The sequence below is a fragment of the Rissa tridactyla genome, chromosome Z, assembly GCF_028500815.1.
Source record: "Rissa tridactyla isolate bRisTri1 chromosome Z, bRisTri1.patW.cur.20221130, whole genome shotgun sequence".
Classification (NCBI taxonomy): domain Eukaryota; kingdom Metazoa; phylum Chordata; class Aves; order Charadriiformes; family Laridae; genus Rissa; species Rissa tridactyla.
The window spans coordinates 34,450,757-34,594,935 of NC_071497.1; positions in this window are offsets into that span (position 1 = coordinate 34,450,757).

The following is a 144,179-nucleotide window of genomic DNA, read 5'->3' on the forward strand; positions in this document are numbered from 1 at the left end:
ATCTAAGGTATTCTCTTTCTATAGGTAATAAGGGTTTGCAGACAATTGATGCAACATACACGTCTTGATTTATTGATGTTTAATACTAGCAGTATGTGAGATGTGTCCAAGATGTAGTGGTAGGAAGTGTGAAAGATTATTGTTTGTTAGCTTTTTGCAGGGCACTTGTTCCTAACTAAATACTTTTGTCTGTGATGTAATACTTGCTCTCCTTTCACTTTCTTGCTAATGGTGCATCCTTTGGAGAAGACAAATCTGAAGCATACAATTATAAGAACCAGCAGAATGCATCTGTGTCCATTTAGGTGTTGGCAAAACTAGACAGACTGAGCGATAGATCAAGCAGCATTCCTGGAGCTACCAAGCAATTATGGAGAAGCTCTTTTCTCATAGATATAAAGACCAGTAATCTGCAGAATGTTTTCTCCTTGCTATCTCAAAAGGAATACTGTCAGTCTGAATCTTTGAAATACACTAATTTAAACTGTGCAAGTTGCTGGTTGTTCAAAGTTGGGTAAAATGTGCTGGATGTAAAAAAAAATCTTAAATTAATTTTATGTCCCTTTATTCCTGTCCATGAGGCTATGAGGAGGGCAGGTCTGGTTTTTGCTATTATGAGACAGATTGCTGCACTACCATGGGCTTCCCACCATGGTTAGTATGCAATGGCAGCCAGTGCCCTACTCTTCTGAATGCTCACAAATAAAGTAAATCAGTAAAACTCCAGTAGCTGAGGAACTACAGCAGAACTGAACAGGTATTGCTTTCATTCCTGGCTTTGCTGTAGATTGTCTGTATGACCTTGTATGGAGTTTAGTTTCTTTTCTACGGAGATGGAAGCCAGATATGTGCTCTTTCTCCTGTTTATTTCAGCTGGAGCTTCAGGGCAGGGTCTGATTTTCAGTGTGTTCTGCAAGGCAGAGAATGGAAGTTCCTCCCCACCTACAAATTTAGGGCTGATGTGCTTTTGCACTGTTGAGGAGGCAGTGGCTCCTAATGCTCACCAGATGTGGCTGTTCAGCTGCTTGCTATGGAGGGGTCTGCAGTCACACTAGATAGTGCCAGAGCCCCATGAATGGATAGGTCTTATTCTTGACAGCAGCCACACACAAGAGAAGTGCTAAAGGTAGTCTTAGTTGAGCACTGAATCAAAATGGTTGTCTTGCTACGGGATTAGTCATAGGTGTGTCACAGGGGGGCAGTCTGGCAGAACTATGTTGTACTTATTTGAGGAAGAAAGTGGAAAAGCATGTTCAACAAAAGGAACAGAAGCCAAGCCAAATCCCCAATGACCTATTCTTCTTCCTGTTAAGTGGTTACATGTGTTTTATTGCTGAGCATCCAGCTAAAACTTTCAGGGCAATTTTGGTGGGGTGTGCTGGAACTGCTGACTCAGTGCAGCTCTTGCAGCCTATTCAACAAAACATCTGGTACAGCTCTGATTTACACTTGTTTGAAGAGAGAAAAGCAGGTGCATCTATTGCTGCAGTGGGAAGCTGTCAAAAGAAGGGACCTTCTCCCACACCACCACTCATCAGGGTGATTCTGCTGTAGCTTGAAAGCCATCACTTCTGTGACTGTTACACTTCAGAAGCCTCATAGTCTATCTCAGCACATAAATGTTAGGCATCCCTCAACCAACTGACAATAAGAAAACACTATTTCCTCCTTACGCGCAATAATTTCTATCACTATTTAAGGATTTCTCTGTTTGGTGTAAGTGCCCTGTTTTCAACTGGTGGAGTGAATTTAAACTGATTTAAATTTGGTGGATTGATTTAGCTGAATGAAAAAAGATCTTACAATGAATCAGAAATCTCTACCCAGGAGCTAAATGACTGGTAAAAATTGTTGAATTTTTCTCCTACAAAAGAAGTCTAACCTAAGAGATCCACTTAATAGAAGTATTAAGTACTGCTAACTTTGCCACGCTACCCTGCCACAATCCAGGAAGCTGAGAAAGAGTCGTGCGGTGTGTCTGCCCCTCTGGTGTTGGTGCTGAAGAAGGTTGAAGGCCAGCTCTATGATGGGTGTAAACATGCATGAACACCAGTTCAACTGTCCTGTTTTATAGCCTTTTGGGCACTAATGTAACCATCCATAAGAAACACTGGGATATATTCCATCTGGAATTGTCCTTTCCCAGAATCTGGCACAAGTTTGAAGTGTGGTGACCGTTTGCATTGTAAAGCTAAACTTAATGAAATAGGTAGGTGGTCTTAAAGGTTGCTGTTCACCAGTGCATGTCTCCAGGATTAGGCTAGCATAGTTTCTTTGAAATCACTGAAATTAACACTGTCATGAAGTTGGAGTAAGTGCCAAATGGAACTCTAATCCTCTGCCATCAGTCAGCAATTGCTGCTCTTGTAGCAAAGTGGGTCAACAGCATCCTGGGCTGAATTAGGAAGAGTATTGCAAGCAGATCGAGGGAGGTGATCCTTCCACTCAGCTCAGCACTGGTTAGAGGTATCTAGAGTGCTAGCTCCAACTCTGGGCTCTCTGGCACAAGAGAGATATGGACATACTGAAAAGAGTCCGGCAAAAAGGATGAAAGACTTTGGAGCATCTAGCATAAGAGGAAAGACTGAGACAGCTGGGACTGCTTAGCCTGCAGAAGAGAAGGATCAGGGGGAATCTCAGCACTGTGTACAAATACCTACTGGGAAGGAATAAAGAAGATGAAGGCAAAATCTTTTCAGGGTGCTCAATGAAAGGAAAAGTGGCAATGGTCACAAAGCATTTTTTGATTGGTGGGGTTTTTTTTTGTGGTTGGTTTTGGTTTTTGTTTTTCTTTTTTGTTTACTGTTACGGTGGTTGAATACTGTCACAGGATGACCAGAGTGGTTGTGGAGTCTCCATCCTTGCACATATTCAAAACCTGACAGGACGATATCCTGAGCAACTTGCTGTAGGTAACCCTGCTCTGAGCAAGGGGTTTGGACTAGGTATCTCCAGAGTTCCCTCCCAATGTGAACCATTCTGGGATTCTGTCATTAAAGAAAGTCTCAGTGTTACAGCCAGCTGCAAAATGGGTTCAGAACTGCTGTGGTCTTTAACTCACCTTAATTGTGTGCAGATCCAGTTCATGTGCTGCCTAAACTTCACACGTCAGTCTCTCAGTCTTCTAAATACGGTTCATACTAATTCAGATAACATGGAAACACTGTGACAGATTCTATTAAGGCACAAATGATTGTCTAAAGAGTAAGTAACCCTGAGAATTACAGAAACATCTGGGGAGAAGGGTGAACAATGCCCTGACTGTTACTCAGTGACTGTCGGAGCCAGTGAGCTTAGCTAGCAAACAGAAAGTGCTCCCCTGAGGCAGTCAAATGCAAGGTGGGATCTGCAAGTCAAACAATGATTCAGTTTTGCATGTCATTTTGCTATATAAGGTCTCATGTATTCAAATCCATGTACAGTTTTCATGTGTTTTTGCAGTTACACCTATGGGGATTAACCCATCAACTAGTACTTCATTAACAATGCTTCAGGTCATGGTTGAGCTGAAGAGAATATGGATAAATCTTTCACAGTTGCTTGAAATCCTCAGGACCAGGAATTAGTAAGAAACATGATTAACATTGTGACTAAATTTAGTTTTCACAGGCTTGCTTTCCCAATAAGATATGAGGTGCTGGTCCAGAGAAGGGCAACAAAGCTGGTGAGGGGTCTGGAGAATAGGTCTTATGAGCAGTGGCTGAGAGAGCTGGGGTTGCTTAGCCTGGAGAAAAGGAGGGTGAGGGGAGACCATATCACTCCCTACAACTACCTGAAAGGAGGTTGTAGCAAGGTCGGGGTCGGTCTCTTCTCCCAAGTAACAGGTGATAGGACAAGAGGAAACGGCCTCAAGTTGCGCTAGGGGAGGTTTAGGCTGGATATTAGGGAAAATTTTTACACTGAAAGGGTTATTAAGCATTGGTACAGACTGCCCAGGGAAGTGGTTGAAGCACCATCCCTGAAGGTATTTAAAAGTCAGGAAGATGTAGTGCTCAGAGATATAGTCTAGATTAGTGATGTTTTTTTGTCAGAATTAGGTTGATGGTTGGACTAGATGATCTGAAAAGTCCCTTCCAACCTAGGCAAGTCTATGATTCTGTGATTCTAAGATGGCATTTCTGTTCTCCAAAAGACAAATATGGGTAAGATAAACTTGGTCAGAACATCCAGCCTGTGAGCTGTGTGGTGGAAGGCAGCCTGAAGCATCCAGCTAGCCATTATAATCCCAAGGAATTTGGCCAAATCTCCTCTGTGGTTTGGGAACACAAGTTCACCTTAACCTCAGAGTAGTGTTTGTTACCTGGCAAAGGCCTTGCAGAGGGCTTTTGAAGCCTTCCGGGATGGAACAAAAGCGCTGCATGCTATTCTAATATTTTAGATCTATCTGAGTGATCCCTAAACTTCTGAGAAGCCCCAGTGTGAGGGGGCAGCCAGGCTTTACTAGTCTTTAAAACACTATACTATCTGTGCAAAAACGCTTCCATACTAGCTACGTTGAATGATAAGAAAAAGAATCTGAATGTTTTGTGGCAGTGACAAAGAGTGCAGGGGATGGACTTGCAGGATTAGGATGTTGTGACAAAACATTTTAACTGCTGGAACCCATCAGGTCCACTCAGAGAGTGTTCCTTTATGTTTGCAGGTTCTTGCTGTATTCCTGTTTGTCTGTTGACTGCTATTTACTCATTTCAGGTACATTCGCTCTCTTGGAAGACTGAACGTGCTTTGGAACACAGTTATTATTTTAAATCACCTACTCTCACCCACGATGAACAAACAGGCTTTAAAAGCAAGGGTGACTTTTTTGTTCATGTATGTGATGAGGTCTCTTACCTGGAAATTGACCTTGTCACCCATTGTTCTTCTCAGCTTTCAGCTCAGCAACCACAATTTCTGTCAATTACCAGGCAATAGAACATATGACTGTGGCGTAATTAGGTAATGAAGAAACACAACACTTTCTTCCCGGATTCAAGAACGCGACTGCAGCGTTCAAAATGCTTTCATATATGTCTGGGTCCCAGGTGCAGCATGATGCTAATGGTACTTAGGGTTGCAGGATGCAGAGAGGGCACTGGCAAGGCCTTCCCACCCTAAGGGTCCAATGAGGGGTACCCAACACTACAAAAGGAGAAGAGGTAGAACCAAGTGAGGTCTGTCAGGGTGCTTGCCTTTGGAGTGTGCCTTCAGCAGCAGGGGGGCTAGGATGCCACTGGCCCTGCTGATGTCCTGGTCTTGAACCTTGAATCTTCTTTACACACATGATTTAAGATCCTTAATAGTAGTAGGACTGAAGGAAACTTCAGTTTGGAAGAGACCCAACCTTTGGCCAGTCAGGTCTTGAAAAATAGGATTGAGACTGCACATCCCTTTTGGGTCCCACTTCCACTGCTGGACTGTCCAAGCAGGGAAAAGTTTCTGCTTATACCTGGTCTGAAGTGCTCTTGTTCAGCTTTTGCCCATTGTTCCTCATCATGCCAAGATGAGAAGCACCTGGCCGCATCTCATTGATCCCTTCCCCATAGGTACTGGGGGGCTGTTAAGCTGTGGTGTATTGACTGCTCACTGCAATTTGGTGTCAGCTGAAAACAGGACAAAAGTCTGCTCCGCCATCTTCTCCATCTCACTAATAAAGATGTTTTCTTCTATCTCCCTGTGCTTAAGGTATTACTATTAATTATGCTAAATCAGACTAGCCTAGCTAGCCTGAGCAGTGCTTTTTCACCCTGAGTTCTGACCCACAATTACACAGGGAGTGAACAAGTATTTTATCCTATTTGGTTTTGAACTTCAAACATAATTTCATTGAATGTCCTTTTGATCTTGTACCCTGAGAGAAGCAGGATGGCATACTGCTGACTTATTTTCCCTGTTCATTTTTAAAAAGCCTTTTTTTTTCCTCACACCTTACTAAAGTAATCTAATCTTGTCAGTGTCTTGAATCTTTCTTTTTATTCTTTCAGTGTCCTCTGGGAGATGGGATGACACCTCAGTTCTACTGTTTCCAGCCAAGGACAATTGATAGATGCTCTTTTTCTGTATTATCATTTATTTCTTATGCATCCTATTAGGTGTCTTACTTCATAAATCACTGTTTCATGTGAAAGAGAAATTTTTATGGAACTGATTTTTCTGGATGCCTTTCTTGGGCAAAGCTGGTGAATTTTAAACTCTAGAGAGTGAGCAAGAATGTTTATGTGAATACACATATACACACATGCAAGCACATACACACACAGGATTTAATTTTTTTCCTCCTGCAGCATAAAATTTTATATTTAGGAACATTTTCTCCAACTGGCATATTATTTCTGCTTTTGCTTTTTAGTGTTATAGTTATATAATGGTCATATTGCCCTTTCACATGGATTTAAAGACCTCAGCTGACTCCAGTTTCCTTCCTTCACAAGGGTGCTGAAGAAGGTGGCTGGAAGTGACTGGGCTACAGCCAAGGATAGCATGTCTGTTTGGGATTTCTGACCCACTAATACAAATTCTGGTTAATTGGCATGAGAAGCTAGTTGTGTAGTGATAGCAGGGAGCTTGATCCGGCGAGTATACCCAGGAGGTTGATCCAGGCAGTCGCTGTAGAGTGACGAACAATGCCTCCATGAAACGAGTTGCAATAAGTCAGACTCTCTGTTGCCAGAAATCAGCACAGCTCCAGTGAAGTTAAAGGTCTTCTGTGCTGAACTGCAGCAGATGAAGCTCTGGCCTGTTATTTATTTATTTACTTTTGTTTGTCACCACTGAGATGAAAGCCCTGTTCCTGGGACATTGCAGTAGACTTACACAGATGAAAGAAGTGTAACAAATGAGACCCAAGCTGTGTGTAGGAAGGGAAATACAGATGTGATCCCTTAGCAGCAATGCAATGATGTACAAAGCAAGACTTAAAAATATATTGTGCATAATGAGGAGAAGGGAGGACGGAGTGAGAAAAAGGAAGAGAGGAGAGAAGGAAAAAGCGAGGGAGGGAGGAATGTGGCTTTGGCTTCCCTTACACAAATGCCTTTCTGTTTGATGCTGTATTGACCAACCTGTGGCTCTTTAATGAGCAGTTCGAGTGCACCTATATGATGGGGCTACCTCATGTGTTGAATAGCTGATGCTGCTGTCTTTACTGATGACCTGGGAAGGGAGCACAGCACTTATGCGAATGATGCTTATGGCTGGTCCAGCGTAGAACAAGGATGTGAAGAGTAACGAGGACAGGGAAATAGTATCATGTGGATATTGCAAAATCTGGGAAAAAAAAAAGGAGAAAAAAATTTACAGAGTGACACTGAAATAGGGAAAATATAAAGTAATCTGAAATGAAGCGCACACATTCTCTGTGGGTGAGAACAATGTGGGAAGCATGGAGCTAGAGAAGTGAGTAAGGCACTGTTGTCAATGCTAAATTAGCAATGACTATGCTGTATTCCCTGCACTGCCTGAGCAAAGAACTGTGTCTTGGAAAGAGGAGAAAGCAGTCACTGCCTGTACCTACTCCAGGTCAGCTGCTGCATTCAGGGCTTGGCAACAGACTTCTAAAAGCCTATTAAAAGGATGGACGGAACAGCCAAGTGATGAGGGTCTTTGAGGACTGGCTGATGTGGAACCTAGGAAATTGTGAAGGCTGAGAGCCTGGTTAAGTACAGGGGTGTGAGTGCAGCCTGTCTGTCTTCAAGGCAGAGGTGGAGGAGCTTGTGGCTGAGTTACAGACTTCAGGTTTACCACTGACAGCTCTCAGCTCATGAATTTTCTGCATTTATTATGGAGAACACTAAAATGTGTGTTCACACTTGGTCTGCTAAAGCCCTGCTGGGCTTTCAGAAGGAAAAGCTGATCCATAAATAAAGAGAACTCCTTAGAGGCTGAGTATAGAATAAAGAGACAAATATTTAAAACAAAGCAAATCTGAGCCTTCCGGGACTATTGAAAACATCCTCAAGCCTTGGGTTTTGCAAGGGACTGCAGTGGATGATGTGGTCTGTCTGTCTTTAACCTGTACAGCTTATTAGCAAATGCAGGCAAAATATGAAATCTCTGCTGGTTGTTTCCATCTGGGAAACAAGGACGGTGGTAAATTTGTCAGAAGATTTTATGAGGCACTGCCAGCCACTGTGTCTCAAAGAGATTGACTTGAGCAGCGTGGACTCTGTGGGGAATCTAGCAGTTGCACTGACCTGAATGTGTGAGTGCATTTGAGAGCTGCCCAGTCATTTCAGAGGGAGGTGAAGTCAACCCTGGGTGCCACAGGGATTGCCCCTGCAACAGACGGAGATTGTTCCTGATCTGGCATTCTTTTCTACCAAGAGAGAAGTGTGGTAGTTTGGTACTGAGCAGGAACAGTGCTGCTGTCTTCATACCATTTCTTTCACACCTCTCAAATGTTTCTTGGACTGGATTACAAGACACAAAATTTGTTTGCAGATTGCAGAATTTGCTGTATCACTGTGCAAAAGATGTTTACCTGACTGTCTCTTTCTGCATAACCCATTTTAACCACCTTGCATTAGAATTTTGCTGTAAACTGATGTATGCAACGTCTCATCTTTGGGCTGTCTCTGTTAAGTTAGGCTCTTATCCAAGCAAACACACTTTACTATGTGTTTGAAGATAAGCCTCCTGCCCTTGCTGAAGTCATTAAGACTGCTTGGGTTATTAGTTTTGATGTATGTACGCATACACACAAATAGCAATATTGCTTAGTGGCTATGAGAAAATACTTGCCCCTAGGTAGATTGCTGACAAAACACGAGACAGGGGGCTCTGTCTGTAAAACTCATGTAGTTACAAAAACTCTTCCCCTTCAGCTTAGCCTGATGAAATCTGTGGCATCTCTCCAGATGAAGACTGGAAATGTTTTCCTTCCTTTTTTAGCTCACTGGGTTTGTGTGTGTGCCACGGGCACTTTATATTGTTCTAGTATATTTATACTTTCAACTTATTGATTGGTAGATGGGATGATAGCCCTTTGGATTTATTTTGATGCTCATTTATAATTAATTTGGCACAGGCATAAAAAATCAACCTTTATTCATTTACCATCTATTCACCATGATTGTTTTTTAGAAGGCTTAAAAATCCAAGAGCCATGCATTAGGCAACTGGCCGACATGTGAGTGGTTCCAGACATGTTGCCATAAGACCTGGATGTAAATTTTATCTGCATTTTCTGGAAAGGGGGTATAGTCTTAGGCCACTTGTACAGATGTGAGGACCCCCAGCCATCGTGATGAGTGCCCGTGCAGGGCTGATGACATGTTTGTCAGTACGGCTTCCCCCAGTGTGTGGTATGGCTCTGCTGGATGGAACCGAAGGGTGAAAGCGGTTGCTTTGAGGACATCTCTCTGTCCCTTGCAAGATCTTGAGGGGATTTGCACTGGGTGGAGCAGGAGGTCATGATAGAGGGATGGCCAGATAAGTGAGCTTAGGGTTCTTGGAGAGAAGGCAAACCTGCTACTTTGCTCATTGGCAGTCCTGTTGCTGGAGTTGAGTGATGGACTCATAGAATAACCACACTGCTCCTGATTCTGGATCACTCATACTTCACTGGGCCGATCACACGCAGTTCACAGGGAGTATTCTCTATATCACTTTCCCCAGCTGCCAGTAACAACTGCCTGTAATTTACCTTGACAAATACAGTAGGTATGAGCATTTAATTCAAAATGACAATTTAAGGTTTCAAAGCAGTTCACCTGCTCTGCAATGCTTTAAAGATCTCCCAAATGCAATCTTTTGTATGTGCTTAAAATCTGCCTCTGCCACTACTCAAATATATTTATAGGCTACTGGTGGGCTGCCTATGAAAATTCTCATCCCACAGTTTTTCCTTCAGGTTGGTGAATGCTTCTATGTTTCATGAAGGTTAATGCTACAAAGAGAGAGAAGCAGCTGCTCAGGATAGAATTGTAAATGCCTGCTAACCCCCTTAATCTGTGATCTCAGTAATGCGTTCACTGCACACTGTAGAAACACAGTTCTGTATCGCTCATACAGAATCAAAGGCTTGTTTCACTTTCCTTGATCCCTGCAGTATATTCACCTATGTCTCCTTTGAATCAGTCCTCCAAATTATCTTCTGCAGTATTCCAATCCTGTCAAAAAAAAAGAAAAGAAAAAGAAAAGGCTCAGTTCCCCCTATTTTCCTGCCCCCCTCCTCCCAGTGTGCAAGCATGCCCAAGATGAATCACTGCATAATTATATTCCTATTGCTTGTATCCTTCCGTTGGCTCTCCCTTTCCGCTTGTTTCATGCTCACTTGCCAATCAAGCCTAACATTTGGGGCCTGGTTGCTTGCTGGCGTTCATTAACCCCAGTGAAGACCTTCATCAGCAGTGTAGGGGACACCGGAGGGTCTCCAGGCCACTTCATGGTCCTAGAGGGCAGACTCTGAACAGCTTTGCAGGTACACTATCCCACAATTTGCCTTGGAAAACTGAGCCCTGTTTTAGGCTCCTGGCTACACTGTGCCTTTGAGATGGTGTCTGAGGTAAGAGAATAGTTTACCTGACTTTCCAACTGTGCACAGGGAGGCATGAGCCATGGGGGGCACTGGCTCTCAAGGGCAATGGTGGTGGCAGGCCTGTGGTGAAACTGCAGTCTCCTGTCTTAGTGGGGGTGAGGACAGGGAGGGAGCCAAGGTAGGCCAGCACTTGGTAAACGAGGTGAGGATTTGACAGAGGGATTTTGGGCTTTAGGCTCCCACTGGATTTTTTGCAGACACGCTACTGTAGCTGCTGGGGTGGGAGCTAAGAGGAAAGCCATGTGTGCCCCATGGGGAGTCGGGTGGAGCTGCAGTTTTTGAAGGCTTGACACAAGGGTGCTTTAAGATCTGTTGATCAAGATTAAATATCAGATTAAGCAACCAGGGCTGGACACTCATGGGTGTTGGAGGCCTGACCAGGTAGACTTGGTCCTCAGCTTCCTTCTCTACTAATGAATTGCTTGGGTTGAAGCTCTCAGACGGACCCCAAATACGTCAGGAGCCTAAAGCTGCTGGGCACTGTTCCCATGTCTTCCTTCAGACCTCCCAGCTGCAGAGCTGAGACACATAGCTCCATACAGCAGGAGTGAGGAGCCTGTATAATCTGGTTTATACAGTGTGAAAGTTGCAGGGACACCTTACTGGTGACCTCTACTCTTTCTCAGTGCCTTCATTACTGACTCAGCCTGTCTGTGAGTGTGTTTTAACACATCTTTGTTCTTTGAACTCTCTTCTTTGGATTTCATTTCAAATTGATGGCCTCGATAGCCACAGTATTAAGCCCATTTGACCAATTAAGAACACAGCTCTGCTCCTATAACAAATACTGTTCACCTGCAAAATTTTGGGACTGTAGCTTACAGATCGACACACTTGCAGAGTCTGCCTGTCAGATATTTGTACATCAGCACTTGTGTGCCAATGTAAACTAGCTCCTATAGCTATAGTGGTACAAAACAGTGACTGGAGGGTCCAGTGCCTGCTCTGTATTTCTGCACACAGTGTTTCTCCCAGGATCTTTAAAGGACCCATGCTTGTGTGCAGTGTTGACGTGTAAGCCCTATGTGTTGTTCCTCCGGCTTCTATGGAGGTGGCACCTGCCATCTCTTTGTATTCCAGGCATGTCTCACTCCACTGTGAGTATGTAATATTGGTTAAATCATAATTCTGTTTTTGCACAGGGGAACGTCTTGTGGGAGAGTGAGCAGTATCTGTTTCTGGAAATCTGGCACTGGCGCTGGCTTGACGTGAGGAGGAGCTGAGATGTAACGCTGGTTTACTTTGTGGAGATGCACTCAGCCAGCACCCTATTTGCTTTGTAGTTCCTAAAGAAAAATGAGACACGCACAATGGGTGTTTCTTTCAGTAATGCTGAGATACTGCGTTGAAAAGGTAGCCTGAAAATATACTCACTTCAAAGAAATACCAGCCCAAAATGTGTTCTTGCAGAGTTTGTAAGTTAGTCAGCTCAATTAACATTTTGGCAGCTAAATATTAGCACTTGCATTTACAGGGACAATGGCCAGGAAATAGGATATTGAACGCTGTAATTCTGATCTGTGGTTTGTGCCCTACCTTCATTTCCACCCTCTCCCTTTTGTCCTGCTACTTTGCTCAGGCTGTAGTGGTAATAAGGGCATTCTTGCAGTGTTGGCGGACATCATGTAACACGGCCAGGTGCTGCTGGAATACCGCTGCCTGTGTTTTTCAAAGTTTCTTAGTATCCCGGGGTCCCCACCCTTGCAGAGCTGTGTAGAGCCACCAGTCCCAGATGGCATCACTGCTTTCAGGAGGGGCAAGATTTCCTGGTGGATCTGTGGCCTTTTTTCTCTCCCTGCTCTGGCTGTGCCTCACCTTCTGGCTGACACTGCTTCCTGCACCTGGTTTCAGTCATCCCCGCTGCATTGCTCTCTTTTCTTCTGTCCCTGGGCTTTGTGGCTGCAGAACACTGAACTCCCTGTGCTGCAGTTCAACCTGCCGCTTTCCCCTGGCCAGCTCTTGTCAGCTTTAGCTGCGTCTGGGCTGCTTGTTTTTCTGTTTAGGTTTATATGATGACTTCTTTTCTTTTTTTTTTATTTTTGTGCTGCAGAGTTCCTAGTGCTTCGAGACCCTTTTACGTGTTTATTCAGTGTTTTAGCTGCCATTTCGTAGCTGTAAGGTCTTGTAGCCCCAGCTGACCATGCGACACCAGCCCCTTTGCCAAGACCACACCTGGGCTTTCTGTGGAGCAGGGGTGTCTGTTTCCCGGAAGGCAGGGATGCTGCTTTGCCTTTGCTCTGTGGACGTTTCCAGCAGAGGAAGGCAGGGCATGGGAATTCAGCAATGCTCAGTTCTTCCTGCACTGCTGTGCCCTCTGCAACAGCCCGCAGAGCCGGCTAGCCGAGAGGAGTGTGCTGTATCCTCCTATGCAGCACATGCTCCCTCTAGGATGTGCTGGGCACATTCCTCCCCCTGCTCCACCCTGCCCAGTGTACAGTTTTCCCAAATAGATACAATACGGTTCTTAATACCTAATTCTTATTCAGAGAATACTTTTCCTGCTCCTCGCTGGAAAGATGATTAATACTGCATTGCCTAGCCAGTCACACTATCCCCAGTAGAGCTATAAATAAATACCACCCAGCAGTTGCATGCAGCAAGCCCTATTTTATTATTTTCCATTCATAATACAAAACATGAGAAGCAACTGCCATTTAGAGAAGAGGCTGAGTAACTGCTATAGTTTAGTAGCCACCTCACTCTTTCATCCTCCAACATCCAGGGGGCAAAGAAATCCCACACTTATTCTTGTTTAAGTTTTACTGTTCTCCAGTTATGATGGTTATTTGTCCATCTAGCTGGCTGGGAGACATGATTAAATGTGCAATGTGCTTCATGTGGCCCTAGGTAGGAAGGCTTTTCTAGTTCAAAATGAGGTGAAAAACCTCCACCCGGACATGCTATGTTCAGTGGAAAATTGGTTTCTTATCCAAAATGCAAACAACTATTATGGTTGCCATGGTATCTTCATTTCTTATGAAACAGAAGTCCCTTCCAATGTTGGCTAAGCAGTTTTGGTTCAAAAAAAAAAGATAAAATACTTTAAAAATACTCTAGTTTTGAGCACTAAAAATGTCAAGGAAGGACCAAAGCCCTTCACAGGAATGGTTTCCACTGACATTTTACTAATTTATTTAAGATTTGGAGTTTTCATTTAAAGAAAACATAAACCATGGAACGATTAAACCCCAAGCTTTAAAGATTCCCACCCAAAAGTAATTTTCAGCTGGCTTTATTAACAACCCTGCCTGAGTTCTTCAGCTGTGACCCGTTCCAGAGGGCAGGTGGATGGGAGGAGGGTTGTGGGAGAGGGAAGGGGCTGATGTCTCTCCCATGTGGGATGGGTCGGGTGAGAGAGGTGGTAGCGCAGATGCCTTTGTGCAGGGGAAGGGTGGGGCAGGCTTGGGCTGTGCTGCTGGGTCCCTGTGGGCGCTGGGGACACAGTCCCCTGCCTGCCAGAGAGCAGCCTTATGAAGTCTCAAGCGGCTGCATGCTGTATACCAGCCCCTTGGTGAGACTGCAAAGCCTTGCAGGGGAAATGCAGTTTTTCTTCTCTCACTGCCAGTGTGTGGCTCAGGGACTTGGGAAGGGCTTTGACTGCTGTTACATGAACACTTCCAATTAGGCAGGTTTTGTTTTCATCCAGCTGCTAGCTTTCTGAGACGTACTAGGAAAAAATATCTGCCATGATGGTATTATTCACCAAAGCCTAGTTTTCATCAAATATAGTGCACAATAAACTTGCGCTAACTACGTGATTTGTTGGAAAAAAGTTCAAGGCACTTAATAAGATTCTACATAGGATTCATTTCTTTGTTACACAAAAACCTACGCATCTCTAAAAATTAAATCCCCCCTGACCACTTGAACACAAATTGTTTTATGATCTTTTTGAGTGATAATTTCTCCAGCTCACTAAGGCACTTACTTAATGATTACCGAAATGAGTTAATCGGTCCCAGTAAAGACATGCTTTCTTAGAAATCAGCTTATGGTATGTGTGTGTAGGATTGTAGTCTTTATGGTTTTGCTGTAGGAAGTCAAACACAGAACTAATAAAAACATTGCTGAAGAGATAAATTAGAATCAAGGTGAGGATTTACAAAAATAAAATATAAGAGAGTATTAGCCTGATTTTGTGAAAGCCTTTGGATGGTGGACATATAACTAATTGCTAAATCCTCATTGCTAGAAGCACCTTCCTGGATAGCTTTTGGTGAAAGAGGATATTTTTTTTACAGAATGCCAAGTAAACTGTAGAGCGGTCATGAGCGAAAACTGGAAACTTTAGAAAAGCATGAGAAAACAGGCCCATAGAGATAGAACCTAATGAGTCAATAATCACTTATTCAGCTCTTTGGCCCCCTATTCTGAGACTGGGGGGAAGAAGGTTATCAGTTACGCATCCCTGCTCTGTTCAAAAGTCACGGCTGTGTCTCTCCAGATTTGTAAGACTTTGTTAAAAGTCATGGGCTTGGGGCTGGAGGGGAAGGGGATTTCAATCCTAAACTCTCACACTTTTCTGATTTTCTTCCCTTGATTTACTAACGTAAAGCACGGAGGTTTCCTCCCCACTGCACAGACTTCAGGAAGTGTTGCTGCTGCTGAGGGCACTGTGAGCCCTTGGGAAGACCAGTGCTTTTGTAGGGGTAAGTGGGATGGCTGGGATGCATTACTCCACGTCACGCACAGCAGGTAACCTCCTCACATTACTGCTCTCGGTTAGGGTTTATCCTGGTACCATTAAAAGGATTGCCATAACGATATTTCGGTCTGCAGCTCCAGTCATCAAGGTGCAAGCTCATCCCCAGACAGACCATACAAAGAACCTGGTGCAGCAAACCCTACTGCTTTCACAACTTCAGGTCCCACTTGGGTTTGACCTGCTGGCCCTTTTTGTGAGATTTCTGCTGCTTCCTGTTCAGTAAATGGCATCTGTCAGAAGAAAAGGCATGATCCTGCATAGGGATTTTCTACCTTGTCAGCAGGGAGAGAGCAGACCCTGCCTAGCTGGACCCTAGAGAGCACCCAGCTCTTCCCCAGTCATTGCTAAGGATTCTCATTTTCTGTGTGGCTGCAATGTGAAAACTCCCCACATCTGTGGTGAAACTGGTCAGGTGTAGAGTGAAGATGACACCCTGACTTTCCTTTTCTTCCCCAGTTGGCAAGAAAAGAAATATGATAATCCTGGCTGAGCACTAAATAGTATTTATTTCTGAATGTGACAAAGCCAGCAATAATAAGGTGGCCACTTGAAGGCCACTCTCAGAGGACATCCAGCTGGGTTTGGGAGTCTACTTAAACTATCAGATCATGCTACCAAAGTGAACTCCCTGCATGAAAGACAACATGCCCTGTGCCCACCCTTTTCCCTGTTCACCTGTGACAATTCTGTGGCTTGCTTTCCGATCGAGGGGCTCCTTTCCGTGGAAGGCAGAGCAGGGAGCTCTTTCTCCAGCAGTAAGCAAGGAAAACGTGCAATTGGAAAAACTTGAGAAGTGGGAAAAACAATGGCATAAACCAAATACTAACTTGGTTGGCTGAAGCGTTGTGCTGATTAAACAAGCGAAACCTTCTGAAAACATTCCCAAATGCAGGTCCAGAATTCTTTTTGTCAGACCACATTTAAAATTAAGTCCAGCAGAGGAACATTTTTGAGTGGGTCTGCTCTGTTTTTTCAGAGGCAGGCAGAGAGTCCACAATAAGAAACCTCACCTCAGCTGTGGGCTCAAAAACCTACCGGTGATCCAGGTGACATTTTTTTGTTGTTGTTGTTTTCTGAGCCCTTTGTATATGCCCAAGGATATTAACCTAATTTATTGTCCAAGGCAAGACACTGGTAGATGTCACTTGCAGAAAAATACATCAGCTGGGTGTTTGCCACACTTGTAGCTGTAGGTTGCATGTCCTTCCTTCTTTGAAGGCAGGAGAAGGATGCATTGTCCTGTCCTTTCTTAGGATGCTTATTTAATTCAAATAGGAAAAAGAATCAGGAGCAGAGCTGAACTGAGCACTTCTGCTAAAAGTAGCTTTGTGCATAGCAAGTGCATAAGTGACGAGTACACAGGTATGCAGATCAAGACTGCAAAATGTTTTTCCTGGCTCTTTTCCCTTGTACTCCAGCCTGGTTCCACACAAGGACACACTTATTTTACTGCTAATGTTATTTAGTAGACTATAAACAGGTCAGGGTCTTCAGCAACCTAAACATTTTACTTGACTTTACTGATGGTCAGCAGATGTTCTTTTTTTCTTCTTACCTTCTGTCTGTTCCGTATGTTGGTTGCAGAAACATGTGTGTATTATATCTGTCATGGTGGATTCTATTCCCTGTTCAACCTACTATATGCTATTACAATTCCAGTGATGGCTGCTACATTTCAGCTATAGACTACTGCAATATTTATCCTCAGCTGTAGGAAGTAAAGCACTTCAATTTTTTATCCTCTAAAAACCTGCATATTACAGGTGCAGTACATATTCTTAAGCATTAAGCAGCCAAATATCCAGTGTTTTCTAATGCTTAAGAATATGTGCTGCACCTGGCCAATTAATTTTTTAAATGAATATTTGGATCAAATAACACATTAGAAACAAAAGACTCTCTGTTTCTGTATCTTTTTTTTAAAAGACTGATTATCTCCCTTGATATTACATTTTAAGAATTTAAAAGCAAAACTGCTCAGTCTGGAGGATCATAGCTTTGTATTTGATCTCTGACCATGCATTATTGATTTCCAGTATGTGAAAAATATCTAAAATGTCTGCAATAAAAATGCAAAGAATAAAAATGCTTTCACTGCTTTTGAAATTAAAATCAATGTTATATGCATTATGTTGCAGGCAGTTGAAATTTGTTAAGTAGGTTAAGTAGTGGGAGGAATATTACAGAAAATGATTGCATTTCATTGTAAGATAAATTAGTACAAAATATAGTATAATTAGTATAGAAGTAGAATAAGTTCTGCAATTAAATACCAAAATACACTAATGCAATGTTGTTGCTAAGTGCTGAGAAACAGTTAAAGCAAAGGTTAAGTCTGACCTATAACAGCCACCTCCTGTAAACCCCTGACAGTAACTCTTCCTTTAGTTAAGGGATCACAGCTTGCATCCCAGGTAATAGTGATAGTTCTCTCAGCCTTTAATTCTCAATTAAAGTGTCTTTTCACATCCTTAATCCCAGACTGATGGATGACAGCACAGGTATTTAGAATCATAAAATCATAGAATGTGTTGGGTTGGAGGGGACCTTTAAAGGTCGTCTAGTCCAACCCCCCTGCAGTAAGCAGGGACATCTTTAACTAGATCAGGTTGCTCAGAGCCTCATCAAGCCTGGCCTTGAATGTCTCCATGTATGGGGCCACCACCCCCTCTCTGGGCAACCTGTGCCAGTGTCTCACCACCCTCATTGTAAAGAACTTCTTCCTAATGTCTAATCTAAACCTACCCTGCTCTAGTTTAAAACCATTGCCCCTCGTCCTACCACTACATGCCCTTGCAAACAGCCCCTCCCCAGCTTTCCTGTAGGCCCCCTTCAGGTACTGGAAGGCTGCAATAAAGTCTTCCTGGAGCCTTCTCTTCTCCAGGCTGAACACCACCAACTCTCTCAGCCTCATAGCATAGGTGCTCCAGCCCTCTGATCATCTTCGTGGCCCTCCTCTGGACCCAGTCCAACAGGTCCATGTCCTTGTGCTGAGGGCTCCAGAGCTGGATGCAGTACTCCAGGGGGGGTCTCACAAGAGCAGAGCAGAGGGGCAGAATCACCTCTCTCAATCTGCTGGCCGCGGTTCTTTTGATGCAGCTCAGGAAGTGATTGGCCCTCTGGGCTGCAAGCACACATTGTTGGCTTATGTCCAGCTTTTCATCCAGCAGTACCCCAAGTCCTTTTCCTCAGGGCTGCTCTCTATCACATCATCCCCCACACTGTATTCATAATGAGGATTGTCCCAACCCAAACGTAGGACCTCGTACTTGGCCTTGTTGAACTTCATAAGGTTTGCTCAAGGCCCACCTCACTGGCTCGTCCACGTCCCTCTGGATGGTATCCCGTCCCTCCGGCCTGTCAACCATACCACTTAGCTTGGTGTCATCATTTACCTATTTGTAGTGAGCCAGGACTAGGCTGCTGTTCGGGGGCCAGGAAGGAAACAGCCTCTGTATTTCTCCCTGCTGTCCTTCGCTCTAGAGAGGAAGAGCTGCGGAGGGTCAGCAGGGAGACTGCAGGTTTGGGGTCCCTGTCATGGGGAGAGCCATGTCCCCCTGCAAGCTGTTATGGAAGACCAGGCAACAGTCTTGCATGTCTGCCTGCACCTGGGCAATGCATCTAACAACAGCTTCCCTCTCAGGTCAGTGTCCTTGCTTTGGGCTGCTACTCCTGAAGCCCAGCTGTCCTGCACCCTGCTGGCAAAGCTGTGGGTGCGTGCCCCTGCTTCCTGCGCAAGAGCTGCATACGGGCGCCTCGGGATGTGTGGGTTTTCCCCAGAGACATGTATTGGCTCTTTTTAATCTGGAAAGGTTTTCAGTTCTGGAAGAACCTGCGATTTTATGTGTTTGTTTGTTTTCTTGAGAGCAAACCTGTTTTTCTTCTTTTTCTCCTGAGAGCAGTTCTAGTTGGTTTTGCTATTGCACAGTGTAGGATATTGCCCCTCCATCCTGGTCCTTTCTGAATGGAGTTCCCAGGGGAACCAATCTTCTCACTGTCTGAGCAATGCTACAGGCAACTTTCTAACACAAATCAGTGCCTATTTCCCTCCTCCTCCTCCCACCCCCTCAAGTGCCATCTCATGCACGTTCATGTTCATGTTTCTCCTTATTTTCATTATGTATTGGAGACAAAACAACTCTTGCCCTCTTTGGCTTGGATGTTCATATACCATGGGAGCAGTAATGACTGGGCAGTTTTGATTCATTCTCAGTTACATGCAGAATCCTTTCCCAACCCAAAGAAAAGCAGACACTAGCTTGAAGCCTTTCTTATTTGCTGCCTTATTCCTAGGTTCTGCTGCCAGCTTCGCCCGGTGCAAGAGAAATTGTGTACTCTGGATTTTCTGCCTTCACAGTATTTATTGGCAGTCTCTCTCTCTTGTGAGCATAGATAGCAGCCTGTCTAAGGGACAGCTGAGCTTCCTCTGGGGTGTCTCTATACCCCCAGCACTAAAAAATTCATCCTCATTATTGTGTGGTTCATAGGAATTTTTAATACATATTGAACTGGAAAATACCTAATAGAATTTGACTAGCAGAGGGTAAACACTTAACTCCCTTGCCTTTGTGTTGACCATCTCTCCTCTCCATTTAGTACAGAACGTAATCTGAGGCAAGTGCTTTATTTACATTGTTTTCTTTCTGTTATTCTCCTTAAAGAAAGGATAGTAAAAGTATATACCTGTGCTTTTGTGTAGCTGGGGCTGTTCTGACTTCTGAGCTTGTCTGCTCATTTTCGAGATCCCTTATGATTTTCAAGGAGATACAACGATGCCCTTGGTTTTCCCAGGGTTTGACCAGGTTTGTATTGCACCAGGTTCCAAAAATGTGTGATTTGTCCCTCTGCCTTTGGTGTTCTTTTGTGGGTTTTGTTTTTCCCAAATAAACTGCACTTTACCATCTCTTGCCTGATTCCACCAGTGTAAGGCACTTTTTATTAGATTAATTGTAGTATTAGGAGTAGCAGTAATAATAGTAGTAGTTGTAGATGTTTTGCTTTACTTGGCCAAGGAACAAGGTGGGTGTTTTGTATGGAGCAATTTTTGTGGTGGTTGCTCTTTTCAAGGGGAAAGTGAGATCTGCAGCTGTGTATAATTGACTGTATTGCATCTCATTTTCTTGTTTCCAAGAAGCAGCTAAGAGAAAGAAGCCACTGGCCTGCAAAGTTACGATAAAGAAAGAAAATAAAACTGTCTGTTTTCCTTGTCTTAATGCAGTTAGCTTTCTTTAGCTTTGGGAGTTTGTGACTATGTAAAATAAAAAGATCATACATAGATTAGCATAATAGCAATTGCAACAATAACGTTTTTTAATAGATCATTTAGTAGTGCTTTGGTGTTTTTAACAATCCCTAATGGTGCAGCATTAGAAATGATTCTCTAAGTGCTCAGAAATGAGGCCTGAAAAAGGAAAAAAAGTTGCTGTCATTATAGAGAAGGCACCTATTGATCCCTGTCACAGAACCGGGATGCTATCTCACCCTGTAGTTCTGAATAAATAATGGTCTTTGACATAATGCAGCACTGGACAGGTTAGAAATAGCAGCTAGCCAGTGAAAAGGCTGAGATATAACAGCTTTTCAGCTAAAATGAAGCTGAGAACTGCTAGGGGTGGGATCTTTTTTTTTTTCCACTCCATTTCTGCCACAGGATCTAACCAGAATGACATTTATTTGAAAAATTACCTGAGAGATTCTTGCTGAAGAGGTTCTTGTAATCAGAGAAAAAGGGATCTGAGACTCTGTGGAAGCCCCCAGACAGACTGAATCCTGCAGATGTGCCCAAGGTTCTGGGGCTGGATTTACCATAGCATGACTCCAGTGACAGAAGGGAGCTTCTTTACTTGTTCTGCAGCACACCCAGAGCCTTTTGGTACTTGCAATTGCCTTTTACCAACACTTAACCAGGATCTTTGCAATTTATTCCCCCTTTTCCAGACCAGGGTGTGCCTTCCTGAGCTGTTAGCAAGGCAGTCAGAAATGCCATTTGACAGGTGTATTTATTGATACAAGACCTGTTATCCTCTAACAGTGGGGCATGCCCTTCACATCATTTGGTTTCTGCCGAAACCCTCCAGATGAAGCCTGCTGATGATCTCAGGCTGCGCAGTGTTGCCATGCACAGAGGTCTCCAAGGGACGTCATCTGCAGGCAGCACACTGCTCGTCTCTGTGTTTTGAGAGGTCCCTTGGCTTCTAGAAGAGAAGCGACCATGTTGGCACAGCATACACCCAAGATAATTAGGATTTGCTGAAGAAGGTCTCCTTAGGGCAAGAGGATCACTGGCATAGCAAAATCTGTGTCTATTTCTGCATCTGTCTCAGCCCAAGCAGGTCAGCTATCACTGTGTGGTCCTCCAACACAAGGAACCACCATCATGTAAGTCACAGGCCCTGTGAGTGCCCTGTAAACTCTGTGAAGGTGGTTTGTGTGGAGATGAATGTCAGCTTTTAGGACACGCTTCAGATATAATCTCAGACTATTAAATACTGCAGTATGCATTTGCAAGTCACTGCCAAGGTTATAATTTTGCTGCCATCCATGTTGCAGCTCTATGTGCTCTGGTGGTCCCAGCGGAAAGTCTTTGGGATCTTGCTCAGGCCATGGTCCCTGATTTTTTCCTGACACAGGCCTGTAATGGAGATGTCACATCAGTCAGTAGTGGTGACCCTGCATGTCTCTGACAGGGCATGATAGTTTATACTCTTCCCTTTGGAAGCAGAAGTATCACTTTTTCTTAACAGAAGGATTAAGGCATTGAGAGAACAGGCTTTCAAATATCAACTAACACAACAGGCTAGTTCCTTGAGGCACTTGAACAGAATCCGTGTGGTCTGAACTACTTCCCCCTAGGCTTTACTCTGTCTGCATAAACTAGCTTTCTATCCTTTTACCATGCAAAGTCTGTAAAAGCTGCACTGAGATATTAATCACTGTTGGCTCTTACCAGAACAGGGAAGTCTCATGTATGCAGAGATGAGTAGGTCCAGAGATAAGAAATTAGTAAAACCCAGTTGCTAGGAATGGGATCTTGGGACTGTGAGTTTCAGTGGTGAACCAAAGCTGAAGGAAGGTCGGTAATTTCCAAGAAAAGTAGAAAGAAATGGTTATGATTTTTAATTACTTACATGACGTCTCAAAAAACCTGATGTGCCGATGTCTTTTCATTATGTACTTGGGCATGAACTTTCATGAAAGGTCTCCACAGTCCTCACAGAACTGAAAGCCAAGCTCAAAGTCATCCAATAGTTCATATGAGTTTCATCAAGCCAGTCATGAGGCTCAATGCGGAATCCTCTGAGAACATGAATTTTCTATACTAGGAAGTTTAAAATCTAGATTTAAAAATTATACATACATATTTTATACTGGTTTCATCACCAAAATGTGTCTCCACAGCAGCAATCAAAGCCTTGGGAGATATATCTGTAAGTCAATGTTGGGAATCATTTAAAGAAAAGCCTCCAAATGTGATATTTATATCCTCACAGACTATCTTTAGGTGCCATTTGTCATGTTCTTGCACAGTGTCTCACAAAATTCCTTTTTCTGAAACAGCAATATTCCACACCTCATTCTTAAACTTTGGGAAAACACGGAACGCTGCTAAAGTAATTTTCATTCACTTCATAGAGCAATAACATCAATGCCAGTAAAATTAAGTCAAGCCATCTTGTGCTTCATCAAAGACGCTTTTGGAACAGCTCTTTCACATCAGCTGCGAAGCGCTTGCAAAGACACTAGGTTGCCAGCCTTATTGTTTTTTGTGAGATGAGCGGAGGAGCACGCCATTCTTGGGATTTGCCACATGTAGAAATAATGTCTCCCTGCGTCACAGTATCTCTGTGCGGTGGCAGAGAGTGTGCATGAAACAACAGAGGGGGTGACCGAGAGTCTGAAATCATATGTAGGGCTGATACTGACTCTGTGAATGAGAAGGAGACACAGTGAGGAAATGCCAGAGCAGGCGTAAGGGACAGGATAGCGCAGCTGTTCGTGTGTCAGGGGAGAGTGTGGCTTTTTATGGAGTGAGGGGAGAAAAACAAAGAAAAGCACATGCAATAATTCCACATGGAAAGTATATTCCTGCTAGTGCAGAAGAGGGGAAAGACCAAAGCTCATTCCATAAGAGCCATCCCAGCATGAAGATCAGCACAAGAGTGAGGAGAGAGCTGCTAATGAGTGTGTGTTGTCATCTCAGTAAAAGATATTTACTAACCTTCAAAGCTGTGAATCCAGGATGGTTTGTGTAAGAGTCTTTCTTAACAGCAATGAGTGAGGGACAGAGATGAAGATAAAACAGAAGATAAGAAATGTATGGGAGAGGGAGGAAGATAGGCAACACTGTGTGAGTGGGTATTTTGCGCAATAAAAAATTTTATGAGGAAGACCAGGGTCATCAGAACAAACTTCATGCTTAGCTGGACCAAGGCAGTTTGGGGCATATAAGGCCAGTAAGTTCCTACATGGGAGTGGTAAAGGTATTGATAACCCAGGAGAGGTAAAAGTATTCCAGTTATTTCTATCTTCTGTGCTTGGAAGAAGCAGGGTGAATTGCTGCCTACTCAGTTGGAAACCAAGGATAAATCAACTGGGATTTTCAATCAGCAGTCTAAGTAATTTGCTCCCATGATCTCAAAAGAAAGAAAGAAGAACTCCCCTCCCTCATTAGAAAAATAACGTATTTTATTGATGGTATAAAGAAATTCTATTAAAATAGTTGGAACACTGATGAAATATCTGAAGATTGGAAGTTGGCTATTAGTAGGTAAAGAAGATGACCCAGAAAATTATGGACGACTTGACCTGACATCATTCCTGAACAAAATAATGGAAAAATTGATACAGGATTCAATTAGTAGAGAAATAAACATCAGGAATATAATTAATGTCAGTCAACAGAGGAAAACAGGACTTGTCAAACAGAATTTATGTCATTCCTTTGGATTATAAACTTGGTTTATGAAGGCAGTTATGAAGCTATAAGATTCTTTGTAATGATTTTGATCTTATACCATTATCTTTCTGATACAGAAATGTGCTATTCGACACTGAAACGTGTAGGCACTAAGAACTGGCTAGCTGACACAACTGGTTTCTAAGGGAAATCATCATAAATATCGGTTGTTTCAATCTGCTATTGGGCCTATTCTGTATCTTTCCCAATATCTGAAGGAAAATACAAACTCGCTGAAAAATACAGTTGACTCAATGTGAGGCACAATGGCTGAAAAACCAGGGGGGGCAAACTGCTGTACAAAAGGAGCAATCAGCATTATTCAGCAAGCCATTTGAAGATAAATGGGTTGGTACCGTTCAGTGGAAGGCTGTGCATGTATGGACATGGAACGGTGGCGTGACCTGCAGAGGGTGGGATTGCAGCCTGGAAAGTAGTTTGGGGATCAGAATGGATAAAACAGCTGAAATATGAGCATGCAGTTGATGCCACAGCAGGTGGATCTAATGTTGTCTTTGGAGATATATGCAATTGAGAAATGAAGACTAGAAATGTGATGCTGAAAATTCAATACAGGAATACAACATTTGTCCACGACCACAGGAAATACTGCAGAAAAGAGATAATGGTGTGGGAGTCAGGTAGGGAGAGAGAGGCAAAACTGTCTTGAAATGCAGAAATTGGGCCTTTCCATTGTTGCAGTGTTTGAAAATGCTGTTTGAATTAGCTGCAGGTATGAATTTTAGAAAGGCTGAGCTCTGCTGAGTTGCTTTTTACAGGACCTCATTCAGAAAGTGTGACCTTACTTCATTATAAAATAGTTCCTTTCCCCAGAAAAGGAAGCAAAACTTGATTGCCTTTCGCTTTGACTGCTGATTTCCAAAAGGATTGTCACTTTAAGCATTAATTCAGATCATCTTGCCTGATAGTCCCTGTGAAGGCAAGCTTGGAAAGAATTCAAGAGGTCTCATTTGTGTCCTCCACACAAGTGACATTTGAGCACAAGTACCAGAATGGAACTCAAGGGAAGAGCTACGAATATCCTCTACCTGGACTTCTGTAAGGCCTTTGATACAGTCCCCCACAACAGAGAAGGTCCCTTCTCTCTGAACTGGAGAGGTATGGATTTGATGGGTGGACTGAGGAATTGGTTGGATGGTCACATCCAGAGGGTAGTGATCAGCAGTTAAATATCCAGATGGAGATTGGTGACAAGTGGTGTTCCTCAGGGGGCCCTATTGGGATGAATACTGTTTAAAATCTTCATCAATGACATAACAGTGGGATTGAATCAACCCTCAGCAAGTTTGTGAAAGACACCAAGCTGAGTGGTGTGGTTGAAACGCCTGAGGGACAGGATGCCACCCAGCAGGATCTGGAGAAACTGGAGAAGTGGGCCCATGTGAACTTCATGAGATTCAACAAGGCCACGTGCAAGGTCCCGCACCTGCATCAGGGCAACCCCCGATATCAATAGAGTCTGGGGAATAAAGGAATTCAGAGCAGACCTGCTGAGGAGGACTTGGGGGTACTGGTGGATGAAAAGCTGGACATGAGCTGGACATGTGCACTTGCAGCCCAGAAGGCCAACCTTATCCTGGGCTGCATCAAAAGAAGTGTGGCCACCAGGTTGAGGGAAGTGCTTCTGCCCCTCTACTCCACTCTGGTGACATCCCACCTGGAGTACTGCATCCAGCTTTGGAGCCCTCAGCTTCCAGCAAGGAAGACATGGACCTGTTGGAGCGACTCCAGAGGAGGACCACAAAAACGATCCGAGGGTTGGAGCACCTCTCCTCTGAGGACAGGCTGAGCGAGTTGGGGTTGTTCAGCCTGGAGAAAATGCTCTGGGGAGACCTTATTGCAGCCTTTCAGTACCTAAAGGCGGTTTATAAGAAAGATGGGGACAGACTTTTTAGCAGGGCCTGTTGTGATAGGACAGGGGGTAATGGTTTTAAACCAAAAGAGGGTAGATTCGGACTGGATATAAGGAAGAAACTCTTTACTGTGAGGGTGGTGGGACACTGGAACAGGTTGCCCAGAGAGGTGGTAGAGGCCCCATCCCTGGAAACATTTAAGGTCAGGTTGGACGGGGCTCTAAGCAACCTGATCTAGTTGAAGATGTCCCTGCTCATTGCAGAGGGGTTGGACAAGATGACCTTTAAAAGTCCCTTCTAAGCCAAATTATTCTATGCTTCTGTGATTCTATGAACTAATATTTAGAAGTCAGATTGGAATTTCAGGCTGGAAGAGAGGTATATGTGTTTTTAACTATGTTGGAACAAAGCTGTGAAGTAAATGGTCTCGTGCTGTCTTTGAGCAAAGATGGGAGGCTTTTCTGGAAAAAGTGCCAAGAGTCAAAATAGTTTGGGGGGCTCTGTATGAAGTTAAGTGTGAAATATTAAGCAATTTGAGATATGCAGGAGATCGTGACCATGTTTGGTCCTAAATGTGGAAGCTAGAGAGAAGATCATTGGACAGTGAAGCATGTAAGAAAAGAGAAACACGAAGAGTCCCAGTCAGATGTGCTGAAAGAGATGCCATAAATACTAAAGCCATGCTTTTGCTTTCATCAGGGACACTGGAGTTCAGCAAGGATGTTCGGCTGTATTACTTCTGCTCAGTCACAGTTTGGTCTGTGACATTGACCATGGCTCAGAGACCGACCATAATGTTTGGGTATGGCAACCTCCTGGAGGGCTTCACTTTCACCTAGAGTGCAAAGAAAGTGTTTTACCTACTTGCCCATGCCTGAACCTTATCAAAAGCAGGACTGTGGGAAGCCTTATCTGAAATACCACAGAAACTGTCCATTCCTTGTCCTTACACAACACCCATCTCTCTGCATTAGCCTTTATAGTTGCTAGTTTATGGCCTAGTGTGGTTAAGTGGGCGTAAATATTTTCAAGTCATTACAGTGCTTCTCCAACACCTGCTCTGTTGTTTCTGTTTGGCGTTGAACTGTTCCCTGTTACAGAAGGGAAGTTAGATAGATGTTTGAAAATATCCTCTTCTATTATTCTCAGCAGCCATGAAAAAACCCTTTTAACAGGTTCACATAATAAAGAATGTAGCCTTAAATTGCCAAGAGTAATTCCTTCTGCAAAATAAATGTAATGTCAAGCAACTCTATTTTTTCCTCATGTTATTCCCTTTGCCTTTGTCCCATAGGTACTAGTGACTCAGAGTGGAAGCTTATAAAATATGAAGAAGAACATGCAAAGTCTCTCAGAGAATAAACAGTATTATTTCCTGACAAAACTGCACGCTGACAATTATTGAGCAACAGCATGACATGCAGAGGATATAGAAACCGTAAAAATGGCACTGACGTGATTGTGAGACTCCCACACAAAGCAAGAGTACAGGAGATTCACAGGTAGGACTCAGTTAGACTCTCCTCAACCGTGCTACTCCCAGATTACATCCCCAAGGAAAGAAGACATTTTTTGACAGAGGTTAATGACATCAGTTGGAGCATCTTGATACTAGCAGTCTATTGCTTCTGGGAGCAGGGAATGTATGGTTTAACAGTTAAGTGCTTCTTAGAGAAGTTCATCTTCCACATGGAAACACACAGCAGAAGAGCTTAGGTATCCAAACGTACTCAGTGCCTGGCACTTGCCATCTTCACTAAGATTTCTATTGCCTGATGCTGCTTGTGACTCTCTCCTCTCCTGAATACTCTACCTGTGTCTCAAGTTGATCTTTTCTTTGTATTGTCCTCTTCTGTCCTCCTTCCTCTGAGTGTTCATGGGACTTTCACCTCTCTCTCTATGCTCTGTTGGCATAGACTTATCTTTAAGAAAGAGGTGGGTTTTCATTTTTATGGTAACTCTCTTCTGCCTCTCTACTTTGAATCAGTTGCTTTGCATTCTGCTTCCCCCCAAGTACCTCTCCATGCAGGCAGGCATTTTGTTTTTTCTTTCTGACGTCTCCTTGTGTTGTCAAACACAACATGACCAAAATGGAATTCCAGATATCTCCCACCAGAATGATTCCCTTTTGGTATTGATGTTAGGGATGGCAGCAGTAACATGTCTAATTCAGGGATGGCAGCAGTAACATATCTAATTCAGTGGCTTCAGAGAATAATGTTAAACAAAAGCCCCCAAACTCCAAGCCCTAAGCACCAAAGCTGGTAGGTATGAGATCTTGATAAATTGAGAACTGTTTATAAATGAGGGATGTGGTTTTGTCTGTCTTTTCCTTTCTGCCTCTCTGGTATACTAAGCAGGACAGCTTTTCACTGCCCTCTATTGTGGCAAGCACACCTATTCTGGGACTGGGCTTGTCTGTCTCCCATTTTAATGCTCTCACTCCCCTTTAATCACTTCACAAAATGCTGCACCCATTCTCTATAGCTGCCCCTTTTACTGTCCCAGATGTTTTTCCTCTGATTGAACCTCTGTGGGCTCACACGTAGTGAGAATGAAGCTGGTGGCAAAGCACAGGGGCCAGTTCCCCCTCCTAATATGCCAGCAGTACTTAGCGCAGTTGAGAGCAGATCAGTTCCCTGTCTGCAGTGGAGAAGGCAATTATTGTCCTGTGCTCAGCACTGATGAGGTCTCCTTTTAGGAAATCAGAAACAAACTGGAGAGTCCGCAGGAGGAAAAAAGAGCAATTAAAGGTGAGAAAGTCTGCAATCAGAAAATGTTGATAGAACACAATTTCCTGAGAGACAGAAAAGGAAAGGATGAGATAATGTGTGTTTAACATGTCTTCCACTGCTTTAAAACATGTTTCTAAAGATGTCAGTGAATAATTGTTCCCAGGCCCTGGGAGGGTGAGGCAAGTAGACTGCAGGGAAGGAGAGCTACCCTCACTTTCCTCATCATCACTGTGCTTGTGATAGTTCTGGTGGGGTCAGAGCTGCCCTGCAAGCTGGTATTGCAGGACGACGCTGATTTCCAGCAGGAGTTTCTTGGAGACACATTTGCTCCAGAACAGGTCAAGTTTTTTGTCCTGTCACCAGGGAGCAACCACCAAAATAATAGGTGCAGACCAGCAACATCCATCCTTGGGCAAGCTGTAACCAAGCCTGACAGAGGAGAAACACATTTCTGTCATGCTGTGGGAGCTTGTCACCATGACAGTGCCACAGAAGCTGCTTGTGGGCTTGAGTATCCAGGAAAGTAGTAGCAAGGTAGGGTTGTCTTCTGACTGTGTCTGGGTCACGTGGCCTGGATCCTGTCATACAAAGTGGCAGAACTTCTGGATTGCCACACACATGCAAATCTAGTGAGTACACCTTACCCTTCAGTTTATTTGGAGAAAACCTCCTATCTGAAACAGTGCCTGTTTTGAAATTAAGGCATAGCTCCAGTGTTTCATAACATGAAAGCAGAGACAGTATTTTGACAGGGTTGACAGTGGCTTGGTCTGATAAAGACACCCTGACCTCACACTTACTTTCTGCTGCTAGCCTGCTCCTTCATCACCTCATCAGACAAACTTTTGTGATTTGTCTGAGAGAGTTCTTTTGAAGCCTCAATGCAGCTCACCCCTCTCCGACTCCAACGAGAATGACAAAATCTGCGTTCCTCAACTGCAGAAAGAATCCTCCTGTGCTTGTTAACAGATCTCTGGAATAAATGGCCAGGGTATCAGGCTGAAACTGAGCTTCACCGAGGAGCCCTGCCTTTGGAGACTTTCTGTGGAAGTGCTGGTTTAATTGGATGGGGTTATGAACTTGCAGAAATCACATGCTTCCCACAGCCAGTTAATCTGTCGGCACCTTTTCTGGTGAGATTGTTAAGGCTCATTTGAGCATGGGTATGCAGAGCTCTTGAAGATGCTCTGTGTGTGTAGTTTGCTTCACCACCAATTCTTTCACAGCTGTGGAGAACACAGGGACTGCTTCTAGCCTGCTGTAACATCAGCAAGAAGGAGTCCTGCTCAGCTCTGCTTGCTTATTTCTGTAACTCCACGGCCCTGAGCGCTTTCTGCTGTGTGCAGAGCAAACGTAGCTGTCATGTGTCATGTTATGCCATACATTGAAGCGAACCCCTGTTACTTAACTCTTTGAAAAGGGAAGGAGCATTAAAATCTGAGAGAAAGGGAGAGAGCATGTTGACCTTCTGCTGTATTCGTTACCAGCAAGGTTGAAAGAGCTGTTGATGATCATGGTGTAGCTGATGTGTGGCCCCATGCTAGCCCTATGGGATTGTTTGATTGCTCCCTGCCTAACTCAGATCACTCCTGCAATTCAAAGTAACCGAGAAAGCACAATGACCTCTTTAGGCCAGCAGCATTCCTGGTAAAATTAACTCCATTTTTAGATTTCAGCAGGAGAAATGCTGAAACCAACCTTACACATAAAATGAGGATTTGCTGCATCCAGGGTCAAGTTGTCCGATATCTCTTGACCAAAGGTCTGTTCTTTTATCCTCTACTTTCTCCCAGATAGTGTGGACACAGTATGGAGGGATTTGTGAACTCTTTTTTCTTCTCTCTTATGGATCCTACTGCATCTTCTGCAGGGTGGGGTGGGGGGGGAGGTGGGGGGGTGGGTTTGTTTGATAAAATCCTCCTTTGTTGATGGCAAACTGAGCATAAATCTAAAAATCCAGGGAGCTTCTGTGGAAAACGGCTGGTAAATGTTTCCATATGATTTCATATGTTCTCATAATACATAATTAAAGGCAAGTGCAAGAAAACAGCAGGCTTTTTCCTTTGCTCATAAGAGACACAGGTTAAAGGATTAGCTTTCAAAAGTGCCTCTGAGAAGTAATGACTGTTCCTGGTATGAATGTGGTAAACTATAATTAAGGTATTTGGGGAATTGAAACAGATTTTGAGAACAATGGCTCATACTTTTACATTAAGTAAGAATATAGCCTCCGTATAATTAAAAGTAAGAACTTAACTGCTGTTATTCTCTTCCTGTCTACAAAAGCTATTGTTTGTTTAGAAGTGAAGAAAAAAAGGAGTGGCTGGGAGCTGTGTACATTATTGCAAAACAAAAAGACAAATTGGAGAGAGTATGTTTGCAAATAGGCAAGGTGTTGAGTGATGCACAACGGTAAACAGTCTCAGCTCTCCTTTCACATGGAAGAGGCACTGTTAATATGATGTCTTTGTGTGTGTGTATTGGTGAGAGTGGGGAAGGGGGTGCATGCCTTTTCCCTAAGAAGAAATATTATGAGTTCCCAGCTGCACTCAGAGTTTCTCGTAGGAATTCCTGGGAATAATTACTCACAAGCCACTGTGTTTGCATATGTGGTTCTGTGGTTCAGAAGACATTTCTCACCACCAGGAACCATCTTATATGTCTTTCAGCAACGTACAGGAAAATTTGGTTGGAGTGCGTTGGATAGGACTCCTCCACTCAATAGCAGAGCTTTTCTGCAAGGACAACTACTGCACTTAGAGCGATAAGAGTGACATGACCCTCTCCCACCTTCCTAGTGACTGTGCCACAGGGCGGCACTCGAACTGCTGTTACTCTGCTGAAACTTGTGCTTTACTGTCTTCCAGCTGCTGGGAGCACCTGGAAGCTTTAGCTTCCTCCTTCTCTCTGCCTTGATCTGCTAAGGAGACAAGATGGGGAAGAAATACCATTAACCACATTAGGGGACATATAGACTCACTGTCCTTTTGTATATAATTAATGTCTGAGGGGTGAAATTCGGTTTTGAGAGCAAATGTTCTAAGGAGCCAGACATCATTCCAATTGAATAGCTAGACCATGGCCTCTCTCCTTCTGCTGAACAACTTCATAATGATGTTTTGCAAGCCCTGAAAGGTGCGAAAAGCAACTGCCCCTCTCTGAGATATTTTTCTCTATGAGATGTCTGCCAATCACTCTGAGGAGCCTGATGTGGTGAGTGAACGACATGTCTTACACTGCTTGTCCTGATAACAAATGCCACGTTCACTCAGGACATGAACAACCAGCGAGCACTGGTGGTTGAATCCAGGTCTGTCAGAATGCCAGGAGGACGTGTGCTGTTGGCTTTTGAAAGGATCTGGCATGGGCATGCAGACCTCTGAAGGACAAAATCTAAGTCTGATGACCTAGCAACATTATCCTACAGTGATGAGCCCACACATTTTTCTGAAGTAGTTGGAATTCTTCCTCCTCCTCCTCCTCCTCTGTGTCTTACATCTAACAACCCATTTTCAGGAGATGGAGCATTTGGTATTTATGAATACCAAGTTGCTCATGAATGAACTAAGAGTGTGCGTTTTTCAGGAACCTCAGCTGTCCTCCATGAAATGGCAGGCTCAGCCGTGCTGAATGTTGAAGGCCATGATCTCTGTCACAATTTTTGTTTTCTCATAAAAAATCCTTTATTACACAGCTTGAAGCTGTGCTCATGCTCCAGCTTTCCCCTGCTAGTGTGCAAGGACCCCAGGGATGGTCATCAAGGTAGTGAGTTTACTTTGGGTCTTCCAGCCTGACTGTGGGGCTCTTTTCTAAAGGCAGGAGGACTCACCTCCTGGAGACCCAAGGGATCACACAGGTGAAAAAACAGAATGCAGGTACCTGTTCTCACTTCAGTCAGAGGGCAATTGCTAATGGCTGTTGCCTTCACTTGCTGGGCTGGCAGCATGCTTTTCTACTGCCAGTCTGTGCCCGCTGTTGTATGCACAGCTTACACCTCTCCGCACATATTTCTAGGAGCTGAGTGGATTTAGAAGGCAGGATGGGATCCAGCACAACTCGCCTTGCTTCAGTGTACAATTTCAGCAGCTGGATTGGGATTGTTCACGGCTGGTATTTATTTCAAGTTTAGAAATATTTTTTTTTTATCTGAATGCTGTTAGTGAACGGCCACAACAGAGGGCCAAATTATTATGTAGTAAATACTCAGATATGCTGCTTTCTGCTGAATGATACTTTAAATCATATTGATAGAAGGACTCCACTAATAAGTGGTGCTGAATAAGCCACCTCACTGGAATCCTCTGCTCTCTGTAGGAGACTACCTCTAACTCCCCAAAATAAGGACTTAGAGAAGCAGCCTGAAGGAAGCATGAACAATGGCAAGAGATGAAACTTGTTAGAGATGAGGGGACGAGGCAGAGGCCCTCTGAGCTTTTCCAAGAAACGTCTCAAACACTCACCAAGTACCCTGAAATGAAACTATAGCCACGGGGTGGGATAATGTGGAGTCTGGATAACTTAAGCCTTGTGCTCAATGATCTGATAACACCAACACTCGCTTATCTCTTGTGTGACTCTCTTGTTTGAGAAGAAACTCACTTGAATAGCACAGGATGGGGCTGGAGGAGGGAGCCCTGTGCAGGCAGGACAGCCCTGCTTTTTGTCAGCAAAGACAATAAAATCAAGATAACAGGAACCTGTGAAGTTCTTTGTTTCTTCGATGGGCTAGCAAGCCTGATGACTGACCTTTGCCTCATCACCTGTGAAATACATATTAAAATTGACACCCCTGCATATGCTAATGAAGATTATAGAGAACATGCTAAACATATATGACTGTAGCACTCTCCCTCCGAATCATGCTCTATATCACCTATGGGCTAGTGGGGAAACCTGAGATGAAACTGCCACTGTGGCAGTAGAGCGGGTGATACTGATATGATGAACATAAAAGGAAGAAGATAAATGCCACTGGGGGGGATCCACAGAAGAGCACTCCTACCAGAGACCCCTGTTTTCTGGACCAATGTGGTGATCTCTTTATCATTCTCTCTCTCTCTCTCTGTCCCCCTCTCTATCCCTGTGTTTCTCTTTTCTCGAAGAGTTGTTAAGTAATGCAAGGCGTACCTTACCACTTGCTGTAATTTGCACCTAATCAATTATCACGGACCTAGTTAAGACATATATTAATTACTGTGGGAATCTAGTAAATGTTTTTATATGGACCTTGAGAGTTGTCTCACCTTAGTCCACACTGCTGAGGAATTGTGAATCTGAGTCACTCACCCCTGTCTCTTGAGTGGGGCATGACACTCCCCTCCCCTTCTCTTCCTATCCCCAGCCCCAGCTTCATCATCAACCTCCTTCCTCTCTTCCCCTTCCCCCTGCTTTGGTGGAAAGAAGCACAACTCTCACAAACTTGGATGGTAAAATCACATGCAAACTTTGCACCGTCCGTTGTGTTCATCACCTCCCTTTTCCTGTCAAGGACGGCTGCGTGAAGTTAAATTAAGAAAATGGGTGAAGAAGTGGATGTGAACAAACCTCCCTAAATTTGTGTGGTTGTATGGCTGAAGAATCCATGGCTGAGTTCCTGGTGGAGCCAGATAGTCCGTTTGTATTTGATGGTTGTCTTTTCTGTCTGTGCTGGATGCACTGTGCTGCCTGAAGCACAGCTTCTCCTCTTGCAATAAGGACAGTATATCTGCTTGGCTATGGCAGTGGGGTGGCCAGGGCAGAGGCTACCAAAACCAGAAGATGAACTAAAGGTGAGAGAAGCTGTCTGTCACACAACTGTCTGCACTACCTAAATGTGATGGGGACTGGGAAGCAAACATTTTGGCTATTTTTGTGTGTCAGGGTAAAATTTGTGTTTCCTACTGTGTCTTTCTGTCGATCTCTTAGATTTAACACAAAGGCATATAAGAGAGTGCAATGGAAGAGAAGTGGTCTCTGCTAAGAAAGAGCATGCTCTCTAGGCAGCAGCAGCCTTTGGATACTAATTTCCTGGCTGTTGGGCATGGGTAGAGATGAAGGATGATAATTTCAGCCATTCATCAGATTATAGCATGGCTGTATGATTTGCAGAGCATCCAGATTTGTTGCGAGATGGAAAGTTTTCTTCCTGTTTTGCCTGTTCTTATCCTAACATCAGATATTTTCCCAGACAAACAGGGAAACAATGCTTACAGGAGCATCAGTGGTGCAGCAGTAGCTGCAAAAGCTCAGGGCAATTCCAGAGGAACATGACACCCACTTTTTGGGATGCTGACCATGGTGTTTGGTATACTTAGCATGCTGTGCCACAAAAACCTCTACTTTCCAAAGAAGTCAGACTACTAATGGGAGGTCCTTGTGTACCTGTCTTCTGCCAGCCTTGCTGTCTTAGACGGTTTGTGTTGGTTTACCAGTACTTGGACTGTGATTCTTGGGTGTAACAGGGAGTGCTGTTATCCTAAGAAAACAAACCATGGGCAAGTCATACCTTTTGCCAAATATCCTTGCCATAGCCTTTTTGCAGCATAATTGCATCAGCCGGTTTTAGAGCTGGTCCACATTTTAGGCCATGATCTCCTCTGAGGCTGGGAGGAAATGTACCAGGGGCATCTCCCACCTTGCCAAGCAATGACTTTTGCGTGCCTTGGTGATCATACTTTCCACAGTGAAAGTATAATCCCTGATGCAGTGAATGTTTTTACAATCCCTGAAGATATGCAAATGGACAGGGATGCTCAGGCAGCACAGTCCCTCCCCTCTGTAGGGCTCTCATGGGTTTTCTGATCCCTTCTCTTCCATTTCTCCTGGGCACTTTGAAACTCTTTACTTTGGCACAAAAATTAGTTTAAAGAGAAAAACAGCCACTGAATGCTCCTCACCTTCATCCTGAGTGGGAAATTTGGGCTCTCTGGTGCTGTAGGCAATTTTTTTCTGTGGATTCTCTTGCCTGAAACTGGTCAAGAGTTAAAAAAAAGTACTGTTCCTCTTAAACCATTTTCACATCACAGTCATTCACTTCTCCAAAGCCCTGCAAAGCTTCACAGAGTTGCATGTTTAGCAATAGACAGTACAAGCCAGTTGATGTTAGCTGTCACCGCACAGAGGTCCCTAAAGAAAAGCATCATCAATTTTACTCTGTGTATCTTTATTCAACAAACACCTTTTGTAATTCATTTACCTCCTCTGTGAGTAGCACATCGATGCAGGATGAGGTGTGAGGGTTAAGCAGCTTGTGTCTGCAACATGCTTCATAAGAATTACTAGTGTTCCAGCTCATTTGGACAAGATAAATATAGAGCTGAATTTGCAATGGGAGTTTTAACCTCTGCAGTGTGACATTCAAGGAGATCTGTCTTCAGTTGCAGATGTTTTGTGTTTCCAGCTTTATTGTGAAGCGTCTACACTTTACTCTAGGATAAAAAGTCACGTCATCCATTACCCAGGAAAACTGCTGCAATGCCTTCTTTGAGTAGTTTGTGCTTGCTTCTATGTTTTTTATCTTTTCCTGGAAAATGTGATGGTGTATTATCATGCTGATTTTTCAGAAGGGATAAAATGCTGTTAGAAGTGAAGGAAATATCTGTCCTTTTAATACTTTTGTCAGAAACACATTGTTACTCTTCCTTTATCTTAGGACAGAGGTTGTCAATAACACTGAAAAGGAGTAAAGAAATAATGCAGACTTGGATCAGGTTCAGTGTTTGCGCTTCTGTTTCTTTTGGAAAGACTGCTGGAATTTGTCAGTAGAGCATCTCTGAATAAGAGGCATTTTTACTAGTTGCCAGGAAGAATATGCTTGTATGAAAATCACAGTTTTTTGAAACAAATAGCTGTAGTGTTAACAAGAATCAGTGAAAGCTCTCTCAGGTTTATTTGCTATTTTTTTCTAACTGAGTCTGCATCAAAATTGGTATCAACAATTTTTAACTTTATCATAATCTTCATTCTGATACATAGAGCAGTTTGGGTAAAAATGTTGAAAAAATTTTGTTTCACAAAGCATCAAGACCTGTTTTTAGCTCTTCTTTTTCCTGTCATCCACTGAACAGCTTCTCACCTTCCCTTTAAGCACTCAGCCACCTTTTGCAAGGGCATATGTCAGTATCTCTTCAAATCAGTGGGCTTTCTGGTCAGTGTGCGCCTCAGGGGTACCTTCACTGAAATATTCTTGGGCTGCATGGGCCTCTGCTCTTCCCTGTCTCCAGTTGCACATTTGTGCTGTGATGGGACATCAAAGCATAGACACCGTTGCTCCCTAAGGGTCAAGTAAGAGCTGAGGGAGCTATCTTTTCAGTCCAATTGGAGGTGCTTGCTGAGACAGGCACATGTGCCTGTCCTCCTCCTTGAATCGTCCTGAACCTCACTGAATATTGAGCCCTGTTTCCCATGGCCATCCAAGCTGGAGGTGTAACCAAAGGGTTGAATCAGCAGGGTGCGTGCTCTGAGACTGATCATGGGTTTATGGTTACAGAACCTGTGATATCTTGGGTTAGATAATGGGTTCATAATAATGACATCATCTCTGCTAACACCCTGTTGTTGATGCCTGGAAGCATTTTCTATATCACTTTCCTTAAATGTTGCCTGCACGCTCTAAAGAAACGTTGCAGCCCTGGAAATGTGTGTGGAAGCCATTGTAAGTTGCTGTCTGTATACATCTGTGAAGTGTTTCCTCTCTGGTTCTTTTTTGTTTGTTTGTTTGTTTGTTTGTTTCTCTCCCTTTACATAACCTGAGCTATTGTAGTGTCACGTAAAAAATGTCTATTTAAGAATATATGGAAGGATATATAAGGACATCTGGTTTGTGAGCATATCCTTTGAATCGCTATTCAGCATAAAATCAGAGACAAGAGATGGGAAAAGTAATCAACCACCCCTAGATACACACACCCTAACAATCAGGAGCTCACTAGTTGGTGGGCAGGAGCCACTCAAAGCCTTGGAGAAGGTCAGCCAGGAGAGAGAGGAAGGGAAGAAATGAGGTTACTATTGGGTCACAAGGGAAAGAGAAAACTTGATGTGAGATGTTTTTGGATGTTGTAGGATTGTGTAAAACTTACTATGAGAGTCTTTCAAGGTGACCATGGGAATGCATTTTACTTATCACGGAGTGTTCAAGGAAAGGGCCAAAGACAGGAGCAAGGGGGGATTATGGTGGATCCTGGGGAAACAAGTGTGGAGAATGAGTGGGGTGGGAGCGGTAAAAGAAGCTGATCACAGTGTGAAACAGGTTGTTGTCCACTCTCTTGTGTTGCTGAGTCTTGCACCTGGTCACTGCAGCCTGTCCTGCCTTGGTACTAAACTGCCTTTTCCTGTTTTCTTCCACCATTTCTCACTATTCAGTGTGAATTTGTGGGTGTCTAAGAGCCAGCAAACAGAAAGGGACTACAGGTCATAGGGGCCCTTGGGTCTGACGTGTCAGCATCGGGGAGAGACCAGCGTGTGTGCTACCTTTCCTAGGCAACTTCAGCTCTCTCTGTGTGTGTGTTCACCTATGCTGTGTGTGCAAGCAATCTGGTAGTGAACTCCAAGGATGGACTTGCCCGTGAGCAGGAGACCTGCACTGGGAGAGACCCACGTTGGAGATGATGACTAGGCAAGAAGCCCTTGGACTCTGGATAGTCTTAAGGTCTCATCCAAGGTTTGAGGGACCTGTGAATGTGAGGTTGGCAGTGAACCATGAGAGTGAGGGTATGGGTAGGTCTGCAAGTGAGTGTCAGTCCCCACCTCCTGGAGAGGAGTACCAGGCCTGGTACCATGCCTGGCATCACTGCTTATGTGGTCACCCATGTATGCACTGTGTATATGTTTGCCTAATGGGACGGCATGCCCAGCCTTGCTACTGGACGCAGCTACAAACGGCAGAAGTAGGAAAAAAAATAAATGGAGAAGAGAATTCCTCATGCATTTTCTGCTGGATTTGTCTGCTCTGAACAGTTGTTATTGTCACAAGTGCCACCCTGGGCAGCCCTCTGCCTCCTGGGCTATGCTGCACAGGATGCAGTATGGAACAGGGGCACAGAGTGTCCGAATGATGAGTCTGTGGTCATATGGGTTGCCTGTGTAGAGCAGATTAGCAATAATACTGCCATGGGGTTATTCTTCCATACCTGGGAGACCAAAGTCTAAGTGGTAAGTACAAGAGCTTATGTTTTCATCAATGATGTAGATGATGGGATGAAGTGCACTTTGTGTGTTTTATGGGTGACAAATTGGAGATGACTGCATATCATTGGTACACTGGAGGGCAGGCTTGCCCTTCGGAGAACTTTGTAATCTGGAGAAATGAGTTTGCAGGACCTCAAGAAGTTCAGCAAATGGGAACGTGAGGTCCTGCCCATGGAATGGAATAACCACAAGTGGTAACACAGACTGGGGGCCAACCGGATAGGGAGCATCTTGCAAAAACCAACACAATGGTGGACAGCAAGTTGAACATGACTCAGCAGTGTGCCCCTATTGCAATTAGGCAAAACCACATACCGGGCTACATTATGAAAAGTGCAGTCTGCAAATGTAATTATTCCCCTCTGCCCAGCAGATTTGAGGCCTCATCTGGAATACTGTGTAAAATTTTGGGCTCTTCAGTGCAAGTGAAATTCTGAGACACTAGAATAAGTACAGCAGAAGATGGGATTAGGTTGTGGAAGCTGTCAGAGAACATGGTTATCTATTGGGAGAAGATGGATTTGATTACCCTGTAAGAGAAAATGTTAAGAAGGGCTCTAATTTTGGGGGCATTGGTTGATAGCTGGCTGGATATGAACCACCAGTGTGCCCAGGTGGCCAAGAAGGCCAACAGCGTCCTGGCCTGTATCAGAAATAATGTGACCAGCAGGACTAAGGAAGTCATCATCTCCCTGTACTCAGTACTGGTGATTATTTACTGGCAATCCAACTATGCCTGAAATGTATTCTCATAAAACATTTTTGCTATTTAAAATAAAATTTTAAAAAATTGTCATTGATTAATTTCTGAAGGTAAGTCTACATGGTATTCTGGTCACTTATTCCGTGCTCTGAGACAAATCCAGTGTAGAAGCTGTATCACAGAGGCTAGATAAACATCCGCCTGGGGGAGGGTCACCGGGTAGGCACAGGACGTTAACTTAGCCCCAGCACCACCACAATGCAGTTTCAGGCTTCCAGTCAGCACAAAAGCTGAAAATCGACCTCTTTCTGCAGAACTTGATGAAGGTATAACTCATCTCCTGCTCCCTAAGCAGGCATTACAATATCTTGCTGGCAATATCTGCATGTGCACTTGTCCCTTTATGCAGAAATTTAGTCTCTAAAGTTGAGGGAATTTGAACCAGTTTCTAAACCAAATATTTCTCTCAGATTTTTGTCATCTTCAGTATTCATAGATATTTACTAAAAGTGGCAAATTCTACAGAAAAAATATGTGAGGCCTTCTCAGAGAGGAAATGGTGAAGAAAGAGAACAAGCAAGCAATTTTTAGCAAGATTTTTTTTTCATTTGATTGTTTATTAAAGATGCAATTCTTTTATTTAGGTTTTATTGTTTATGGCTACTTGCCATGTTTCTAAGATGCTTTTCTAATTATAAATAGCTCATTGCAAGTATTTGATGTTAAAGATTAGATTTGGTGTGCACTGGTTAATTTGGAATGATCACATGTGGGACACCACATGTTCCCGTTCCTTTTTATTCTCTAAATTGGAAAGGTAGAACAAACACTCACCATTCACACTGAACTCGCTGTGTATGTTCTTCAATTTTCACATAGATCTGGCTGACTCTTTTTATGTTCCTGCCAATAAATTGTTCAGAATATGCAGAGAAAGCAAGTACACAGAATACGAGTTCATTTGTACTGAAGTTCTTTACTTGTTCTGTAGTGGCAATACTGGTGTCCTGATAAATGGAGATAGCTTTTTGATATTAGACATTATATGCTGTGCTATCACATGTTGTGCAAGCTTTGGTTGATTCAACAAGTCTTTCAGGCTGCTGAGAATCATTGGAAAAAACGTATGAAAAAGGAATAAGCTGTATATTAAAATTGTTAAAAGAGGCGACATATTCTGAGCTGCATACGTTTTGGAATGAGCTTGCAGGAAAGATTTCTCTCACTGTGTACTGTAACACCACTGTACTTTGATTTGATAAGACTTGGGGTCAATTGATGACTTTAATATTAAGGACGGGAGCTTTAGTTAGGCATCATTTCAGTTGCTAAGACAACCATCTCATGACACCGCAGTACCACAGAAAAAATGGACTATTGTTAAATGATGCAATGAAATTAATGACCTAGAAAAAACATAGTGCCAGATCCTCAGCTGATGTAGACTGAAGCCATTTTCCCTGGAGAGCTATTCTGATTTGCACAAGATAAAGATCTAGCATGCATTTCCTAAAAAGAAAAGGTGATGATTTTTGATGTCCCTTCTCAATCCAGATTGAGACCTACATGGTTTGCTGCTGCTGGGCAAGGCAGAACTCATGAGCTGCTATTCAGATCTGTCTTTTCACTAGCCCATGGGATAGCCCAGAGGAGACCACTGATCTTCACGTTGTGGTTCTCCACCTGGCAAAAGGCAGTGTCTAACCTGGCTTTCCTCTCTTCCTCTCCCTCCCCAAGGCTGGAGCTCACCTGCCACATGGTGCAATGTAACAGCAGGATTTATTATCCCATCTGTAGGGTTACAGGAGTTCCTGTGTCACTACTGTTCTGCTTCTCCAGCACTAGTATAAATAAATCTTATGCAGATGATCACAGCTCAGACAATGAAATCACTGACATGGATGAGGAATTGCCTCCAAGTGTGATCCAAGTTCACATATTAGAGTCACAATAGGAAAGTCCCCTCCTGACACTTGATGACTTGGACCTCCCCAGCAGTCTTCTCCATCCTTTTCAAGGTATTTTGTGCCTTTTGAGTGACAGAAGTACTCTTTTCCCATAGGAGAAGTAGCACTGCTTATTACTGTTATTACTTACCGGCATTTTCTATGGTAGAAACCAGTTTCTTATGGCTGAACTCCTCTAAAAAATCCAGCTGTTTGAAGTTTTTCCTGTTTGGTGTTAGTGTTAGGTGGTTCATTTATTTTTAAAAAGTCACTTAGATTCAGGCTGCAGTAGCTACAAATAATGCCTAGAGGGAAAAGACACTCCAACCATCACAAAATCCAATAGATCCAGGTGATATTTCATTTGCTGCACTTAACATCCCTGTCTTCTGGTATATGGGTCTAAATTTGGCAGGATGAGGTATGCCTCTCACCACTTACGTGAGTGATGTTTTAAGCTGCTGCGAGAGCAGGCCATCATGTGGTAATAAGGTTGGTCAGCATATTCCTCTATGAGCACCTGTTTTAATTTGTTTATAACTTCGTTTTCCTGGTGGGAGAACAATGAGGACCTGGCTGTGAGATTTTTCCATGTTTGTTTTCCTTCCTCAGACTGACTGTTTTGAAATGTTATTTGTATTTGGCACAAACTTTCTTGAACTTTATCTGAGACAAGATGTGTTAGGAAAGGAGTCTGGAGGCATGTTTACCTTTAAAAAAAACTAATTCTTTAACTATCTCAATTTTTTCTTGTGTCTGCATCCCTAACTTAGGTAAGGAACTTGTTCAAGAACAGATTCATATTTTTCTTGAAAAACCCAACACCTTTATGTCAATGTCTTTATTTCTTCCTCATATGCATCAAGTTGTTCTTAATGAACTGGAAAAGTGGTCTGAATCAGAAAGAAGAAATTCTGTAATGAAGGAGAAATCAAATGCACAACTAAAACAGAAGAGCAAGAGGTGACACAAAAGCACTGTGGAAAAGGATGAGGAGATAACAGGGCCTCGAATTGAGTTCATTAGAAGATACAGTTGTGAAAAAGCAAAATTTGGTTCTTGAATCTATTACTAGGAGCATAGTATGAGACAAAGAGACAATTCTTTTGAATTTAAAGTTGATAAGGCTGTATTACGGTAATTTTTTAAGTTGTATAACAGGGTCTAAGAAGATACAGACAAATTGGAGAGAGCCAAGAGGAGGATGATAAAAGACTTAGAAAACATGAGCTCTCAAGAAAGGCTGAAGTACTTGAGTTTGATCTAGACATAGGAGTGGTTGAAGAGGGCTTGGTAAATCTTCAGAAGTATAAAAAGATTGTTTTGAAGAGGATGATCATCAGTTGCCCTTTGTATCCAAACAGAGCAAGACAAAAAGTAATCGGTTTAATTTGTAGGGAGAGAAATACAGGTTAGGTGTTGAAAGCCTTTTCATATTTTTGCATCATTACACACTGTAATTGAAGTGGTCATTAAATGGGTGTGCTGAGGAGGTGGTGGACCCTGACTGACTAGATGATCTGTACGAGCGAACTGGAGAAATATTTGTCAGGGATGGTTTAGATGTTGCTTGTTCTGCCAATTGGCTTGGTCTTCTTGTGGCTGTGTTACTGTGTGTATTACTTAAGCACACCACAAACTTCCCAAGGTAGTCTTGTAATAGTGGGACTGCCCCTTAACCCCTTCCTAAGACCAGTGTCATGGATTTAGGCAAATCAAAGTTGCTAGCAGCAAGTACAGTTTCCAATTCAAATTTGTTTTCCCATTTGATGTTAGCCCATAAAAAACCACAAGAAGTCATGTTATGTGTAGAAAGAAGATAGTCATTTGTGGATCAGGAAAAAGAAAGAAAAAAAAGAAGAAATTCCAGCCTGGCTGTGCTTGTACTTACACAAAAACCTTTCCCAACACCTTCTGGAGTGTCAGGACTGACAGCTTGGCCACACAATTTAGTTGGATCTATAGACAGCAAAGCGTGGGTGCAAACAGGACCTGAAGAGTAGAAATGTAGGAGTTATCAATAATAATGGTGACTTGTCCTTGTTCCCTTAAGTAAGGTGTCTTTTTCTTCTGCTGAGAGCTTGACCTGTCCAAATTAGCCCTGCTTGCAACTCAAGGCATTGCTTTAATATAATTTAATTTAATTTAATTTAATGCTATAAGCCCCTCATCTGATGAAGTTAGCTGAAATAGTAACTTGCTTGTATGATTTATTTTCTTTTACTGTCATATTTATTTTTCCTAAGATACCTTTTTCCTAAGTATTTTTTCCTCTTCTTCCTCTATAGACTTTTAAAATCCAGTCTTTATTCTCAGTTTCTCCCACTAAATTCCTTGTTCATTTCTAATGTCAGCTACTGTAGGATCCACCTACCTAAACCCACCCAATTGTTAGTCATCTCCCCACCCCACCATCTGCAGGCCATGCCATTCATGGCATCAAATGCCTGCTCATCATATTTCAGTTACTCGTATCTTCCTTTCAAGGCATGGTTTACTTGGATGCTGTGCTTCTGCTTCCTCCTTCCTGCCCACCTCTCCTACTTAACCCCATTTCAGGCTTCCAAGTTACAAGCAAAAAGATTTGTTGGATAATGAGAGACATGGTCTAGCACCATGGTGTGGTACAGCTTTCATCCTTCATTCCTGACATCCAGGTGTGCATTTATGGTGATGGCTGTGGAGTTCTCCTGTTAATAGCCTTAGAAATGTATTCATGGCTGGGTGTTATCCTCATACCGAAAGCTAATGACCTTTCTGGGACATATCCCAATCATGTTTGCACCTTGAGAGAGAAATTTCATCAGTAAACTCAGAGGCCAAATGTTTTCCGAATGCTGAGATTTTGGGGCATGTTGGACCCTGTGCTTTACAAACGTAAGTGGAAATTGAACTTGTTGGGAAATGCAGTGCTGGCTACAAGTGTTGACCCTGGCATGTGTGGCATTTCAAGGGCAGGTGTGACAGGAACAGGCCAGGCTGTAGCTTTTTTGATTACTGGAAAGACTGTGCCATTTCAGAAAGGGAAAGGGGCAATGAGGGCAGAGCTGCCACTCATGTAATGCGGTGGGAAGAGTGCCAGCAAGTGGCAGCCATTTGCTGCACAGCTTCAAGCCTGTGGCATTAGGCAAAGGGGTATAGCTGCAGCCAATGGGAAAGTCAGAGGGACCAACACTTATCCTCCACCTTATCATTCCAGCAACAGTGAGAGACAGGCTAGCAGTGGATTTTGTCCATAAGTGGTGAGTGTGATGAGTTTTGCTGCAGAGCTGAGCAGAGGGCCAAGCAACTTCTTAATCTCACTACCTTATTCTTTTTAGCAGCCTGACCCAAGCCATGTATCCCTTGTGCATGCTTGTTGAGACCAGGAGCTCTCCTGGGACACCTTACCTGACTTTCTGGGAGCAAAGTCATGCAGGGGCATCCCAGGCAGGGCTGCTCACCAGGACCACATTTAACATGAATGCCAGCTGCTTACAGGGGCGTTGCTCATGATAATGCAAGGGTAAGACCCCAAGGATCAGAAATAAGAGGAATTTAGCAACATGTGAGTTTTCTTCTGCTGGCTGTGGGAGGTAGGGTGAGCAAGAGAGAGCTTATTTTAAACCTGAACTAAATGATTTTTAGCAACTTCTTTGAGGAAAGAAAAGACACATTCTGTAGTCTTCCTGAGTAATTTAAAGTGACAGAATCTGGTGAGAGACAGCAACATTTTATTAGGCATAAAACCCTGAAAAATATCTCACAGTCGTAACCCTGAGACAGAAATAGAGGTGCAAAAATTCTGTAGTGTTTTGAGTGGCTTGGTAATATCAGCACATTCAGTCCTGCCTTTTCAGAAATATGTCAGCCATAGTGAAAGAAGGAGTGTGGCGGGTGAGAAGCCTGGTTCAATCAGGAATGGAGAATCTTCTTCTGAAATTTCTCTCTACAGCAAAATCCCCTTTACATCTCAACCTGGAAGAAGACAGAGAAAGAAGGGAGGTCTCCTGCCCATTTCTGGTCTTGCACTCAAATCAGAAGTAATTTTCCAAACAACTTGTGTATTTACTGAAAACAACATCAAATGCTGCCCATGGGGAAACAACACAATGTTTTAAAAAAGTAGACTGTGAAACATAGTACATTGTTACAACCTTAGAAGCTCTCCAGTATGGTAAAGAAACAAGTACCAGGTAATAAGTAATGATAGGGTACACAAAAAGGAGGGCATGAGACCCTTTTCAATGTGGAGAGGTTGGAGAAGGATTCAGTCCAAACAACATGAAATGCAGCTGTATCTGCCACAGCATGAGGGACACTGAAGGACACTTCTGCTGTTGCTTCCCACAAGGGCAATAACCTTTCAGGCACGTTGCAGGGAAAAAAGACTGGGTAGGCCAGTGTTCTGCAGTTATCTTTGGCGGTGGAGGTTAAAGTGCTTTGCAGCTGGGTCTCTGGCAACTGGCAATAATGCAGCCAGGCAGGCCGTCAAGTATGAACTGTGAGCCATTTTTCACACGAATGGTACCAGCTGCTCTATGCACACAAAGATTTTGTCAAGAACGTGTACCAGGATCTCTGAGGTAGCAACTTGCAATTATCACCATGAGGACCTTAAAATGAGTTCTTGTCATGCAAACTTGTCCAGCCATGTGTCCAGCATCCAGCCTCTCTGCCCATGGGTGCCTGATGAGTTTTTAGTCCCATGATGTTTCTAAATTATGGGAAGCATGTCACCCTTCCTGACTTAGTAGAGGTGTACCCAAGTGAGCCTTTTATTCGGCACATTCTTGGACTAAAAGTAGGCATTGCATGTAGTCAGACCAAGACCAGTGCTGTTTAACACCTTTGTCAGTGACACGGACAGTGGGATCGAGTGCACCCTCAAAATGTTTGCTGATGACACCAAGCTGTGGTGCGGTTCATGTGTTGGAAGGAAGGGATGCCATCCAGAGGGTCCTGGACAGGCTTGAGAGGTGGGAGCATGCAAACCTCAGGAAGTTCAACCAGGCCAAGTGCAAGTTCCTGCATGTGGGTTGCAGCAATCTCAAGCACAAATACAGGCTGGGTGGAGAATGGGTTGAGAGCAGCCCTGAGGAGAAAGACTGGGGGTGTTTGTTGATGAGAAGCTCAATATGAGCCAGTAATGTGTGCTCGCAGCCCCGGTGGCCAACCTTATCCTGGGCTGCACCAAACGAAGCATGGCCAGCAGGTCGAGGGAGGTGATTCTGCCCCTCTACTCTGCTCTGGTGAGACCCCACCTGGAGTACTGTATGCAGCTCCAGGGCAGCCAAAATAAGAAGGACACGGACCTGTTGGAGCAGGTCCAGAGGAGGGCCACAAAGACGATCAGAGGGCTGGAGCACCTCTCTGATGAAGACAGGTTGAGAGAGTTGGGGTTGTTCAGCCTGGAGAAGAGCAGGCTCCATGGAGACCTTATAGCGGCCTTCCAGTGCTTAAAGGGGGCCTACAGGAAAGAAGGAGAAGAACCCTTTAACAGGGAGTGTAGTGACAGGATGAGGGGTAATGGATTCAAACTGAAAGAGTAGATATTGGGAAGAAATTCATTACTGTGAGGGTGTTAACAAACTGGGACAGGTTGTCCAGGAAGTTGTGGATGCCTCATCCCTAGAAGTGTTCAAGGCCAGGCTGGATGGGGCTTTGAGCAACCTGGTCTAGTGGGAGGTGTCCCTGCCCATGGCAGGGGGGTAGGAACTGAATGATCTTTAAGGTCCCTTCCAACCCGAACCATTCAACGAGTTTCCATACACACACATGTGCACTCCATCTATTTTCAAAGTGCACTTTTTTTTTGTAGAATCTGCAGGAAAGCGGAAATATGAGAGATATTTGGTGTCAGCTGTCACATAATTGCATCTGTGTGCCTTCCATCTGCCTTTTATATCCTTCATCCCACTTTTGCTTAACAGACCAGTGCATAATTAAGATGCCTATGTCCCTCCATGGAAATTTTTATCAAGACAAGGTTTTCTGCTGTAAATTGGGCTTTTCCTCTTGGGGTGCTTTTCTGTATTTTCAAGCCCCACTGGAAGCATTTTGGAGCTTGCCTAACCTGTGCACTGAAGAGGCATCAACATTATCTCAGGTCCAGAGATGTTATGCGGTTGTGTTAGTACAGAAATCTATTTGAGCCTAACTAGTCTAACCAAAAAGTAGGATGGATTACCCAATGTGAAGCACCAAACTAAGGTGTCCCTCCATACTTCTGTTTTCTCAGGTTTCTCCATATGCTGCTGCATCATGCTCCATAAGCTCGCTCCTGTGTGAGTTTGGTGGGAACTGGGTCAGACCAGTATGCCAGTTTGAATAATTTCATTGCAACCTGTGCAGTTTGGGGCTGTGTTTTTGAAGGTTCCTCAGGAAGGATGGGATGGAAGGCGGCTCCCTCACAAATCTGCCCTCATTCGAAGTCTGTTGCCTTCTGTAGCTGCCTGTAAGACAGAGCCAAACCAAATCATGCTCTTCTGCACTTGTATCCTGAAGCATCCATTTTCAGCTGTGTTGAAGGGATGCCCACAGGCAGGAAGGCAGCTGCTCCAGACTTAGGGAGGGTGAGGTGCTGTGGGGAGCCTGGCATGGAAAAGTGAGAGAATGCAAGTAATACTGGTGGGGAGAGCCATGACAGAAACAGAAGAGTAGAATTTGGAAGAAGGGCTGAGTGCAGCAGGGCAGGTTATTGGGTTCCTGCCCAGAAAGGAAGGACAGAAAGGTGTCATTGCCATCCTCATTAGCTAACTGAGACTCAGAGGGGATCTGGTGAGAGCTATAAAAGCTGTTATAGTGATGTAAGGAACTCCTTCAGTGCCAAAATTTTAAAGAAGGGGGCAGAACTCTGCAGGAAAGCATTCGCAGGGACACACAGCAGCAAGGCATGCCTTCCTCAGGAGCTGAGCCTCTCTGGCAGGGTCCCAGGTGAAGGATGTAGGAGGGATGCTGGCTCTCACAGCAATGGGAGGGGAAAGGTGAGGAGAAACAAAACATCTTTTGTTCTGTTTGGGAAATGATAATTCAAAGATTTGAAGCAATCATTTTGAAGTTCAGATAAATACAAATTATGTGCTTTGAAAGTATAGGAATAGAAGATTAAAATTACCCACAGACTGTAATTACAACTCTTGCCCTCTGCTCAGATTAATGTGTTTCTAACAGGTAGAAAAGAGGGAGCTGTTATAAAAACACTGTTCTAGTCTTACATGTGAAGAGCTGTGCAGTTCACAGAAGTCTTAGCAGAAAACTGAGTTGAAAATTTGATACATACGGACAGATATTTCTTATGGTAGTTATGGCTGTTCATTTTCTTTCTGCTCTCTTTGTACTGGAGGGAAATTTGAAGGTTGGGTGAAATGGGTAGGAAATGGGAACTGTAAAAAGTAAAGGATGCTTTTTCCTGCAGCTATGGAGGGTAAGAGGAAGGAAAGCAAATTCCATAACCAACCAGTCAGGCCGAGTCACAGTTACTTGCATATCACTTTCGGCTGACTTTACAACTGAAAGTATTACACATGCTTTGTCTGAGTCATAAGGAGGCATAGCCATTTTAAAAGCCAGGATGAGGACTGTGATTTGTGTTTTCTCCTGCTTTCAATCCTTCAGTGATGATGATGTTTTCATGACATCTTTTCTCATTGTGGAGGATGATCTGGGTAGCTGGCAATACTAAGGATGCCACGAAGATGACCTTGGTGAGGGCAGTGTTCCTGGATCTTTGCAGAGATCAGACATGTGTACGCTTCTCCTTTGCTTGAGAGCCCGGCATCACCCTGTATCTGGATCATAGTATCTTCTATGCTCCTGCAGAAGAACCTGTGCTTCCTCCTGCCTTTTGGAGAGAATTGGCAGTTCCCTACCAGGGGCAGTGCCAAAAGGAGCAGGTATGCTAATTCCTACTATGTGGACCTGAGTAAAATTACCCTACAGGCTCCATGAAAAGCAAAAGAGGTAGCACTCATCTAGGTACTTGTGCAGTCTGGCCTCCTCACAGAATCCAAGCTCTTCCGTGATGGACAGCCACATTAGAAAAGTGAGATTTGAACACAGCTTTGCAGGCAGTGCAGAACATGGGTCATGTGAATCTTCCACCTGAATAGCTTCCATTATGTGTGTTCAGTCAGGGTAAAGGAGAAAGTGAAACTCTGACATTGCCAGTGTTATGCAGATTGTGTTTTCATAGTTTTTTCTTCTGAGAGCGGAGTGACTTGCCAAACCTCTGATGTGACATGTGATTTGGAGATAAATTTCCATATGCTATTTAAACCTTGTTACTATCACAGTTCACTTGTCATTTGTACAAAGAATACGTGTACCTTAAGTGGAAATATCAACATGTAGAGTTACTACCCTGTAGAGACTGTCATCCTGCAGGTCTGTCTTTCTAATCCACTTTAACTTTGTTGCAGTGTTAGGTGTAATGCCGGTATGTAGCAGCTAACCTGAAGTCTACTAACAGGGATTTATGAAGGTCTCAATATTTCTAATACATTTATAGAGTAAAAGCAAGCTGCTTTGGGTGGGCAATTGCTCAATGACTTTGTGTCTGGGTAGCCACATTTTCATTTTTCTTAACTTTGTCATTCCACCTTTCCCAGCTGTTCCATAAAAGTGTTTATTATGTCTTGACCTACTTGATCTTGGTTTTACATGAACGTTGATTTGGGTATTACAGGAGCCCTGTTTCTGAAGCTGTTTTTCACAGCAGAACATTTTTAACAGCCATAATACTGAGTTACAAAATAAACCTTTTCTTGGATAAGGATCTTCTTTGTAACTCTGGGTGTATCTCAGAGAAGGAGGGACAGTTGTTTGATGTTAATCTGAAGAGACAGTCACAGAAAGATTGACAGGAACAACATGAAAGGCCTGTGAAGTATTTGTTAGGTCATTGTTTTTATGACCATGATGCTGTTGGCACTTCCTGGATTTGTGCCCATTCAACTATTGGACTTTGAATTTTTCTGTTTTGCTTTTATGACAGCTGTAGTGAGACAAATGTGCCTTTTAGTCTACTAAGAGGAAGGAAAAAAATCAATATTTCATCATTTAATTATGATTGTATACTTAAAACTACTTTTGCCACCTTTGCTCTGGCTTTCCATTCTGGATGTACAGAATAGATTTTTAACCAGAGGATAAAATACAGCTTTCCCCTGAAAGATCATATTTCTGATATGCAATTTTATTGTTGCACTTGCTTTTATTTCCTCCCTTAACAAATGTTTAGCATCAGTAGTTTCTCGTTTCTGTCCCATAACTCCTAGGCAGAATGTTAGGTCTCTAGGGAAGGATCCACTTTGTGCATAGAGCACAATGCTGGATTATGGGGCAAGAAGTGGGTGGGAATATGTGCCACTATTTAACTCTTGGCCTTCTGGGCATTACTGCAGTAAAATAAAAAAAATGACAACTTCCAGAGTTTCACCAGCACTGGGAACATTAGATATATTCCTGCCCCAAGTCCCTAAATCCCACTGAAAAGGGGCTAGGTCTGATTTTCTGGCAGTCACAGAACAATTAGAAAGCAGTATGAATGTTAGGACCTTTCATTTTGCTAGTCTGAGACTGCAAAGGCATTTTCAGCTCTTCATATAAATGGCTCAGTTATTTCCTGCCATGTATTTATAGTCAGGTAATTATTAGCAGCAAGTTTTATTTGTCTAGGTTGCTTGAGCAGAAAGGAGCCTTGTTCACATGATTATTGTGGGGAGATGAAACAGCCATTTGAATACCCTCAGGTAGTCAGCTTGAGCACAAAAGGTCTTTGCCCATGAAGAGGCGAGTGCGTGCACCAGCTGGGAGGTGGTCTCACTCCAGGGGAGTCTCACCACATGACTGTGTGGCAGAAGGAGGCAATGGAGCCCTTTGGAGGACTGCTGGGCTTAAATAGCCACCAAAGTGAGGAGCACTTGTTCCTGCAGTCACACCAACCACCCTAGAGCCATTCATAAGCCATTGCCCTGAAGGCAAAGAAGCAAATGTGGAAACTGGGGCAAGGGGTGCTCCAGGCACAATGATTTCTGGGATGGATATTTACAGGTCAAGGTCAGGTAAAGGATTACGGACATGAACCAAGTATTCAACTTTCCAGGGTTTAACCAGCCTCTGTGTACTACTATGCCTATGTGGGCACAAGAACTCATCTCTACTAGGATACAGACCCCTCACCATACTGCCAGTCTTCCTCGGTGGCATTGTGTCTTGTCCTGACTGACTCTTCCCTTGTATGGTCAATGACAACATTTCCAACCTTTTTGCACAAGGACATGGTGGATGAAAGGTAATGCCATTGCACCCCCAAAGACAAGGACTGGATGGGTTTTGACATCCTGAGGACATGGTAGCATGTCTCCATCTGCTTGTTGAGACACACTGGAGGGCAATGTCAGTGCAGTGTGGGCTTTGTTCTGCGCAGTGCACCACTACTTGATGGGATATGTCAGTCTGTGTTACCAGAAGGAAGTGGGAGATGAGGATGTCTGCAGAAGGCAAGCTGGGTGAAATAATAACCAGCAATCCTGAATGGTCATTGCTCACAGGAAAAAAAAAGGTGTCTGCGTGGATTTTTCTCGCAAAAATAAATTGGGCCAAAGATGCTAGTGACCCTAGGGAGGAAAGAAAAAGGAGTGGATGAAAGCAAATGCAGAAGGTCACTGTGAAGGTCTTCAGAGGAAAAAGGAGAGATACATGAAATCTATGCAGACTATGTGAAAATCCTCAGCTGATTTTCATAGGAGGGATCTTTGTTGTGTTGCAGTGATGGTATTGCTTTGGAGGTCATGTCATGGAAAGTGAGGCAGTTTTGTGGAGTAATATTGTGAGACTGCTGCACCTCTGTAAGGGGCAAAAAGTAAAGGAAGGACAAAAAAGCTGGTTTGCTCTGTGGAGAAGCATTATGAGGCTGAGGGTATTGGGAAAGTGGTATGTGTGCCTTGGCATTACCACATGGGGATCTCCTTCCTCTGCCAAGAGGGCTGCCTCACCAGGCATGCAAGTGACTGTCATGCCCCTGAGGTGCGTTGCCTGGGAGTCTGGGATGGATTGTGTTTGAAGGTAACAAGACTATCTGCGCAAGTTGGGTGGGTTTTTGTCCCCCTTTCCTCTGCAGAATGCAAACCCACCCTTTGGGTCCCAGATATCTCTCAGGGCTCTGGTACTGGCCTTGAGAGTTTCACCCCATGATTTCTGACCCTGACCTTTATCATGTCAAGGATTTGAGACGTCATCATATATGCTCTCCGTTTTTTCATAACAATAAGGACCACAAAAGGAAAATTAAGGCAGAGGGAAGCTTCCAGTAAGTCATTACTTTGCAATCATTACCCTTTTTTTCAACTGTGCAATGATTGTTTCCATGGAGACTGGAGCAAACCAGTGGCTACGAGCGTGCATTCTGCTGGTTCCTGTTTCCACAGAAACATGTACACTGGATTGCCAGAAACGGAGTTACTGTTGCCCAGACAAACTCACCAAGTGGTGCAGCTCAGGAATAGCAAGTTTTCTTCCAATTTTGTGCTTAGGTGGTCAGTCGCAGAGAATTTGGCAGTGGCAGAGCAGCTCATGATGGTCCTTTCACAGGTTCAGTGTGCCAATCCCACGACGTCCCAAGGAGATTTGCTGGCTGCAGGGTGGGATTACCGAACCAAAGACACTACACAATACAACCTAGAATACATCAGTAGTGTAATATGGTTACTAATTAATGCTGCAGGGAATGAATGCCGGTTTCTGTGCAACTAGAGACTGCCCTATCATTGCAGTTTGGTGCCATCCTTGGTAGACTGTGAGAGCGGGTATAACTGCCTTGTATGCACGCACAACATACATGCGCTGTTGTGAAGGGCATCCAGTATACATCATATAAGGATTTCCCAGGGACAGATGCCTGTTCTGTCCAGAATCTGGGGGCAGCTGCTCCTTTATTGTCACTGCAGATGCTTTTTGGTGACCAAGCAAATAATCTGCTTAGATGATTTTTGTTTGCTGCTACAGGAAGGTCTTCCTCTGTACGTGGTATAACTGCTCAGGCTGTCTGGCTGCTTGGTACAAAACCAGCCTGAATTTAGGAAGAAAATGTGGTAGCTGATGTTAACTTCAAGTTGGATAATTTAGGGAATATAGTGTAGTGCACAACATCATTGTCAAAAATGGAGTTCATTTAGGTGTCAGAAAAAAATAAGGTTTGACTTAATTTCGTATCTATATTTATACAAATTTCTTATATATGTAATAGATAGCTAATAGAAAAGTTGGTCCCTTGTGTGGCTATAAATATATGACATTTACTGTGCTTTTGTTTGCAAGGTTTCTGTCACTGACATTTGTTGATTCTCTCTAGAAGATGCATGTTTTTGATTGCAGTTATTCTGCTCTTTAGATAAATGATAAGAATAATGTTCCTGGCACAGCAGGTCACTGGAAAATGGCTTGAGAAATGATACCCACTCCAGCTAACATTGCCTTCAACTGGGGCATCACATCAATTTCATGTTGATCCAATTGCATTTCTTTAGGAATAAAAAAGGCATTTATTTTTAGTTTGGAGATATGGTTTTAATATGCTGGATTGTCATTAATAGCCAGATTAAAGGCCATTGTAAGATAAAAATTATCTTGCAAGTCTGATCCTCGCCTTCAAAACTCTATTTGCAGTAACCATCAGGTCAGGTATTTTTCAATTCATTCCAGAGAAGGCCAGATATGAAGGCCAGAAGAGATATCCAGCCCAACCTGCTGCAATGGAGATGATGTGCTTTCATCTGTTACTGCAGAATATAGGACCATAACCTTGTAGAATAAGCTTCCCTGCCAAGAAAATATTCTTGCTGAATATGAAGTAAAAAAAGAATCCACTGCTTTCAGTAATGGCTTGTCCTAATGGTTAATCATCCTGTCTGTAACAAATTGCTCCTTGTTTCTAATTTGTCTGGCATAAACTCCCAGCCAGTGAGTTTATGCATGTTTTTTTTATCCGTGTTAAAAATCCCTTTAATATTTGTGATTTTCTCTCTATGAATCTGCCTGTACTCTGTAATCAAGTCACCCCTCTATCTTCTGGATTTTTTTTTATTTTTTCATTATTTTTTTTGGTGATAAGATAAGCAGCTCAGGCTCCTTCAATCACTTACTCAGTGAGGCTGTCCTCAAACCTCAATTTCTTTTCTCATGACAGTGTCTTCAATTTATTTTTAACACCCCTTTAAAAGTATAGGGCAATCTATTTTTAACATCCCTTAAAAGCATAGGCATTTGAACAATTTATGGGATTCTGATGTTGAACTCATCAGTTCTCTTTAGAGAGCAGGAAAGACCTCAGTGCCAAATCCTATTCCCTCATTCATACACCTGGAAACCCATTTACTTGTTTAATATCATCATGTTGCACTAAGGGCTTATGTGTAATTTTGTCTGTTGTAAGTCCTAAAACTTTTTTGCCTCCCTTCAGCATACAGTTCTGCTCATGTGGCTTACTGTCTTTGAACTTGTTGGTGCTACCTGTTTACATCAGACAATAGCTTACAGCTTTTAACTTGCATATCTTAGTGGCCTTACAGTACCTGAAGGGGGCCTGCAAGAAAACTGGGGAGGGGCTGTTTGCAAGGGCATGTAGTGATAGGATGAGGGGCAATGGCTTTAAACTAGAGGAAGAAGTTCTTTACAATGAGGGTGGTGAGACACTGGAACAGGCTGCCCAGAGAGGGGGTGGTGGCGCCATCCCTGGAGACATTCAAGGCCAGGCTTGATGAGGCTCTGAGCAGCCTGATCGAGTTAAAGATGTCCCTGCTTACTGTAGGGGGGTTGGACTAGACAACCTTTAAAGGTCCCCTCCAACTCAACACATTCTATGAGTCTATCTAATTTTAGCCAACCAAGCCTCACTCATTTGTCCAGTTTTAGGAGGAATTATGGGTGTCTGGATGTGGGACATGCCCACAGAGCTGCTCTTGTGCACTGGTTGTCTGGGTGACCAGGTGCCACCTGTCACAGTCCAGCTCCAGAAACTAAGTCTCCCTAGAAAGAGCAAGGCCTGGCAAAGAAATTAAAATGTACATAATACACGTGCTCTGTACTAAGGAGTTGTACAACTGCAGCGCAGGGAACTGGAAACACTCTTCACACTGGAGTGGTTACCTTCACTGGAACCATTACTCATTTATTTGCCTTCCCATGTGTTACTCTGTGCAGCTTTTCATCTTCTACAAAGAACATTTATTTCTTTAAAAGATATTCATTTTAAGTGGGTGTATTCTATTTTTGACACATCCATTTCATATCATTAGAATATCACCCTGCAGTTCTGGGGTGTATTTTTCTTTCCTTCTTCTTTTTTTCCTTTTTTTTTTTTTCGGTTTTCAGTTTCTCATACCCGCGACTGACTGTCACTATGGCATCTTTCCTCCATGTGAGTCAGGAGAGGAGCTGATTTCCCAAGTCATCTGTGCCTTCCATGTGTCAGCTGGCAGCTGTATGCCAACAGGGGTGGAACAAAGCAATCCGCTGCAAATTGCTCTGGGGCTCCGCTGGCGGGAGAGGCACAGGGATCTCCCACACCCCTGAGGATGCTGGGGAGCTGAGTGGTAACCAAAGAAACAGATCTCTGCCTCCCGCACCTCTGAACACAGCAATAGCTGAGGGCTGAAATTGGACTCGGGTGCCTCATGCTAGGCTTTGTTTAACACCCTGACTGTCAGGAGAAAAACAAGGGGTGCCCAGCAGGGCAGGTGACCTCGGCCATAGATGCAAAGGGGGCCTGGGTGGCCTTGAGCCCAGTGGAAGGGGGATACGGTGCGCAGGTGCCGCAGCAGAGAAGTGAGCTGCTGAGGGCTGTCTCTGTCCACCCTTCCCGCATCACTCCCTGGGTCTGCATCTCCAGCAAGGCGGGGTAGGGAGAGGCTCAATTTGCCAGTAAAATTCTTCAGAATGAAAATAACCCTTTCCTTCCTGGATCTCTGGAAGGAATTGCAAAATACTTGTCCTGATGGTTACTGCAGGTGGAGGTTTGAAGGTGAGGATCAGGCTTGAGAGATAAACAATTTTTTCCTTGCTTCTCCCAGGTGGGCTTAGTGTTATCCTGCTGGTAAATGCCCGAACAAGATACTGGACCAATCACTGTTGGCTTCATTTGCTGGAAGTAATCCTTCTGTTCATATGAAAACGGATGTTATGACAAGAAGAAACAAAGATGTTTAAGAGTCATAAAAAAGGTAATAATGGAGACTTTTAGGACCTGAGTTTAGAATCAGAATGGGAGAACAGTTGGAAACAATTTGTATATGTGTGTATGTGCATGTACACATGTATGTATGTCTGTGATGTGAGGTGTTTAAAGTAGTTAACGCAGTAAAAACATAGTCAGAGATTTACCCAATCAAATGATGCCTTCAGCTCCAGCAGCTGGGCAAATAATTTAAATAAAAAAAAAGTTAAATAATTTATTACAAACCTACTACCAATTCCAAAGCACCTCTTTCCAGTGCTTTTCCTTCCCTGGCGGGTGCCATGCGGTGGCAGGGCAACACAAGCCACAGTCTGTCCGCAGCCAGCTTGGCCTGAGCGTGGGGCAGGACTCAGGGGGATTCCCAGACAGGAGGGAGCAGCCGCCTGTCAGAGCTCAACAAGCTAATGAGTCATTGCTCATTTGGAAGGAGCATCTCTGGGACGGACAAAGGCAGGCATCAGGTGAATCAGTAATTCGTGACAGCCTTTAATTTAACTCTTCATGGTAAGGCAGATTTGTCTCAGAGCAGGAGAGAAACAAAATACGGTGAAGCTGACTGGAGCAGGTCTGTCACCCAGGACCATCGCTTCAGCCTGTTTCAGACTATGCCTCCCTTGCAGGCTATGCTGCTGGGTACAGAGCTGACTTCAAGGCTACGTAAGTCTGCATAAGTCATCTCTGTCCTACTGCCAGGAGGTCAAGCAAAACGCTAATTCATGAGACAACCACAGAGCACCCATGGAGCTGAGTGTAAATCCTGACACATTCTCCAAATTCTCATCCAGCCAACAAGGTTTGTTGCTTCACCAACCTTCATCTTTGCCGTGCTGGTAAGGATGTGGCGTGCTGCATATATTGGACGTGCCTGTTTAGGGGCCGAGAATCCTGACGACACAGCAAACGCCTGCAGTGTTTTCAGATCTCACTGCTCTGGTAGCTGTCAGCGGTTATCGCCTCCCCCACCCCGGTTGCGGGATGCTGGTTTTGGCCCTCATGGTCAGGTTGATACGCAGGATGGCAAACTGGGCGCCGAGGCAGCAGGAACATCCTCTTCTGCCGACTCCGTGGCTCCTCCTAGTGGGCAGCGCTGGTGGGAATGCCTCAGCCTGGTGCAGCCCGAGCCACAGCTCTCCCCAGCAGACAGCTGGATCCCCTTTGAGGTCGTGCTTGTGCATGCTTTTCCAGGGGTGTCTGACACGCGTCACTACAGCACTGTAGTCCAAGAGGGCGTTACTAGGTAAACCAGGCCCCTACTTTCTGCTGAGCCTCGAGGAAAAGAAAGGAGCAAGGCTGGATGCAGGAGCGCTGCAATGAAGTCAGGATAAAGTGGTGGCACATTTGCCACCCACTACCTCACAGACCGTGGGTGAGAGGCTACTCTGTATGTCACTGGAGGTCTGTGTTCTCTGCAAGTGAAGGGAAGGACTAAGAAAGTCGGGAGCAAACCTGGTGCAAGCCTGGTCCTTTAGTCTTGTGTTTATGTGAGAGATGTTCTATATACATTGCCAAGCAGCACAATGTCTCTGGAGTTTGCAGCAAATTCGTGGCAGTCAACCCATTAGGTTTACTGAGGAGGATTTACAGTTATTGTGAAACTTCCCAGGAGATGCTGTTAAATATAGGCTTAAATTCTTCCTAGTGTGGAAGCACGGTACAGCCCTCAAAGGAACACTTGTATTCTTAAATTTTTGATGTAGCAACTTCTCTGAAATATATCTGCAGTTTTCCTGTTTCTAGTTTTCTCTGTGCTTTTCTCTGTGTTTAACATCAATTCTGGGGAACCAGACACTACAGTTTTGGGTTGTGATTTGTAAGAAGTGTTATTTCTGTGTGAAGGAACTAGTATCCTGACAGAAATAAAATGAGCAATATGATATTACTCAAACTCTGTATCTTTGATTTCTTTTACTTTACAAATTCATCCTGCAAAACTTTGACATGTGCTGCCTCCCAGCAGAGTGGCTCCTGTGACAATTACTAAATGACATGTAGTAGTAATCACTTGAGTTACTTCATACACTCACTAGCAAGTCAATACTTTCCTGTTTCCTAGCGAATATGCCTATTGATTATACAGACTGGCAAATAGGAGACAAGGGCAGAGACTAAAAGCTTTTGAGAATGGATTTTTCTCAAGATGTCAGATATTGATCAATGTTTGCTAAATATGTATCAATAGATGGTTAATAAAATACACTTGTGCTCCTGTAACAGCAGAGGAAATAGAAATGTTTTCATTTATAGGAAGCCAAGGTCATATTAAAGAGACTGAGGTACCTTTTACCTCTTTGCTGAACACACCTGCAAGATAGATATATTTCTAGTGCTGATGAAAATGAATAGGGTACTTGTGAATACCAGGCTGAGAGGGACACTGTGACATAGGACAGGGGAGGAGAATTAATTTCTTGACAGTTCAAGTGTCAAGAAAAAAGGCAGATAGGAAATGAAGAACATTTCTCTTATGAGAGGCAGCTGAAGGACTGATCAGCTCTAGCAGCAGAGGAATTTTCACATTTATGCTGTGTGTTTGCATCAGTAAGCACAGACAGGGACAGACTGGTGCCTTTATGCCATGCCTTTCTGAAGAAGTCTGCTTAGCTTTAATGAATCTTTCTGTGAGAGTATGCCTCAGCCATGATTTACATAGCCAGGTTCACCCAAGAGCTGCTGGCCCCCAGGAGCACCTGTGAGACTGTATCCAGAGCTGCAGTGAGGGCTGAGCCCCAGCTGGTCGACAAAGCAGAGGCAGTGGGCACCACAGATGGGTGGCAGGGAGTGGTCCTCCCTCACCCAGAGACATCCAGCGTGTTGCGATCAGGCTTACGGAGAGAAGGCTCCCTGCGAGGAGGAAGGGGCTGCTGAGCTAGCTAGCTAGCTAGACACAGAAGACCAAGAAAACACCTCACAGAGGCAGTCTGTTCCTGCAGTGCCTGTCTTTTCTGCCTGAAGAAGCAGACCAGCAGCTCACAGTTGCTCTCTTTGATCCCATATAGGTGGTCTGCAGAATCACATGATCCTCACATGCTTTTGTGGAAGCATCTTAGCTGGAATGATGTCTTGTTTCTCAGCTGGAGCTTTCAGATGAAATGGACAGTTTCCAGAAGAGATGTTGTACGTTACATACTTGGAAGTGGGAATGCTGGCTGGGAAAGCTGTCCCAGCCTCGATAGGGAGTGGGGTGGTGGTTCTGCTGCTGCTAAATTTGATGGCTGTTATCTGGCCTTGCAGACAGCAAATAATGCCTCATTGCCTGGTACCAGTTTCATTGTGAACAGCTCGTTGGAAAATATTGTGTTAGCTATATATAAAGTGGGGTGTCGAGGTTTCTATTTTAGATTTAATTTTGCTCCTTAATAACAATGTGCAATAGAATTGCCAAACACAGCACTCTCCAGGCTAAATTGTACTTGATCAGCCTGATGCAGAAAATCTTAAATGCATCTAAATAACACCCATTTGGCATAGTTCAGGCTGTAGCTTTTTGGGCCACTTTTATGTATAGTACAGATGTGGCAGAAAAATCTAACAGATTTTGGGGGGAAGCAACAGTTGTGAATTAGGAACAACTAACAGTAAGAATGGATAAATTCTCCTTGAAATGAAAATTCTGTTCAGAGAGCGAATATGCGTGAAAGTAAGTATCCACCGCTGGCCAGGGGAAGGTTTAGGGCTGATTATGTTCTAAGCCTGAGAAAATCCATTCATTAGAGATAATATAGTTTTAAATATGCACCTGATTCTCATGCTCATGCACCTGCCTGTTTGCAGATGTACTTTTTGTAATCTGCCACTGGAGACAGTGTTTCCACATCCCGTTGCAATTCCAGGCTGTTAATTGTCACTGCAGTGCCAAGGGATGAGGATTAAGAAAGAGTCTGGGCTGTGAAGCAGGCACACCAGGGAGGATGACAGGATACCTGCTGGAATTGGAGAGTGAATTTGTGTACTACCCCTTCCTCCGTTACCTAGGTAAATAGACCTGGGTTCAAAACAAGATAAGACTCCTGTCTTTCAGGAAGCGGAAGCATGGCAATCAATGCAGCAGCTCCTGTCTGAAGGCTGGCAGTGACTGTGCAGCCAAGGGCCACAGGGTGGGTTTGTGTCTGTAAGCAGAACATGAATCCTTACGCCTGTGCTGTACCCTGGCACATCTGTGCCATCTGATCATAGCAGGAACCTGCTCCCCAGGATCTCCTGTCTTCAAAGTTGCAATTGAAGAAACTTGTAGTTAAACCACCCAGCAGAGTTCTGCACCTTTCCAGCAGAATCCAGGCAGTTCGCTGCTTACAGAAAACTGCTAACGCAAAGGCTATTGATTTTAACCAGAAGAGCAAAGTCAAACCCCAGAACATAGCTCAACATCCTCAATCCCAAGAGAAACTATGTTTTCTTAGGTGGATGTTTTAGGCCCAATGCCACCAGTATTTTCTGGGCTGCGCACCAGTTCCTCAAGTCCACCTGACCTTGGAGCCTCAAATGGGCTGGCCCCTGATGCAGCACTGCCTGGGTCAGAAATCTCATATGCTTTTTTTCTATAGTGCATATATGTATGTGTGTGTGTGTGTATATATATGTGTAAATATTTATATATATATATAGTAGATATACATATATGTAAATATATGTGTCTATAAATATAATGTAGATATCGTATATATGTATATATATACACATATACCTATATCTACATTATATATAGACACATATATATACATACATGTATATATGTATAGAGACACATATATATACATGTGTATATACTATATATACACATATATGTATATATACTATATATATGTATACATATATGTATATATATACACACACATATGTATATATACGTATATACTTATGTATAAAACTCCTTGCTGAGGAGCTGGGCTATGAGAAGACAAACAAAAGTGGCAGGGTAAACAGGCAGTGAGTCCATGCTGCCTGGTAGGACTGGACTATGACTTCGTCCAGGTCTCTGCCCTTGGGACTCACCTACACCACTCATCCTATGTTCCTCTGCTGGAGCAAAGGGACCTACAGGTAGCAGGCTATTCCTTGGGATTTGATTCCTCCTCAAGGTTTTCATTCCCTCTCCCTGCCTAGCCCCAGCCTGAGTGGCAGAGCTTTGCCTTCTGCTGTGCCTGAGCAACACTGCGAAGGGTGGCATTGCGTTCCACTCAAAAGAGGTTTTGCATCGCCAGCTATCTCTGATTAGGTCCCAAGTGGGGCTAATTCCATGCACACGAGAACATCAGCAGCAGAAGAGAAGGCAGCAGTCATTGTTAAAGAAATGAAAAAAAACCCACGCATGTTTGGCACCCTGTGTCAGCGCAGCTGGGGCTCATCTGTCCCCAGTCTCCCAGTTTCTGGAAGAGATGCATATGGATCTTTGTGCAATGCAAAGGGTTCATAAAACAGTAATGTTCCTGCATGAATATTTCAGTTATTCTGTCAGATTACAGATACAATGATTTTTATTCCCTATAGTCTCATCACTATACGTTTTCCTGTGATTGCAGATGGTACATGGTACAGCTCTGTTTTTCTTTGTGATTCTGGGCAATGGCTTTCTGCAAGAATTAGTGATACAGGTGTTACTGTTTCCTAATTTCTGGATGAATTAGGATCCAACTTTTATTGATCCATTCCTTGGCTTGTTTTACAAAAGCAGGTATTACTTAGTGTCAATTCCAGCACCAGAAAAAGCTTCTTACTTTCAAAAGCTGGAACATCTTCTTCTTTCCTTCACTTTTGGCAGTTATGGCCTTGTCAGAGACATTGGGTCTTTGTGATTTTTTCATACCAAAGTTTTTTGTTGGGGGAAGGTAGCTGCAGCCTTAACATTCTCAGGTAGTGTCCATGCAGAGTAATTTTCAGCAGCACAAAGGGCACTCTCATCTTTGTCTCTGTTGCTGATTTGTATGTTTTGTTCATGGCTGAGCTCTAGATCTGCTACTTTTCATGCCGCTTCAGCTGACAGTTTATACAGACTTTTCAATACTTTGCCCAGACATTATCACTTTTAGCATTGTGTGGCTTCCAAGACCTGGCAGATGTCTATTGCTTTTTTTGCAAACGCAAATCCGTCTCCCTTAATAACCTCTCTCCCAGCCTTTTGTCAGTCACATGGAACACAGTTTTGTCTCTAAGCATGTAGTTTTCAGTAATCTCAGACTCCTGCTTCTGCTCGTTCTGTTGCAGTTTGGCTGCGTACTTGTCAATCCCATTTGTTCCAAAATGATGAGGCCAAAATTGGTGCTGCTCAAATACGATTTTCATTTTAGGGTTACAGGGTTTCCTAAATATTTTTAAAGTGTCCAGCAAAATACATTTGTCTTCTAGCTGCTGTGCTGATAGTGTGTGTTGGCGTACTTCAAAAGCTTCCTCCCCCACTGCGCAAGGGGAAAAAAACCAACAATGCTGCTTGAAAATTTTCTTCCATTTTACTTAACTTTCAGGCTTTTATCACACAGGTGAAGGCATCAATCTCCTTTCTCCAGTTCTCTGCTGCCACCCAAGAACTGTAGTGGCTGCCTGAATAAGCCTGGGATATGCCGCTTTACCTTTGGGGTACACAACTGGTTATGTGTCTTGTGCCCTCTCTCCCTCCGTTTTCTTTTTAAACCACATGTCGGAATCCCGTGGTGCATATTATGAATATTGCCAGTATGATAATAATATACAAATTAAATTTGGATCTATTACTGAGCTAAGCTTTTACTTATGCTTCTTCAGTTTTTGATTGAAATGTGACATGCCTCTTTCATCTCTGGTCATAATCCCCCCTCTCCTTCCCACCCCCTGCTTAGCATTTGCAGGGGCACTGTGAGTGAGGGCCCCCACTGCAGTGCTAGGGTGGAGCACCCAGCCATGCGTACCTTATAGCCTATAGGCAGCAGGGTGGGAACACAGCAGAGCACAGGCAGGGTGATGGTGATGGTTCAGTCTCCGGCCAACGCTGCTTGAGCAGGTCTGCTGGAGAGCAACATTCCATCCAGCTGTACCAGGATGCGGAGGGAAGCGGCGGATGCAGGGTAGGAAGCAGAGCACAACCACATCTTCACCTGCTTCCCAGCTGCGGAGGAAACGAGTGCCAGCAGCCAAGTACTGCACCTCCATTGATTCTTGATTGAGGCAATCCTGCCAGTGAGACCTAATGGGTGGAAAGGCCAAATCCAGAGTTTCTGCCTAGGGTGCAAAAAGCAGAAGTAGCGGTTGCAAACCAGAGAAGTGCAAGTTCCTTTGGGCAGGCAGGGGAGGAAGGCAAACATTAACTTTAGCAAAAGAAAGCGGTGCCAGTGTGCAAAGTCACACTTTCAGCACTTTGCTGATAGCAAACCACAGATCCTGTCCTGCCCCTGTATTGTCAATGACATCAGCTGTAGACATAAGAAAAACAGCCAACAAGAACAGTAACAGAACCCTTGGTCCATAATATATTTGGCTGTATTTTGAAGAAATATATTTGAATCAACTGAATACTGAAGAATAAAGGTTGTGTGAAGCAGAGGCGCACGTGCTTATTTTGGGAAAAGTCTCATGTGGGGAGCGGTCCTGTTTTCCCAGTGGGTTTCACTTCATGCCGCGATGGCTGTGAGAGCTCTGGCTGAGGCCGGTGGCAGCACGGGGAGCATGGTGCAACACTCTTGGCATGGCTGGGCTGGCACCAGAGTGGCCATGGTCTTCCTCTGTGGTCATGGTCTTCCTTCCTTGCAGCCTCACTGTGTGGGGATTGCTCCAACCAGCACGGCAGCCACAGGGCGAAACCTTGTCAGCGGCGGCTGTGTTCAGCCACCACTGTCACTCACCTGTGCCTGGGACACTGTCCCTGCGACAGGCAGGGCCAGCTCCAGCAGTAACCTCCTTCCCACAGCCAGATCTTTTGTAAGGATGCATCCAGCGGGATGCAGTCCCACCTCCCCAAGTAGAAACACCAGCCATGCATGAGTGAGGCAGGTGACCAGGGCTATGCTTTAATTCTTGTAGGAGATGATAAATGAGGTCAAGGTTTATGTCAGACTGACACTCAGTGCTTATCAGGTGTTGAGGAAAGCTTTACATGTGTGGACTCCCAGATGTTAGGTATTTGTTTTAGGTGTATTCAGACAGCCCCGCCACAGCCTATGATTAAGTCCTGTGGCAAAACTAATTAGCCTGGAGGAAATGTTGTGCTAAGAGATCATGTTAGTATAGCACCCATGCCCTGGCTGTTTCACTATTTTGAGTAAGTTATGAATCTGTATTAAATGTTTTACTGATCCTCTTCTCCTTTTTCCATCTCCCTATGTCTTCCTCAAAGATACACCATGTGCACAGATATTACCCTCATGTTACAGAGGTTATCTGCAGAAATAAAGGTTGTTGTTGGCAGCACAGGAGAGATGGTAGGACAATACCTTCCAAGTGTTTTAGATCTCTTAGAAAGGCTTATAGATGCAATTTCCAATAAAGACATATTATTTAATAGTGACCTTAGTGATCAGATGAGGAAATGAAAATCAGTATGAGGTTTATGGCCTGTATTTACAGATCTGCTCTTTTTTTTTTTCTCTGTTTGCAATTCAGCTCCTGTTTTCTAGTCTCCTGACTATCCTGTACATACTTGTATTTAATTTTTTATTGATCTTAAACATAACACAACATTTCTGAACTGGTGGAGTAAAAAATAAAGAGGGAGAAAACAGCTTAACTGGAGCTACCTTTGAACAGAAATATTTAAACGGCACCCAGGGCAAATGTATTCATGTAACTTGAGGTGACAGGGCCATGAGATGACCTGGGATCTGTCTACACGGGAAGCAGAAGATGGCTCTCCCTGCCTGAGTTCAGACCTCTTGGGAAGGCACAGAGACAGGTAGCCTGGACTCGTGGTGGTGCTAATATAGCATCAAGACTTTGGGCTCAGCGCTGGCTCTTAACCAGATATCTCAGGGTGCAGACAGGCATCAGTTATCTCTGCTAAGTCCCTTGCAGGGCATTGGTTCTAGCTTTCTGTCTGCATGATAAATACCCAGTTCCCTTACTACAAACCAGGACTGACAGAGACCTCAGACAAACTCTATCATCCTTGGGAATGTCTCTGCTGCCCTTTCCCCCTCCCCACACACCTTCCCTCCTGGTGAAGAAGCCGATGCTGGGGCATACATATTATATAAGCCTGTTCTGCATTTGCGTTGCCAGTGGTTACCTTCTCAAGTCTGGTATTACCATACCCTTTCTAAGTCCCCTGGCACCTGTATAGTTGAAGTGGAATAAGGCTTTACAGTATTATCATATTAGTCACAGAATACATTTGGAACGCACATAGATTAGTCATTTAATAGCTTCAGCTGTCTGGATGGGTCAGGAGAACCCGATTCTCTGGGGTCCTCCATGTAGATGGAGTAGCAGCCTTTAGGTGTCTCCAGGAACAGACATTGGGAGTCTCCTGTGTCATGGTGCTTTTCCCTGAAAGAGCCAGCAAACACCAGCGTCTCATCTCAAAATTAGTGGGTGAAATTCAGATCAGCTCTGGCATCACTCTAAGTGGTCCTTCAGAAGTGACTCTGGATGTGATAAGGTGAATAGTTGGCTCTGAGGACACTGGAAATAGCTGTGAGCACCTAGAGGAGAGGCAGATGGGAAGGATGGCAGATGCACCAACCAAGATGCATCCTTGAGCATGGAGACAGAAGCACCTTCAGCAGCAACACTGGTTCAGCTGGAAGAAGCTATTTTAATGGTAAGCTTCATTTCCCTTGCCCACCTCTCCGATAAATATATCTTATATTCTTTGCAGTGTTCAAGCACAAGAAAGAGCCATACCCATAACAGAAACCGAAGCCATAAGTCAGCTTGCAGACCGGTGATGACTGCTTGCAGTTGAATTCCTCTCTTATTCCTGCCTGTGGGCCACACCACAGACTTCAGTTGGTTGGCCCGACAAGTAGAAGAGGACAAGGCATGTTGCAGCCAAGCTCACCACAAGTGTCTGTAGCAGCTGGTCCTGTCAGAGGATTTCTCACTGTGATGTTCAGCAGGAAGCCATGTATACTAGTGATCAACCTGCTGTTGGCTGTTTTATGGCATTTTTTGTCTGGCATTATCTGCTGCTGGTCGACAGTGTAGGACATTGATGTAGAACACATTCAAATTGTTTGAATTGCTCCGGTTTCTGTTCAGCTCCCTTCTTTCAAGAAAGCCTGTCACTCAGAAATAAGACATTTTCTTTTTAGTTTGTGAAGCACAAACATACAGGTCTAAACTCTCCAAATTCTGTGTTCCTCCATCACATTACTCTAGTGTTGCTTCTGTTCCTACTCTATTAAAAAGTCATTAAATGACTTTACTCTAATTACCTGCAGTGCTTCTTTTCTCTAGGGCTTCATTTGCTAGACTTCCTAACTCTGGATGTATGGAGGGAACTGTCGGGTTTCTAAGTGGTGATATGTTCTGGGTGGGAGAACTCTGATTCTCCATATCCAGGTTTTTGTGGCAGTGTGCCTAGATGTCTCACTGGTATGCAAATGCGACTATAAGTCAGTCATCTTACTCTATAAATAGTGGACAGGCCAAGGACCTCTCCTGCATGGCAGCAGGCTGCACGCCAGTAACTCCCTTTTAGCAGGGACACCTCTCAGGGTTACTCCTCAAGATGAAGAGATTCCTCACCGCAACAGTTTCTTGGTAAGCGGTTAATAGCAAGCTAAACTTTGAAATCTTAGCTAAGTGATAGTAAGGATTGATTTCATGTATATAATTCTTCAGACATAAACTGTTGACCAAGTCTGGGACGAGGATTGGATCCAGCCACACCTAGATGCCTCTCTGAAAAGGAGTTTAGAAAGCAAAGGGGATCCTGAACCTTGTGACTCAATGGGAGGGTTTCCCTGACAGTTTTGTCTGACCCTGTCCTCTATGCAGTGAATAACCAAGTGTGCCTTGCCATCAAATCTTGTTAAAACACTGTTGTATTTACTATCAAACTTTGTTAAATCCCTGTTTAATATCAATAAATATTTTACTGCTTCTCTCTTACAAGTGAAGGGAATCACTCCATCCACGGCAGTTTTTCAGGTTCTGTTTGACTCCTGCAGGATGTTTCAGAAAGAGGAGAAAAGAGTCTCCACTCAAGGCTTTAAGCCTTCTTTTGCTGGTCTACTGACTAGTCTATGGTGCTGGGAAACCTTATGTGTACAGGGCACATCCTATGACTCTGTATCCTTTGCGTGGTGCTCATGTTTGTGTGTAATGTTGTGAAGCTGAAGAAACCTTTGCAGTCCAGATATATAGTCTCCTATTTGCTGCAGTTAGCTGCAAGATGAAGGGAATTGTTGAAGGATCTTTCAGTGTTGTTCCCAGAGTGCTTGTGAGGTGACCAGCATGGCTGCTATCCTAGATATAATTACTGAAGTTGCACTGAGCCTAGATGCTTACAGTGAAATTTCAGGGTTTCTGAGCTGGGTGAAACTCTTACTGTAGGTCCATGGATCTTTCTGTCACTGAAGTTGAGATTTTCAGTGGATTCAGGCTGTTAAGCTACACTTAAACAGTGTAATTTGCACGAATTTTCCACCAAATTGTTCCATCTAAATTGCACACTAAGTTGCTGAATTATCCACCAATTTATTGCACTAATTTGTGATGTTTATATGGTCCAAAGGAACAGGGAACAAAAAATTATTGCAAGTGTTAAAGTCTAGTCAAATATTGATTAAAAACATTAAAATGTCCATAAAAGGATGCTAACATTTTTATTTCAAATTATATGCAGTTATTTTTTTCAAATTTATATCTGATTTCACTATTTATGGTGACTTCTATATATGAATGCCTGTTCCTTGCTCTCTTTGCTATGTCTGAAGCTGACTTTATTCAGATGCTAAGATTGCATTCATTTACTTACCAGTAGTTGACTTCGGTGAGTTTTAGTAGCCCTCATATAGCTCTGGTTATCTTCCTATGATGATATTTTCAAGTCTTCTGCTCTCTTCCCATATCTGTGCACCTCTATGATGCATTTTCATTCTAGGGTGAGAGTTACACAAAGTAACTACTTGCTATTGCTATCTATCTTTCAATAGCAGAAATAACATTTGGGGCCCTGTCCTTGTGAAGACTGTACAGTTCAGGCACACAGCTACCATTTGTGTTTGACAAATTTCTCATTTATCTATATAGCTCCAGAAGACCTCATTAAAAGAAACAATATGGGTATTTGTTTCCTTTATTTGCTTGCAACCAACACTGTGTGAAGCATCCTGAATAACTCTGGTTTTTGTGTCCTTTGCAAATGACCTTTCATGCTATTTTAAACTCATTCAGTTCTCTTTTATTCATTGATGTTTTAAAATTAATTGTTCTCTTCTAGTTACTGAAAAAAATGCTGAAACTCTAAGTGGCTGTATTTTAAATAGATAACCTGTTCTAGTTGGTTTCATCTCATTTTTTCCTTTCTTTCTCCTGTTTCTATTGAAACAGACTCGTCTTTTCCTCTTGAAAGTAATTGTGCTACTATATTACAAAGATTCACACTTAGGATATCGTACTTACTAGAGGTCCATATTTGCACAAAAAGGGTTTTTTGTTTCTTCCATTGAAATTACTTTTCTACTGCAAGAAAAAAAATAGAAAAAAAGGTTGCAGATTTTATAAGACTTGGCATTGTTATTCTGCTTTTTATTTCGGTTCTGTTCAGCTGAACTAGAAAAGAGCCAGGAGCAATGCAGGACGGTTTTCTTGCAAGATGGAAGGGAAAAGTAGATGTTCAATATCTGAAATGGCAGAGAGAAGAGCCTCAGTTAGGACACAATGATAATTTCCAGGGAAAGAAAACAATGCAAGAACTGCACAGAAAACTGAAGAGCACCAGTTGGTTACAAATTGCTAAATGTGTGCACAGCTGGGCAAGCCAGTGCTCGTGTTCAGAATTGCAGGGGGCAGAAACGGCTGCAGCTGTGTGCAGTACTGTTTTGGGACCTTGCTTCCTTAGACAGAGTGCGGTTTGCTATAAGCATCTCAATCCCATTTTTTTTTCCTCAGGCATAGGATGTTTGCCTGGATTGGTGGGAAAACACATTTTTCTAGCAAACACATATTAACTTTTATTGTGTACAAAGGTGCTATCTCTGTTCTTGCAGCTACCTTATGTTAGAGAACCTCTGATGAAAGCTTGAGTTGTATTTTCCTAGCCTGGAAATTCCATTGGGCAAAATGGGTCAGCTTCACAGATGATGTCTTTTCTTCCCAGGTACCTGTGGCTACTGTGGCACCTGAGCTCAGACTGACCAGAGGAGCTACTTGCCACGTTATGTTCCCCACAGATTTTGGGAATTTTCCCATCTATGGAAAAGGCAGGTGGAATTTACCCTTTTTTGCCAACATTTTGATGGTTTGTTTGTTTTCATATTCTCTGTAGGGTGAATGAAAATGTTCTTTTACTGTCATTGGCTGCAAAGGAAGCTGACATGGCCACCGACCCTGTTTGACTTCTGCATGCACATAGAATTGCAGTAAGTTGTATCTGTACATAAGACAAACCATTGTCACTTTTTTTTTAAAGGCAAACTATTCAAATAAATATAGAATTAGGCTGAATACTCCTCTCAGTGGCACTTTATAAATAGTTTATCCCTTTTGAAGTTTAAAAAGACCATATCAGGAGCTGTTAAACGTCCTTGATTTCTCTGCTTTTAAGTAGAAGTGCGTATGGTTGCACATCAACCATTCACAGAGCTCTGATTAATGTGACGCCTAAGTCAGTAAGCATCAAAGGAAGTACTGTGTTTTAAATCACTCTTTCTTCAGACAGCGGAGTTCAGCAGTGCCTTGAAGGTGGTGCTGTCCCTTTGGGAAACCAGAATTTCTCCTCTTTCATTTTAGACTGATTCACAAATGTCAGTTGTTTGTACAATATACAGCAATATGAAACTGAGCAACTGTAAATTCAGGAGAAGAGGTTGCACAAGTCTTGGGTTGGAGCTGCAGCAGGAGCTGGGTCAATGTTGCACAGGTTGGTTTCTGCAGCCCAGAGGCACTGGCTGATCTCGGTGGCATCCCCACTGGTCAGCTGCAGTTCACTCTGAAGCAGGGAGCAGCCTGGCCATGGTTGGAGCAGGAGCTGCCCTGGGAACTGTGCCAGGGCTGCGTGCTCCAGGGAACACTAGTGGGATGGCTCAGTGTCTCAGAGATTGTCAGCTGCAGCTCTGCCAGCAGAGCTGGAAGCACCTTTCTGGTAGGGTTTAAAACAGCTGATGGACATATTATAGCTTAGCTATGACGAGATCTCGCCTTTGGAGCGATCCAGCCCTCAGTTTGGCTGTTGCCTCAGAAATGGAGGGAAGATGCTAGATTCGGATTTCAACACTGTCATGGTTGTTATTTCAACCTTGAATATCCAGGAACCGGTGCAGTATTTGCCCTCAAGGGAAGATGGGCCCTGCAGAGGCGCACATGGAGCTGGAAGGCTGCTCAGTGGGTGTGCTGCCTTACTCTTGCACTGCCTGCTTGTCCTCCTCTGCAGTAGGGTGGAGGCTTCTCCAACACCCAGGACAGGCCTGGTGGGATTGTTGGCAGAAGACATGATGTGCAACATGCGCAGAGTATCCCTGCACCTTGTGGCAGCCTTCAGAGACAACAAAACACTAAAAAGATACTGAAAGATGAGTTTGCAACATCATCTTAAGCTTTGCAACACACTGGTTTTCTGGGGAGGTCCTGGTTCTTCCTCATGACCCTCCTCATCTGTGTTGAGAAGGATGGAGAAAGGCAGTTTGGGATAGGTGGACCCCAAGCTGGAGGTATGCCTTGGCAGGGTAGTCTTCAGTGCTTTTGACCCTATGCACAACTGGGCTACACAAAGAAGATGGAGCATGGTTGAGCATCTGGCCTGACCCTTGCTGTTTTTAGGAGTCATCTCTGTAGAAGCAATTTGTTTTCATCCTGATGAACTTGTCGGTAAGGCTGAGAAACTGTTTTACTATGAAATAACTCAGTAACATTTACATTTTCTGTAAAAGTGAATTCTTTCTCTGTATAACAATTTCAAGGTTGACAGAAGGACTGATTGCTGCTGAGAAATGGATAATTTATCATTTTAACCTGTAATAAAGTATTAAGCAGGTGAATCTGCAGTAACCTTAACTTTGTCCCCTGATACATATGGATTATGATTTAGTCTATAATAACACTATCAATATTATTCAAACAATACACTATGCGACCATATATTCTGCAAATGTATTCTGGCCATTTGGTGTAGTTACATCTTGATTTAGCTCTCTTCCTCCTCCCTATTATCTTTTGTCTCTACCCTGCTTACTGTAACTATTTGGCTCCAGATTGTGTCTTCTGAGAGGTGGTACTGTGCCCAGGAGGCCAGTGCTCTGCTGTCCCAGGGAGGATGTGTGTGTGTCCCTTACAGGGGGGAGCCTGTGCGCATTTTAATCTTTTTCAGGGCTGAGAGTTTAAGTGCTCTGCTGGGGCATGGAGGTGGAGTCCACTGCTCTGGGCGTTAGGTGCTGATTACTGATGCCATCTGGGCTGTGTATTCATAGAAAACTTCGTGCCCTACACGAAGTAACAGTGGGGCATGCAATGCATGGGGCAAAGGCTGTGTATCTCCCATGTGTCCCCATGGCATCAATCCCCTTTCTCTCCCCTCTCCCTCATTTTGGTCCAGACTGCAGGGCTACCAGGTAGTAGTTTCTTTCTTGAGGCTGTCACAGTGGTGATACCGAAAAGCATTTTTCTTTGTGTGCCCATACCATTCCCTCTCCTTCTCCCCTTCCCTCTGGATGGTCTGCAAGAGCAGGGATGGCCCATGGGTTGCTTGGAACCAGGGAAGTTTCCTCCGGTCCCTGGCTCTGTGGGCTGGATAGCATGGGTGGGTCGTGAGTGGGGAAGGGAGTGGTGCATGGGCCCAGGTTGCAGGGTTTGTCAGGATAGGTGATTTAACTACTGTGGAAAGCCTAGTTCTTGCAAAATTAGTCTTGGACTAAAGAAAGCTCCTAACACTGAGGAGTCAGTACGGCTGCGGTACCTGCTCCACGGAGGCTGAGAGGCAGTGTCCCCAGGAGTCCTCTCCTGAACATTTCTCTTCCATCTGCTAATGCTGGGAACACCAGCATGTGGTTAGCTACCCATTGACATGGGCAGCCTAATAGCCTCCACACCTGGGGACACACTGTGGAATCGCACATGCCCCAGTTGCTCTGGGGCAAAAAATTTGGCAAGAAAGAACGTTTTTTTTACTGCTGATTTTCTAATAGCAGCCTCATTTGGGAGAAACCTGTGTGTTGCAGTTACAGGGCTTCAGTGATGCAATGCTGGCAATAACAGTGATGTGCTGTTACTGTATTCACTCCTGCTTGCCCTGGCCAAGGGTTAGCCGTTGAGAACATTAGGAGGTTCATGTGCTCCATTTTGTTTATTCAATTGACATTTTTGAGTACTACCATTATCAGTATAAGCACTCTAAGTGGCAGCTGCACTATCTGCCATGATCTTCCACTGTAGCAAAAAAGACTTAGAGACAGAAAACCTAGGCGCATCTGATAACCACAGATTAAAACTAATATCCACTATTCTATTTCAAATTTTCCTCTTTTTCACACTCTCTGAGTGTTGTTGGAGGACCCTGGCAGCAGGGCTCTTGCTTAGACTTAGGTTTGTTTTTTTCACAGGTGATTGCTTTCCCCCTTCATGGGGTTGTGGTGCATCAGTGGGGTTCCCTTATTCTGTTTCTGTGCAGATGGAGGCTGATGGCAGGATCCCCGTGAAAACTATTCTGGTCTGCTGTCTTCACTGCATGTGATCTGCAAGTTGCACTTTCTTGCAATGCCTTGAGACACCTTCTGCAAAAGGAATATAAGCACCTATATGGCTGAGAGGCTGCTATATTTTTTTTCTAAAACATTTATTTAAACAAATTACATGGCCATAATTATAATTTTCAGGAGCACTTTAGATGTGAGATTCTCTGCTTTCCTTTCCCATCCCTTCTATCCTCCCTGAAGAATTCAAGCACTTATTGTATTGCACTGAGCAGCATGTTATGTCTGCCTAAGCTATGTCAGCACTCTCTTGTGGCACCCCTGGGCGAAATGGTTTACGTAGCACAGTACGCCCAACAAGCTACTGCATTTCACTTCTTTCATGGAGGTATGCGGTTCTGTGTTTGCTGGCAGGACTGCAAGCTGAGGAGGCCTGGGGACACCATTAGTTCCCATTTTAGCTTTTAGAGGAGCCCACTCCATCATCTGGGTCCAGAACAATTTCTGTGCAAGCTTATTCTGGGAGAGTGTAGCAAATAGCATGATCTAGGGCAGCTGGTGATGCTCTAACCTACACAGCTATCTTCAGCTTTGGAAAAGCCTTGCCAGTATGTGAATCCTTGCTCTGGCCCTCACAGCATTTTTGCTTCAGAGGCAAGCATCAGCAACTGGTAACACAGGTCTGCTTGACTGTTGTGATTAGGTGGATGAGCTCTTTTGAAAATGAGTTGCACCCCTAATTGTTTTCTCAGCATAGGAGCTGGAAGGAGTCATAGTGCATTTTTACGGCTTTGTCGAAGCTGGGAATTCCTCCGTACTGGTGTGAAAGCTATTCCAGGCAGAGCATACGCTGTGGAGGTTGTTGCTTTTCCCTGCATATGATCTGGCCAGGCAGTTTGGCATTTCCAGTGGTGATTACATTTCTCTGTGATAACTCTGTATTCTGTTTAGAGGCCTATGAGAAAAGATTTAACTGTATTAAATTTTAACTGTAATTAAATTAAAACAGATTTAGTCCCCAAGATTTAACTGTACGAAAAAAAGAAAAAACAGAAAACAAAACAGAACAAAACAACGAAAGGTTTTGTTTAGCCATAGCTTGCACAAAATGGGCTGGTGCATGTTGCCTACTTGGCCGTTAATGACTGATTTCTTATGATCCTGAGCTTTGGATTGTCCTTTGCACAAGATATCACCTCTGTGCAGTACCTCACAACATGCAAACCAAAGCAAAGTCGAGACACAAAGAATCAGTGGCTATGTGCTGTCATGTATGGGTCTTGCGCAGAAAGGTATAGCGAGTCATTTTGTTACAAGCAAATCCTTTCTGTAGTTAAGATGTCTGTGGGTTGCATCCTATTGCTTATCATTAAGGGCTTGTGTTTCCTTTCCTTTAGCAACAGCGACAGTGGTGTTTCAAACGACTTGTCTCCTCACCTTGATTCTACTGTGGTCCCTCTCCACTCTTTGTGCCCACCCAAGGTTTTTGTTAACAGAAAAACAGTCCTCAGGCTCTGAAGTAACACATAAACTGGGAGGTGCCATCTCGCAACCAGAGTTTTCCTGCTGCCAGACAGGAAAGCCTGAGAACAGACACATCTAACTGTGATTTATAATACAGTAATATAGTCTGAAAATGGGACACCCTATAGATTTAAAGAAAGTGGGTATTGAATTTATGATGCTATTTGGTGTTCTGCTTAGAAAGTATGAAGAGGAGGCCTCATGGCAGATAACACCTATCCTCCCTACTCCTATTGGTTTTCCAAGGGTAAAAACTTTTTGGTTCATCTTACAATCTACACTGGAGTTTAATACCATATTCTCCTCACAATGTAACATGTGGGCCTGCTTGCCCTGCACATACTCTTGCTTGATCTGTTTGTAGGGCTTGTTTATCAGTAAAGTGGATGAGTGGGTGTGTAAAGTACAAAGAACCTTAGTGCAAGTTTTCTCGGTGTTGCTAAATGTAAAAGTTGAGACTTCTGCAAGCCCAGATTCTGAAAGCAAAGCTACGGCTTAACTCAACATTTATGTTTACTAACTGCAATTGCATATGTCTTTCACACTCCTCATGCATCTGGATCAGAATCACCATATTTATTCATATTTCAGTCAAATTCAAGTCATTAGTGACCAACAAATATATATGGTGCTACTGATATCCACAATATTATTGTGAATTAGAGATATCCAGGCATTATACTGCATGCAAACGCAATGAGAACAGCTGCACTGGGTGACACACAGAGCCCCTTGATCCTCTGTCGTCTCTCACACAAAGCACGTAACTGATGGGTAGGAAAGAGAAGCATAGGGCAAGTGTTCGGTAATGGTACTTCCTTGGCACAGGTTCACAGACTCCAGCGATTTGTAGCTCAGGAACTTTTGAACAGAGATTTGGATCCCCTCATTAAATCATGACAGACCCTCTAGATAGACTCTGGTGTCCAGCAAAGTCGTAGTGGGTCAGGGAGAGGCTAGGCAGCACACTGGAAATGCTGGGACTGCAATGGGGGTGTAGCAGTATCTAGTCATTAATCCTGTGGCTGCAGGGAAAAGTTAAGGGGAAATGCTCTCTGTCAGATAAGCATTATCTCCATTTCATTCTGGCTAAATCCGTAAAACTCTGCTGGGAGCCTTTTGGAAACAGAAGTTCTTGTTTCACCCAGCCTGGACACACTACTAGGACATGATGGGGGGGGGTAGGCAAGGGATACACGGTGTTAATAGGCTCATCTTGGAATAATATTTACAGAAATGTCTTTATGGTTTTGAGAAGAGAGTGAAGACACAGAAATGCTATGTAACACAGACTGAATTGCTTTTCTTTCAAGATATGATTTTTTTTTCCAAGCCAAGAGCTGGAAAATCTTGCAGAGATATTGAAAAATCACCTAGCATTAGGATAGGGCTTCAGATGACAAGAAGAGTGATACTGGCTCTGAATTTGTCCATTATAATGTCGGTGACGCATGCAGTGAGAGCATTAGTGGTCATGATTGTTATTCCAGTCACCTCATCCTCAAAGCCTGCAGAGTGAATGTGGTGGCCAAGACTTTTGTAATGAAATCCTGGAAAAATATTAGCATTTTCTGAACCCAAGTGTAAACAAGAATCTCCCTCCTTGTGCTGGAAGTAGTGATTCTCCCCTCTTATCTCATCCCCCTCTTCTTGTTTCCTAGAATATTCTTATCCCCTGAAGGGAGGCACAGAGGCTGTCTGATGATTCACAGTATGTGATTTGTGTTCAGGCAAAACGGATGTAAGTCAAAGGGGAAAAAAAGTAGACAACCCTACCTTAATCATGAGTCTGCCTAAACCACTTCTCTCTGTTTCTTCACATGATAGGGCTCCACACTTATCAGGGAAGTGCTGGACCTGAAAGAACAACCAGGAGTGGAGAAAAGAGAGCTGCTTCCCTGTGCCCATTTGCTGCATTCAGCAGCCCCTGTTATCCCATGTAGTTAGCACCAGTGGTGTCTCCACCAGTGTTTGCCTCACAGCATGCCAAGAGGTGCCTTGCACAGTGGCTCCCAAACCTCTCTGTGTCCTGGTCCTTCCAGAACTGTGTCCCTCTTCCCTTTACAGCCATGTGAGAGGTTGGAAAGTACAAGGATGGAGGAACAGGAACTGTAAATAAGTAATATACGTAATAACTGTAAATATGTAATATCAATGGTGCCCAGTACCTCACATAGCTTATTTCCACTGTCTTGTTCTGTTCTCCTATGGAACAGGAGCTTGTTTAAAGTGAAAGGTAAGCTTGTATCCCCAGACTTGTTTGCACATAACCTGATTTTCAAAGAGGCCTGAAAGACAGAACTTAATTTTCGTGTCTTCTCTCCCAGAAGCTTCTGCTGCATTCCTCTGCTTAGAGCATGCGGATGTTTATCTATGAGTAAAGTTTCCTCTCCAGGCAGATGATGGGGAAGGGCACAGATCATGCCAGTGGCTACATGTCCCTTCCAGTACAGAGAAGTAGTGTCCAGCATGAGATTTGGCACTAGTAAATATTGTACCCCACTGCCTCTGCACTCTCCTTTTCCCAGGTGCCCCTCAAAGGTGTCACTGCCCTGAGGGGGTTCTGAATTGCTGTCCCAGCACACCGAGGTTTCTTGTGAATGTACCCTTCACTCCATGAGCTCTTTGACTTCCACAGACTTAATTTCTAATGGTACTTTGGCACGACTTTTTCTCGAATACTTCACCTCTCCATTGCTTGTCCTTTATGGTCTCCATTACGGTCTTCCTTTCGTTTTCCTCCGTCCTTCTTCTAACATCCTCTGACAACTGCAGCTGGATGTCACACATCATCAAAGAAGGTAGTAACCAAAAGACCTTCCTATCCCACCCTTTCATAATCAAAGACTTACAGGAAGGACATAAAAGGCAAAATGGTAACTGGGAGAGGAAAAGATTACCTTCGAGCAGAGTGTGAGAGTGCAGAAAGCCTTGATGGGTCTCAGTCTCCTTTCAGACACACCATCACTCCTGGGGGACATAAAAGAATCTCTCTCAGGGTGGAAGTTTTCTTTAGGAGAGCAATGCTTTGCGAGTCTTTCCTTCAGACATGCTGTTGGTCTCTTGGTGTGTCCATCTTCAGCTTTCCTTGCTTTCCTCTCCTGAGCAGTGCAAGAAAGCAAATGTTTTGTTTCTGAACCAGCTATAGATCCTTTTCAACTCCTGGATGAGGCACATTTTTGGAGGTTTGTCTGGGCTTTTAACAACTTCTCATTTTACTTGGGGAGCAGGGAGGAGACTGGGAGGTACCACCATTGTGTAGACATTGGTGTAGACATTATTTCTACTGACACACGACTGCCCCAAGCTATTTTCAAGGATAATGAGTGGGCTGTAGCATTTCTAAAATCACACCTGTGATTGCAGCAGAGGAGTATGCTTTCTGGGTATGTTGCCACCCACAGGAAATGACACAGTTTTTTGTTGCTAGTTTTTTTTTGAAACTTGGTTAGAATCATGGTGTACCTCTCTAAAGGAGACTGGAATAAGCTCCATGTTTACGTTTGTTGTGTAATTTGTGGTGGCATAGAATACACGTAAATCCCCAGACATGTAACTGTGGCTCAGCTTTCTCTGTAAATGCATGTCCTCTTTTGAACACTTCTACCATGACACCATTATTTCTCCCTGAATCCTGGCTCCCTGTTGTCTGTCATCAAGATTCGATCTTAAAAATACACAATCAGGAAATAAAGATCAGTGGCAGCTTTGGAACTATCAAGGTCTGTGGAGCAAAAAACACGGTGTTCACCTCACTCCAGCCCCAGAAGCCACAAAGAAATTGCATATTCTAGAAGTTTATTAGAGCAAAGGAGCCTCTTGGTTGTGTGTGCATGCAGAGCATGGCACGGACAGGCAGTGCTAGAGGGCAGGGGGTGATTCTGCTGCGTGCGTGGCAATGATTTATGAACCTACACTCACAGCTCTCACTGGCCTTAGCACCTTGTAGGATTGGGGCCCAGAGAGCCTTAGTTCTGGCTCAGACACTGAGGAATTAATTCTAAAAAGTCCTCTGTGTACAGCGGCATCCAAGCCTAGATGTGAGTATGGATTTGCTCTGAATCCTGTTCCTGTTCCATGGTGGCTCCTGATTTAAGCAGATTTCTAATAGCTCCTCTGATGGAGCAAAGACTTTCAGGCTTAGCACAACAATCATCCCGCTCCTGACCCTACCTTGCCCTGATGCCAAGACACCATGGTTTCACTGTGGCTTTTCCATATAGCATCCTCCTGCCTGAAGAGGAAGGCAACTCTCTCCCTGTGGCCTCAACATTTCTGACCCTGTGTCTAAAGAGGCATCAAGGCAAGACCTGAGTAGGGAATAGAATAGCTCTCTCACGTCTGTATGGGAGGAGAAAAGCATCTGTTTCCTTCAATCATGGCCAAATCGGAAGCGAAAAAGTCTCTTCCCTGGTGTCAGGGTGAATAGAGTCAAGAATAATAATGCACCCTGCCTCCTACATCACTTTGTGTATCTGCAAGCACCCCTGGACTCTTTAACCTGTGAGGCTGTTTCGGAAAGCCTCTGAGTTGCTTTTGCAAGGGACCTGCAGAAACATTGAGAGGATTTCAGTATAACGTGGAAGCACTTAAAGAGATGAGGAGAATATGTAGTCCCACAAGGCATAGAATGTATTTGCTCTTTATTGCTGACCTGTTGCTCTTCCATTCCTTCAGCGTTAAAGGCATCTTTCCCTTCATGAAAACATAGTTTTTATCCTGAACCCAGTATCTGGGGCTAGAAGTGTACGCATAGGCACTGGTAGGGTAGCAGTCAGGGTAGTTGTCAGCCATGATCTCAATCTAAAGCAAACATGAAAAGATCTTTTGTAGCATTGGAATTTCATAGGATATACAAATACCTAGCAGGTTTCAATTTGTTTGCAAAGTCTAAACAGAAACGCTCTGCCTCCCTCTGTTATAGGTCCAACATACAATACAATCCAGGATCAGTCTCCGAGGGTGAAGTATCAGAGTGGGGTCTGGTATGTATGAATGATATAACAGCACATATATTTCTGAGCACCTCAGTACCAGGAGGCTTTTGGCAGCAAGGGGAGACTGGACGGGATAGTACAATGATGATGGAGTATTGTGAAAGGAGGTGGATGCAGGCACTACAGAGGTGATAAGAAACACTTAAGACAGAGTTTTCAAAATGCACGTCTAACTCCTTACTCATGAACACAAATAAATGATTCGCTATGTCCCTTCTCTGTCCCAGTGGAGCTATGGGAGGTCCTGGATGCATGATGGTTCTTTAGTTCTTCCCTTTCTTCTGGTGCTGCAAAGTGATGTAGGGGCAGACAAAAGGGCCCAGGTGGGCGCCATCCAGTCCAGCCTCCAGCTACAGACAAAGACTGTAATAGGTTTGGGTTTCCTGTTGTGTGCTTCTAACACAACAAGGCAGTCTTGCTTAGGATGATGGCTTCGGAGAACCAGTGGCACACGCTATGGCAAGAGAAGGGAGTGTGCTGCTCATTGGGTGGATGCACCCCTGGCCTGCCTGCAGGTGCACCGACTGGCTCTGCACAGGTTTTCCCTATTCACAGGAAAAGAACAAGTATAATTCCTTCTTTTCTGCTCTCCTTCCTCAGGGCAAAGTGTTATGTACACAAACATGGGATATTTTTGCAATGCTCCTGTCCCACCTGCAGCGATGTTTTTTTCTGTGTGTCACAACCCCTCTCCAGCCTTCTTGTTTGAATCAGCTGTTTTCACCAAGATGTCGCAGAGGACCAAGGGTTTTGGAGGATATTAAGTGAAAAAAAAATTCGGCAAAATCTGGGTAGAAGAGAGAGGAGAGAGGTTCTCTGTTTGTGTGCCAAGCGAGGGAAAGGTAGCAGTGCCGCGAGATCAGCCTCTGTTCAGTGCTAGTGGTCCTATGCTGCAAATAACAGTGGTGGGAGCCAGGCTGCATTTGTTCTCCTGCGGGTGGAACTACCTGTATGAAGCAAATTATCAGTATTTTTTTAACAGGTTTTTATTGACTTTTCACAACTTGATGGGATGCGTGCAATTTTTGCTGTCAATCACTTAATGGAAAAATCAAACCCGGGTGCTGAAATGAACTTTTCCTGGGAGGAAATTTTGTAATTTGACTAGGACCCCACTAGGACCCCCATGCACTTTGAATGGTGGCACCACCTTCAAAACCGATGTGTTAACAAATCGTGGGAGCTCAAACCAGGTGGGATTGGCTGGATGAGGGAGCAGAAGGTCTAATCTGATTATTGAGTGTTTGGGAATGTCTATATTTTGAGGTTCAAAAATGCCGAATAAACAGCAGAACAGTTAATAATAGCATTACACAGAAAAATGGTTCAGGTGTTACATCTAACATGAATGTGGCTCTTTTCTGGCTTTGAGTTCTTCCTTTTGCAGCTTAGATGCAATAGAGTTATCCCCTGGAATTTCTGAACTGTAGTATTATTAATTATTTTCATTAGTGCCCAGAAGTATCCAAGATAAAAGCTGTGTTATATTATGCACTGCTGACACCTGTTGCAAGAGACAGTCTGTTCTCCAGAGGTTTTTCAATTTAAATAACGAGGCAGGGCTGAGAGGAGAAGGCAGAGGCAAATCTCTGAAGTGCAATTTTTGATAAACAGGGGAAAGAAATAAAAAATAATTTCCACATTTAAACATTTGAGATTTTGGTGACCTTGTTTCATCAAAACAACAACAGGTGTTAATTTCACAGTCAGAAATGACTGAGGGAGCTTCCATTAAAATTGTTTCTCTCCACCAGGTTGGTAGGGGCATTTCTTCATGCAGGAGGAATCACTGTCTCAACTGGAGCCATCCCTCAAAGGGATACCTGGAAGGCCACAACCAGCTGATGATTTAGCCCACAGTTAAGCCTGGTTCGGCACATCTCCCACCAGCCCTTAGCGATGCCCTTACCAACTCTGATGAGCACAGCATATGCACCATCTGCCTCTGCAAGGCATTTTACCAAAACCAGCCTTCTTTTGCTGTTAAATTTCACTTCCCTGGTCCTGTTTTGAATGGAGGCTTCTCAGAGCATGTAGCATTCATATTTTATCATGGGAAAGTGTATTTTATCCATTTGTCTTGTATGCAAAATGTCTGCATTGCTCCAGCTCAAACTTTCATAAAAAATTTACCGTGTAACTAAACTGAACACGAAAAAAGTGAGCCTGCAAAGGAGGTGCCTGCAAGTTGCAGCCAGGTAAAGCCCAGAGTAAGGAGATGAGGTCTTGGTTGAAGAGGCACCCCTGTACTGAGCCATTTAGCACGGCAAGGTGAGGACTCAGCCCTTATGGAGGAGTTCCCCCAGTAGTTATGTGAATCATCCCTTTCAGCCCCATTTGCATAACTGAGGAGCAACATGGAGGGACTGTGTCCCTGCTCCCCGGCTGCTGGGAGGGTTGCTTTAGCGTATGTTCTGAACTGTTGAACTGACAACCGCTTTTCAATGTGATCCTGTTTGCTTGTAAGCCCACTAGACTGTGATATTTTTAATTCTTTAATACAGGATGTTATATAAAAGAATACAAAAAGAGATTGTTAGTTACCATAGCAGGTAGCCCCTTGGACTGCAACCAATGAAGAAGATATTAATATGGAAAAAGGATTGTTAACTTTACTAGAGAGCCAGAGAGCCCATTTAATTGCAGTGAAAAAGTGAGTTATGCAGGTATATTATTTCAGAAGCGGCATATTTTTCGCAGTACAGGCAATTGAATTGCCCATACTTTATTAAGCCATCTGTATGCTTGGGGTGTCTGCGAACTGTGTTGTTCAATATACTTTAAAATCCTAGCTTCCAAAAGCAGAAGCAAGAATAAAGGATTTGTTTATTCATCAATATGTCTATGAAGGATAGGATAAAATCTTCTGTGTAGCACAGCAGTATTGCCAGATATTGCTATCATTTATGGAGCTGAATATAGCTTGTGTCGTATAAACTCAGTTAGTACATTTTTATCCAGTGATACGGATTTGAATTGTGTATCTGAGGCTCTGATCCTCAGGATTCATTAGCCATCCCCTCATCTACCCTTCAGTCATTAGCTGCGGCCTGACAGCTTTACAGCTGTCCCCAGCTTTGGGAAGGGGCTGTGATGAATAAGACTGCTCTGTGGCAAAAGGTGAAATGCTAATGTTTTGTTCTGTGCTTCTCTGCTCTTGGGGGGGAGCTGCAAAGCCTAACAGACACCTGATAAACTCATCCCTGTGAGGTTGATCGGGGTGCTGTGCCAAGCACATCTCATATTCCTTACCTGCCTCTTGGTCAAATGTGAAGCCTTTTTGTGCTATACCTTCTCTGCTAATACTTTTTCTCATCTTTCAAAAGTAATAAGAAATTTCTGAAGATACAATTGATCACCACCATGTATACCAGCCACTCTTCAGTTAGAGAGGCAATGAGAATAAGTAATACTGTAAAACGCAGGTCTTTGCAAATCTTAGAGCTCGGCCTTCTAAGAGGATTTTGGAACTGAAACTGCTGATTTCTGTGGTTTGGCACTGGATAAACAAAGAACATGTTGTATCGTAGCATTCAGTTTGTGCTGTTGCTTCTTTGCATCTTCAGCCACAGATACTCCTTTTAATGTCCTGACCTGACACTGCCTCCTGAAAGGAGAGCAGCTGAGCTTCCAGGTTTAGGCTGGCAACTCCAAGGCAGCTATGGTCAGAGTGAAGGCTTCTTGTAGCTGAAGAGGTTGGACATTAGCACTTCAAGTCTGACTCATTATTATTTTGGTCAAACAAGAGCAGTTGGATGGTACCTGACAGCTATTGTCAGACAATATAGGGAATTTGGGATTAGGTCCCCTACTATCAAATTAAAAGATGTCACAGCCACATAATGCCGCTAAAGTCACCCTGCCAATTCAAGTTTACACCAAACGTTTTGCCACATTGTTTTTTGTGCCAGAAGTCTTCTTGTTTTTCTCCTTCTGGAGAGCACATAAAATTTGTACTTTTGGTTAGGCTGGCAGCAATCTGTTGCTAGGGCCTGGGGAGCTGTGGGCTGCGTTGTTTACCACCTGGGAACTGAAGTATTAGACACATACCCAAGGAGTGAATCTCAAGACAATCTAAATCATGAGTAGCCCCTCTCTGAATTACAAAAAAAGAGAGATGTCAGACTCAGCAGTGACCAGTCCTTTATCTGGTTTGAACTGGCCTATCTACAATGTCCTGTGCCCTATTCAAAAAATGATGACTGGACTTAAGACATGTATGCTTTCCATAAGCATTCTGGGGATAAGTACTCAGCATTTGACCCTCACAAGGTATAAATTGGTCTCACTTAACTGATGGCAAGAAGAAAACACTTCTATAAACTGCTGGGTATCTAGTCTTCCCTATTCTACTTTGGATTTTTGTCCAAGAGAGAAAATCAGAGAGATATCAAACAAAGCATGAGAAATGCATGGACCTGTTGGAACAAGTTCAAAGAGAACCACGAAGATGATTAGAGGGTTAGAGCACCTCTCTTATAAAAGACAGGCTGAGAGAGCTGGGGTTGTTCAGTCTGGAAAAGAGAAGACTCAGGGGAGACCTTACAGCAGCTTTCCAGTATCTGAAGTGTGCCTAGAAGAAAGCTGGAGAGGGACTTTTTACAAGGGCATGTAGTGATAGGTTGAGGGGTAATGATTTCAAACTGCAAGCGGGTAGATTTTGATTAGATATTAGGGGGAAAGTTTTCACTATAAGCATGGTGAGACACTGGAACAGGTTGCCCAGGGAAGCTGTGGATGACCCATCCCTGGAAGTGTTCAAGGCCAGGCTGGATGGGGTTTTGAGCAACCTGGTCTAGTAGAAGGTGTCCCTGCCCATGGCAAGGGCGTTGGAACTATATGATCTTTAAGGTCCCTTCCAATCTAAACCATTCTATGATTCTATGAAATCAATTGACAGCAAGGACATTGCTTTGCAGAACTGAAATTCACGTTACTACCACTAGAGGCAACAGTCCTCGTGAGTAAATCAAGAGGGAACAGGAATAATTTTCTGCAAATTGAAGTCATTTCTTTATTTCACTGTTTACATAAGGAAAAAAAAATCCATTTTTTATAAAATTGCAGGCACTGTCATTTCAGTATTCAGTTATAAATTATCCTTTGAGCTAGATGGATCATTTCAGCAAACAAATGCATTGCGCTCTTACACTTGGTATGCTTAGATTAATTAGATCCTCCTTATTTTAGAGTAAGAACTTCTTTATGCTAGGAAATGCAATAAAGCCTATTGATTAACTGAACTAACTTATCAGATATACATGTGGTTGACAAGAGCCACTTAGTATTTCCTGAGCAGAAAAGAGAATTCAGCATTTTCTTGTGGCTTCTATTAGTGTCTTCATTAAACATTCATGTCATTTTCTTTTCTTTCCCTTACTTGTCTAATAAATATACCATTAGGGCCATTAACTGCCAAGAGTTAAGTTGTTTAAGTGCTATAAGATATACCCAGCAAATGTTGGCTCCTGAGGTATTGGTTTTCTGCCTAGATATCTGGTATTTTCACAGTCCCTTGGAACTCCAAATCCAATCATCTCTGCAGCAGAAGAAAGGTAATTGAAACATTAGGCACAGCTTGGTCCCCAAGGTAACGAACAAACAAAAGATAGGCAAGATTGTGGGGCATTCAACAAAGGGGGGTATATTCCATTTCAGGGGAAAAAAAATACTATTGGAATCAAAAAACTGCTGCAGCTAGAGTTTGTAACACTACTGGGGTAGTGGGGATGGAAATCATATTTTTCCTGTTAGTTGCACAAACATGGTGTAACAAAATAGAATAAGTAGTCTGGCAGGTACATGCACATGGTTTGTGGGAGCTTTGAAATCCACAGCTCCGGATCCCTGGTTTAGGGAAATCTGGAAATGTCAGTCCTCACCTTGTCATTGTTTTAAAAAAACACATTTATTTCAGTTCATGACTAGCCTGTGCAAAGCACTTAAAGATCTTCAAGAAGGATAGTCCTGACGTGAAGGAGCAGGTGGATACGTCAACACACATTAGGAAAAGAGGACAAGAGGTGATTCATACCCAAGTCACCTTGAGTGTCTGTAAGAAATAGGGCTGCTACTGCTATTTAGGAGGACCGTGAAGTGGAAGAGAGAGTAGACTCTTTGCACATAAGCCTAGACAAAAGAAGCCCTGAGCTGCCTGTATCACAGACTTGTAAATAGGTAAGTAAAGCAGGGTTAGGCAAAGGAGACTCAGACATGTCAGGTGAGTAAATGGAGAATAACAAGAAGCTCTGGAGGTAGCTCCAGGAACAAGAAGTGAGATGGCAATTAGGGAGGCAGCCAGGGAATGGATGTGTGGAGGCGATTGCTTTTGGCACAGGCCAGCAGACAAGAAGAGGAGATTGGAGCGTAGGAGAAGCCAAAAATAGGATATGTTGGTCACTGAAGGAAGATTTAATGAGATTGTCATCCAGAGAGAGTACTAGCAAAGGGTGTAATTTCCAGAGACACTAGTTGCCTACTGACTCCCAAAAAGATGAAGCCCTAAATCGACCTGTTACCTCTGGCTGAGAGAATCTCAGAATAGAATCGTAGAAGAGTTTGGATTGGAAGGAACCTTTAAAGGTCATCTTGTCCAACCCCCTGTGCGATGAGCAGGGACATTTTCAACTAGATCGGGTTGCTTAGAGCCCAGTCCAAGCTGACCTTGAATGTGTCAAGGTGAGACATGGTGGGATAGCTTGCATGACTGGAATGCTGTCGTGGATAGCTATACAATTTTCAGGAAAGACAGGCCAGCGGGGCATGGTGGTGGAGTTGCTCTCTACGTGAGAGAGTAGCTGGAATGTACTGAGCTCTGCCTAGGGTTGGATGAAGAATGTGTTGAGAGCTTATGGGTAAGAATTAAGGGGCAGAGTAATATGGGAGACACTGTTATGGGTGTTTATTATAGACCACTGGATCAGGAAGAGGAAGACAATGAGGTCTTCTACAGACATCTGGAAATAGCCTCACATTCACAGGCCCTGTTTCTCATGGGGGACTTCAACCACCCTGATATTTGCCGTAAAGACGTCACAGCCAGGCACGCGCAGTCCTGGAGGTTTCTGCAGAGCATTAATGATAACTTTTTGACACAGGTGGTGGAGGAGCCAATGAGGAAAAGCGTGCTGCTGGACCTTGTGCTGACTAACAAAGAAAGACTAGTTGGGGATGTGAAGGTTGGGAGTAGCCCTGGCTACAGTGATCATGAGATGGTAGATTTCAGGATTGTGCATGGAAGAAGCAGGGCAAAAAGTCGAATTACAACCCTGGACTTCAGGAGAGCTGACTCTTCAAAGATCTACTTGGAGGAATCCCATGGGTTAAGGCTCTAGAGAGCTGTTAATAGTGAAGAACCACTTCCTCCAAGCTCAAGATCAGTGCAACCCTGGGAGTAAAAAAAACAAGAAAAGGAGGCAGTTCCTTCCAGGAACTTCCGCAAAAACTCACATGGAAGAAGGAAGTTTACAGAAAATAGAAAAAGGGACTGGCCATTTGGAAGGAATATAGGAACACTGTCAGAGTATGCAGGGATGCAACAAGGAAGGCTAGGACCCACTTGGAATTAAACCTGGCAAAGGATGTCAGGGACAATAAGAAGCCCTTCTTCAGGTACGTCAGTAGCAAAAGGAAGAACAGGGAAAATGTGAGCCCGCTGCTGAATGAGGTAGGTGCCCTGGTGATGCAGGATGCAGAGAAGGCAGAGTTACTGAATGCCTTCTTTGCTTCAGTGTTTACTGCTAAGGCTGGCCCTCAGGAGTGCCAGACCCTGGAGGTAAGAGAGAGAGTCTGGAGAAAGGAAGACTTTCCTTTGGTCGTGGACAATCGGGTCAGAGATCATTTAGGCAAAATAAACACCCATAAATCCATGGGCCCTGATGGGAGGCATACATGAGTGCTGAGGGAGCTGGCAGATGTTATCGTGAAGCCACTCTCCAACATCTTTGAAAGGTCATAGAGAAAAGGAGAAATGCCCGAGGCCTGGAGGAAAGATAATGTCACACCAGACTTCAAAAAGGTCAAGGAGGACCTGTGAAACTACAGGCTGGTCAGCCTCACCTCCATCCCTTGAAAGGTGATGGAACAGATCATTCTGGATGTAATCTCTAAACATGCAGAGGAAAAGAAGGTTATCAGGAGTGGTCAGCATGGATTCATTAAGGGGAAATCATGCTTGACCAATCTGATAGTCTCCTATGACAGAATAACTGTCTGGGTGGATGAGGGGAGAACAGTGGATGTTGTCTACCTCAACTTTAGCAAGGCATTGGACACAGTCTCCCATAACATCCTCATAGACAAGCTTAGGAAGTGTGGGTGAGATGAGTGGACAGTGAGGTGGATTGAGAACTGGCTGAATGGCAGAGCTCAGAGGGTTGTGATCAGCAGTGCAGAGTCTAGTTGGAGGCCTGTGACTAGCGGTGTTCCCCAGGAGTCAGTACTGGGTCCCATCTTGTTCAATATATTCATCAATGACTGGGTTGAGGGGACAGAGTGTACCCTCACCAAGTTTGCTGATGACACAAAACTGGGAGGAGTGGCTGATACACCAGAAGGCTGTGCTGCCATACAGAGAGTCCTGGACAGGCTAGAGAGTTGGACAGAGAGGAACCTAGTGAAGTTCAAGGGCAAGTGCAGGGTCCTGCACCTAGGGACGAATAACCCTGTACAGATTAGGGGTTGACCTGCTGGAAAGCAGCTGTGCATTGAGGGACCTGGGAGTCCCAGTGGACAACAAGTTGACCATGAGCCAGCAGTGTGCCCCTGTGGTCGAAAAGGCCAATGGTATCCATTAAAAAAAGCAAGGACAGCAGATTGAGGGAGGTTATCCTCGCCCTCTACTCTGCCCTGGTCAGGCCACATCTGGAATACTGTGTCCAGTTCTGGACTCCCCTGTTCAAGAAAGACAGGGAACTACTGGAAAGAGTCCAGTGGAGGGCTACAAAGGTGATCAAGGGAATGGAGCATCTCTGTTATGAGGAAAGGCTGAAAGACCTGGGTCTGTTTAGGCTGGAGAAGAGAAGACTGAGAGAGGATCTCATCCTTGCATATAAATATCTAAAAAGTGGGTGTCAAGCAGATGGGGCCAGACTCTTTTCAGTGGTGCACAGCGACAGGACAAGAGGCAATGGGCACAAACTTGAATACAGGAAATTGCATCTCAGCATGAGGAAAAACTTCTGTACTTTGAGAGAGACAGAGCACTGGAACAGGCTGCCCAAAGACATTGTGGAGTCTCCTTCTCTGGAGATACTCAAAACCCACCTGGATGCATTCCTGTCCAAGTTGCTTTAGGTGAACCTGCTTTGGCAGGGGGGTTGGACTAGATGATCTCTGAAGGTCCGTTCCAACCCCTGCCATTCTGTGATTCTGTGATACTGTGATCCTGTTTCCAGGGATGGGATATCTACCACCTCTCTGGGCAACTTGTTCCAGTATTTCACCAGCCTCAGTGGAAAATATTTCTTCCTTATATCTAGTCTGCCCTCTTTTAGGTTGAAACCATTACCCCTTGTCCTATCACAACAGCCCCTGCTAAAAAGGTCTGTCCCCATTTTTTTTATAAGTCCCATTTAAGTACTGAAAGACCGCAATAATCTCCCCAAAGCCTTCTCTTCTCCAGTTTGGACAACTGCAACAGTATCAGCCTTTCTTCATAGGATAGGTCTTCCATCCCTCTGATCATTTTTGTGGCCCTTCTCTGGACCTTCTCCAACACATTCATGTTTTTCCTGTGCTTAGGGATCCAGAGCTGGTCACAGTACTCCAGGTGAGCTCTCACCAGGGCAGAGTAGAGGGGCAGAATCACCCCCCTCAACCTGCTGGCCATGCTTCTTTTGATGCAGCCCAGGATACAGTTGACTTTCTGGGCTGTGAGCGCACGTTGTTGGCTCGTGTCCAGCTTTTCATCCACTAGTATCCCCAATACTTTCTTGGCAGGACTGCTTTCAATCCCTTCATCCCCCAGCCTGTATTGCTACTGGGGGTTGCCCCAACCCAGGTGCAGGACCTTACACTTGTCGAACCTCATGACATTCACATGGGCTCACTTCTTGAGCTTGTCCAGGTCCCTCTGGATGGCATCCCCATCAACCACAACACTCAGCTTGGTGTCATTCACAAACTTGCTGAGGGTGCACTCGATCCCACTGTCTATGTTATTTATGAAGATATTGAACTGTACTCGTCCCCATACAGACCCCTGAGGGACACCACTTATCACTGATCTCCATGTGGACATTTGGTTGTTGGTCACTACCCTCTAGATGTGACCATCCAACAAACTCCTCATCCACCAAACAGTCCACCCATCAAACCCATATCTCTCCAACTTAGAGAGAAGGATGTTGTGGGGGACCATACCAGAGGCCTTACAGAAATCCAGATAGACAACATGTGTAGCTTGTCACTTGTCCACTGATGCAGTCATTCCATCATAGAAGGCCACTGGGTTTGTCAGGCAGGACTTGCCCTGGATGAAGCCATGCTGGCTGTCTTGAATCACCTCCTTGTCCTCCATGTGCCTTAACATAGCTTCTAGGAGGCTCTGTTCCATGATCTTCCCAGGCACAGAGGTGAGAATGACATCTTGGTAGATGTCCTCATTTCTACCCTTTATAAGAGTGTAATGTTTCCCTTTTTCCAGTCACCAGAGCCTTCACCTGACTGCCATGTCTTTTCAGATGTCATGGAGACTGGCTTGGCAACTACATCAGCCAATTCCCTCAGGACTCCCGGATGCATCTCATCAGGTCCCATAGAAGTCTGTATGTTCAGGTTCCTCAGGTGATCACAGACCAGATCTTCTCTTACAGTGGGAGGGACTTTGGTCCCTCAGTCCCTGCCTTGCGGTCCCTCCACATAATAGGTGTGGGGAGAGAGGTTTCCAGTGAAGATTGAGGCAAAAAAGTTGTGTAACTCAGCCTTCTCCTCATCTGTTTTTACCATTTTAGCAGTCTTGTTTATCAGGGGGAGTACACTTTCCTTGACCTTCTTTTTCTGGTTGACATACTTGTGGAAGGTCTTATTATCATTCTTTGCGTCCCTTGCCAAGCTCAGCTCCAGCTGTGCCTTTGCCTTCCTGACCCCATCTCTACACAAATGGGCAGCGTCCCTATACCTGTCCCCACTTGCACTGCCTGTATATTTCCTTCTTGCTCTTTAGTTTGACCAGCAGGTCTTGACTCAGATGTGCCAATCTCTTGCCTTCTTTTCCTGATTTCTTGCACTGGGGTACTGAGAGCTCTTGCACTGTGTGGAAAATACCCTTAAAGATCTGCCAGCTCTGTTCTGTTCACTTGTCCCTAAGGACAGTTTCACAGGGGTTCCTATTAATTAACTCCTTGAAGAGCTTGAAGTTTGCTTTCCTAAAATTCAGGGACCTGTCTTTACTCTTTGTCTGACCCATATTCCTCAGGAATGCAAACTCCACCAGTACGTGATTGTTGCAGCGCAGGCTACCTCAAATCTTGGTGTCATCAATGAGCTCACTTGCGTTGGTGACCAATAGGTCCAGTATTGCTTCCCCTGTCATAGGGCTGTCTATTACCTGGCTTAAGAAGTTATCTTTGATGCATTCCAGGAGTCTCCTGGATTGCCTACAGCTTGCCATGCTACTTTTGCAGCAGATGTAAAGGTGGTTGAAGTCCCCCAGCAGAATGAGAGCCCTTGAGCACGATACCTCCTGTAGCTGGAGTAAGAAGTCTTTGTCAATAGGGTCCCCTTGACTGGGGGGCCTGTAGTAGACACTAATCACAAGGTTCCCTTGTTGCTTCAGTCTCTAATTCTTACCCACAAGCTTTCAAGCTTCTCGTGGCTTTTCTTCAGAGACAGCTCTTCACACTCTATCCATTTCTTGATGTAGAGGACAACTCCTCCACTCGTCCTTCCTTACTGTCTCTTCTGAACAGCCTGTAGCCATCAATAACTGCACTCAAGTCATGATATTCAACCCAAGTTTCAGCAATGGCAACTAGGTTGCAGCTTTCTAGCAGCCTAGGGGCTTCCAATTCCTGTTTGTTGCCCATGCCGCATGCATTGGTGTAGAGGCACTTCAGCTGGGCTGTCAGACATGTTACCTTCTGAGAGGAACATCCCTTACTTCCTTTGGGGTATTTAATTGGTGTTTCCCTCTTGGAGGGAGACCCTGGCTCATCTCTGTAAGACTTCAGGTGTGTTGAACTGTAGCAAGCACATCTCAGAGCAACAAGCTAAGGGCCCTCGCTGGCACCCTGTCCCTCTAAGCTTGGCATGTTGTCCCACAGCTTGTCATAGGCAAGCCTCATATTATCCCCCTCCCCCTTCCAGCCTAGTTTAAAGCTCTGACAATGAGCCCCTCTAGCTCGTGACACTCTTCCTTCTTTTGGAAAGGTGAATCCCTTCTGACAATGGGATGGTATGGTCCCAACAGTAGTTCAGCAGGATGACTTCTAGTCTCACCTCCAGCTCCACCTGTGGTGTTGTTATCTCAGGAGAGGCTGCACAATGGATACAGACAGGAAACAAAGGTGTTTTGACTTACAGGTCTGTCTCAGCCAGTCACTGTCACCGGAGGTTGTCCAGGTGACACAGAGCAGCAGTAAGGCACCCTGATTGGTGTGACATGGAAGGTTAGCTGAAGTCACCAGAACAGCCTTTTGGCATGGAAGTGTCATGAGCTCCTTACGGAAGTTCAAATCCCCTGGAAACTTCATTGCTGAACGAGAAAACATCAGATTTTATTCTGCCTTTGTTGATGGATGCCCTTTATGTCAAGTGAACTACACATTTGCATTTACTGCTTGAACATTTAAGAAGACATGGTCTCAGTACCCACATGAAGGCTATGAACAGCCATCAGTATCTCACATATCTTTTGGGAGCAACTTAGCAGATGGGTCCCAGCCTCATCTCACTTTGGGGAATAACAGACAAATGGGAGATGTGTTGTGTCTTCAGGTAGATGTTTCGTGACTGGGTCGATCACTTTGGGCAGTTACATTTCTAAAATCATCTCCAGAATGTACCTCAGCAATTTATGAGCAGAGATTTTGTCTTTGTCCCTCCACTGCTGTTAGGACCATGCAGTGTAGTTTGTAGAGTGCTCCCATGTTCTCTGGGCTCTGTGTTTCACTGTCCTGCCTTCTGCTCTAAAGAGCATCTGCCCTGGTAAATGGCATGTGCCTCATCAGCACATTACAAAGCAGAGCCTGTGCAGAAAAGTCTGCCCTCTACTTAGGCTTTGCGAAGGCTTGTTCCTTTCTCACATTTTGGGGATGCTGTCAGCTTTGCAACTGCTCTACTGCCCGCAAAACAACCGGGATACCCTTTAGTAGACCGGACATATTGCTAGAAATGGGAGAACGATCTCTTCATTTCTCAGTCACTGATGGTGTTTATAGGAAGGATATTGTCACCAGCTACAGGCCTTGTTGCACTAAAATGTTTCTGTTCTCCAATTCATTCAACTTATAAGGTCCCTGTTTTCTCACAGAACAGGGATGAAGATATTTTTCATCTGTTGAAGATACAGTCCCCTTTATGCTCCAGTTTACCTCCAGCTAATTATGATTGCGTTGCACGCCTTGGGAAGGAAAGAACTTGACTTACTTATTTATCCCATACTCCCATTCTCCATGCAGAAAATCCTTCTGTTTAAGGGGCAGGATCCCCTGCAGCTGGCCATTTTCCACCATTATTTATTCAGGCATGAGTCAGCAGGAGCCTTTTCAGCAACTTCAAACAGCTGCTGGATCAGTTGCTGCCTGAGCGTGCTCGCTAAATAGCAGGGAGCAGGAAGCCTTTTACTGCCTGTGCCGGCTGGAGCCTGACAAAGCAAGCTGACTTTTACAACATACTTCCCTCTCTGCCTTGCAATACTCTTCTCGTGGAAAGCTACACTGGGCACCTCACGTTCAGAGTGTACTAGTGGTCTGTCTCAACAGCAAAGATGTTCTGCTACAGCCGAGTTCGAAGCCGCACGCATGGGAGTTGGGTGTGAGGGATGCAGTCAGGTGTAGGTGCAGAGGGATATGACAGGGCTGTTCCCAAAGCCCTGTGAGGAGCAGAGTGCCCCAGGAATCGTTCCCTTCCTGCAGTTCATTGACTCCTTTGTCAGGCATGTTGTGCAAGCAGTATTTCAGAGAAAATCTCTGCTTGTGATTAGAGATTTCTAACATCCCTAGCCTGTCATCATTAAAGGTTGCAATCTACCTTTTTAATGAAGATTTTTTTAATCAGTTATAAATATTCAGCAATGACTAAATACTTAGGAATTACTTTTTAATTCTTATAAAAAATCCATCTTTGCATTTCCTATGAATAAATTAATGCATGTAGGAACTATAGGTATCTTATCCCAGGAGATCTCTATCACCATGTGCTGCTGAAGTACAGAACTGAATTAAACATTCTCATGTACATAAATTAGTTTCACAAGCAAAATTTGGCTGGTGTTACAAACTATTGCTTGAAGAACACAGCCTGACAAAGCAGAGACAACATCACTGGAATAAGGGGCAGGATATCCCAAAGCACATAGCACTTTGACTGTGTGTCTTGAAGCTATTGTAATGTAAGCGGAGTAAATGTTTGGCCAATACAGAAAATGGGCATATCTCCACTTATGAACTCTGCTGCAGTTTCTGGGTTCACTCAGGAAGGGCTGTGGGATTGGTTTCCATAGGAACCATGGGAAAATGAAGGAAAAACGCTTCCCTAAAACCCATCTGCATTTTAGCGCTGTAAGAGTCTAGTGAGGCACAGGGGTACAGACCACTGGCACTGGTCAGACCCTTTGAAGGGGGCTGGGGAGTCTACTGCAAACTTAGCATTTAAGATGCAGATTGGTCTCAAAAAACAGACCAAAATTCTCAAATTCTTATTCTTTGAGCACCATGAAAATAAGTTGGTTTAAACTCCTATCTCTATTTTTTTAAGACCAAAAAGAGTCACTCACGTAATTTTTTGCATCCTATTTCAGTAGAACATAGCTCTCTGAAGGATATTAAGAGAGTGCTAATGAACTACAGTTAAAATTTAAATGGTGGTGTTTGCTGCCATACCCATCAAGGAAGCAGATCACTGCGAGATCTACTTTGCTAACATTAGAAAGTAGTCAGGGTTTTTTTGAAGGCCATGTTTCTGCAGGTCCTACGAAAACCTACAAATTGGAACCTAAAAAAATGGTCCTGATAAAATAACGGGATCTATGCCTATGTTTTCTGCAAATGCCTACAGATTGGACTGAACTATAGCTGAGATGAACATAGTTCATGCAAGCCAGAAATGAGAGAAATCCCTGGTCCCTCCTGTCTCTTTTTCTGCTAGGTTGCTGTTTTGATGATGCCTTATTAACAGCGCTAAGTTTGTTGAAGACTTTATATGGTGAAAGGCAAGTATTTCATTGCTTGAGGTGAGCTGGTTTGAGAAGCTGTTCCCAGGAGCTATGCTGGAAACTATACTTATTGACCCTGGTAGTCCTATAAATTTGTTTACTTGCCCCTATATACTCTGCCTACATAAAAATTCCTGTGGGAAAAGAGATGACTTAGGCATGAGAGAATTCGGACTGGACACTGAATCTGCAAGAACTTCTAGCCTGATGACTGACAAAAGCAGTCGTTATCAAAACGGCATTACTGTTCATGCATAGGTAGCAAGGCACCTTTCCTTGTATCCTGTATTTTTCTCCAGCAGGAGCTGCGTGACTAGTCCTGGATGCATGCCTAGATTTGGGGCTCATCATTATTTGATGAGAATATTCTGCCCAGCGTGCAGCCTGATGCGTAAGTATTTTGTTTGGGATCCTAGGTAGTCGAGGTTTCTCAAGGGGGAATGGTATTTAAAAGCACTTGTCTGCACTGGGTGATCAATGTTTCAGGAAATTTAGCATATCAGAAATTTCCTGCCGAATATGCAATGCAGAACTTTTTTCCACAGTGTGCTGGAACAGTTTTTGAGAACAGAGAAAACGGATTTTGCATGTAACATATTTTTAACCTGCATTGATACACACACATTAGGCTACAGCACACGTCTGTGGCAGTAACAGCCTTTGGTTAACACAGAGAGTCACCAGAAGGATGCATCACTCAGAAGGGAAAAGAGGAAAAAGAAAGCACTCTCGTTAAATGGCAAAGAGTAGGAATATATTCATAGCAAAAATATTGCTTAAGAAATGGAAATCTGGCGCTTGTAATGCTAATGGTGTGGAAACTAATCTTCTTCTTATATCTTACCTGCCAGAGTGGAAGCAGGATAAAAGGAAATTTGAAGAGCAAGTAGCCAAGGATACCGAGGGCAATAATAAATTATTTGAAGTATATCAGAAATATGAAGTTTGCAAGACAGTCAGTGTCTGTATTAGACCATTAGAGTGTGAAATGGTCAGTCACATTGCAGGGATGGTAAATGATATTTTTGCCTTGGCCTTAAAGGCAAAAGTTATTGGAAAATAAGTATTCTGAGTTTATTTTCTCTTACAGCTATAGCTAGTAAGCATGAATTATAGAGCCTCAACAAACTTAAAATATTCCATAGTAATAAATTGCTAAAATGAGACTATTGAGGCGGGAGTTATATATATGAAAAAAAAAAGAAAAGGTACCAGGCTGTAGCCCACCTCTAGCTGTAGCAGTACCAGAAGGTGCTGAAAGAGATCAGAATTGTACAATCCAAGCAGGCGAGATAGAAGAAATGTGTTCTTCACTTTCCATCTGGGGAACCGAAGCAGAGAGAGAGGAAAGCTTCTTGCCCCTGCGGGAAGTCATCAGCAGGCGGGAGGCATGGGAGGGAGGACTCCTGAGCTGCCCCCCCCCCAGCCCTGTACTTTTGGGCCTTTGGGTCTACTTCGTCCTCTGCACGCCCAGCCCGGCCATCACCTCCCCTGTGCTGTGAGCTGGGATGGCAGACCCTCTTCCCCCTGAAACACCACCTGCCCCTTCCCCAGAGCTAAAAACCACTTCCAAAAAAAACCTTCACCTTTCCCGTCCTGCTTACCTGAGTACTGCTAATAAGCCACACAAATCCTGACAAATCAGATTTGAGGCTTTTAAATGTGGAAATATCACTGGAATCATTTTTTGAATGCTTGACGAATTCTAATATAAACAAAGTCTCAGGAGTTCACGGACATTTAAGGCTGCAGAATTATTTGGGGTAATTAAATTATTAGGCATAAGGGACCCCTCTACTTGTCAACTTTTTCATGCTTTGGAGCCTTATAAATCATACATCCACATACTACATCTTGTCACATCAAGCCATTAATAAAAGTGTGGTCTTTTCTGTCTCAAAACACGGTGGTGATGAACAGTGCGCATACTTGTTAAAAAAGATGCCCAGCATTGAACAGTGTGCTCTGCATTTCTTTCTGGGGAAGGGAAATGAAAACACTAAAGGCAGAATTAGAAAGAATCTGAAGTGCATGGGAGAAATGGGCAGGAAGGGGCTGGTCCTTTGGAGGAGGTAACACAGTATGGAGGAAAGGAGGAGAAACACTGATGTTTACTCAGGTTTTAGAAGGCTTTAATCAGGGCTATTAGATGAGTAGAGGTGAGGTGCAGGGGTCTTGTCATAGTTTAGAAGGTAGGAAACAAAGTGCAGATAAGACCAGCCAGTTTTCAGCACAGCCAGTTTTCAGCACAGAAAGCAGTTGACAGCAAGGTGCCCTAAGGAGAAGCACCAGGGCAGCTGTGCTTCAGCATGTTTAGTAATGACCTCAAAAAGCCAGAGGGGGGAAACTAGTTGGGTGGCAAATTTCCTGATGTTACAGAATGATTTAGATAGGAGGGGCCTGGAGAGCATTATGAGAAACAGCAGAAAGCCCCTAATTATTGGGCAACCCAATGGTACTTGAAATTCAACTTAGGAAAGTGCATTGCAAATTGTCAGTGCACAATGAAAGGAACAATTGAAGCAACCTGAACATACTGGGTTCTGAGCTACTCACAACCACTGCTCCTGCCCAGGGAGAGAAGGGACAAGAAAATAGTTTTCACTGTGGATAGTCCATTTTACTGCAATAGGGAAAAAAATGAACGATCTGTGTCAGATGTGTCAGGAACAGAATAACAAACAATCTGAAAATTCAGACACAAACCTGATAGTCTCATATTCATCTTGAAGCTTCATTGGAGTCTGGTCACTTCGTCTTGCTGAAGCCAGAAAAAGGAGGGGTGGAGGTAACAAAGGTGGCAAATATGACAGACAAAGGAGGAAGGAGAAGGAGGATTGCCTTCTGGAGGAAATTTTAAGATTGAGGGCTGTAAGACAACCTCCTTCACAGGGAGAAGCTGTGATAGAGATATGGTAAATAAAATAGAAGTACAGGGTAAAACCACAAATGTCAGGAGCACCAGAAAGACCGGCTCAAGTGATCTCTTGGGTTGACTTTGCCTGGCCAGAAGGGCTCAGCCCTGCATCCCCACCTTGTCTGATCTGGGGGAGGTGTCCATGGCTGCTGCCGAGGGTGCTCAACCACTCATTTCCCACAGCAAGACTGAACTCATGTTTGTAGGGCCTCAGGGCAGCATTCACTAGTTGAGGGCTTGTCTGCAGGACCAGAACAGTGGTTGTCCTACCCTTCAGGCATCAGCATCCCTGCTGCTTTGCACTGCTTTTCCAGAGGGCATGCATGACCCAAGAAACAATTCAACCACAGCAAGCTGGCATTCACTTAGAAAAGGCTAGGTTCATCTTACTGACAGAAAAATGTCAATTGGAATCCCTCTTTGCAAAATCCCTTGTCTCTTCCTGACCTGGACGGACTGGATCATTAAAATTGCACAGTCTGGGCCCTGGGGTCACTTACTGCATCCTCTCGTCTGGGCTTTTCACAGTCCTGAACAAGATAAGTAAGCAATTTTCTCCTTATTGACACCTTCTTGTTAAATAGCACAAAACTCTGTTGTTGCTGAGGTGCACTCATTAGTCAATTCAGTGGACAGCAGAAGTGGTCTGACAGGCATGGATGGTCTGAGATGACTGCAAGGTTCCTCAAGGAGCTCCCTTGGGCCTCATTTGTGGTGATGGGAGTCCAAGCAGCTTCAGTTCATGTAAAGCAGGAAAGCTGGCCCCTCACTTCTTCCCCTTTGGTTTGAACAAGGGCATTTCTGGCTCAGCTCACAGGCCAGGCACATCACTGAGTTCCCTCCTTCATGGTAACCACAAGGGTAGTCCATTCCAATGAACTAACGTCGTCTCAGCTGAGTATTGCCTTTCAGAGCTACGTGAAAGTCTTGAGGTAAAGACTTCAGCTGGTTTACATTTTTTAGTGTTAAATAATCCTAATTAGGTTTAATTCACTTGTTAAATGTAGTCAAAGTATTTCAAGTGTATTATTAGGATCCCTAGACAGTGGACATGACAATGAAGGTGTTTTAAGGACAGCACTCTGCATAGATGTTATACCAAATGAGCAGGCGAATGACATTCTGCTTTTCTCCTTGTCCCATCGGTCCACAAAGAGTGGACTCCTCTATGGGGATGTGATGGACTGATACAGAATTTTTGCTTTCTAAAGGGTCTGAGAAGCTGTACTGTTCTCAGAGTTATCCAAATATGCTCTAGAATTAAATTTGGCTTCCCCTAAAGGAACAGAGGAATTGGGAGAGTTTTTTGTTTTGTGCTGGGTCATACAAGGCAAATTCCCATCACTTAGTACATTTAGCAGGTTCTGAGTTGTGATTCTACAAGAAAGTAGTAACCATCACAGGTACTAAATGCTTCTGTGATTGAAGACAAAGAATTACCAGTGGGTAGCATGATTCATCTCTACCCTCAATGCTGAATATATGAGACAAAAATAAAAAGCTTCGAAATCGTATATCCTAACCTATAAAGAAATGTTTAAAAAATCAATACTAAAATAGTACATTCTGGGCAAAGTTTCCCTAAAAAAGTAAGACAGCACTTTCTATTTTTAAATTGATTGTCTGCTTTTATTTTTTTCTGTAGCACAGGAAACAGCAGTGCTTCGCCATAAGAAGGAAAACCCAACCAGGTAAAACGGGAGAAAAAAGCAGCTCGTCTTTACATTAAACACATCCCAGAGGTTCTTCACTACCACTGAACTGCGCTAACAATTTCTCATCATCGTCAGTGCTGACGCAAGAGCTGTAACCTCATTCTGGCTCAGTATGTGCTCTGGGAGAAGACATGGAGCAAGATGACACCAACTGGGACATCCTGCCCCCAGTGGAGTGGCCTCTGGGATATAAATCAGATGTGGACTCTACTTCAGCCCCAGCTTTTCACTTTGACATTCATGCTTTTATGCTGTCGAGTTTGTAGACGGGACTGTAACAGCGTCCTACCTGCAAAAATCAGACCAAACATCACTGGATTCATAAAAAGTGTGTAAATCACAAGACAGATATCATCTCCTGCAGATTCTCTTTAGGAGATGTTTCCCAGGAAACTCAGTTATGCTGCTGTCCCAGACCTACACTCCTGATAGGATGAACTTCGTGGGCTGAGGAAACATGTCCCTTGCTCTGCTGGGAGCTTACTGCTTTCTGCTTGTGGCATGGGGCTTGTTCTGCTCTGATTGATCCCTCCTCCTCACTTACGCTGCCGACTGTGGTCCTGGCCTCCCAATGGGAATTTGTCTCTTTAATGCAATACCTGAAATTTCTTTCAAAGTCGTAGCAGATGTTGGATGAGCGCAAGCTTGTCCCACACAGCCGGCTTGAAGCTATCTCTACCGGCATGTCTGACCACTGCACCTGCTCAACCCCTCTGCCTGTCCAACTCTGCACTTAACACAGGATTAAGGAGTAGAGTGAACTGCTTGTAACAGGCTCTGTTCATCTCCCTCCCTTCCTTCACTGCTGTCATTTGAGCTGGCTGCTTCTCCCTTGCTCCTAGTCTGGCCACCTCCTGCCTTTTCCACCCACACTAAACTCCTGGGGTCTATTGCCAGCCTCTGTGGTGAGTCATGGACTTTTGACTGGGGTTCTTAGAAGGATTGTCCTTGGGGGCCCACCAGCAAGACATACATCAATGGCATTAGACAGTCAGCAGCACTTTGAGTCCTCTGAGAGGGTACAGTAGCAAGTCCTGAAGACCCTGAAAGATTTGGCAGATTCCTCTGCAGAAACAGCATCTGTCCCCTGCTATGATCATCTTAGTTACTTCACTGGGAAAAGGCCTCACTGTCTCTGACACATAGGACTCAGAATTTGAGATCTCACTGAAAGCAATGGATCTGCTTTTTGCCAGCCTCACTGAACCCTTAGCCACGTTTCCAGTACAAAAACCTGTATTATGCTCAGCTCTTTGTAAGATGGACTCACTGCAACTCCATTGCTTTCCAGACGTCCAACTGGGATTACACTTAGGATGAACATCCTCTTTTTTAAAGCTTATTACGATGCTGGTACGAGCTGTGCCTTTAGCTCTATTATTGATCTTCAACTCAGTGGCTGCCCACCTGTGGATGTGAGCTGCATCCATGCATCCTGCTGCTGCCCTTCATCCCTGGGAAGCAGCATTTTGCGTGAGTTTGGACCTTGCTCTCTTTCAATATCCCTCCACTTTCTTTGAGGCCTTTGATTGGGGCCCAGTTCTCCATGGCCATATCACACAGAGATTCCAGGATTATAGGTAAAAAATAGAATGGGAGGAAGTGAAGGGTGAAGAAGGAACTTGTTGGTTTTGAAAATAAGGAATAATCGGGTGGTGATACAGCACCCATCAGTGGTGCTCCCTTCTCCTCACTGGCTGCAGTAGTCAGATAGTTGGCTGTGCACACTTGGGGAATTGCAGGTGCAGGTGAGATCGGAGAGGGCAGAGCTCTTCATTTCAATACGCACTCTGAGCTGCACCTCCTGCAGTGTGGCAGGGCTGGCTATGGCTTGTGTGGATTTCTTTCTGTGGGTTTTTGTACATAGACCTGTGGGTTTCTGCCATGTGGCTGCACCATCTTATTGCATCTGAGTCCAGACATCAGTTCCGTAGCATTTGGGAAAAGCAAATGCCCAAGAGATGTGAAACTGCCACAGCTTACCTTCTGGTTTGTCTGTACCTCACAGCGTACATTTCAGTTCAGCAGCTCAGTTCCTTATTCTCTCTTGCCACATTCTCTGAACCAATTAAATGCAAGCAGCCCTTTTGGTGGTGCCACAGAAAGTGCATAGCAAATGAGCTGTACCATGAAAGAGTAAGCCATTGTCAGCACTGGCTGCAGCACAGCAAAACGCTTTAACTTTACAGTAGAGGACATTTTAGTTAATAGGTATTAAAATCAGATAGTTATCATAGTACTTGCAGGCAATTATAACGCTGATCTCTTGTCCAGGTGACAGTGACTGTCTCCAGGCTACCGCATGTTTTTTGACTGCATTGAATAGGTCACATAAGGGAAGAAAAAAAGACTTTCATTGCCACCAGCAAATGCCTTGACTCTCCCAAAACTGCAGCGCTGAAGATATGGGAGTCAGCCATCACTAGTGAAAATCCTCTAATGGCTGAGACACTGCGACTCTATCGTATTAAATAACCAATGACAAAATACAAGCCAGATGAGCTAGGAATTTCTTTATCAGTTTGTACACAGGTTACTAATGAAATGGATGTAGTGCTTTTGTTGTTTAATCTTTGAGGGTGAGTCCCTTGTAAGTGAAGCTCTGTTCTTGGGAAAAAAAATAAAGGAACTACTGGGAGAATGATAAATGCACTGTAGGAAGGCGGCTTCTCAGCTGATTGAGGGTTATTTGTCCTTTTTTCTATTCCTGCCTGGAGTGCCATTTTGAGTTGCAGAGTTCAAGTGCAGATAAACACTGTTTTGGAAGCTAAAAACAGAGTCTTTTGTTCTCAGCTAAAGGCTTTAGAGCCTCCTGGTTCATTTGCTTTCTCTTGCTCCAAATGAATTACACTGGAAGTACCTGGTAGTTTGTTTCCCATTTGGTATTTAACAACCTTGTGTGGACGGTGTGCTCTGGCGTGGCAGGGTCTCAGTTGGTTGAGATACCAGCTCGGAAGGAGAATTCTTTGCTCACCCCAGCTGATGGAGGTCACACCCCGTTCCCAGGGGATCCCTGGCACTGTGTTACATGACAGGTACAACACAAAACTACATAATAACCTCACGCTTTTCTTGCTTTCAAAGCAAGCTGTGTTAAAAGCAAAACAAAGCAAAACACAACTGGTACAAAGCAAAACACAACTGGTTAACGTGGAGAAGTCTGGTCAGAGTTTTCATTTCGATCCTGGACTTGGTTCATTTTGGGAGCTTTAGTCCCTTTCTAGGAACACCAGTGTTGCTGGCAGGAAGACCTTGAATGGCCTCATGGGCTCCTTATTCACCATCTCTTCTTCTGGACTGAGCAGAAGCCACCCCTAGTGATGTGGCACCTTCAGGAAAGATTTTACTAGTGAGAAGGAAGGAGGGGAATGTATGACACAGCTGTTTAAGTCTGGGTTTGAGGGTTAAAAGAGGAATCCATATGGAGGAAAGGCAAGTAAATGTATGTCCTTGGGAGCATACACACAAGGCCTAAACAAGTTAAGCATGCGTGAGCCTGAATGGTACTCCTTAAAAAATAGCATCAGTCAAGAAGATCATCTTTTGTCTAATCCTGATTCTGCCAGCAAGTGATGCCTCAGTTGTGCTCATTTGCTAATCAAAAAAAATATTACTTTAACTACCAATGCTATAAAACATCTCCCTTGTCCAAAATATCAAATTTGTCTTATCCTTGCTCCACACATAATCACCAACCATACCTACTTTGGTCTTGAGGCATAAGGAGCTGTTACACCAATGATGAATGCAGCATAATCACACTGCCAGGAGAGACCTGACAGTATGACTGTCAGGCTCAATCGTGACTACATGGCTCTGGAGGTGATGGTCAAGGGCATAGAGGCCAAGGCAGTGCCTGCTCTGTCCTTCCAGTGAGAAGAAAAGGATTGAGGAGGGTTGGATGCATCCTGTAGGTCAAAACTACTTGTGAAGCTGGTTTCTTGGAAGAGATGGGGTTTGCCTGACTAAGCGGGGCAGAAGTATGCCAACAGGCTGTCCAACCTGGTGAGGAGAGGTTTAAACAACAAGGGAGGGAAATGGTAACTCCCTGATTAAGTGAGGAAGTGCTGGACTATGCTGGCCAGCAAATGGTCCAGGATGATGTGGACACGAAAGACTTTCTGATCAGCAAAACAGGATGGAAGTGGGGTCACCCCAAGCATACGCATGCAGATAAAGAAGTGCCTACCAAGCAGCACGGTAGGCAAAGCTCTCACACCTCCTTTGAGAAATCAGCACAGCTGGGTGCACCTCTGTGCTTCCAAATGTGGAACAAACAGGAGCAATGTTTCAGTATGCAGTTACATCGTTATGATCTCATTGGGATCATGGAGATGTGGTGAAATAGCTCCTGCAAATGCAATGCTGCCATAGATGGGTACAGACTTTTTTATACAGGATACAGAAAGGACAGGCAAGGAAGGTGAGGAGAGGGAGTTGCCCTGTATGTAAGAATGTAGCTGGCATGCATTTAGCTTTGCCTGAAGATGGGTCAGGAGCCAGCAAAGACCTGATCAACATAATTGAGTTTGCTGTAGGTGTCTGCTACCAGCCAGCTCAGGAAGAGATAGATGAGGCCTTCTTCAGACAACTGCAAGAAAGTTCACATCCACAGGCCCTGGTCTCTATGGACAATTTGAATCACTCTGACAACCCAGCAGGTTGCAAGCAATCCAGGTGGTTTCTGGAGTGCATTGATGGTAACTTCCAGACACAGGTGCCTGAGGATCTGAAGGGGAGAGGAACACTGCTGGACTCGATTCTTATAAATAAAGAAAAAATGGTAGGGGATATGAGGACTAGGCAGTCTTGATTGCATGAGGACAGTCTTGATGACCATGACATGCTGGAGTCCAGGATCCTGGGAGGAGGCAAAAAACCCAATAGGAGTATCACAACCCTGAACTTCAGGAGAACAGAATTTGGCATGTTCAGGGAACTGCCTGGAGAATCTCATAATCTCCTAAAGAGCAGAAGAGTCCAGGGGAGCTGCTGAATTTTCAAGGATCACCTCCTCCAAACTCACGAAATTTAAAACTCCAACTGTCAAGCAGGAAAACAAACAAAGATGGCAGGACGCCTACATAGGTGAACAAAGAACTAATTGCAAAGCTTAACCATAAAGAGGAAGTACTCAGGAGATGGAAGCAGGGGCAAGTGACCTGGGACACTGTGAGACCATGTAGGAAGAGGGTTAGGAAAGCCCAAGCCCACATGGAGTTGAATCTGGCAAGGGAGATGAAAGGCTAAAGGAAAGATTTTACAGTAGCAGCAAAGGGGTAACTATGAAAGATCTGGACACACCAGTGAGTCAAAATGGGGACCTAGTCTTAATGGACATGAGTAAGGCTGAGATACTGAACACGTTCTTTGCTTTGGTCTTGACTGTTATGACAGGCCTTCAGCAATTTCAAGTCCCTTAAACCAGCAGGTATATGTAGTGCAAGGATGATTTATTCTTGATGGAGGAAGATCAGGCTAGAGAATATGTAAAAGACTGGAAATGCATGAGTCCATTGGCCCTGATGAGATGCACCGACAGATGCTGAGGTATGCAATGTCATAGGAGGTCGTTGTTGATTACCTCTGAAAGTGACGGGTGAAGTTTCTGAGGACTGGAAGAAAGCCAATGTCATTCCTGTCTTCAAGGGCAAGAAGGAGGATCAGTGAGCTACAGGTCAATCAGCCTCAGATTTATTGCTGGGAAGATGATGGAGCATCTAATCCTGGAAACAATTACCAAACACATGAGGGACAAGAAAGCGATTGGGAGTGATCAACATGGATTTACAAAGATGAAATCATACCTCACCCACTTCATAGCCTTCTGTGATTAAAAGGGAGACCATTAATGAGGGCAAGGCAGAGGATGTTGTTTCTATTGAGTTTGACAAGGCTTTCTGCACTGTCTCCCTTAATATCTTCATTGAAAAACTATCTGATAAAGTATGGACTAGGTAAGTGGCTCGTGAGGTGGAATGAAAACTGGCTGAGCTGCCAGGCTCAAAGGGCTCAAAGTCCAGCCAGGCACTAGTGGCTGATCCCAGGGACAGAAACTGAGGCCAATATGGTTTAACATGTTCATTAATGACTTGGAGAATGGTACAAAGAATGGTACAGAATACACTGTCTGCAAGAAGTGGAAGGGATGGTTGAAACAGGAGAAACTGGGAGGAGTGGCTAGTACACCAGAGGTCTGTGCTGCCATTCAGAGGGACCTCAACAGACCAGAGCAATGAGCTGACCTCACAGAGCTCAACAAGATCTTGCACCTGTGAAGGAATAACTGCATGCATTAGGATAGGCTGGGGGTTGGCTGACTGGAAAGTGGCTTGACAAAGAAGTATCTGGGATTCCTGGTGAACATCACATGTCAGACAACAATGTGCCCTTGCAGGAAAGGTGCCCAGTGACAACCAGGGCTCTATTAAACAGAATGCTGTCAACAGGTCATGGGACGTCATCGTTCCTCTCTACTGACCTCTGGTGAGACACATCTGGAGTGCTGTGTCCATTGCTTGGCTACCCAATACAAGGGAGACATGGACATAGAATCATAGAATCATTTTAGTTGGGAAAGACCTTCAAAATCATTGAGTCCAACTGTTAACCTAGCACTGCCAAGTCCACCACTAAACTGTATCTCTAAGTGTCACTTCTACACATCTTTTAAATACCCCCATGTATGACTCCAACACTTCCCTGGCCAGCCTGTTCCAATGCTTTACAACCCTTTTGGTGAAGAAATTTTTCCTAATACCCAATATAAAGCTCTTTGGGCACAACTTGAGGCCTTTTCCTTTTGTCCTATCACTCATTACTTGGGAGAAGAGATTGACGCCCACCTCGCTATAAATCCTCTGAGGAGCCACCAAAATCACTGAAGTGCTGGAGCACCCAACACACAAGGAGAGGCTGTCAGAGCTCAGATGTTTAGCTTGGAGAAAAGAAGGTTCAAGAGGATCTTGTGAATGTCTATGCAACACCTGATGCAGGGAGTAAAGTAAACAGAGCCAGAATCTTCTCAGTGGTCCAGTGAGTACCTTCCTTGGGCAATGACCAAAATGTAAGCCCTTACAGTCTTGGTTGGGTTTGGGGTGGGATACAAGCTCTATGCTGGTGTCCACTGCAAGGGTGAGAGCCTCAAAACCTTAGTAGTTTCCTCTGACTTTGCCCAGTGTCTCTGAAGACAAAGAAGGTGTCTGAAGAGCTTCATCAATGAATGTGGGGAGAAGGATGTGAGAGTGTGGCATGACTCTTTTCTGACTTCAGTACATACTTATTACCTGTGCCGAGCTAGCAATTAGAGGTAATTGGAGCACTTGACCTGGGGATGAAGAGCTCCTTTGACAGGTCTTCTGAGGGAAAGGAGTCCTGCTTGACTGAACTTCATTTGCAGTAGCTGGGCAGTTTAGTATCTCAGGAAATGATATGGGCTGGTACTTGTCTCTGAAAAACGGTCAAGTAGATTTCCCTTAAGTCATTTGCTTGAACAGTCAAAGAATGACAGAAGAAGACATGCTGGTCAGATAAGATAATGCCCAGGATCCTGCTGGTTTCAGCACGGCCAGAATTTTTACACCCTGTGCCCTCATTGCCACAGGTGCCTATGACAGTCTAGAAGAGTGATCTGGCCTGCAGAGGCTCTTCTGAGACCTGCTGAACCTCCTGCCAGTGTAAGTGTGTCAGCAGTAGATCTCCCTCCCTGCCTGAGGCTGGTGAACTGCTCTCCACCAGCCAAGAGCTGTGTCTAGAGGCATGTATTGCCTGGGGAACAGCATGTCAGTATGGGCTCCACCAGATATTACAGCCCTCAGTGATGGATATGAAAGGGAAGGCTGGCAGTGACATAAATGAAATTTCTTGTCCAGAGAAAGCACCAGTAAATCAGAGCCCTGCAAAAACCAGAACGGCACAGTGTGCTGGCTTCTTATAGCTCTCATTTGCTCTGAAGATATTTCAGCACTGATCTGACTGCCACAACCAATGTTTTGTCCCTTTCTGGACAGAAACCATTTTCTTACCTGTGTTTTTTTCCCATCGGTTGCTAGGAGAAAGCAGCATTTATCAGATCCTGTACTTGCGCAGGGCCCTGTAAAGGCCCAGCCAGTAGTGAACATCCCAAGTGTGCAAGTGCTGGTGTGCACTGAGCACTGTACTCCCCAGTCTGGTCAGCCTCTTTCACTACACTGCAAGTCCAGAAAGGCAACGTCTCTCCTGTCCCCTACAGACACTGAAATGTGTTTCCTCAAATTTTTCTCCTCCTTGGCAACTGTCTTAGCAAGCAAGGAATGTAGCTTACACTTATTTTTGCTTAAATTGTGTGAAAGAGCATTAGGCAGTTATGGCTCTGTGCAAGGTACTAAATCCTCCTTCAGTCTCCTCTTCCTTCTCTCAGCCTTATGCTCCTGTGAATCTAAATCCAGAACATAATTTCATGTTGAAAAATATCCCTTATATATTCTCTCTCCCTCCACCTTGGGGATATAGATATTCTTCCTGAAACCTTCTTCTGGGGTCTCATTGGCCATTAACATAGCACAGAGAAGAACTTGGCCATCCACCAGCTGCATCATGATTACTGCCTTATGAGTGGGACCGCCTGCTCAGTGGCCTTCAGGCTCAACAGTTCTGGATCCCCCATGTTCCTCACTTGCAGAATAGCATCTGCAGTAAGTTGTCTGGCTCAGGTCAGTCTGGCTTTTCAACAAAAATCGAACTGGAATTGCAAAGTGCAGTGGGACTCATTAGCTCTAAACACAGCCCTGCTCTGTCACACTGGTATCAGCCCGCGTGTGAGCGGTGCCATTCCAGGTGGCCACTGCCACTAAAAAATGCCGGCAGAGCTTTCAAAGTGGACAGTTTTTGGGTACTTGCACTAATTTCCTTTCCGTTTCAAGAGACATTTGGCCACACCAGATTCCTTTGGTGCTGGTGGAAGAACTGTTGGTCGCTGAAGACCTGCATTCCTCCTCATCAGGCTTTTAAACAGAGAATGTCACTGCCATTGGAGGACAACGATACCTCCTCCTTCAAATCCTCAGCTCCTGCAGGCAGCACTGTGGATGTCGGCAGGATGGCCTGCGTGATCGGTGATAGCAGAGAAGAGCAGGAGTGGTGTCCTCAGAGCAAGGCCTGGATGAAGACCCTTGTGCTGTCTGAAATACCATCCATCTGCAGCTAGGTTCATTCTGTAGCCACTGTCCCCTCTCCTGATGGCAACAGAAGGTTGCTACGTTAGTCCTCTCTGTATCCTTCTGGAAAATATATCCCTTTCTCAGCAGTCTTTTACCCATTTGCAAGCTTTGAAAGTCCTCTTCTGAATGCTGGTTTGGGTTTTTTTGGTGCATGTGCGATGCTGAGAGCAAGGAAGAGCCTTGTAAAAACGTGAGCCTGAGCTGCATTTTGTATGCTGTGTTCGTATTAAAGTGATTTAACTTGGTTATTAGAACCAGATCCTTGCAGTAGCTGAGCATTCAGCACAAGGTTATTGCATGAGAAATTGATTCTTTTGTTTCTTAGCAAATGTATGCTGTTATCCTCAAATAAAATGTTCAAGAGAAGGGTGTATCGGTTCTATATATAGACAGGCATACAAATAATACAGTCACTTGTACTTCTCTACACCTTGCTCATAAGTGGCTTCGTTGTTAAAAAGGGCTGTAACAGGAGAATAGGTGAGGCATTTTCTCTCAGCATTACTGTGTTAAAGCAATTTTCCCTTTCCCCCCTTTTTGGTCTATACCTGGTTCAGTTATACAATGTAACTTTAATTATCTGAATACAAAATTGGTTTCAGATTCTCATGACTCAGGTAAACATGAGCCTGCGGAGTCTGCAAACACTGCAAGGCAAAGATCAGATAGTCTTGTAACCACAGTGAAAAGGGTTTGTGTTTGTGTTTGTGTTTTTTTTTTTTTTTATATTTAGGATTTGCTTGTGGTTTTCCTCAGCAGCCTGGGAGCTCCAGTTAGCAAGGGTTTGGATAATCACAAGGTTTTCAAGCATTGATTGGGGGACTGTATTTTTATTGTAGGCTGCACAGTCCCGCCCTCCTGTAGCAGCTCCACAGAAATCTTCCACTGCGTTCAAAGGGTAACTGTTTTACATACAAGATAAAAAACAAAAACAACAAACAAACAAAAAAGATTGTTTCTGGGCCTTCTGCTAAAATCATCTGCATAAGCAAAAAATGAAAGCAGCTTTGTGCCTGGAAAACTGATACGCTTTCCATGTTGTCCCATGCAGCTGTGTTTGTGCCGCAGACCAAAGCATTCAACACCAGCAGGTGGCTAAAATTCCTCTGCCCTGTTGCCTCTAAGAAAGTCCTTCCCAAATGATGCACTTTAAGGGCAGAGGATGAGATGGCAGGCTGTACCAATATTTCTGAGGACATCAAACACATACACCAGATCTCCCATTTTCACTGATGCTTGCTTCATGAAGCAAGTGAGACACAGACATGATGTCCTCTAGAGAGGTTTTGCATGAATATGTAGGAGAATCAGAGCAGAAATGTCAAAGTTGTTTCTTTACCAGTCAGGATGCTGTAAGAAGCCTGGCAGACCCCTGCTCAGCAGCGCTGCCCTTAAATGGCAGGTGTGCTGCAGACAAGTGGTGTTACCCTCCTCAGACGTATGCCCAGATAAGCACAGATACAGTTTTCTATTTAGTAGATGCTACCTGTTTTATGGTTTTATTGTCCATAGAGCTATTATTTCCTCTATGGCTTAAAAGCAGTCCTTGCTTCAAAAACTGTGGATGGGAGTGTTATACCGCCTTTGATTCTCTTTTCTGTGGGGCCTTTTTAGTCTCACTTTAGTGTCTCAACCTTGTCCTGGTGTAACATTTCTCCCAGAGGGATGGATAGATTATTCTTACTGTCTGAAGAGTCATTTGGCTGCTAGGAAACATAAACAAATACCACTACAGAATGTCACATACACTGTACTTTGATTTCAAGGTAGAGCATTAATGTTGGTTTTTCATTTGTGATGAGGAAGTCTTAGTAATTGCTTCTGAGTATGGAATCTTAGTGTATATTTGAGACACTCTGTTGATTACATCTCACTACAATGCAGTACAATCCGATAAAAACATGAGCATCCTGTTTTTGTTAAGCAATGTATTAACATTACGCTTTCTCGCACCATATTAACCTGCTATTCACCTCTCCTCTCCTCTCCTCTCCTCTCCTCTCCTCTCCTCTCCTCTCCTCTCCTCTCCTCTCCTCTCCTCTCCTCTCCTCTCCTCTCCTTTCCTCATAACCCAGTCAAGAAGTAGTACTAGTATAGTCCTTAAAACCAACAACCACGCCTTCCTTTGTTTATGTCAAGGTTTATGTCACAGTCCCATGAAATGCAGTGGTTTGAGGGCATGAAGACTCTCATTCTAGGTAGACTCTAGATAATACAAATGATAAAATCAAACTCCTGTACAGTTTTCTGATAATATCCGTTGCTTTCTTCATAGTCTTTCAGACTCCGTAATGCTCCAGCTTTTACCAAGTGTGTTACGAGACTATAAAGTGATCATACCTGTTGAGCATCTGTCCAAATTAACTTGTGGCCATTTGGTGCAGCAAGCATGTCCTATATTCTGCCAAACACAAGATGATGTGAAGCTGGGAAAGCAAACGGCAAACTGCTTCACTCACAGTCATGGGGCAGAGAAAAGTACCTATTTACTATTTTTCGTCTGAGTGATAGTTTCAAGCACTTTGAGGCATGCATGGTTATCTTCTTACCGTGCAGGAAACTACACTGATAATATCCAGTAATGCTTACAGAAGCAAAGCATGCATGTTCTTCTGTATGAGATAGGAATATATTCCTCTGGTTGTACTTCTTCAGGTTAGCAAGACTACTGGAAGTACACAAAACACATCATTTCTTCCATGATGATACTTTTATTCCACCAGGAAGGAATTTGTCACTGCAGAGCCTAAACTACAGGGGAGCAGTGGATAGACAACAAGCCACCTACTCCAGTGCCAGGCTTTCAACTATGGTGCACAACGTCAGGCGGAGGCCTGATTATTGCAACTGAGAATTACCCTTAGCAAAGGTGCAGTGGGTCTGCTGTGGCGTCATGTATCACAGACGAGAGAGAGTGAATGACAAATTGTAGTTGGATGCTGGGTTTTGTTTAAAAAAACCACAAAGATTAGAGATTTTACACTTCTTGATATCTCATACACTCGTTATTTGCTCTCCCGACATTACATTCATGAGGTCTCAACTTCCCTCCTTGCAAGGTTGCTACTGTCCCAGGATGCTTGGGCAGAAAGTCGTGTTGTTTTGTGCTGTGCCATCACTCAATTTACCCAACTTGGGCATCAGCAGCCAAGGGCCCTGGTCATTTCCCAGCACTTGGATCCAGTTGTGTCCCTGATCTCCAGGATCATCCTTCACTGTCAGAATTTTTCTTCCAGCCAGGTTCTTTACCTTCCTCTTTTCCTGGTCTCTCATTTCTGGAGACCCTAGCACCTGGTTTTCCTAATTCAAACTGCCTACCTGCAGGAGAACAATGTATGAGAAACCTCCTTAACTGGTCATCCCGTCTGATATCAGGGAGTGTATTGGTAGGAGGAGGGGTTATGGTTTTAAACTGGATGAGGGGTAATAGTTTTAAAATGAAAGAGGGTACATTTAGATTAGATATTAGGAGGAAATGCTGTACTCTAAAGGTGGTGAGACACTGGAGCAGGTTGCCCAGGGAAGTTGTGGATGCCCCATCCCTGGAAGTGTTCAAGGCCAGGTTGGATGGGACTTTGAGCAACCTGATTTAGTGGAAGGCATACTTGCTCGTGGCAGGGGTGTTGGAAGTAGCTGATCTTTAAGGTCCGGTCCCTTCCAACTCTAGCCATTCTATGATTCTATGTTTCTGTATCTCCCTATTTATTGCACGAGTTGGCATGTGCCTCATTCCTTTAGTCCAGCTGCTACCAAATTTACAACCAGTTTGTCCTAATGGTGGCTATCAACTCCTAGGCTTCTGCCTGAGCGTTCAAAAGACCAGTTACAGTTTTTCACACACACATCCTTACACACATACAGACAATTATTTGCCACCTGCAACATCATGCTACTGGTCGTTCATTTCTCATGACAGTGCCGCACTTATCTGACACTCAACTAATGCACCAACAGCTCCTCAAGGTGCTTGGTTTTGCTGTGCATGTGAAAAGGCTTTGCGGACCTGTGACACTACCTGCTAGCAGCATGCAATTAGGGTCCAGCACCATTCTGACACCTCTCTAGGTACCACTGCCTCACTGCAGGGCTCCTCGATGCCAAATGCTGCCTGCCTTGCCCCTTACCAAATCCATGGAAATCTTGCTGAGGCAGAATTAGAGCTAATACAAGTGTAGCACAGCAAGTACCACAGGACCACAGAGCCACATAGCTCTGGCAGATTTATGCTTTCTGTCATGACACAGCGTGTGAAACAAGGTGGTGCATTTCATTTCCTCACATTGCCATCACTTGTCATAATATTATACCCTGGAGAGAGCTGGGGATGAGCAGTGAATGCAGCAATAATTGTCAAGGAGCTCAGAAGTTCCTTAGGGTTGAACCAAAGTGCCCTTTCATGTTGTAGAACTAGATGGGCCCTGAGTAGTCACCTAGATCACTACCCTAGGTCAGGACCAAACCTAGTTACATTTATACTGACAAAAGCGAGGATGTAAATTTATGTATAACGTGTTCTCAATGACCCTTTATCAACTCTTAATAAAAACTTTTTTCTAGTGTCTATTAAAGGTTTAAAATATTAAACCTGTGACTTTTTGTTCTATCCACCACGGATAAGAAGAACAGCAGGTTTTTCTGTTCCACTGTCTGCAGGGGGTGGCCAGCCCTCCATTCATGTGGTAGAAGATGCTATGAGTCACAGTGACATTCCGAAAACTTTACTGGTATGAAGATTTTTGTTTTGTGTGCTTTTTCTGTGTAATTATTTCTTTAGAAAACTATGCAAGATACTCATTGCACAATTTTAACAGAATTTACATTTTGGACAAATTTAATATTAAACTTGCATTGTCATTGTTCTCCAAGGCCTGTGCATTTCCTTTCAGGTTGTTCAATACCTCTACAAGAATTGCTGAATATAGCTTAGAATGAGCTGCTACAGCACAGTAATTCCCCATAAAGACTCTGTCATTCCAGACAAAAGGCTTGGCTTTTCTGTAGGAGGAAAATGGTTTGCAGCAGGCTCTCCGCAATGGTTCCTCCTGGAGTTGTTCTTTGTGCACACAAAGTACAACTTTGTCTTACAGAGTTTGAAACTGAGATTAACTACCTCATGTTTAGGACAAATAATAGTGGCTTCTGTTATTGTAGGTCACCAAAGGGTTACAACTTCATGTTTATGAGCACCAAATTCTGCATGGAGACATCTCCAAAGAGTGCTTTCTTCAGATTTAGGTTAACCCACTTCTCAGTGTTTCCTTAAGGACCACAAAAAGTATAGAAAATAATTGTTCAATAGTGAGCATTTTTCTGCATTGCAGAAGTTGGGCTTTGTCCCTGTGTCATTCCTTCTTATAAACCTCAGGTTAAATATTCAGTTTTCCAGTTGGCCTGAAACTAATTAGTGGAAGAAAGTACATTTGCTGAATCCATCAAATGTAAATCAAAATGCAGAAATTTGGATTACATATCAATGAATGTCATGCAAGCTCAGAAATCAGTTTTCCATCATCCCTGAAAACTGCTAATAAGAACTCAATTACTGTTTTGAAAGCAACTAGGAAAAAGCAAGGTACATCTGACAGTTAAACAAAGCGGTCAATTGCCATAATAACTTAACAGCAGTGTGGCTACTTCAGTATTACAACAACTCTCATCCTGCTTTATGACTTCTTGTTATTGCGTAGATTATGTTATCTCTTGCCATGCTAAGTAGTAACTGATTCATCAGTTGGCTGCATTAATTTCTAGGAAACAAACTAAAGGGAAGGTGTTACTCTGCATTAGCAGTTCAAGTATATTTTCACTGCAGAGCATGGTGGAAAACCCGAAAGTATGTGTCATCAAGAAAATAATTTGTCATGTACCTGGTAACCATCTCAAGATTTCTTATCATTTCAAATGTGTGGCTCTTCCAGGCCTTTAAAAGAGAATGTGCAGTTGGCCTCCATTTGCTTTGAACAGTCTGAGCAAAGATAATTTGGGAAGCAGTGAAATCGGCACCCACCGGTAGAGGGTCATTCACCTCTCGTTGAATTATTCTCTGGATGTTATGTGAGAACATGGAGGATGGGGTGGTGGATGGAGGAGTCTCTGCCTTCAAGGCAGAGGCAAATGCATGGCAGTGACGTGTTTCCTCTATGTGAGACAAAGCTGATGTCATGGCGTGGGTTGCCTTTCTTTCAGCATTTTGCTCCTACATTCCTAATTGCAGCACTCCTACAAAAAGGAATGAGTGTACGCACAAACAGAAAATGAAGGATAGCTAGATCTTAAGTAGGATCGTGGACAGGACTTTCAGTGTTACCACACAGAACAAAAGAATATAGCGGGCTAATGTTGTTCTTGTAGAAGTACCAAGCTCCCTTGCCAGCAATACAAAAAGTTGAAGCATTGTGTGTAAAACAGCAGAAGTAGGATTGTCCTTTCTACTCAATTTTAGCTGGATTAACATTTCAAGTCTTGGCCTGTGTGCATCATGAATGATGAAGAATTGGATTGAGTTTACAGAATAGGTAGCCCGGAGGTAAGTGAAAACACAGAGGACTTGGAATTCTTAGTTTTGGGGGAAAAAAAAAAGAAAAAAAAAAAAGGAAAGAAAACTGCTGGCCACTTCCTTGGAGGTTTCTAAAAAAGGGTTAGACAAACACATGTTGAAGTGGAATTGATATTCCCTGGGAAATAAATTGAATTACTTGACTTACAGAGGGATCTGCAAGCCTTATATATCCTGAAGCACCGAAGGCACTTTCATTGAAAATTCCATCCTTGCAGAACCTCTGTGGGAGCAGGCTGTCTGTGTCAGCATTTAAAAGCAACTCCCAAAGACAGGCTGTACAGTCCCAGCACCATCCTCCTTGCCACAGAAGGACAAACACCCAGGCTAGTCTTGAGACTTGCCAGCATGACATAACTTTCGGCTCTTGTTCTCTGCTTTAATGAACAAAGAAGTCAAATACTAGATTTTACTCCCACCCAAGTGGTTGTCTCTCTCCTTCTCTGTATCTGCGTTTCTGCAGACATAGCATACCTGCTGCAACTGACAGCCCACCCAGATTCCTTGTGCAGCCAGCGCTTTGGCCCATATGGGTGAGGCCATCCATCATATCACAAAGAGACAGGCGGTACTGGGTCATACTTCCCCACCACCAGCATGCTACACCTGGGCCCACGTACAGAGCAGAGATTTCTTTGTAGGGGACGTGTTTGTGGACAGGTAGTGAAGCAAGCAGGGTTTTCTTCTTAAACGCTATATGTTTTTTCTTTCAGAAGTGTGTTTAGGTGTTGTTTCTCATCAGCCCTTGTATGACTTTTGGCAGGTTTCCTGGAGAGAATGCTGCATCAGGAAGGTCCAGGAGATGGCACTGTAAATGCTGGCAGACCATAATCTGAAGGCACAGCTTTATGTTAAGTGCATGCCTCTTCCTTTGATCTTCATTGTGACTTTCATCTGAAGGGCTCCCCAGGACAATCTCAAATGATCAATTACACGAGCAAATTGGATGGATAATTGAAATAGTAATTAAAAAGCAGGGCCTGGTCCTTCTCACATTCACAGCTGTGCAAATTGGGAGGAATTCCGAGGAAGTCAGTGCAATTATTTCTATTTAAATGCTGTGGAAATGAATTAAGAATCAAGCCTACTGTATCTGTATCTTTTTACATCTGCAAGGGAGCAGTGGAACACTTTTAGAGGTTTTTATGGCTCTAGGAGGTCTTTAACAAAACTGCAGAATGAAAGAAAACTGTGAAACCCACAACAAACTTTCAGAATCAGAGAAAAGTACAACACCCAGTGCTACAATTGTCGTTTTCAAGTGCCTGGTAAAAGTACCACTAGCATTTAAAATAGGAAGATTGACACCACTGCATAGATTTTTTAATAGACATACAATACCAGTTCTGAGCAGATATTGATGTACAGGATGGGAGACCGTTTTGCATTTTTACATCAGATTTGTCCAAATTGCTAGGTTTTCTGCCTAGTCTTTTATAAGGAGAAAATGTTTATGGATGATTTGGCAACAGTAGTGAATGTCATCCATTTTTTAGTTTTTTTCTCTTTCTGTCTGTATAGTGACATGTGTATGCATTTCAAGTTCTACTTTTCTGGTGCGAGGAAAAATACCCACAGCAGTTTCTACTATAAATAGAGAAGGGCTGCATTAATCCCCTGTGTGGAGGTTGCAGTTCATAAACATACATGTGTGTTGAATTTGTATTTTGCAATAAGATTGTTCATGCACTTAAAGATTAGCAAATACAACAAGGTGGTTTTTTTATTCAGATTGTAATGACTACTACTACAGTCAATGATGAGCATGGATTTTTCAAAGAATGACACAGAGGAAGATAAAATGCTTCTGAAATATTTGCTGTGAGATTTCAATTTTGTGTACTTCAGCTAGAGAGCAGTTTATTGAAAAGAGAATCCATCCAGCTGGTCTCCAAAGACACAGCGGTATCTGGAGACTGCAATGAGAGGCAGCAGCTGGGAAACAGGAGGAAAAAAAAAAGAATAAAGTTGTTTTTTAAAAAATAAATCTGTCACTGCCAAGACCTCTGTGATCTTCTTTTTAAGAGTTTAACATGTGATCATGTTAAACTTTCACCGGTCTTTCACCCAGAGAGTTTGTGTGTTATATCCAAGCAAGAAAACAGTGGAGGGCTTCATAAGAGCCATCAGTGATTTCTTTCAAGGAACATCTACTCTCTGCTTCAGTGCAAGGCAGGTGGAAAGAAGAGGGACTTCCTTCTCTTGGTTTCCTAACCATTTGGCCATTGCAAGCTCTTAGCAGCCCCGGAAGGTGTAGAAACTGCACTTCCTAAGTGCAGAGAACATACAGTTTTCAAAAGATCTTTAGTGCATGAGGAGATCAAGGGAAGCACTGGGTGACGGCTCCCTAAGGCTGGGTGAGTCCCCCGCAGTCAGGGTGAGCAAGACTCCCGTACAGACGTCGGTGTTTACTATGCTGACACTCACACCTGTAAAAGATGACACGATTTTAATTTCCAAATGGAAGTTGTGAGTCTGATCAACAGCACAATTTTTGCACTGAAAGAGAAAACTCTAACATGAGCTAAATAATAGATGTTAATAAATTATGAAAATGAAATCTTGCCACTTCAATCAACAGTCACAACAGGCACATGTCTGTTTTCACAGCAATAATAGGCTTTCATGGTGATATAAGTGGTTTGCCTCAAAGAGTTTATTGCATATTTTGAGAATAGGTAGGTCAGACCCGCAGAGAGCAAGCGAATGGTAAGCCTGAGTCAGAAACGGCTTTCCTTGAAAAGGAGGACTCTCTGATTTCAAGTCATATTCAGTGTTGAAGAGAATCCGAATGATTGTAGCGACTTGCCTTATTTCTCAGTAAATTTTTTAAAGAGAAAAGTCGTAGAACTTGCTTGAGCAGATTGCACCTGACTGGGAGGTAGTTGCCTGCAGACCAGCCATGGAACAGCTCCTGCATAAACAACTTGCCACTCAAAATGCATGTAGCAGAAACCATACGAATTAGGCAAACAACACGTTTCTAACTAGGTGTTGGTACTTGAAAGTGAAAATAAAACTCTTTCACATATTTCTACAAGAAGCCCCATCCCTGGAAGTTTTTAAGGCCAGGCTGGATGGGGCTCTGAGCAACCTGGTCTAGTGGGAGGTGTCCCTGCCCATGGCAGGGGGGTTGGAACTAGATGATCTTTAAGGTCCCTTCCAACCCAAACCATTCTGTGATTCTATGATTCTAAGAAGACTTCTATCAAGATACTCTTTTAAATGTAAAGATATATTGCAGTTCATACTGCTTCTGTATTCAGGTAAGCACAAGAAAAGTTGGTGAGCAGTGTGAGGACTTGACATTCTGGTTGAGTGAGGCATAGGGGCTATCACTTGCTCTTTACATTAACATTGTTTTGCTAAACGGTTCTAGTTATTTCACGTGCCTTTCTATCTTTGGCACCTGTTGTGCCCTTTACGTATTTGTATTGCAAGCTGTTGAGACACACAATGAAAATCAACATCTAACCACAGATTGTCCCCCCTGACCGGCTCGTCTTCACTGAGAGACAGGTCAGGGAGGAGCTTAGTGCTTTTTCTTGTTTTGTGTCTGTTTACAGCCTCCTGATACACCCATGACATAAGTTATATTTGTTCAACCAGTTCAGCTAAGTGTACTGAATTGACAATTCTAGCCAAACCTTCCCTGGAAAAGAAAAATGCCAGTTCATTCAATTTCTTGTCTTTGTAAAATACTTCGAGGTACTAGAATGTCAGCTGAAATGGTGCTCCTACAGTTAATGAAATACCATCTGCAGAAAGCATTAATTCTTGAACTTAGGCCCTTTAAGAACTTTTGGGCAACTAGCTCTCTACCTGCTATTAAAAAATTAAAAGGCTTTGTTCAAGACAAAACTGGAGCCGGCTTTTTCTTGGGAGAAACACATATAGTAAGATCATAATTGAGAAATTATGGATTTGATTGAGAAATAATGGAATTTGATAATTGAGAAAAAATGGAAAGATGGAGCCAGAGGCCCACAAATCTGTCTCTCTTCTTGGCATTGCATCCTCTCCCTAGGGCTTGCAACATATTGCAGAGGCTCCTGCTAAACAAATGTAGGATTCTTCACACACCTGGGGAATCATTCTTGGATGCGATGTCGAATGCACAGACTGAGTCATTAACTGAGAACCTGGTGTTTGTTCACCCTTCCTTTTAAATATAAATAGCGTGTTGTCCAGACACACACAGTTTTAACACACAGCACAACCCAGCTTCCTCTCCTTATAAGGAGGGAAATATGCAAACACTCCCTCGTGCCTTGCAGCCCCCCAAAGGGAGGTAGCACTATACTTTTTTCCAAGGACTAACTAGCAGCTGCAGCAATATTTTAACCTTAAGGTTGTGTGGGCTGATCCTTGCAAAGGGATACAGCAAAAGCAGTGAGTGTAAACACTACCCATGGTTAAACTGACCTGTATGAAAATCATAGAATCATAGAGTGGTTTAGGTTGGAAGGGACCTCAAAGATAGTATAGTTCCAACCCCTGCCAGGGGCAGGGACACCTCCCACTATACCACGTTAATCAAAGGCCCCATCCAGCCTGGTCTTGAACACTTCCAGGGATGGGGCCTCTACAAATTCCCTGGGCAACCTGTTCCAGTGCCTCACCACCCCCGTAGTGAAAAATTTCTTCCTAATATCTAATCTAAATCTCCCCTCTTTCAGTTTAAAACCATTTCCCCTCATCCTATCACTACATGTCCTTGTAAAAACTCCCACTCCAGCTTTCTTGTAGGCAGCTTTCAGATACTGGAAAGCTGCTATAAAAGACTTCTCCCCAGAATTTTCTCTTCTCCAGGCTGAACAGCCCCAACTCTCTCAGCCTGTCTTCAGAGGAGAGGTGCTCCAGCCCTCTGATCATCTTCGTGGCCCTTCTCTGGACCCACTCCAACAGGTACATGTCCTTCTTACGTTGCGGGGCCCAGAGCCGGACACAGTACTCCAGGTGGGGTCTCACGAGAGCAGAGTAAAGGGGCAGAATCACCTCCCTTGACCTGCTGGCCATGCTTCTTTTGATGCAGCCCAGGGTACAGTTGGCCTTCCGGGCTGCAAGCACACATTGCCAGGTCACATTGAGCTTCTCATCAACAAAAACCCCCACGTCCTTCTCTGCAGGGCTGCTCTCAATCCATTCTCCACCCAGCCAGTATTTGTGCTTGGGATTGCTCTGACCCACATGCAGGACCTTGCACTTGGCCTTGTTGAATTTCCTGAGGTTCACACAGGCCCACCTCTCAAGCCTGTCCAGGTCCCTCTGGATGGCATCCCTTCCTTCTAGTGTGTCGATTGCTCCACACAGCTTGGTGTTGTCAGCAAACTTTTTAAGGGTGCTCTCAAGCCCAACATCCCTGTTGCCAACAATGATCTTAAATAGTATCAGTCCTATTACCAACCTCTGAGGGACACCGTTCATCACTGCTCGCCACTTGGACATCGAGCCATTGACCACAACTCTTTGAGTTCGACCATCCAGCCAGTTCCTTACCTAACAAGTGGTCCACCTGTCAAATCCATGTCTCTCCAATTTAGAGACAAGGATGTCATGTGGGACATTGTCAAATGCATTTCTCAAGTCTAGGTATACGACCTGTGTTGCTCTCCTCTTAACCACTGATGCTGTAACGCTGTTGTAGAAGGCTACCAAATTTGTCAGGCACAATTTTCCCTCAGTGAAGCCATGCTGGCTGTCGCTGATCACCTCTTTATTTTCCATGTGCCTTAGCAGAGTTTCCAGGATGATCTGCTCCATGATCTTCCCAGGCACAGGGGTGAGACTGACAATAATATGAATAACATTATACTGTAGTTTTGATGCACCAACAGCCCATTCAGAGCATTGCGCAAGGTCTGTTTCCCCATTGTCAAAGTGAATTTTGTCCAGCTCCCTGAGGGGCAGTATCTTGAAAACTGTAATAAAACTGTTGCTGAAGGGGCAGGCACTCCTTCCAGGGATCAGGGACAGAAGCTGAGAGAAGCAGTGGGAGCTGCATATCAACCCCACAGAGATAAATACAAAATACACAGAGATAAATACCAAAGGTATTTGCTTGGCCCAGCTTTCCTACGCTTGCACATCATTTGTGAATAGCCATCATTCCCCTTCTGTTGATGCTATATGGGCACCACTGGGGCTGGCTGCCTGGAAGGACTTCCTGCCCCTCTGTGGGCACTCAGCCTCACCAGTCCCTGTGCTGCTGCTGGCAGCCCGGTGTAACCATGGAGGATGATGCCTATCCAACATGGATCTCAATGCCTCTGCCTGGCATCTGGCACCACACACGGCTCTTACTTCAGGGCCCCCTCCTGCGCTGTCACCCAGTGTACGCGCGATGTCCTAGCGGACACTTCACTGTGTCATTGAGAGTGAAAGGACTCAGATCCCAGATTTGCTCACAGCTCTTTATTTATAGAGGCAGGAGAGTGAAATGAATGTTGCGGTTTACTTTCCCTCATTTCTTTGTACTTACAATTCACCAAATAAAAACACTTTTCTGACTCCTGAGGCCAGTATGCTATTCTGGGGTTAAATTTTACTGTTTCTGCCTTGCTTTGCTGTTGTTAGCAGACTGATTTCAGTCAATAGCAGGAGTGAGAGCAACAGGAGCACCTCCCCTTTCTCAGAGTGGGTCTTACCCAGACATTATATCAGTTTTGTACTCATTGCAACCCGCTCCTTCTAATTCTGTTCTTCAACTTGAAAAATTGAAATATTACTTTAAAAATTTGAAATAATATTTCTGTCCTCAGAAACAAACAAATCTAATATGCAAATTCCATATAAAACACCAATATAATGATGAACTGCCAAAATAACAGAAAAAAAAATCTTATAAAAGACACAGGAGCCATCAGTGACAACTGCTCATTGGTGGTAGAATCATCAAGTGAGCAGAGCAACGTTTCTGCCAGGCACGTTATGGCAGAAGAGGGATCAGGAAGCTTTCTAAGGAAATCAGATCATACTTGACATACAGCAAGTGTGAAATCCACAGCAATGCTTCCTCTCTTCTCCTGCACAGTCCTGCTGAGCATATTCTTTTCCATGCAACTGGGTCCCTATAAAGCCCTGTAAGGACTATTAGCAAAAACCTTTAAAAAACTCCTGAAAGTATGTAAGATTCATTCTCATTCATTCTCTTGCTTGAAATTGTGCTCATGTTGTGTGTTAATTTGTAATGGCAAGATATCTTCCGCTACAACCATGAATGTACTTCAAAAATAGAAAATTCGGACATCCATCATATATCTAAGAAATAAGGGATATGCCATCACTTTATCAACACCACAATAATTTGCTTACCCCAAGCCACATGGGGAGACCAAAAATCATATAGGTGATGCAGTGCATGATGGCAGGAGAAGGTGCGAGAATTATTGACCATCCCTTCCCTATATATACTTCAGCTTTAGAGGATTCCATCCTAATTATTTCATATATTCATGTCTTTTTTTAAAGGAATATTTGGTAGTATTTTTAACTGAGTGATACACGCTAAAACAGCTCACTATAAATGGAGCAAGTTTATGGACTGTCAGTAAACATATAAAACCAAATTGCTTATACCTAGAAATGGTCCATTATAAATGTGTGTCTTTTTATGTTTGCAAATAGAAAAATAAATGGAACCCTGACATTTCTAGGAACAGCTCAGCACTCCCATCTTCAAGCTGAGGTTAGCATATCATTTCAAACAGGGTAAAACAGTGAGAAGCAGGAATTAAGAGCCCACACAGTGTCCCAGAACAATTCCTTAACCTTAGACAAAAGCCTAAGGAGAAATCCAAAGGGGCTCCTGGAGCTTTTTCTTGTCATGCTCGTGGACAGCATGACATACCTGTCATAGCCACAGCTTACCTTTGGATATGATATTTTATTCTGTGAGTAGACAGAAGGCATCATGGTGCAGTTGCAGGAATGGGAAAATGTGTTCTTCTGCCATTTGCCCACAAAATGGTCTCAGAAACTGCAGTTACAGGTGACGCAGATGTCTGCTTTCTCAGTGCTTTGTGCTGAGAGCCCTGAGGAACACTCTCATGAGACTGCTGCAGTGCAGTCAGGGCTCTGGAAAGTAGAAATTTCCATGTCAACAGATAGTCCAGCTCACCTTGGATTTTCATTATGACAGCTGTCACTGCTGTAAGCTGTGAAGAAAAGTTCAAGGGCTTTGCACCATGACACTCTCAGATAGCCTGCCTAGCACAAGCTTCATCCTAACCACTTATGGTGAGATTGGTTTAAGTCTTAAAGCATGGTGTTTCCTATCCCTGTGCTCTCACCACTCTATCTTAGTCATTAGCTGGAATAACTACAGATGACAAAATTACATACAATTTACCTCTATTGGCAGTGCTCAGTAATGACATCTTTATGCCATTCTTCATCTAAACATTTTGAAATTTGCTATCCACCACTGTTGCATAGAAATTAATCATATAGAAATATGTTTTTATGCGTATAAATTTATATGGAGAAGAACTCTGTACAGAATGTCTTGAAAATAAAACATTAAAGCATGCTTTAGAAAGACAAAGACATCATCTTTTAAAATAGTAACAAATGATGTTATGTGTTTCAAAGTATTCTTTCTTCACCTTTTCCTGATCTTTCATCATCCCAGATGTATAGCTCGCCACCTCTATGCAGTACCAAGTACCCTTGGGAGTCCTTTTGGACGATCCGTGGGACATTCACGGTTCATGGTGTCATACAAAGCTTCCATCAATAGGAAGCATATCCAATTTGAAGGCTTCTTTCTGATAGTGTTTGGCATGTTTTCCTGAGCAGGGAAAATGTGTCTGAACATTCACTAGGAAGCTGCTTTGCTCTATAGTGTTTGGCACTCACTGGGCTAGAGCATCCCAGGCATCTCATCCCAGCCAAAAGAGAGAGGTCACATCCTCAAGAGCTGACTGGTAGTCAGAGACTGTGCAAGATGCCCTGGAGATATCCCTTTCCCTCCATGGACTATACATGGAGCTGTCATTCTCTGAGTTGTGTTTTTGAGCTGTGATTTGTTTCTCTGTATCCAGTGCTGGCATTGATGTTGATAAAAACAAAAATTTCCCATGCCTGAAAGCTGTAACCTTGGGATACTTGGTGTCAGTGACACTGAATCAAAAGAACCCTATTGGAAAACTATCCTTTCCTCTAACCAGGAAACTGCAGAAGACATTGTACTCCTTAGTCACAAAAGGTTTTTAAGTCACCAAAGATCAAATTTTGCACTTCTTTCTTTGAGACGTACTGGGGCAGAAAGTGAACTCTCAGATTAACAGTGTCACTGGAGAAATAATATAGTGCAGTAAAAATGAAACAGTCTTTACAGGGACTCACAGTGCATTTTTTAAAGGTTTTTTTAAAGACTAGAAAGAACATCAAAAGCATCTTAGAAAACTCCTCTGAGGCATTTGACTTGTGGGACAGCTCCAAAAAGAGATGTAACAGCCAAACATTACTACTGTGGCTAGAAAACAAAACGGACTTTGTGAAAAGCTTTCTTTCTACTCTCAGGAAAAGTCTGGAATGATGTCAGTTACCTTCAAGAATAAGACTGCCACATGGCACAGGTAACCCTGACAGCTCCTGGGAAGCAAATTCTCTGTGTGGAAAGGCATGTTCCCAAACGCTCTCCTTGGAAACACAGCCCCAGACAGGGGAATTTTCGCAGCACTGAGAATGTGGCTACCAGTTAGTCCATTGATGGTATACCCATAGGCAGCCCAGTTGGTTTATTAGCAGTGAAATAGATAAAGTGAAACACTACCACAAGGTCACATCAATATAGGAACTGAAATCCCACTGCCAGCAGAGAAAGCCATTGTGGTCAGAAGGAGGAGAACTCCCACAAGAGATATGGTGAACGGTGGATGCCAGTGGGTTGTTGAAGCTGTTTGGACTGTAAGATCTACGAGCTCCAGGAGACAGAACTACAGGGTGGAGCCAGTCTTTGGAAACAGCCTTGAAAGGACTGGCATAGAGGAATCTCAGGTAGCAAAATGGTTTCCAGCTCTTATAGGAGGGAGTGTGAAATTGCAGTGACCAAGAAGGGTGGGTGGAAATCACCAACCCTGAACAAAAGAACAGAGAAACACTGTCCTTTTTTCCTGGGACCCACCCTGTGAAAGGAAAAGAAATGCAGCTTGTTGTGTCTGGAGATAGATAACAGAGGGTTGTCTGACAGGCCAAATCTCCTGGCTCTGATTTAAATAAGACTGCGGGCCTTCTGCATGCTGGGTACAGGTCTCCTTTCCACAGCTTATGTTGCCCCATCCCTGCCAGACACCAAGCACAAGCAGCTCCTGCGTGAGATGAGGCAAGCAGCAGCACAGATGAGGGATGGAGTCTGTATCCACACGAGAGGTTGTCATTGGCAGACTGACATCAGACCCTGCTGTGAAATTGAAGTCTTCATCTCATTGAGCAGGTATGACTCTCAGTGCGCATTTCTGGGAGCAGAGCTGGAGCATCCTGACAGCACAATGTTCAGAAGCAGCAGCATGATGCTCTGGGCTAACTGGGAGTCAGGCTGTGAGTATCATGGAATCCCACTGGACTGTGTCTCTCCTGCCATGTAACAGACAGTTATGCTTACTGTTTATACCAGTTTGCTCTCCAGTCCCATTCCCTGGAGATCTTAGCACGTTCTGTGGCACTACGCCTGCATGAGGAATGGGGGGAAAATTGTGGCTTTCCTTCTTTGCAACCTGTTTTGCTTCTTCAAGCTCTCCAAACTGCTTATGGTTTCAGAAATCCTGGCCAAGGGGTAGGAAGACTGTCATTGTCTCTTGGCTTGGGAGGAAGTACTAAATCCAGCAAGGTTCAGAATCACTTCTCTCAGGTGACTGGAAGCAGAAAGGCTGAAACCTACCCTAATTTAGTCTTGCTACATTGTTTACCTGGACTTTAGTAAAGCCTTTGACACTGTTAACCACAGCATTCTCCTGGAGAAGCTGACTGCTCATGGCTTGGATGGGCTTTGGAGGGCTGGGCCCAAAGAGCTGTAGAGAATGGAATTAAATCCAGTTGGTGGACGGTCACAAATGGTGTTCCACAGGGCTCAGAACTGGGGCTAGTTATGTTTAATATCTTTATCAATGACCTGGAGGAGGGGACTGAGTGCACCCTGAGGAAGTTTGCAGTTGACATTAAGTTGGGTGCCAGTGTTGATCTTCTTGAGGGTAGGAAGGCTCTACAGGGGGATCTGGACAGGCTGGATGGATGGGCTGAGGCCAATTGTATGAGGTACAACAAGGCCAAGTGCTGGGTTGCCTTTCTTGTATCACAACAACCCCATGCAATGCTACAGACTTGCGGAAGAGTGGCTGGAAAGCTGCCTGTAGGAAAAGGGCTTGGGAGTATTCATTGACAGCCATCTGAATATGAGCCAGCAGTGTGCCCAGGTGGCCAGAAGACCAACAGCATCCTGCCTTATATCAGAAATAGTGTGTCCAGCAGGAGTAGGGAAGTGATTGTCCCCACATACGCAGCACTGGTGAGGCAACACTTTGAATACTGTGTTCAGTTTTGGGCCCCTCACTACAAGAAAGATTGAGATTCTGGAGCGTGTCCAGAGAAGGGCAACGAAGCTGGTGAAGGGTCTAGAACACAAGGCTTATGGGGAGCAGCTGAGGGAGCTGGGATTGTTTAGCCTAGAGAAAAGGAGGCTGAGGGCAGAACTTATCACTCTCTACCACTACCTGAAAGGAGGTTGTAGTGAGGTGGGGGTCAGTCTCTTCTCCCAAATATCAAGTGATAGGAGAAGAGGAAATAGCCTCAAGTTGCGGCAGGGGAGGTTTAGATGGATATTAGGAAAAAATTCTTCACAGAAAGGGTTGTCAAGCATTGGAACAGGCTGCTCAGGGAAGTGGTTGAGCCACCATTCCTGAAGATATTTGAAAGACAGGTAAATGTGGTGCTGAGGGACATGGTTTAGTGGTGGCTTTGGCGGTGTTAGGTTAATGGTTGGACTCGATGATCTTAAAGGTCCCTTCCAACCTAGACAATTCTATAATTCTATGTCTCTATTTAAGACCCCTTCCTACAAGAAGGTTGCTGTGAACATTGTCCGTTTATTTGAAATGTTGTGAATATGCTGAGGCCAGTGAGATAAAGTCCCTGAGAAAGAGCTGCTTGCTTTTGTTAAGAACACAGTATAACGTTACACAGTGTCAAATTTTACTGCTTGAATGTCTCTCACTTCTCCTGCTTAGTCAATAGTGACGTTCATCATGGATTCTCAGAAATCCCTGCTCAGTTCAAATAGTAGTAACAATGTCAGATCGATGAGACGCAAGTTTTGTGTGATCCCATGGTCTTCATGTGGGATTTGAGATGACATCAGTTTGAGTTCAGCTCCTGGCCAGCTGTCATAAGCTCAAACTAGGCTGAAATTGTATTTCAGTAGACTTATTATTTCTTAAACTTTTCTGTCTATCTGTCTACCCATAGGCAAACATGTGCTTTTTTCCACAGCTGGGGTACAGATTGGGCAGATCCTGTAAACTGCCTGACAAGACTCTGTGCTTTAAGGAGCTCCCTTAAGGATCAGGTCATGTCCTTAGCTACTATAAATCTGTCCCATTATCCTGCAGATGGCCAAGCAGCTCTGGAGAAGCAATGGTGTAAACCCTGCTTGACTAGGCCCATGCTGGTGGTGCTGGCTGTGGACCACATCTGCTGCGGGTACTGCTGATGTGAGTGGAGTCATGTCAGTTTACATCAGCTGGGCACATGGCTCAGGGCACTCTCTCTTGTCATAGCACAGGAAAACGTACCTCAATGTGGAGGTAAACCAGAGACCATGGGACTCGTGACACGTCGAACACACCCTCACCAGCTTTTCTCCCCTCTCTTTACTGCTTGAAGTACATCTCTTAAAAAACTGATAGCTCTGAAGCTTTGTTGCAGGTTCAGCTACCCCCTCTGCTCATTACTGTCCCTCTTGTGAAGAAGGGGAATTTTCCAAAATGTTTCAGTCTCTGGGAAGTGCATGCAGAATTTGCTGGGTTTTTTCCCTTTCATCTCCCTAATCCTGCTGCCACTGAAGCCATCTGGCACTGTCATTGTCCACCGGAGTCAGCAGGACTGCATTCACTGAGGTGGGCTTTGGGGCACGTGAGATGCATATATATGGCTGTGTGCAGAGGCTGAGAGAGTAACCTCACTGTGTACTGCATACCGGTTTTGGGGTCAGAAAGGAAGTCTCCCTTGTATGTTGTTGGCATGACCTGTTCAAGGCCTCTGTCCTCTCACAATAAGATAGCAAATATGTCCTGGGATGATGGGGCGGCTGGTCTAATCCAGTCCGGCAGAGCTCTTGTGCCCCTGGCTCTGAACAGCATGAAATTGACAGGCAATCCCACCTGCATCCCTGATCTGAATGAGAAGCTGGTTTTGAGCCTCCCATTGCAGCTACAGGACGATTTTAGCTTCGTAGAATATGTCCCCTCTTCATTTGATTTCTTTCCTCTCATTCTTTGTTTCCCTCTTTGACACAAGGCATGATCAATATTTAATTTCCCTCCTGGTTACACTCTCCACTGCATCTCTGGCTCTGTTACCGTTGCTCCTATCTGTTACTCCTGGCCAAAAATCAGGGGATATTTTGCAAAGGGCACTTTTGAAGTCCAGTTTCCCATTTTCCCCTCTTCCTCCCTTGAATGTTTTGAAAAGCTCCAGCTCTCCCTAAACAGTCCCGCTCCCTGCACCTCAGTGAGCTGGGCTGTTTTCCTCACAGCAAAGCCCAGACAATGAATCACAACAGTGAGAACTGGCTCAACAAAAGCACTGAACTTCAGTTTATGTCAATTGCAGATGCAGTCTGATAAAACAAAGGCACTTCCCAGGTGAGGGAAGCAGTAGGTGGAAACATTTGTCTGACATAAGCCAGGCAGCTATCTGCGTGTTGGGCTAATCATCTGGAGTGCTGCTGGAGGATCATTATTTAGAAGAACAGCGCAATACTGTGACAAAAGCGTAGCCTGTCAGAGCTTGTAGTTTCCAGGTGGCCTGCTGAGTGTCAGACTCTGCTTTCTGCTCTGGCAGAAGTATCCTGCTGCCTAAAGATGGTGCTGACTCACTTTTTTTCCCCTCTAAGTAACAACAGTGAGAGGTGAAGCTTTTTTTATTCGCCCACTTCTTTTGACCTCTTTGGCCTTTGCTATAGGTGGTTTCATTAGTCCCGCTCTGCAATTATTTCTTCATAAACGTGTGTGCTTATAAAAGTGTGTTCACCCTTTCACTCCATCATGCACAGGTTATTTGCACACTGGGATTTCAGGGATTCCCCCCAAAAAGTATTTTTCCAGGGCTTGTATCTGCATGAATTGAGCTCTGGGGAGATGAATAGTTTATTTTGCAAAAGCTTAAAAGAGTTCAGTTAATCTTCTTGTAGGCTTTTAACAGTCTTTTTGAATCAACATAGTGATTTAACTATGCAGCTAAGCCCCGTGTAATTCTTTGTCAGTTCTGAAATATTTAAAGCTTCTTTATTTAATAAGAAAAAAATTATATTAGCAATATGGGATAATGGAAGTGAAATATTACATGGTATTGGTATTTTGGTCTCCAGGAGGTACAAATCAGAAGACAGACTAATTTCCAGCAGCTAAACTATTTGCTCCATTGAATGTCTCCATGTAACAGGCTGAGCTGAAGGCTCAGAAGCATAAATTGATGAAATTCAGAAAATAACAAGAAAAGGGGAATGAAAAACCTGACTGGAGAGCAAAGATTTAGGAAAAGTCATTCTGATACGCTGAGAAGGAGCTAAAGTAGGGACAAGGTGAGTACTTTCCAAGTAGCACAACGGGGCAGGGGTCAGGAGTAGTAGAGAGCGTATGTCACATAACCTGCTGTCAACGGACCTGCAGATTTCACCAGCTGTCTTCATAGCTTTGCCTTGGCTTCCTTGGGCTGCCAGTGTGGATCTCAATTCCTCTTAGTGCACTGCAAACACAGGGAAAGGTTTGGGGACACACCTCTCTCTCCCCCTTGCTCCCGGCCACCTGGTCATGAGGAATGGGAAGGAAATTGTGAAATCTCTGACCCACCAGAAACATCTCAAAGGCAAGGGCCAAACAGAGGAGACACGAACATAAACTCCCTTATCACCTTTCTCAACAGTAAACCTCCTCTTACTTTCTGCTCTTTATAACTTTGGCATCATCTTTATCTTCTAGTTGTCTCCCTTCCTGCAAAGCTGCCTCTCTTCATGCTTTTTGTGCTCATCGGCTGCTGATTTTATGTTGCTGAAGGGCTCGCTTGTCAGTTTACTGCTTCTTGTGTCTGCAATTCCGATTTATATACAAGTTTGTGAATAGCATAAAAAAGTTCTATGTGATGAGAACCTGAAACTCTTAAAGCTGAAAAAAATAAGAAAAATGAAGAAAGGATATAATAATATAACATGTAACAATGAATCAGATTTCAGGCTGCACATGCTGTCACTCTTTTCCTTCCAGATCGGATAAGGAAGGACCACTGGAGCACCTTAAAAACAGCTCATGGGAGCCTACAGTACTCATTGCTGCAAGATATTGTGGGATCTAATGATGTTGTGAGGCCAAGAGTCAAAGTATGTCTTAGATTTTTCAAAGGAATATAGGACAGCTTGAGAATTAGCAAGCATTTATTTCAATTGGAGGGAGGTGTCAAAATCCTTAAAGTGTTCTTTTTTTTCCATTTTTTTTTGTGAAACCTTCTAGTGGAACATTTATTGAAATTTCACGTATTTCAACCAATGTGTGGCTAATTTCAGTCTTTTGATGATATATATACTCAGCGATTACTCCGAATTTAAAATGTCATAAAGAGTTCTTACAGCCTGGTATTTCTGGGATTTGGTCCATCACTTCCAAGGAAATGGCTGAGATTGCTCTTCTGAAATTCTTTGTGTTGCCTCAAAGGCTGTTTCAGTCACAGGTTGTCTTCAGGATCCAGGATAAGACAATATTTCTTCTCCTTTGAGATGCTATGGTTGAAAGTTAACATTCAGAGAAGCATGTGTGAATTGTGAATTCAAGACTGAATCCCCCATCACTGGATCACTGAAGTAATTGCTCAGCTGTCAGGTTGGAGCCAGAATTACATCTCCACTAATGATTTTCATAGGTAGCCATTCCTGTTGCTTATTTCAGGAAAGTGCTGGTGAAACATTTGGGCTCTGACAAGCGTGCCTTTATTTTCCCTGTTGCAAGTTTCAGGATCTGACAGCTCATTTTCATCCACAAACTGGTCCTGGGTTTCCAGTATGTCAGAATCTTCCCTTACCTGAGAAACAGAGTTGAAGGATGTTGAGGAAAGCCTCAGTTTTGACATGTTCGCTGAAAGCAGTTATGTTCATTCCAGACCATTAAGTCATGGGAAGTCTCAGGAAAGAAAGCAGTTCAGGACCGGCATTTCCACGTGACACTGCGGTTTTTAGAGTGTCTGAGAAAATAAAACCAAACCAAGCCAAACCACCCTGCTCTCAAGCTTTCTGATTGCAGTTGAGGAAAAAGGTATTTTTGTGCCCAACATCCCCTGCTTGTCAGTAGTAATAAACTAACTTCACTTGTATCTCTTTTTCATTGTCCAAAGATAAACACTTGTATGTCTATACTGGGTGTGCTTTAATAAAGTCAGACATTTACAAAACAGTGTCTAAAAAAGTAAATGTTAATAACTAATGTGTATGAATAGCACCAACATATTGAAACCTTCCCTAACTCACTTCCCAATATGCCCCCAAGTTATTTTCCCTGATACTTTTTCCCCAGTTACACTAGCTGTGCAAATCCTAGACCCACTTGTATTATCTTCCTGTTCAAAGAAATGCACAGAGTATGTAAGACAGAGTGGCTGGGGTTGGAAGGGACCATTAGAGCCTTTGTTTAGTGGCCAGCCCAGCCTAAACCACAACAATCATCCTTTGAATATCTTAGCTATTTCTTCAATTGCAAAGCATATATTAGATCAAGTTTTGTGAGTACTTTTTATTTCAGTGTTACTGTTACAGTGCTTCCCATTGCAGGGTGCAAGAAGCTTTCAGCAGTTGTGGGAGGCTTTGCAGCCATAATAATTTAGTCGACTTTTTCTGGAAGATGTGTTTTAGCATTCACAGCAATAAATGAATGGATGACTTTCCCAGTTGTTATGCTTTTGATGTACATGTCAAACTTCCAAAGTTCTGTCTTTGAAGTAAGGAGTTGTTTGATTTAGGATGGCAAGAAAGATTGGCTGGTTTCACCCATTTGTTGGTTATGTCTTTGTAACAAAACACAAAATGAGATGACTGATGATCCAGTCCCAGTGAACTTTTCTGTATGCCACACGTGTTGTGACTTTGTGCTTTCCTTTGAATTTGTGCAGCATGGACCCAAGAGCATTCGTTTGATACTTGCTGCTAACTGCAACTTCAAAGTAATTTTTCTGACCTATTTTGTCAGCATACGTTGCTAAACCTCATCGTCAACTGAACCTGAAACATCTCACAGTTCTGAGTTTGGGTTTCATGCTCCCGCTTTTAGAAATCCTTGCACTGGATCATAACCACTAGAAAGACAGGGTGGAAAAAAAGTTTAAAAAGGAAGTTGTTTTGAAAAGGGGTAGATGTCACTAGTAGTATTGGGATTACTTTAGAAAATGAGGAGATCAGCATAACAGCACTGCAGGCAGGAATATGATACCAGCTTCCGAAACATCAGCTGTGGTGACCAGAAAAGTGTTGGATGGCTGTGGATGTCTAAATCTAGCTGCTTCTCCACTTTGTGCCTGTAGAGCTTTGTGCCTGTAGAGCTTTGTGCCCAGAGCTTCCCTTAAAATAGGTATGAGGGCTTCTATGTATTTTGGGCAGTAAGTGTATGAATATGAGATAGAGGATCTCCTGCATTTTGGCTTATGACACACAGCTGAACTTGTGGTTTCTACTGAACTGTCATGAGCTTTTAAGGTTCTTCAGAGTCCTACAGCCTATTAGAGATTAAAACCTCTATGTGGGTGAAGAACATGTTAACTAATGTCTGTCATTAGTGCTTTGTGTCAGTGGAAGTGCATCTACAGCAGCTTAGGCCTAGCTCTTGGTGTTCCAGACATGGGCCAGAAATTTCCCCATGGGGTAGGTTACTCTTTTATTCCTCTGCATTGACTTTTCTGTGAAGTGTCAGTGCTGATCACCCTGGAGACACTATGTTAGTCTGGATTGACTATAGGTCTGAAGAGCCTGAACTCACCCGCACTCTGCTGCTCTTCTTAGAACGGCATCCCCAAACACTAGTGCCTTCTGCTACAGTGTGAGAGGACACTACTGACTGTCTTTTCATCAACTGAAGTACCACAGCTAAGCTGCCTCACATACTGCCTCCTGACTTGCTCAGCAGCAATGTCTTTTCGTCTCTGCAGAGTTCCTCAGCTATGCTAGGAGGATCTAGCCTCTTCATCCCAATGGTTGCATGTTCCCAGCTCTGTGTCTGACACCGTGGCCTCCTGTTCTCCATGTCCTATGGCCAGGGTCTCTGCAATGGTTATCCACATATTTACTGTTGTGCTTTGGTGAGATTTTCAGGAGCCACTCACCTGTTCAGTGATCTCAGCTCCTCATTTCTCTTAACCTGGGCTCCACTTACACGCCTGTGTTTATTTGTCAGGCTATCTCCACAGTCCTCTGCTGGGTGAGGTCTGTGTTTCTGCCAGAAAGGTAGAGTAGGGTTATGTCTCCAGAGTTGCCCACAGTCCATTATTAAGATTTCTACCTCTTTACTTTTTTAGATTTTCGTTTGCTATTTAACAGCACTGACACCTTGAAAAGTTAGTTAGCTTAGCCCTGCAAATTTGCTACAGATGTGTTTTAAATCTCACCTACATATTCATGGGGAATTTGTGCTCCTAAATCTGTTAGGGCTTGGGAAAATCTGACCTGCACTTTGTGTGAAGCTCTCAGCAGAAGGGACTACAGCCAGCCATAGGCAACTGGGACAGGAGAGAGCAGATGCTTTTCTCCGGTACATGGATGTTCCAGGCCTGGCTTCAGCTGTGTCCCTGGGGGAGCAGCCTGAGGATCCTAGCATTGCTGCAGCCCATGTTGTTTCTCCACTAGTCAATAGAGATTTCTTATCCCTGGAGCTTGCTATTTTTCCCTGGAGAGAATATCAGCAAGCGGGATTTCAGAAGCACAAGAACTTGCTTTACCCTCCTGCCACTGAAATCGCTGAGTGTTTTACCCTTGAGATCAGTAGGAGGAGAATTAGGCTCATACTGAGCTCTTTTGAAAATTCCACTCTTTAATGAAGGGAAAAATGGGATGTTGATGACTGTATTCTAAAGGCTCTTCAGAGAAGACAGAATTTAAAAAGCACTGAAAAGAACAAATAGAGTGCAACAATTGCGTGTCTGACCTGCCATTTCATCCCCAGATGATAGTTTTTCCTCTGTGAATGATACTTTTAATTGCTTGTGAGATACTGTGCCTCATCTAGTGAACATTAATGTGACGGAGTAGAGACTACAGGAAAGCTGGTAATCTGCAGTAACTCAATTTAGCTATTGTGAAGTTGTCTTTGTGTTGCAGCATGATAACAGAAAAAAACAGGCCTATTTAGTGATTAACACATAGACAAAGCGCCCTATTTTTTTCTGTGAAGACAGTGGTTAAGTGAGCAGTCATAGCTCCCATAACAACAGGAAATAATCGTGAAAGAGCAGATGTTACCTCTTAAAATATACTCAAGTGAAGCACGTTATATATTAATTGAGAGAACACCTGTCTAGGTGAAACTGTTCAGCTTGTTTTCTGCAGGAATATAGGCCAAACCATCATAGAATTTGGAAAATTTAATGATACTCTACTGTTATGAAATGAAACAAAATGGATGGCATCCACCCTTTGAGAACCCAGTACTCAAGACAGTGAAGGATAATATGGCCCCCATCCCCTGAAGTTTTGTGGACAGTAGCTACAGAAAGAGTCAAAAATACAAAGTCCCATGTTTACACTAGTTCATTAATGTTTTGGGATCCTTCATGTTGAGTTGGGGTTTTGCTCTTTTCCCCCTGCCTGCATGGACTTTTGCTTAACTTCTGCCACTTAAATTTTTGTTCACATTGCCTTTCTCCTCTTTCCTCATCTTCCTTGTTCTCACCTCTGCACACTGTCTTCTGCTGGCTGATCCAAGAGCCTGATTTTTGTTACACATTACTCATGCACTAAGACTGCATCTGGCATGTGTGCAACCACTTCAGTGGATGTCACTGTGTTTCATTTCCAGCTAAAGAAGGGAGAGAAGTAGTTCCTTCTCAGTGGAGGAAGCCCAGAACTTCCTGATGTCTCTGCTATTTCAGTTGTTCTCAGTGGATAGAAAAGGGAGCTAAGAAAATCTTGTGCCTGACTTCTGATTCTTTTTCAGACAGGTGAACAGCTGCCCTGGAGAAAGGTTCATTAATGCTGGTAATGTTGGAACAAGACTCCAAGCTTTAAACATTGACCTCAGCTCACCTCTGGCTGATCCTGACTCTAGTTGGTAGAAGGTGGTGTGTGAATCATCTTTGCCTTCCAGCTGTGCTTTGAATGCTTTATGGGTCATGTCTGGCTCATGACTCTTTAAGTGAGCTTGCAACAAGTGCGAAAAGGCATGGTGTGGAGGCAACACTAACACTTGTCAGCTGGTGGAGCTCTCAAAAGAAAATTTTATAGGAAATATATGAAAGAAAGAGTGTATGTGTGTGCACAGGCATCTCAACTAAGGTTTGAGAGAAAAAAAGTGAAAATCGAGGAGAGCACAGTTTATTCATTGTCAAGATGAAACTCTCAAGGCAAAAATATTTAGCTGTTATATGCTGGAAGAACAAAAAGATGGCCATAAGCATGTATAATAGACCTTGTAACTTCTTTGTACGTGCTCCATCTCACTCAGCCTCAGCTGCTGTATACCCATCTCTGTGAGTTTGGAGACAAACAACTAAATCCCCACTGTACAGATACACAAACGCATGACAGCTGTACAGTATAGTTAAAATTTAGTTTTAAAAAATTAAAGATAGAGTATATAGAAACTTGTGTAATTTATAACAATTCTTTCCTTCCTGTAATTTGTTACCCACCCAGGATCTCCCGGTCTATGACCAAGCTCGCTGGGACATGCAGGTAGCAGCTTGGGCCGAGTATTAAAGGGGCATGTAAGAAAAGGCTACATAGTCCTTTACAGTGGCTCTGATGGACCTTTTTTTCTGTTTACCTCCATAAAAAAAACTCATTTTTTTTTTTTACTCTTGGCAATATAGTCTTGGTAATTAATTTCCCATACTGTTTTTGGTTTGTACAATGCAGTTCTGTACAGCCCTGCTCTGCCACAATGCCACCGCAAACCAACATTAAAGCAAAGAAAGATTTTAACAATGTTTATGATGGTTTGGTCAGGGTGATCCTGTGTAAACTGTGATATACCAGCTGCTCAGAAGCCCATGAGACATCTTCCTGGGCTAAGGAAGACAAAATTGCATTTTGGTTCAAATATGAGCAGGAAGTCCTTTTGTGCAGTGTGACCTTTTGTTTCTATGTACACACAGGGTTAAAAGAGCATTGACCCCTGGGAAGGGAAGGGGTCAGACTGCTACCAGGTTATGGCCCACATGAGATTAGTCCTCCTTTGGCCTTTGTTTTTTCCTCCCCATTACATCTTTTGCCTTATTTTTATTTATTTATTTATTTATTTATTTATTTAGTTAGTTAGTTAGTTAGTTAGTTATTTGACTTTCTGGTGCTTCCGTGACGCAGCCGAAGTGGGCATCTGGAGCTGGAAGCATGAAGAGGTGGAAGGAACATTCCCAACTGACCTGTGATTTTTATTTCCAACACTCGAGGGCACTGTTGATTTAATTTTACAGCAGTCACAGTGCCCAGCTGGCAAGTCCCCTCTCCAGACCCAGCTTGTGAGAGCCTGGCCTCTGCTGGCACCTGCAGTTTTCAGTGCTTTTGGGGTCCAGCCTGGGCTCCCAGCTCTCAGCTGGTATCGGACCCTTACCTGGGATCTGGTGTCCATGGCTGTGAGTGTAGAATAAGAGCTTGCCAAGCGCTGTTGCAAAATCAGGCCGATTGGAACACTTTCCAGCTGCTATGGGCACTTCACATTAAATATCTAGACAGGGATTTCAAAGCAGAGCTTCAGGACTTTTGATTTTGAAGCCTCAAGTTTTAATGCACCTTCAAGTGATGCCCCGTAGATTAGGAAAATCTCCTTTTTCTCAAAACTTGAATTTTGGCCTATTCCAAGTAAGGATGTCCCATTGCTGTGCTACTTGAGTCTGCCATTTCAATCTAGCTTTTTGGTCCCTGTGGAGGTAGATGTGGTAGCTCTTTGCATCAGGAGGAATGAAACCTTCTCTTTGTGCAGTGGGATGTCTTTGAAGACTTTAAATGCTGACGAGTTTGAAGCAGTTGGGTTTACAATTAACAAAGGCTTTATGAGAAGCTCAACATGAGCTGGCAATGTGTGCTTGCAGCCCAGAAAGCTAACCACATCCTGGGTTGTGTCAAAAGAAGCATGGCCGGCAGGTCAAGGGAGGTGATTCTGCCCATCTGCTCTGCGCGGGTGTGACCCTACCTGGAGTACTGCATCCAGCTTTGTAATCCTCAGTACAGGAAGGACATGGACTTGTTGGAATGGTTCCAGAGGAGGGCCATGAAGATGATCAGAGGGCTGGAACACCTCTCCTATGAAGACAGGCTGAGAGATCAGCCTGGAGAAGAGAAGACTCCAGGGGGTCTTTATAGCGGCCTTCCAGTACCTAAAGGGGGCCTACAGGAGGGATGGGGAGGGAACCTTTATGAGGGATTGTAGGAATTGGACAAGGGGTAATGGTTTTAAACTGAAAGAGGGGAAATTTAGATTAGATATTAGGAAGAAATTCTTTACTGTGAGGGTGGTGAGGCACCAGAACATGTTGTCCAGGGAAGCTGTGGATGCCCCATCCCTGGAAGTGTTCAAGACCAGGTTGGATGGGGCTTTGAGTAACCTGGTCTAGTGGGAGGTGTCCCTGCCCATGGCAGGGGGGGTGGAACTAGATGATCTTTAAGGTCCCTTCCAACTCTAACCATTTTATGATTCTATGATTCTGGAGACAACCTATGCAGCAGGAGTAGGAGATTTTGAAAATGCTGAGTTTGTGTTGCCCCAGAACAAATACTTAGGGACAACTACTGCATGCTGGACAACTTAAACTGATCTAAATAGTCTTATCACATTTGCCTGACTGCCATCCATCCTGACTGCCAATAAGGTAGACAATATGCTTTAGAAAATGACAGACTGAAATCTCACAGGCCCTTGAAAAGACACTCAGAACATATGGACACCCTCGGCATCTTCAGGAGTACATTGTCTTTTGCCTTAAACATACCTCAGCACCTTAAAAAGGTGTTAACTGCTGCAGGCTCCCAATACTAGGGAGCACATGCTCACTGCCCTCATCTCTTCTGGACCGGCCACTGTACAGTCCTTCAGTCTGGCATGAGACATAACATAGGCACAACTTGTCAGCTTTCTCCAATTAGTACAGCACCATTAGTGGTATCTGAAGAAAAGCTGTGATATCAAATCTGTTTTCAACTCAGAGGGCTAATGGAGATGATAAATCACCTATTTTTTTCTGAAACATGTACTCTTTCCAGCCAGATGTGCGTAACTTGTTTTTCCTGTCATACTCATCCCCTAGTCATTTTCTCTGTGCTTGGAAATACGCTTCTATTCGTGCATGGGTGCAGGTGGTGATCTTAGCAATCAGTGGCAAAAAACACTCTCTGGAACATGTTTACTGGGCATCAGGGACCACACAATTGTTCCTGTCTTTTTACTGCTGGTGAGCCTTGATTTGTGTTTAAAACCATCTGGGTGGCCTTATACCAGCACACCATGTTACTTCATTTTATTCTTGGAGATGTAATAGAATATTCCTAGCAGTCAAGGAGGCCAGCAGCAGATGAGGTAGCTGCTGCATTTATGGATGGCTTACTAGCTTTAAGCAGCAGGAGACCCAGGATCAGACATATGCATTACATCTCTGCTACAGTTAAACTAGGCTGAACATCATCTGGTGTTGGGTTAACAGATGACAGATCAGCCAGACTTTGATATGAACAGTAACAAGCCAACAAGTCAGCGCTATTAACAACACCTAACACTCCACTCCTTCCTGAAGCTGTTTAAAAAAATAAATGAAGCTGATAAATATAAAGCAGAACTGGATGTCAAGCTAAGAATGATATGGTCAAGTAGACATGGTGTGCTTTAAAACTTGAAGGCTGAATTTCCAACCTTCCTAGGGGCTTGGGACTTTTCAACAGTGGGAAGACAGCTAGATACTACATACCGTGAGTGCAAGTAGAAGCTCTGATACTTTTGCAGGCAAAGACTTTTTTTGCAATGAAATCAATTCCTCAGCCTTGGCCACTTCTAAAAACAGATATTGATAACACCAGCTAATAGCCATGGGGTTCAGGAGTGCATCATGCTTGTGGCACGAGTACAACTAAAGCATGAATCCAATCAAGTGTTTTTTTCAGTGTTATACAGAAGAAAAGAGAGGTATTTTGTTCTTCAGAAGAAACCAGGGCTCTGCTGTTTTGAATTTCTCAAAAGATTTTGGTTCAGACCTTTTGTGTAATACAGTCAGCAGACTGACTCTTCATGACTCCAAAGGGCAGGGACAGGGAATCATTTTCATGTCCTGCTTATCAAAGGTTCTTTGATTTCCCCTCCCTCCTCTTTTCTGTAATATCAAAGGAGACCTTGATGCTTCTGTACTCCTATTCTTGCAGGGAGGTGGGTCTCCACTGTCACTTCCATTGTATGGATAGGGACTGAACACAGTTTGGACTCGTTGACACTTTTGAACTAACAGGGAGCTGAAGCTGCCTTGCCTGGTGTCTGGCTCAGTGAATGAGCCTTCCTCCGAAAGTTCATTACTTCATGCAGCCCACTCTGTGCAATGACATCACACCTCCTGCTGAGCACAAAGACTTTTTATACAATTGCATCAGACTTTTTACTGATAGTACGATATTGTTTTTCAAACATTAGAATCAAATTTTCCCAGCACTGAGCTACTCCATGGGCTGAGATGAGCAGTATCTCCAGCAGTTCCTATGCTCAGTGCGCTCAGACTGTGTCCTCACTGAAACTCTTCCTTTTCCTCACCTTTGAGGAGCCTTTGCATGGACTCTTTATCTTCCAGGGACCTGGGGAGATGTGGCAGATTGAATCCCACTGGAGTCAGGTGCATATGTGTGGAAGGGAAGGGGAAAGGAGTACCCTGAAGGGGCTGGTCATCCCGCAGCACAGAAAAAATTTGCCCAGTGTCAACCTTATTTATGTGAAATCTGGAGGTTAAAGCTTACTGGGAGACATGACTGAATAGACAATACCATGGAGTCAGAAGTGCTTATCAACTCTTACACTTTTTATGTTGTGCATGTCACTTCCCTCAATATTTTCTGCTAAATTTATTGTCCACCAATGGAGTAATTTCCAGGCAACTTGGAGGAATACTTATGCTATCGAATGAGGGACAGGTGAAGCATCCTCCAGAAAAGTTTGTACAACTGCCAACATTTGGGAGAACTGACACCTCTTCCACTAGTTTTGGTGGAAGTATCAATCACGGAGTGCTTGGCTTGCCTTACCCAGCAAAATGAACTCTTCGAGAAAATATGTTTATCAGTAAACACTCTGGGAAATGCACAAAGGAGAAAGAGCCATTTGAGCCATAGGGCAACATTAGCACTAATGAAAATGGGGTAGACTGTCCTAGGATACACAAAGGCCAACAGTGGAAAGGCTTCTGGTCTTGGATGAAAGGATGTAGTAGCAGGAGGGAGGATAAGACATGTCTGTATTATTGCAATGGAATTTGATCCCTCAGTGAGCAATCATGCCATGTGTTATCCTGCAAAACAAGATGCTGGAGCTCTACCCTAGATGCCCTGCTAACCTCCATTCCTGTGTTGACCAAGTGATTCAGCACAGGGAATGTCCTTTTCTGCACAAGAACAATGCCTGGAGCACTGGAAGCAACAAAAACCTGAGCCTTGGCTAATATCAATAGCTTGAAGACAGTGCTGCAATCCATACAGTCGTGCATGTTTCCTGCTCCAAAGCTTATTTCAGACCTCAGAAAAACATCAGGCAGTGCTTAAGGGGCTTAGCAGCACAATGTGAGGTGTGATTTTTTTGTGGAAATGACCTACCAGGATGCTTAGCAGACTGCTACTCCAGCTGTGTCATGCATACATGCATACCACTTCTTCCCTCCACCTTTTCCCATGTGATTTAGTAGCAGCTGATTAGCTGAGTGGTAAGCCCACAAGCTAAAGCAGCGTATCAAATACATCAAAAGGCAGATCTTCACAAGTACACATCAAATACATCACAAGTATCAGATGCATCACAAGTCAGATCTTCTAGACCAAATACAACACATCAATTTCATACGCAAGATTAAGGATACAGAGCAGGCCAACACACAGTGATTTGATGTCCTGTCCCACGCATTTCTGGAGCTTCCACTCTGCCTGTGGGTGTTTTGTCCATATCTTCTTGCTTTATTATATAACCTTATGTACAGAGGTGCTAGATATCTCTGACAAAGGACTCTGGCCTGCTTCTATGGAAATGTCAACATTCTTCATGTTAGTTGATGTGACTTCTTGTCTTTCTAAATGATAATGGCTGTATGTCATACAAGCACACAGGGGCAAAATTCGGAAAGGCACCACTGGGGACAAAAAAGAGGTCCAAAGTCATCTGGCTTACTGATTTTCCCCCAGTCTTGGCAGCAAGTGCATTGGAAAACCACCTATAATACAACACAGCACTGCTGCCATCAGTTCATAAAAATTTTCTCCTGAATATCCATTCTAGGCAATTTGTTCCAAGTTGAGAAGGACTGGCCCATACTGCTCAATAACTGCCCTGTACTCCTCTATAAATTCAAAAAATTGCAGTGAGTTCTTGGGGTCTAGAACATCTCCTTGGACATTTGCTTCCATTCACTCTGAAATGCTGCTGGTAATATTGACTAGGGAAACCTGCCTGCTCTTTCACCTTGGATTTCACCTTAGATTATCTGTGAATGGTCTTGAATAGATCTGACTGCTCTAGCTGAAAATGCCAGTTCGTCAAATCTAAGCAAATCTGAAATGAAATTCTTTGGGGAGTCAGGGAAGGCATAAAAGATGAAAAAGATGTTGAAAATTTGATCTGATGGAATGTTTCAATGGGAAATCTAGATTGTATAAAATGGCTTTCCATGCACCAAAGCTCATTAGGATGTTGGTATAAGATTCGCTGTTCCAGAAACAGCCAATAAGGGATCTCATCTCCCAGAGTTTTACTGGGAAACATAGCCGTTATTACATTGGTACTTCCATCCCACAAGTAAATAAACAGTCTGAACCCAATTCAATATAACATGGGGAAAACTTAAGCATTAGTAGACCTCCAGTGTTAATCAGGAACACTTGAACTGAAAAATTGTGGCCAAAACACCAGCTTTCCACCTCTGCCTTCAAGAAGAAGAAGAACTGCAAATATATGTTTTCTGGCTTCAGAAGTCAAAAGTGGCCACCTAATTTTATGTTTCGCATAGCAGGCCATAGTATTTACCTGTATTCACTCCTGCCTGAAGTTCAGTATCTTTGCTTAACAAGAGCACACTCTTTCCTTGACCATCCCAATGGTTGTGATATCTTCTCTCTATTGGAAAGCTTACACCACATTTCTTGTTCAAATTTATCTCAATTCAGATTCCAGACTCTGCCCAAGAGGCCTCTGCACCTATGTCTTTGCCGGCTCAGAGAGCCTGTTATGATGAAATTTCGCGTGGATGCATTTTAAGGCTGTTGATCAATCTCTTCCTCCGTTCATGCCCCAGGAGTCTCTTATTTTAATGCTTCTGAAATTCTAGTTGTTCTCAGAGTTCTTGCTAGAAGCCTTTGAAGCTGAATGGCATTCTTCTAGAAATGGTGCTCCTTGAATTGCTCCCCACTCTTCCCTTGCTGTACCGTTCTGCACTTGTTGAGAGAGATTACAGGTTCTTTTCGCACAAGACTGGAAGAGAAATATGAATTTTATAATGGTTTCACTGGGGAAGGCTGCCTCTGGAAATCAAGATCACTTTTCTTCCTTTGGTATACTTTTAGTACTTTTTTTTTTTTTAATGACCTTTGGCAAATCTTATTTTGTCTGTGCCTTTGCCAGATGGGAGGTAATCTTCCCCTCATGGTGGGGAAAAGATTATGATCTGTGGAGATTATAATCCATGCTTCACAAGTACTTCTTTTGTATTTAGGGCCCCTATTAAT